At 39.3% G+C, this 144,179-nt stretch overlaps 10 protein-coding genes across 15 annotated transcripts; 3 read left to right on the forward strand and 7 right to left on the reverse strand.

Moving 5' to 3' along the window:
• Positions 1–312: 312 nt before the first annotated feature.
• On the reverse strand, positions 313–12,944 carry l2hgdh (L-2-hydroxyglutarate dehydrogenase). Its single transcript, XM_083902248.1, has 10 exons — positions 12,712–12,944; positions 8,793–8,908; positions 6,867–7,018; positions 5,846–5,977; positions 5,609–5,771; positions 5,461–5,495; positions 4,565–4,732; positions 3,749–3,906; positions 3,539–3,670; positions 313–1,705 (listed from the first exon to the last, which is right to left on the reverse strand). Exons 1-10 carry the CDS (start codon positions 12,804–12,806, stop codon positions 1,510–1,512), a joined length of 1,347 nt encoding a protein of 448 aa, XP_083758374.1. The 5' UTR covers positions 12,807–12,944; the 3' UTR covers positions 313–1,509.
• Positions 12,945–13,102: 158 nt separating this feature from the next.
• dmac2l (distal membrane arm assembly component 2 like) lies at positions 13,103–17,133 on the forward strand. Of its 2 annotated transcripts, XM_083903308.1 has the most exons (6): positions 13,103–13,143; positions 13,834–13,914; positions 14,345–14,448; positions 14,872–15,080; positions 15,568–15,739; positions 15,851–17,133. In XM_083903308.1, the coding sequence occupies exons 3-6, from the start codon at positions 14,354–14,356 to the stop codon at positions 15,963–15,965; spliced, it is 591 nt and encodes a 196-aa protein (XP_083759434.1). In that variant the 5' UTR covers positions 13,103–13,143; positions 13,834–13,914; positions 14,345–14,353; the 3' UTR covers positions 15,966–17,133. The 2 variants fall into 2 exon arrangements, with proteins under 2 accessions (XP_083759434.1, XP_083759435.1); XM_083903309.1 differs by lacking the exon at positions 13,834–13,914 and having other exon boundaries at positions 13,105–13,143; positions 15,851–17,132.
• An 11-nt stretch (positions 17,134–17,144) lies between these two features.
• cdkl1 (cyclin dependent kinase like 1 (CDC2 related kinase)) lies at positions 17,145–26,453 on the reverse strand (the record flags this gene model as incomplete). Its single annotated transcript, XM_083903307.1, has 9 exons — positions 17,145–17,263; positions 18,256–18,417; positions 18,921–18,977; positions 19,269–19,351; positions 19,722–19,922; positions 20,813–20,903; positions 21,250–21,322; positions 25,039–25,160; positions 26,286–26,453. 9 exons carry the CDS (start codon positions 26,451–26,453, stop codon positions 17,162–17,164), a joined length of 1,059 nt encoding a protein of 352 aa, XP_083759433.1. The 3' UTR covers positions 17,145–17,161.
• Positions 26,454–30,018: 3,565 nt separating this feature from the next.
• map4k5 (mitogen-activated protein kinase kinase kinase kinase 5) lies at positions 30,019–63,854 on the reverse strand. Of its 4 annotated transcripts, XM_083902220.1 has the most exons (35): positions 63,557–63,854; positions 61,974–62,205; positions 57,321–57,378; positions 53,379–53,469; positions 51,993–52,057; positions 51,848–51,903; positions 51,722–51,769; positions 50,511–50,553; positions 50,347–50,419; positions 49,818–49,949; positions 49,508–49,570; positions 49,315–49,396; positions 48,543–48,659; positions 46,796–46,874; positions 46,192–46,245; positions 44,491–44,549; positions 44,240–44,307; positions 42,515–42,559; positions 42,372–42,417; positions 42,073–42,283; positions 41,756–41,838; positions 41,395–41,436; positions 41,087–41,171; positions 40,910–40,989; positions 39,471–39,531; positions 38,597–38,711; positions 38,251–38,309; positions 37,666–37,769; positions 37,335–37,512; positions 36,911–36,979; positions 36,717–36,809; positions 36,427–36,497; positions 34,860–34,915; positions 31,439–31,498; positions 30,019–30,963 (listed from the first exon to the last, which is right to left on the reverse strand). In XM_083902220.1, the coding sequence occupies exons 2-35, from the start codon at positions 62,079–62,081 to the stop codon at positions 30,876–30,878; spliced, it is 2,742 nt and encodes a 913-aa protein (XP_083758346.1). In that variant the 5' UTR covers positions 62,082–62,205; positions 63,557–63,854; the 3' UTR covers positions 30,019–30,875. The 4 variants fall into 4 exon arrangements, with proteins under 4 accessions (XP_083758346.1, XP_083758347.1, XP_083758348.1 ...); XM_083902221.1 differs by lacking the exon at positions 46,192–46,245; XM_083902222.1 differs by lacking the exon at positions 31,439–31,498.
• Positions 63,855–65,151: 1,297 nt separating this feature from the next.
• Positions 65,152–78,355, forward strand: atl1 (atlastin GTPase 1; the record flags this gene model as incomplete). The annotated part of the gene is made up of 14 exons (XM_083902761.1): positions 65,152–65,191; positions 68,476–68,726; positions 69,765–69,899; positions 72,017–72,121; positions 73,025–73,075; positions 73,353–73,409; positions 73,587–73,679; positions 73,761–73,899; positions 74,266–74,393; positions 74,656–74,712; positions 75,757–75,828; positions 75,926–76,357; positions 77,761–77,775; positions 78,242–78,355. 14 exons carry the CDS (start codon positions 65,152–65,154, stop codon positions 78,353–78,355), a joined length of 1,689 nt encoding a protein of 562 aa, XP_083758887.1.
• Positions 78,356–83,184: 4,829 nt separating this feature from the next.
• sav1 (salvador family WW domain containing protein 1) lies at positions 83,185–91,390 on the reverse strand. Its single transcript, XM_083902963.1, has 5 exons — positions 91,095–91,390; positions 89,390–89,890; positions 86,698–86,968; positions 85,906–86,061; positions 83,185–84,788 (listed from the first exon to the last, which is right to left on the reverse strand). The coding sequence occupies exons 1-5, from the start codon at positions 91,186–91,188 to the stop codon at positions 84,575–84,577; spliced, it is 1,236 nt and encodes a 411-aa protein (XP_083759089.1). The 5' UTR covers positions 91,189–91,390; the 3' UTR covers positions 83,185–84,574.
• Positions 91,391–92,711: 1,321 nt separating this feature from the next.
• On the reverse strand, positions 92,712–116,861 carry LOC310937858 (uncharacterized protein; the record flags this gene model as incomplete). The annotated part of the gene is made up of 27 exons (XM_083902239.1): positions 116,655–116,861; positions 114,470–114,563; positions 113,354–113,526; positions 111,029–111,074; positions 110,767–110,942; positions 110,089–110,235; positions 109,795–109,962; positions 109,521–109,657; positions 109,191–109,331; positions 108,158–108,332; positions 107,823–107,933; positions 107,605–107,694; positions 107,320–107,455; positions 107,065–107,186; positions 105,608–106,731; positions 102,035–102,133; positions 101,865–101,934; positions 101,605–101,772; positions 101,402–101,518; positions 101,114–101,227; positions 100,829–100,975; positions 100,407–100,586; positions 99,427–99,561; positions 99,209–99,313; positions 98,114–98,206; positions 93,852–93,965; positions 92,712–92,927 (listed from the first exon to the last, which is right to left on the reverse strand). Exons 1-27 carry the CDS (start codon positions 116,844–116,846, stop codon positions 92,712–92,714), a joined length of 4,590 nt encoding a protein of 1,529 aa, XP_083758365.1. The 5' UTR covers positions 116,847–116,861.
• LOC310938320 (uncharacterized protein) lies at positions 102,454–104,823 on the reverse strand (the record flags this gene model as incomplete). Its single annotated transcript, XM_083902813.1, has 2 exons — positions 102,454–103,346; positions 104,019–104,823. 2 exons carry the CDS (start codon positions 104,821–104,823, stop codon positions 102,454–102,456), a joined length of 1,698 nt encoding a protein of 565 aa, XP_083758939.1.
• Positions 116,862–122,357: 5,496 nt separating the features above from the next.
• On the forward strand, positions 122,358–128,002 carry LOC310938552 (lysophosphatidylserine lipase ABHD12-like). The gene is made up of 12 exons (XM_083903072.1): positions 122,358–122,657; positions 124,031–124,133; positions 124,365–124,484; positions 124,676–124,706; positions 125,228–125,273; positions 125,522–125,651; positions 125,736–125,773; positions 126,181–126,260; positions 126,421–126,503; positions 126,610–126,688; positions 126,782–126,915; positions 127,883–128,002. Exons 1-12 carry the CDS (start codon positions 122,555–122,557, stop codon positions 127,908–127,910), a joined length of 975 nt encoding a protein of 324 aa, XP_083759198.1. The 5' UTR covers positions 122,358–122,554; the 3' UTR covers positions 127,911–128,002.
• A 150-nt stretch (positions 128,003–128,152) lies between these two features.
• pygl (phosphorylase, glycogen, liver) lies at positions 128,153–143,673 on the reverse strand (the record flags this gene model as incomplete). 2 transcript variants are annotated; one of them, XM_083903030.1, is made up of 21 exons in its annotated part: positions 128,153–128,365; positions 128,484–128,668; positions 129,942–130,008; positions 130,109–130,243; positions 130,336–130,543; positions 130,941–131,082; positions 131,194–131,252; positions 133,553–133,700; positions 135,324–135,425; positions 135,635–135,749; positions 136,296–136,459; positions 138,364–138,510; positions 138,695–138,787; positions 139,536–139,673; positions 139,914–139,996; positions 140,429–140,540; positions 141,845–141,976; positions 142,442–142,545; positions 142,898–142,976; positions 143,073–143,174; positions 143,431–143,673. In XM_083903030.1, 21 exons carry the CDS (start codon positions 143,671–143,673, stop codon positions 128,362–128,364), a joined length of 2,562 nt encoding a protein of 853 aa, XP_083759156.1. In that variant the 3' UTR covers positions 128,153–128,361. The 2 variants fall into 2 exon arrangements, with proteins under 2 accessions (XP_083759156.1, XP_083759155.1); XM_083903029.1 differs by lacking the exon at positions 128,153–128,365 and having other exon boundaries at positions 128,427–128,668.
• Positions 143,674–144,179: the final 506 nt, after the last annotated feature.

The following is a 144,179-nucleotide window of genomic DNA, read 5'->3' on the forward strand; positions in this document are numbered from 1 at the left end:
TTCTGTGTGGATATGACCTTATTCTAAACTAATTTTGTTGCCGTTTCAGCTGCAACAAAATAAACACATTTAATTAAAATACATTTTTAAGAAGAAATGCACTTTATTTTAATAACAGTATAAAGTCATAGACAAGCATTAATATATACATTTTTCGCTTACATTAAAAATCACCCTCAGATACTTGTTGCTGCGATTCTGCCTCCTTGTGGTCAAACTGTGTAAGTGCTACAAAAAAGCAGCAAAAGCACACTACGCATTTTGGTCAAATCTAATTCTCTTATCACTGTTAGTGTGTGCTTGTGTGTTGAGACAAAACTATGACATAAGAAAAATCTACATTTCTGGTCATTTATTGTTTTGTTCTTGCTATTTGTGGGGAAATATTAACATTTATTCAACATTTATTATACTTGAACATTTCATGTCGCAAGCCATAAACGTAGGTACATTCGCTATTAAAATATATGTATATAAAAAAGCAGTCATTTGTCAATAAATGGACTAACATAACAGCAAGGAAGACAATGTTTATAGGGACAGTGTGAGGACATTTTTAGTGATGCCTCAAACAATGAGCAAATCGTAGCAGAATTAAATGAGATCGTCTCGTCACAGCCACACATAAAATAAACAACTATTCTTGTTATACAATGAGAGTAAAAAACAGTTTAGGTTACATTTTTCCAGCAGACAACTGTGCAACACTGAAAACCTTTCAATCACAATCAGCACAACCCATCTTTCTTCATAAACGGTGCCCTCTGTAGCTTTAACTGTGCCTTACATCAGTTATCTGGTGTGGAATCTTTGGTAATATCAGGATAATTATTTTGACTGGATGAAGTTCCCCAAAATGTTTGCGCAACAATTTGGACGGATTTAACTTCATTTAAAGTCAGAATTTTCATTAAAAAAGAAGAAGATATTACTGTATTGATATATTTATATGATATGATGATATCTTATTTGAGTTAAAAACCTCAGTTTTACAGTTTCAGCGGTAATTGTCGATGTACTACTTTTAGACAATGAGTGCGTTTACATGCTCACTAAAAAAAGAAGAAGAAGAAGATTACTGGCAATAATTTGGTAACTGGAATAAACCGTTTAAGGTGTATACATCTCTCTAAAATATCAGATTATTGACAGAAACCTAGGTGTGTTAAACAGGTTTTAGAAAAACAGATAACGGCAATAAACTGATAATGATTTCGGTTTATTCCGTTTACGTGAGCACTTGAATAACCAGATAACTACAAAAACCTGATAATAATCAGTTTTTAGTGTGCATGTAAACGCACTCACTAATGTAAAAAAAAAAAGAAGAAATGTAGAAAGAAAATGAAATGTAGTTTTGTTTTAAAATGTGATTGTGTTGATGAGTCGTAACTATAAATCGTGTTTTAATAATGATAAAAAAAAAAAAAAAATCTCGATGATGTAGACACTGTGACAGTGACTTGTAACCGTAACAAGCTAAGGCGGTCGGTTGGTTTTCCTGGTTTCCTATAATGTGAAGCGATTCTCCACCTCGTCTGCGATCATCTCGCCGATGGCGAGGGAGGAAGTGGCTGCCGGCGAGGGAGCGTTTCGCACGTGGAGCACACGACTGCCCACATCTCCAACCCCGCCGTCGAAAACAAAGTCGTCCACGAGGTTTCCGTCCCGGTCGAGGGCTTGAGCTCGAACTCCTGAAGGACCCCTGAAGAGAAAAACAACCAGGGTTACAGAGACACTTCTGAATACTCACAACCGACAACTGCACTAATGAATCCATTAGTGATGACTTTTAAATCAGTAACCACATATTTTGGTCATCATTTAATCCATCATACGCCTGATTCACAGCCGATGAGTGGCATATACATCACTGCCAAGTTCCATCATGTTTTTAATAGTCTTGTATAAAGTACTTGAAAGCGATACTTGAGTATCTTACCAGAAAATGACTTTGGTAGAAGTTAAAGTCACCTTTTCGCAAATGAGTTCAGTAAAAGTCTTAAAGTACTTCACATTTACTGTGCTTAATAATCAAAAGTACTTTTCTGATATAAAATGTCCTTAAGTATTAGAAGTAAATGTAATAGTATGGGTTGGCTGCTCAGCCGAGAGCTGAAAAAACATCACACTGTTAGCAGAAACCCAGAGACCAGAAACCGAAATCTGCGGCTAACAGCTGAGCAGCTAACAGCTAGTGCCGCTAAAAACAGCTAGCGACAACAAACAGGCATTACGTCAACAACTCAACTTTTATTTTGTAGTAACGAGTAACGACGACGTGTATCAGAGTAAAAGTAGAGTACAGATATATGAGAATTCTACTTAAGAACAGAAAACACTGGTTTTTAAATATATAATATTGACATTCTACCATAAAACTGATACCTCCGAGTGTAGTTTTAATATTAAATAAAATATTTCTGCTTCTTAAATATGAACGATATCTGGTGTCTGTGTTCCCCTATGAAGGTAAACTGCTTTTTTTTTTCCCCTGACATTTCACGGACCAAATAAAGAATATATTAGAACTAGAATTCTAAAACTTTTAGAACTTTTGTCCTCCATTTTGTGGCAACATGTTTCCAAATGACCCCGAGTTTACTGATCAGTCAAGAGGGTGTTGGTGAGAGGTCAAACTGATAGGAGACCTTACGGGCACCCTCTGGTGGATCCTAAGGGGTACTACTTCAAATGGTGTGAAATGATGGAGACTGCTGTAAGTCCCCTTCAAATACCTGATTTTTACATCCCACATTTGAAATAAATTAATTTAAAAAAAGTGGCAGCCTTATTAAGTACATTTAAACAAAAATGTAACATTTAAAAAAAATATATATATATATATTTTAAAGCCATAATCCTGTTACAACCTGGACTTTTAAGTGAGAAAATAATTGACAGATTAAACAATTACCAGAGCGAATATTTAAAATCAAGAATATTACTATACTAGTTGCCCGTCCACACTCACAGTGTGTGTAGTGAAGACTTTCCCAAAAAGTGAAAGAAAAAATGAAATAGGAGTCATCACTATATTATTCACTATATTCCAGTGAATAAATATCCAGTGAGAAACATGCTGTCTTCACTTAGAGACTATTTTTACATCAGAGTACAGAGGCCCGATAGAGAGACGTGTCACATGATGCGACAACAATCACCTGACTTTGTTATCACTGCAGTTTCATAATGTGAACCAGGATTAGTGTTTTCAAAGTTGTAAAACATGATCACAATCTCCTCTCTTGTTTTCACAGCGGTGGTGTTGAATAAAATTGATGTCACAGTGAAGTTTTCATATGTAAGCTTTTCAATATTTTTTTTAAAATTAAAAATCCTGATGTTACGATGTTATTTTGTCCTCTAGAATCATTAGATCCATTTTTTACCAAAACGAGGAGACCATTCATCTCCATACAGAATGACCCAAAGTCTTTTTGCTGTAAGACAACAGTTCTAGCCACTTTTCCGCCCCGTGTGGACCCCAATTAAATAATCTAAAATGTATATTCAGATGCTGTGTCATTGTTTTTACCTGAGCACGTCACTCAGCGAGATTTCAGGAATGTACTTCTGCAGGATTTTAACCTGAGCACCCATGACAAAGCCTCTGTACATTTCTCCAATCCCGAATATCATGTTCCTCAGCACCAGCTTCTGAAGGCCCCTGCAAGTGCGTGAAGACGACAGGTGTTAAAAGACTATGTTACACAATGGGGGGGGAAAAGAATCACTATATATGCACCTGAATGAGATGGCATCGGCAAAGTCTTTGATATTGAAATCCAACATTTTATAACCCTCCCTTTTGAAGGCAAGGATCGCGTTAGGACCGAGCCAAATACTCCCGTCCATCCGTGGGGTGAAGTGAACTCCGAGGAAGGGGAATCGAGGATCAGGAACCTGCGGAAACATGTTTCATAATATTATTTAACAATATAATAGTTCCTTTTTCAACTTAAATACCCTGCAGAGCAAGAAAAATAAGAAGAAATAAATGCAATATGGGCTTGTTTTTTGTTCGACAACATTAGGCAGTTACAGTATGTTTGGGTTACTGGGATCATGTTTTTGTTATTTGAATCTAGTTATAACCAGAATTGTAAAGCTGCATCACAAAAGAAGATTAAAATGTGATATGTATGACTCCAAAAGCACACAGTTATCTTTTTGTTTGAGAATAAACTTTTGTCAGATCATCTTGCTGAGTAATATTTGTTCAGTTTTCTTGGTTTGAGAGCTGAAAACATGTTCACATGCACTAAATTATGTGTAGCTGTGAGGGATATGACTGTGTATTAACATCCACGAAAACAAGGACAGAGACTAATGTGGAAATCCAAATTTTGAGATTAGAATTCATACACGGTACAAGAATTAGACCATTAGCTACTGTCAGACATGCACTGAAGTCCGAAATATTCTCCAGTCATAGTTCAAGTGAGCTCAGCAGGAAGAAATCCAGATAATCCTGGCTCCTCGCCCAACAGCAAATACTCCTTGATCCAGTTCTCCAGACATGAAAACAGCAATGGACACATGGATCTTCAAGCAGACTTACAGGGTAGATGTTTCCTTTGACCAGATACTGTTTTTCTGGTTTCAGGATCAAATAGTCTCCCCTGAACGGGACGATCCGCGGCTCCCGACTGCATCCAGATATCTGTGAAAGGCGGTCCGAGTAGAGACCTCCACAGGTCAGGACGTAGCGGCACTGCACCTCATTGCCCTGGTGAAACAGAAGAATGCAGAGGATGACAAGAACAGAGCACAGCCTACGTTAGCCTGATGTGCATATTACCATAATTTGTCTATCCCAGATGGGAGATATTTCTTTGACTTTTAGTTATGATGACCGTCAGGATAATTCGGGCCGCTTAGATTTATTTTGATTTTAAAACTTCAAAATATCATTGTTATTTGTTTGGCAAACAAATTAACTGAATTCACCTTTAATATATATATTAAAGGTGAATTCAGTTCACTCACTGGGCTTCTTCTCTTTTTCTGTTCAGGAATGCAAGTAAATAACTATAATTTGACATCTTAATGAAGACATACTAATGTGCTTTATATATATATATATACATATGGAAGTATATATATATATATATATATATATATATATATATATATATATATATATATATATATATATATATATATATGTGTGTGTGTGTGTGTATATATATGATTGTGTATATGTATACACATACACACATACATACATTTACACACCTTACAGTATATATACATACATATAAAGATACATATATACATATACATATACACACACACATATATTCATATACAGTATATGGTAACACTTTATAATATATACATATATATAATATATTCATAGTACACACTATTAGCATTAGTTAAGCATTAATAAGTATTGAACATTTTTTTATTATATATATATACATACTCATATTTATATCTGCTTTGTCTTACCCGTTTGTCGTGGATTGCAATTGGATATTTCATTCCTGTAAATATAATATTTTTACTGTAAACACAGGCTTGAACACTGTACCTTTCAGTCTATTAAATCGAAATTGTGTTGACAGTTGACACACAAACGCAAAGAACCTGTATTTACCATCTGAGCTCCCTGCTGGACTCTCCTTGACCGCAGAAATATCTGTGACTTCAAAGTCAGTCACCACCTTCCCGCCTGCCTCCTCAAAGTCTTCTCCATAGCTGAGAGCCACCATCCTCCAGTCCACAATGCCGGTGTATGGTGAATCCAAGGCCATGATACCCTGAACACATGACATGCTGTGAGACCTCACCGCTTGTGTGCGAAACAAAAACGTACGGACCTGGCGTCTCTTACTCTGCAGAACGGCTCCCGCTCTCGAATGGCCTTGGCGTCGATCATGCTGAGATCGCGCACGCTGTTCTCCAGCCCGCGCTCGTACAGAGCTTTCAATCGGGGAACCTCCTCCTGCTCCACGGCCACAATGAGCTGCAACCACAGAAGAATGGGGTCAGTAAAGGGATGATTCACAGTTGCAGCAGCTGTGCAGGACCATGTGTCTCCATCAGGGACATAATACTGACATCACGTGCTATTTGAGATTCTATGTATGTGGTTGAAGCTCTAACATTTTAATTTAGACAGGAAAAAAATATGGTTTGTTGATTATTTTCTCGAATAATCGATGAGTTGTTGTTCATGTCAACCAGTGTTTCCCAAAGTTGGCAATGCCTCATTTTTGTCCTCAAACCAAAAATTCATTATTTCTTTGTTACTCGGAGCAAAGAAACCAGAAAATATTTGCTCGTTAGAAGCTAAAAAATCAGAGAGCTTGTTTTAATTATAAAAAAAAAACGCTCAATGAACTATTAAAATTAATGATGACTCATTGACTTCCACCAGGAGGTACTATATATTTACGCCGGAGTTTGTTTGTTTGTCTGTCTGTCGGTTACGGACGGATTTGGATGAAATTTCCAGGAAATGTCCGCAATGGGACCAGGAAGAAGCGATTATATTTTGGGCGTGATCCGTACACGCTAAGGTACACGTACACGGCAAGGGGTATCATGTAAACACTGAGCTGCCTTGGCGGAGGTCTGCGCTCTCCCAGTGCTTTTCTAGTTCAGTAATCCATTCATTTTTGCAGCCTTTGATTTTGTATGCTTGTGTACAATAAGGTATTAGACATTTGACAACAGGTTCATTCTGACTTTTGGGAAATACATTGTTATAAATCTTTTACACGTGCACTTGCAAGGTGCAGAATTGTTATTTTCCTAAAGTCTTGGAACGTTATCTGAGAAACACCAACAAAAAAAAAAACAATGTCAGTCCTATATGTATGTCAGAAACCGTATGAAACGCAGAATCAGACCTTTCCACATCTCTTGTAAGGGAGTCCTTTCTTGTCGCAGTACTCGTAGCTGAGAGTGGCTCCTCGCACACACAGTCGGGCCTTCAGCGAGCCCGGCTTGTAGTAGATCCCGCTGTGAATGACTCCACTGTTGTGCCCACTCTGATGTACGGCTGGTGAGCGAGAAAAGGGGCAGAGAACGTGAAGAACAAGAATGGGTTTTATGAACAGCCATATGTTGAGAGAAAAGCATCACAAATGTGTAGATTCTTGTGTTTCCTACACACATTTGCTCTATTTGTAGATAGGTGACCTTTTATAGAGTTGTCTTTTACATGTCACAAAACAAACAGTCTTAGACTACCACAATGTATTACACGAAAACTGGCATATCATTTGTTCATTCAGAATTGTGATAATTAATGTAATTATAAGGGATAGTTTTAAAGTGTGTGCACTCTCCATACCCCAAAGTCCACAGAGAAAATCAGTAATTTCAGCTCCCATAGACAGAGGAGCTGCTGGCCTTCTGCCTATGTCAATACAAACAAAGGATTTCGAAAACCCATGTCACAAAGAAACACGTTTGCATTTATTAATAGAGGCAGAATTTGATTTTTTTTTAAACTCCTGTGTGCCATACTATAAAAACACTGCCTTTTTCTATGGACTTTGGTGCAGGGATTGAGCGTTTCCCAATCGTCAGTTTTCTGGCCAGAAAAGGTTGTCGTGTTGTTGTATTTTTAAGCTACAGTAGAAGTGCAGGTAGGCCTGTTATCAGAGTCAAAGTCTGGTCCAAAGAAACAGATGAAGTCGGTGTTGAAAACGTGTCAATAGCTCATAAAAGTGGGCGTAACGACGGGTCGTCATTAATGTTTAATTTATCGGTTGACTGCCAGGATAATGGAACAAATAAATGGTGCACTGACTAACATGGCAACACTGAGCAAATGTGCACAGTCTTTAGCACAGTCTTCTTGTTTTTTCTCTGAACTGGCGCCGACTGCTTTCACCAGGGTTCTCACACCTTGGTTGACAGCAAATTCGAAGATTTTTCAAGGACCGAATGTGCTGCCGACACAGCTTAAGATGTGAGGTCAACTTATAAGATCGTCTTCACTCTACGCTCTGCATCTTGGACAAGTGCTTGTCCTTGGATTCTTGGTCAAAGACGGTCTTTGTAATGTTCTTTGGCGAGTCAGATCTTTGGAATTTCCCAGACATCACAGAGTCATTTGCTCTCTCTTGCTGAGCGTTACTCGCTCATTGCTCTGCGTGGAATCTCACGTCAACGGCGGAGAGAGACGTTCGTGATGCGTAGGCCTAGTCTACGTTCATCAATTTTCAAAAACTTTCAATGGCCTTGACATTTATTTATGTTATGTTATTATTCACAAACTTTCATGGATTTCAAGGACCTGTGGTAACCCTGTATCTCTATATAATAATATAAGGTTTCTGCATGACCATGTAAAGTGCCTTAAGATCGAATTGAATTATTCCCACAACATTAGCGTTCACCTGTAACTCAGCACTTAAGGTGCAATATGTAATAAGTCTAAAGCAACTGGCCATAAAATCCTCCTAATATGTCACAGAGACTCAGGAATTATGTTCATATAACAAACTGAACTCACCAACAACAACAGTGCAGCCAAAATATTTGCATTAAAAACATTTTTTTGCAGACTGCAAATCATGTTTAAGTTTTGAAATCATGTTTTGGCATGTGGCGCCCCCTACCGCCGTCTACCAATCATTGCAGTCAGTAGAGTCTCAGCTGCCGAGCAACCACGGGTTGCCACTTACGTCAGAAAACGAAACCTAAAAGACCTCGGTATTTTGAATTTGAATGTAGTAACCGTTTTTGGCCACATTCTTACAGATGGCACCTTTAACCGTCACATGTTCTTTCTAACAGTCAGCAAATGTCAGACCTCCACCCACCGAGCTCCTTTTCCTTCTCCAACAGGATGAAGCTGAGCGACGGGTGTCGCAGGATGAGCTCTCTGGCTGTGGCCAAGCCCACAATACCGCCACCGACGATTGCCACATCGTACGTGCTGAAATAATGACAAGAAGAAAGCGAGGTCACGGACAATTCAGATTTGAAATGGCTGCTTATTAGTCAATAGTTCCACAGGCTGCAATTGGGACAAATAAAGCATTCAGTGTCCAAATGTGCACGATTGCATGATCAACCTTTGGAAGCAGAAGCACAAGAAGTGTTGTAGCTGACAGACTTTGTTTACAAAGGCAACAAACAGCTGAGTCACAAGCTTCTCCGTAGAGTAAATCCATTAGTCACCGCATTGGTTCAAACTATGATCGCACAAACCAGAGGGAGAAATGTAAGCGTTAGCAGCCGTTTCAGTGCCTCCACCATGAGACTGCACATCGTAAAAATACTTTCTCGTGAAGCGAACGGCTCACATCTTGCTTTTCGTTTTTTAACATGAAAACCAGACTGAGGCTCATTGTTGGGGGCGGAGACAGGAAAACCAATAGAGAAAAGGAGAAAGACATGTTTGTCCCTCTGTACAAGAAAAAGACACAGACTTTACTTCCTCAAACCTGCAGAAACAAATACTATAATACAGCAATTTATCTGTTATGTCACTTATATAATGTCTTGCTGGTGTCATGTAACAGACTAAATTGGAATCCAGAAAATCCCCACAGGGAAACCGTGTTTAGTTTTCATGCACTGCACATCTGGAACAAAGCTCGCCCTCAGAGCTGTGTCCTCTTTCTCCATTTTCAGTTCTTTTTAAGTTGCTATTTTTTTGTATAAATTTTTATTTAATGCAAAAAAACACCCCACTGCTGTTAGGGCGTATTAACAACACATTTATCTTGCCTGGTCAATAAATGCATCCCAGTTTACATATAGCAGGCTGGGGGAGGAGAAGGCTGTTCCTTCCCCCTGTTACATAAGGTGCGTGTGCCACGACTCACTACATCCTGTAGGTTTTGATGAGAAACATGTGCTGCAGGAATGTCTCAACATAAAGTACGTGAATGATAAAACATATTGTTCTAACAGTAGAATGTGTAAAATTAAAGGTGCCACATGTAAGAATGTGGCCAAAAACGGTTACTACATTCAAATTCAAAATACCAAGGTCTTTTACGTTTCTTTTCCTGACGTAACTGGCAACCCGTGGTTTCGTGGCAGCCAGTTACGTTAGTTAACCAGGGCCTCAAAATGAGGTTCTGCCTCATTGGGACCAGGGTTTAAGTCTCTGTCAGAACAACTTGTTCCATGTCCTAGTCTTGGTTGACCAGTAACTTACCATACATGTAGATAATTGATTTTTGCTTTATTTTAGCATTTACTGCCAATATGGCAGCCTAGAACACTTTGCTTCAATCCCTAAACAACTTGATGGGCAGAGAAATGAGTGAATTAGAGAAGTGAATTAGTTTAATGCAGATGGTTTATTTAATTGTAATGTGACTTGTTCCCAAATTTCACATTTCATCAATCTACGTAGCAAGTGATGTTTGGAGTAGCAGCAAGACATGTTTCAAGCAGGGCATTAAGATTATTTTCTTGCCCAAATAAAACTATTATTTCTGGAATGGAAATAATGCATTTAATTAATTTTTTTATCATCTGCACAGAACTACTCACTGTCGTGGTCTCTCTGTTAGCAGCAACAAACCCAAAGCTGAAAGACATCAACACTGTATACTATAACTATGTTTAATGTCTATATTCCTCACAATATTCAACAGTTTTTGCATTAAATTATTTAATATTATTCCAACACTTAATAACTCAAGACAATGAAAAATGCTTTCCAAAACAAACAGCAACCATACAAACATAAAACACTAAAAGTTAGAGTAATAAAGCAATAAAAGCAGGTTACATTATGTCGTTAAAGTAATAATTGTACAGTTAAAGGTCTATGGTCTATGAACCTAGAGCTTTGGCTCATAAGGAACTACATATCTTTTATATGTATATACCTAGCAGTCTTGCCCCTGTAGACGTTGAAAAGTTAATCACATAAATGATAAAACTTGTAGGCAACCAGTGTAGAGAGAAGATACAAACAAAAGGATTAAGATTTTCTCTTCTCCGAGCATTTTGTACAAAGGCAACACAAACAACTTGACACAAAGTTTGTCCTAGTACACACTGTACTGTACAGTGTTCTTAGTGAGAACTGCCAGCGCCATAATGTACTCCCCAACTAAGTGCCTAATAATAACCTTTAACTGGAACCACTTTCAGTGCAGTGAAATCTACAGCGCATGTAGTTAGGGATGTGAATCTTTGGGTGGCTCACGATTCGATTCGATTCTGATTCTTAGGGTCACGATTCAATTCTCGATTCAAACGATTCTCGATTAAAAAATGGATACAATGCATAGTGTGTTAAAGGTGAAGTAAGTAGTTTATAGTGCCATCTAGAGGAGAGGCTGAAATTTACAACAAAGAACTGCTCCTCTGCTCACCCCCCCTCCCTTCCCTGAGCGCTACGGTATCCTCAGCCGGTCAAATGTCGTCCTCGTCGTCTTTCTCCGTGTCAGCAGATGAGGTTCGTGAGGCGAGGGAGAGGACGAGCTACCGCGGCCGTAGCAGACGAAGCGGAGAGAGTGGAGGCGGGACTTCTGCTACAAGTAAAGAGACGCTTGATTTGTTCTCTCGCGTTTATCCTTACAGGCTCCCGTAGAAACATGGCATTGTGGCAATGCAGTAGCGGCCCGCGACCATGTTATTTTACATGACTTTTTGAAATTCGTCGAAAATAAAACAAAGGATATTATACAGCGACTAGACAATGCAGGAGCACATAATATGTATAAAAATGTGGATTTTGGGTTATATAAACCAGTAAATACTACACAGTGTCCCTATAAGGCAAATTATGGCATCAAGACAATACAGTTTGTATAAGATAATGTGATAATGTGATCACACAAAGGCAAACTTAAGACAAAAGTCTTTTATTAATTAATTAATAAAAACGTACTTACTGTACAAAAAATGACTTGCGTAAATAAAAGCTTAGGTTAGCTGCCTTTTTCTCGCAGAAGTTACAAAAATAAACTATACACAAATAACACAAACTGGTGTTTTTTATCCGAAATAGAAGTTTTTTTTTTCTTTTCGATTTTTGAAGTTTATGAATCGATTCAGAATTGTGGATGATTAGAATCGTTACATATGTGAAACGATTTTTTTCCCCCACCCCAACGTGTAGTGGAAGTATTGCTTAATGTCACTTATTTTATGTACGTGACGTGTAGTTGATCATATGTAATGAAATTACTTTATTTATCCCTTCACCCCACGGACTGAGTGTGAAATATTGTTTTTAGTGGCTCTGTCTGTCTGTCAGTTTGTTTGTGCTTCCGCACTTGCACTTGTCCTTATGACCAACAGAGGCCGCCAGAGGCTTGTTGCATGAATGGGGTGAAGTCTGCCATCTCTGGTTGCCTTGTTATTGATGGACTACATAGGTTAACTCATGTGTGGCTTGAATGTTTGCAAAATATAACATACCTCAAGTATTTTTTCTATTAGTTTAGCCCTTCAAATTAGATATAATTCTAGCTGCTATTTAACAGTGTCGTCAAAAATGTCCTTAGAAAGATAGTTTTGAGTCAAATGTGTCCCCACAGTCTTCTACAGACATTTACACACCCAACCGAAATGTTATGTAACCTTAACCACAGTGAGTGCTGCATGCTTTCAGAAGACCACTATCACAAGACAACTCCAGGAAGCAGCAGCTTTATGCCTACTATTTCAAACCGCATGTCTGCTGTTTAACGGTTAAAAGCGTACACTTACATAACTTAAGTGTAGTATAGTGTCATTAGCAGTAGTAGTGTGCTCTGTCTGTACCTGTGCAGTTGTCTTCTCCGTGCTACGTCCTTCACCAGTGTAGCGTGCGCTGCTCCGGCAGCTTTAAAAGGCGAGCGGCTCAGTATCCGGATCATTGTCGAAGCTTCTTTTTAAATCAGAGACAACCTCAGACTCTCCTCGTCATTGCTAAAATGTCTGCGTCTGTGTATCTCTTTCTTTCTTCTGTGTCTTCTGTCTGATTCCACCCTCCGGTTGTTGTTCACTGTTGTTCACTGTTGTTCACTCCTCATCCCTCTGCTACAGCCGATAGTGAAAGCAGACACCGAGTCACGCCCACCCTTACGCCCTCCACGTAGGGAGCACGTACAGCCAATGAGAAGGCTGTATTCTTACACGTCACGCGGTCAAAGTTCACGTCGCAAGGCAGCAATGGCCGCCTCTCGTTGGTAAACAGTGTTGTTCACGGGACAGGTGAGGCTGTTTAACGTGTTTTCACTATGACGCACTTTGTTCAACTGGTGTTTTTTATGCCTCTCGTTGTATGTCGTAGTTCTTCTTCTTCTAATAACAATATACAGCAGTTCTAAATTCCTCACCGCAGTTGAAAGCCCTTGAACGCTGTTCAATGGTTCAAAGCTCTTGATATTTCTTCTTCGTCTAATAATAATTGTAGGTAGGCAGAACACCGAGAGCTGTAATGCTGCCCCCACAGTTCAAAGTTCTTAATTACAGTTCCAAGTCTTCTAATCCCACTCACTTCTTCTCTTCTTCATAAAACCCCGATTACACTTTATAGTATAGAGCCATGGTTCTCAAACTGTGGTACGTGTACCATCAGTGGTACGCGAGCTTCCGCTGGTGGTACTCTTCTATTGTATATACCAGGGTATGTGATCGGAGCGGAGCTGAGGAGTTTTGACCGTAGTTAAATCATAATTATTAGAGTTTAATTGTCAACTGTTTTGAGAATTGATTAATGCGTTTATTGATTATTCTGATTTTTCAGCTTTTTAAATGTGCATTTTTTATGGTTTCTTTGCTGCATACATATAACAAAGAAATCATTAAAACTGAATCATTTCAGACAAAACATTTAAAGGTGCCATATGTTAGCATGTGGCCAAAAACGTTTACTACATTCAAATTCAAAATATCTTTCAGGTTTCGTTTTCTGACGTAACTGGCAACCCGTGGTTGCTCGGCAGCTGAGACTCTACTGACTGCAATGATTGGTAGACGGCGGTAGGTGGCGCCACATGCCAAAACATGATTTCAAAACATAAACATGATTTTCAGTCTGCAAAATATATTTTTTAATGCAAATATTTTGGCTGTATTGATTATTAAAATAATCATTAGTTGCAGCCCTAATAATATAATACTACTTTTGTTGTTTTTTTTGTTTGTTTTTTTTAAATCACAGTTCTTCATCTTCTCAGTCTCATCCTTCATCTTCTTCTCTTAATAATAATTTCCATCAAGCTTTGTTAAAATGCCTACAAACTGCACATTAAATCATGTGGTACGATCGATTGAAGAAAGAAAGAAAGGATAAAATCTTCACTGTGCACTTATTGGAACATTCTCATACATTTCTTATTGTGATTGTTGTTGTTGTTGTTGTTGATAAAGAAAATAACGGCCACCTTTTTGTGTGTAATTTATATTGCAGCTCAGAAACATGAGGCTTTTATTGAAGGCAGTGCAGAGTGCAGCAAGTCCACGGGACTGGGGCCGCAGAAACCTCTGGGGTTGGCTCAACGCAGTTTTCAACAAGTAATTATTCAACTCATAGCTCTGAAACACTGCAAACTCATGCACTAGGTGGGCATATTATTGGGTACACCTGTGTAATATTGTTTAATCCAACGCAACCAGCTCATAAAGGTGTGTGGTTTTGAAGCCAGGGGCTGAATTTTGAATTTGACGGTGTTGAGCAATTTTGCCACACCAATGGAAAACACATTTTTTGAGCGAAGTTTGTTGAGTTTCTGTGCATGCTGAAGCAGACAAAAATGCGATCATAAGTGGAGAAGGACGGTCAAAAGTGCCCTAAAAATGGTGTTTAGTGATAAAACAGCTGGCCTGTTCAGCTTGTAGCTATGCAAAATGTAGGTTTTGTTACCTTCTTTGCTCCTCTCTTCTTGAGTGTGTCATCAGTGTGTACTGTACTCTGAACATTTGCTGATCTTCACTCAGGGTGGACTATGAGAGGATCAAAGCTGTCGGTCCAGACCGAGCTGCGGCAGAGTGGCTGCTGAGATGTGGAGCCAAAGTGCGGTTCCAAGGTTTCGATCGCTTTCAGTATGACTACAACGCGCTGCCGTCCGGGCCTTTGGGCCGACACAAGATCCAGGCGATTGACGCCACTGAATCCTGCATCATGTACAGAGGGTTTGATCACCTTGGTCAGTGTTACAGTGTGCACAATATTACTGTATGTCCACTCATTTGAATTCATCCCCTGAAGACAAAGAATGTTTGCACAAACTTTCATGGGAATCCGTCCAATGGTTGTCAACAAAAGTCGAGCATTGGGTCAACAGGCGAACAAGACGCTGATGAAAAGCCTGTTCAAATTAAATATTAAAGCCATGTTCAGAATGAGTAAATTTTGCATGAACCGTGTTAACATGAGCTTGACCTCAGCCATCGACCTGAACGTGATAACCCTCTGTGTAAACACGAAAGGAAAGATGAGGGTGAAAGTGCATCTCCGAGTCCGAGTGTCCAAAAAGTGACGCAAGTGACCGGGATGTTTTACATCAAGCAGACATAGATGGTTCACCGTGTCTGACCTTGTTCTCTGCAGCACTCGCAGCTGTATGGCTTTTGTCCACCCAGCTGATTTTTCAAAAGAGTACTCACATGCCATTTTTGTTTAAATCTTCCTAGATGGTTTGAAACACTTGGAGGAAATCAAGTTCATCAAGTGCATCTACCTTGAAGATGCCTGCCTGGAGAGGGTGAGCTCCATCGAGAGTCTACAGGAGAGTTTGAACAAGGTGGAGGTGGTGTCATGTGGAAATGTGACAGATAAGGGCATTATCGCTCTGCACAAACTCAAGTGAGTATTATTGTTTCTGTCCATTTGTGTCTTTTAACTTATACGGACTTTCCATTTGTTAAAAGAAAAGTCTTTAATTTGTGAACTGATCATATTATGAATTCCACACAGGAATCTGGAGCATTTGTTTGTCAGTGATCTGCCGGGAATCAATGACAAACAGACGACGGCTAACAGATTACAGACAGCACTTCCACATCTGGATATTGTGATGGACCTGGAATGACAACTTCCTGTTTCTGAGCACGTTATACCTGCAACTTTTTAAAGGTTTTTCAAAGTAAAAAACCCAAACCTGTGGGAGGAAAGACTAGAATATGCAGGGCTTCAATTTTCAAGTTAAAAGTGTGCACTAGCAAACATTTTTATGTGTGCCATTTATTATATTTAAAGCTGCAATGTGTCACTTTTAGTTATTTTGTTGATGTGATTCTTCTGCCTCGGTTTGGTCTGTAACAATGCTCTGTTTTTTGTGTTCTCAGTCCAACTCCAAAGTGTTAGAACCATGTTGCTGTTGCCTCATCCATTTTGGCGTAAAATTAATCACTTCCTGTGTGCACTGAGAAACTGTTGCACACTGCAGCCTTTAGTCTTTTGGAGATCGTATTAATAGTTAATGGGAAATATTTAAGGTTTATTCTATGCTTGTATAAACAATTGTAAATTATAAAAGTAAAGCACTTTTCCCCCCTGATGGAATTAACTTTCCGCTCCTTTATTATATTCTCAACATTCCTTGTATTAAAAACTCATAAATGGCTCCAGAGAGAGAAAAAACATTTGGAAACGTTGAGGATTTTAAAGATGTAAGAGTCGTTCATATCATTTCTCTTTAGATCGATTTGGCATTTGTACAATATTCAGACAGACAGATGGCTGAAATCATCATTAGCACCAGAGACAAAGAGTACAATGTGGTCTTGCTAACGCTAAATGCTAGTTAAAGTGAGTTGTATTCACTCCTGATATCAATAAATATTTTCAGAAATGCTCATTAGTCATTATACGTGACAAAAAAAAAGTAATATTCAAGACAAAGTTGACTACTAAGACATGTCACTCTCAACATGGTCCATCGTTATAAAAAATACATTTGGCAAAACCAGGCAAGGCAGTCCGTCGTCATTTCACCTGCAGTCTACGGCTACGAGCAGAGCAGCACATCGCTCCTTGTCTTTGTACAGCGACGCAAAATGCAAACAGATGAGCTTGAACCAACACGTCCGAGTCACAGGGTGCTGGAATAGTGCATAGATGTGACATAAAAGACACACTTCATGTGGAAAACACACATTTAAAAAAAAAACAAAAAAACAAAGTGATGGAATCCTCTTGAATGCTGGAAGGCATCACCAGAGTTCTTAAGGACACGCAGGTGGTCGATGGTGTTTGGATTTGAATTCAAACCCCACTGGGAGTGTTTTAGATGTTTGGTAAATGATAGTTGAACCTGCGCAGGTTGTTGTAGTATTTCTTATTGTCCAGAGATGGGAAGATGCTGCTGCCTGTCAGCTGAGGCAAATACTGGAGGGAGGGGGTGCAGGGCGGGAAAAATAAACAATCAACATTTCAGAGACTGAATCTTGACCTCAATAAAAATGAGTTTAAAGCTGCTGTGAGTGAAATATTTGAGTTTAAAATATGTGTCAAAAAGCTCCATATTCTGACGACTATCAATGATAGGTAGGTAGGTAGGTAGGTAGATAGATAGATAGATAGATAGATAGATAGGATGAGGTAGGCCTGTGCGTAGGTAGGGTTAGGTGGGTAAGGTTAAGTAGGTAGGGTAAGGTTAGGTTGGTATGTAGATAGGGTTAGGTCAGTAGATAGGGTTAGGTTGGTTGGGAGGGTTATGTAGGTGGGTAAGGCTGAGTAGGTAGGGTCAGGGAGGTTGGGTTATGTAGGTTGTTAAGTAGGAAGGGTTAGGTGGGTAAGGTTAAGTAGGTAAGTATGTAGAAAGGGCTAGGGAGGTAGGTTGGGTTATGTAGGTTGGTAAGTAGGTAGTTAAGTAAGTAGGCAGGTAGGTATGTAGATAGGGTTAGAGAGGTAGGTAGGGTTATGTAGGTGGGTAAGTAGGTAGGGTTATGTGGGTAAGGTTAAGTAGATAGGTAGGTATGTAGATAGGGTTAGAGAGGTAGGTTGGGTTATTTAAGTGGGTAAGTAGGAAGGGTTATGTTGGTATGTAGATAGGGTTAAGGAGGTAGGTAGGGTTCTGTAGGCGGGTATGGTAAAGTTGGTAGGTAGGGTTTGGGTTATGTAGGTGGGTATGGTAAAGTTGGTAGGTAGGGTTAGGGTTATGTAGATGGGTAAGTAGGTAGGGTTAGGTGGGTATGGTTAAGTAGGGAAGTATGTAGAAAGGGCTAGGGAGGTAGGTTGGGTTATGTAGGTAGGGTTAGGTAGGTAAGTAAGTAGGCAGGTAAGGGTTAACTATGTATGCAAGTAGGGTTTGCATACATAGTTGTGACTTCAGTTCTCAATAAAGCAGCACAGCAGTGTGCTGACATCAGTTTTCTTACCCCAGGAGGAAGTTGTTTGCGAGGAAAGCGCGTCCTCTTGTTGCTGGAGCGGTCCTGCTCGCGAGAAGTGCTCTCGTGTTTTTCTCGCAAGCTGTCGAAGTACGGATGCAGGAGGAGCTGCTCGCAGGTCAGCCGCTCAGACGGGTCCATCCTCAGACAACCCTGAACACACAGACAGACAAATGTACAGAGACAGACAGATGGACAGGGTCAGGGACATATTCCCCTCATGACATTATTTACTCTGATCATTATTTCAACACAACCCTTTTCATATAGTTTCTCTGACTCACATAACTTCAAACCAAAGAGATACTGTACTGACTGATTATTATTATTAAGAAAATGAAGATGAAATATCTTTATTGTCATTACACTCAGATACAATTAAATGTAATTGATATTAAGATGTTTGTTTTTCATGTTTTTACTGTTCTATTTTAGTTATATCTTGTTTTGCTGTTTTTCTTTTTCTTTTTAGAATGACTTTGTCTCATCTGGGCACTGTCCCTGACAATTAAAACAAATAAAATATAAAAAAAATTAAATATAAACAAGTTCAAAGTGTAACAAATAAAGAGAGCTTTAAATGTGTAACTAAATAGTAAAAACACTCAACACTCAAAACAAATATTATTAACAGTGCTGATTATGCGTCATCTCACCTTCATGAGACTCAGAGCTTGATGTGAGAGGTTTGGATATTTCTGCTCCAGAGTTTCCTACAGGAAAAGAAAGTAACTTCCTTCAATTGAATTGAATTGACTTTATTTCACATTGAACCTGTTGTTCATTTCACCAACAAACACAAGTACAGAGAGAACAATGAGAGATCATGAATAAATAACAGCTGAAAGAAACAACAAAGCAGCAACATTCACTCATGTGATGAAGGTGGATGAGGTGAGTGTCATGTGTGTGTGTGTGTGTGTGTGTGTGTGTGTGTGTGTGTGTGTGTGTGTGTGTGTGTGTGTGTGTGTGTGTGTGTGTGTGTGTGTGTGTGTGTGTCTCACCATCTCTTGTGGCTCTGGGATGGAAACTCCACTGAAGAACTGGTTGTTGCTGAAAACCTGTTGATGTCGAGGAGTCAGATCTCCTGCAGAGGGAAAACACAACAAAGCAAGAGAAGAGAACAGTTTACAAACGCAACAGGAAAGGAAAGGAAAATTGCCCCATTGGGACATAAATGTTTTACTCTACCTTATATACCTCATATAATATATCTTTTTGGACTCATTACAGTAACAATATGCAACTTTACTTAAAACTAGAATCAAATATATGCTTCAATATGAGCTCTCTGTGCAACTGTCAGAGCCATTTTATGAACATTACAAATTCTCTTCTCCTTGCTCCGAACGTCTTGTAGTGATAGCTTTTTCCCATTACTATGTTAAAATGCGTATACAGCGTATAAGGATATATGAATGTGCAACATGGAGTGTTTTATTAGAAGAAATTCTCACCCAGAGTCTTCCTGATCAGGTACAGTTGATCCATGTCAGATTTTCCAGGCCACAGAGGAATCCCTGACATCAGCTCAGCAAACACGCAGCCGATCGCCCACACGTCCACTGGAGGACCGTACTGAGTGTCTCCCACCAGCAGCTCTGGGGCTCGATACCAACGAGTGGCCACGTAGTCTGTGTAGTAGTCACATGGACCAGCTGATGGAGAACACAAACACAGTGGCACGTGACATGTCTTGTTTTAAACAAAGACTGCTCTAAGACCAATACGGATGTGTCTTCTATACTGAAGAAGTTTGCATGTTCTCCCCGTGTCTGCGAGGGTTTTCTCCGGGTTCTCCGGCTTCCTCCCACAGTCCAAAAACATGCGATATGGGGATTAGGTGAATTGGTCACTCTAAATTGACCATAGGTGTGAGAGTGTGAGTGAATGGTTGTTTGTCTCAAACTGTCCAGGGTGTACCCCGCCTATCGCCCTATGTCAGCTGAGCGAGGCACAGCACCCCTCGCGACCCTCTGGTGGAGGATAAAGTGGTAGATAATGGATGGATTGGAGTGCTTTTTTCATATAATAATGTTGTGTTATTGAATACTGTCTGAGTTTTTGTACCGTGCAATTGTTTGTTTTCTTAGTCCCTGCCACAGGATTATGGATGTAATTTCGCAATTGCGCTTAATCCAGCATATTGACATTGATGCCTCTGTTGATTCACGTGTGCTGTCCTAAGTCAATAAACCCATTAAAACAAATGCATAAACTATATATAAAAAAGATATGTGTACTTTTGGTGTCTAATAAGAATTTAGAAACAACATCAAGTTTCCTTCGGTAAATTTGGTGTGACTGCACATCGCTGACATGACTGGAGCCTTAGAATTCAACGCAAATACTACAAACTATTAAAAAACCTGTTAAAAAAACATGTTTAACATAAATGAAATTTAAAATCATTTTATCCCTTTTTTAACATTATGTAAAGCACTTTGTGCAGCAGTTATTGCTCTTTTTTTCTTCTCCCCCCATTGGTAACATTAGGTAGAGCTGTGTCCACCAGGTGGCACTGTCAAACACACTGATAAAGACTTACTGAGAATCCTGGCAAAGCCAAAGTCGCAGAGTTTGATGACTTGGTGTTTGGTGATGAGGATATTCTCCGGCTTGACGTCTCGGTGGATGCACTGCAGAGACAGAAAAAATAAATAAAAACTGAAGTTACAACCTCGGTGTGAACTTGAAAAACGCGGTGTGCAGCTGAGGACAAAGCAGGGCCTGTGTGAGGAACAGTAAAAGCAGAGGAGTGGGTGTTTTCTGTTTTTAAATGGGGGGTGTGTGTTGTGTCTAGGTGATACATTAACTACCGGCCAGCCAAGGGGAAGGAATCCTCCTTTAAAAAGAAAAAAAAAAGAAGAGCCATAAAGCAGGAGGCATGGGAGCTGGAGGAGGGAGGAGACCAGAGGAATTCCAAAAACACGCCGAGGATTGTAAAAAAAACACAGCAGCGAGCAGAGAAAGAGAGTCACTCACATTCTGTTTGTGACAGAAGTTCACAGCCTGCAGCGTCTGCCAGGTTATACTCTTTACAAGGTGTTCTGGAACTCTGCAAGACAAAAGAAAAAACAAAGTCAATTTTATTTACACAGAGCGACATCACAAACACAATTTGCCTCGAAGGGTTTTATAGTCTGTGCAGCAAGTAGACACTCGCTCTGTCCTTGGGAAAAACTGGGATAAACCTCATGAGGAGCCGCAGAGGAGGGATTAGATGTCACATGTGAAAAAAAAAACTGAGCACACAAACCCACCGACAGATCAGGTTCATTACTGAGCATTGAAAAGAGTCACATACACAACGCTTTCCAGATTAGCTGCTGGAGGCTTTAAAGTGTGCACGGAAATCTCTGGTTGATCCAATACTGAGTCGATTCAAACAGTCTAAACGTGATACTTTAGAGCAGAGGTTCTCAAAGTTTTGATACCTGAGGGCCAATTTAGGAACCCAACATTGGACTGAGGGCTGCCGAAGGAAAAAAACCAGAAAGAAATCCCTTTTGTAATCATTTTAATGACCAAATTGCAGTTCTACAGTTTAGCTATAAGTAATATAAGCGTTAATATAATGTAATTTAAGCATTAATATAATAACACTTTATAATTAACTGGGTAATTACCCAGTATTTTGGCCATTGTTCTTACCTTCTGTAACATTTCTGTTACCATATATTTACTGGGTAAATAGAAATTGGGGGCTGTAGCTACCTGCTTTGTAACAGCTTATAACCCAATAATACACTATAATTCACCACATGGAAAACATTTAAATACTCTATTTTTGTTTACTCTTATTGGTCTGTATCCAGTAATGTCCAATAAACATTTAACAAGCTTAGTAGCTCCTGGATTAAAACTATCAACTGTAATTCACCACGGGCCGCCAGAAATGTTTCTGCAGGCCGCCATTGGCCCCCGGGCCACACTTTGAGAACCAATGATTTAGAGTAAAAGTACACATATCGTAGCAGAAAATGACTGGTAGAAGAAAAGTCTTTAAGTATGACATTTTCCTGACGTGCATTTCTAGAAAATGGACTTAAGTTTTAGAAGTAAAAGTGAGAAGTTGAAAGTGTGATAGTGGCTCAGTGGCAGAGTGAGTCATCTTTCAGCGGTAAGGTTGTAGGTAGAATTAGACTGATATGGTTTTTCCAGGGCCGATACTGATTATTAGTCGTCAAGGAGGCGGATAACCGATATTTAAAGCTGATATTCGTATGCAGTAAAAGTCTATCTTATCTTATCTTATCAGGCTCAGCAGCATGTCTTATAAAGTTAAATGAAAACTTTAGAAAAAATAAATAGCTCCCCAAAGTTTTCTACAGTAAATAAAGTTTTACAAAATTTAAATTATTATATTTTATCTTTCACTTATCTTTGTTTTAAGTTCAAACAAAAAGTGCAAAGTTCCCAGAGTCAGCAGCATGTCTTATAAAGAAAACTGACATTTAAAATAAATTGATCTCTTATTGATTGATATGTGTCAATCAGCGCCAATAATTGGCCCTAGTCCAAATACTTTTATTTGGGGTTAAAAAAAGATTTATTTTGCAGAATTTTTCAAAACAGAATTTATTTTTGCAGTTTTATAGTGTGCGTGCTTCCTTGTTGAGGTTGCACCTGTTGTACCTCTTCTGCTGCACATCAGTCAAGATGGAACACAGGCAGAAACTACGGCAGACAAATGACCTCGTCATCGTGAAGGAAACACGCTTTGTTATCCCGAGAAAACCAGCGCTGTCGTCTCGTTGATAACACGGACAATTGATCTCGTTATCATAAGGCAACAGGCCCACAGTGCCATGATACTGACATGATGATTCTGGGATGTCAAAATAACAGAACTCACTTTAAGGTGTCATGGTTGTAAACGAGACTTTGAGTTTATGAAAAGCACGATATGAATAAAATGTACTCGGAGAACTCTGTGTTTTTTGGGTGCAGCTTTAAACAAATAACTAGCCATGGGTCTTTTGCAATAGAATGAAAACAGATGAATTGATTAAAAGAAGGATGGATGTTGCATAACGTTGCCCTTAAAAGGGATATATTATGCAAAATTAACTTTTTTATTCATTTTAATACTTATATTCAGGACTCTGGAGGTCCTATCAGTAGGCAAAGTGTGAAAAAAGATGTTTTTGTGGTCCTCCTCAGTCTAAGTACAAGAGATAAAACACGGGACGTTGACTTCCGCACTCACTGGGACGTCACAAGACTGGAATTGTTGTCATGCAGATCTCCGCTTTGTCCGTGAAACATGCGAGATTGCTGGCGAGGGCAACCGTATCCGAAAAACCGGAAGTATGCAAAGTCTGCAAAACGTTCTATTCTTAGCTCCAGAGTGCAGCACAGAGTTCTACACAAACTTCCAGCCTCAGAGTCCAGTGGATACATGTTATATATGACAATATTTTTAAAGGTGGACCTAAAGAGATACTATTAAACAGAACGTTCTGAACAGGACTGTTTTGTCAGGATGATTGAACTGCTGTGGTGCTTCCTCCTTAAGGTATTTTGACCAAAGCATGTCACAGACATGTTCATTAGGACACCAGGGAATAGGTTCACTTGGAGAAATAGGGTATTTGACCCCTTTAAACAAATAACTAGCCATGGGTCTTTTACAATGGAAAGAAAACAGATGAATTGATTAAAAGAAGCATGGATGTTGCATAACTTTGCCCTTAAATCATTTTCCTGTCCATTTTCACACTCTCCTCGTCCCTCAGTCGGTTGTAAACAGCGCTGCTGCTTCCATTGTAAACCCTGATGCTCAACACTGAGGCTTTGTTGCCTCCGCTGACCATCATCTATCAGCGTTGCCAGGGGAATGGTTAAATCGAGCCTTGTGACCGGCAATTAATAACAATCCCCGCCCCCCTTTCACCCCCACTTTGTTGTCTCTTCTTTTGAACCGTTCTGTGTCGTCGGGGGCTACAGGCCAAGACCAGAGCAGCAGACACAGACAGCCAAAACACTCCGTATAAAATGTGGCACAGCCTAAAGGAGAGCCGGCAGCTCCTCGACAAGCAAAGCATTCTGGGAGAGCATCACTGTAAACATTCCACAGTGAGCAGGTCAGCCGCCCCGGAGACCAACGCTGTGCCCATCAGAGGCGGACAAAGCGCGGTGTACAGTGTGGTATATATGTAATGTAGAATTAATAGAAAGTACACAGCACTTTGTTTAATGGAAAGCAGCCGAAGTCAGATTTATGCTCGGAGTATTTCAGTGTGACAGAGTGAGGAGAACACTCGGCTGTGTGTGATTCAGACAATGACATCACTGCAGCGAGGAGGAGTGAACCTTTAAATGAGATCTGACGCTTTTACAACATTGATATCAATGTGTTTTTTTTGGGTTTTTTTAAACTCTGCCTCTGTTTGGTGTGGTCAATAAAGTTTTCACAGCAGATATTTTTTCGCAGTTTAGCAGGTAAAAAACAGGTGTGACTGATTACACTTGTGATGGCTCTGTTTAGTTCAAGTAGTCAGGAGAGTGTAACTGTGGAAGCTAAATGGAACTCAGCCTTCATTCATTGACCTCTGCCAAGGAGGTATATGCCTGTCTGTCTGCAATGGGACCAGGAACAAGTCATTAAATTTTGGGTGTGATCCGTTTGGGGGGGGGGCTGAGCTGCCTTCACGGAAGTCTGTGCTCTCCGAGTGCTTTTCTAGTTTGATTATTGACAACTGTGCTTTCTCCTACTGTGACAAACCACATCATAAAAGTCATTTAAGGTACACGGAGTCAGTGACTCACCCTCTGGGATGTCGGTCCAGTTCGTTGAGGACCGTGTGATCGCAGTACTCGAACACCAGGTGAAGCTTCCGCTTGCGCCGAAAGACCTCGATCAGGTTAACCAGGTTTGCGTGTTTAAGTTGCTATACACACACACACAGAAAAAACATTAGATCTCAGTGTGGAACACACACAAATCCAGTTTAACTATTTTGAGGACAGTCCCCGGTTTAGAGAAATAGAATAAATCGCTGGTTTACTCTGATCAAACACATCTGTTAAACTGTTAACAGATGGCAATAAACATGCTGTTGCCCCTGACAACCCGTCCCCCATTCTGTCCTATTTATGAGCTCCTGGAGTCCAGCAGGCCAGTAACACTCCCACCCACAACAACTGAACCAGGTTTTCTCTTCTTTTTTTTTTACAAATAATATCATTATGACAGAAAATGAGTCAAGCAACAAACCCGATAGAATCAGGTAAAAGAGATTAGTTTCCATGTTTTTGCTCCGGGCCACTGAGAAACATCTGTTGTTGCTATTGTTGTTGTTTCCGATAAGAGTGAATAAAAAATAGAGTAGTATATGCAGCATGGACGGTGTGAACCAGAATATCACACAGCAGGAGCTTTACATTTACTGCATAAACATTGTTTAAAATGCAAAAAAATACAACAAAAGACCTGCAGAAATTCTAATTTCCTGTCATTAAAATCCATACAATACTGAAAGAGCTATTAAAGCCTTTTAAATGGACACTTTATCCGCGCAGCAGCGACAAAAATGCAGCGGGAGGAGAGCGTACATTTCACGGCACTAAAACACAGTGTTTGCATCTTGAAAAGCATCAAATAAAACTTCACAATCGAGAGATCTGCATCACAGGACTTTGTTAGCGGGTTGTATCTGGAGGCATAATCTAATACTTTTTAAAGATGAACAAATCTGGTAATAAATAAATACAAAAAGTCATACAGTGTTGGTGTTGATATTAAGGTTCTGTTCCAAGTCGTTTTGTGTTCATTAAAAGTAACAGAAAAGATGTGAATGGGAAAAATAAAATAGAAATATGATCCAGAAAGTAAAAAGAGAGGATTAAGTAAGTTGAATGGAAAAGACAGAATTAGGATTTACAAAGTTAAAATGTCTCATATTTGACTGTCTTATAATATTAATCCAAATTTTCCTCATAACTTTGTGTAAATAAACCTGAGTTGAGAAACCACGTCTCATCATTCTGGGTCTGGAGTGTGTTTGTTTCTTCACCTTGAGCATCCTGATCTCCCTCAGCGCGATCTTCTTGATGATGGGATCGTCCTCCGACTCCACAAACTTCTTGATGGCGACGATTTGTCCCGTGTCTTTGTTCCTGCACTTGAAGACGACCCCGTACGAGCCCTCGCCGATTTTCCCGATCTTCTCGTACTTCTCCATCCTCGAGGCCACGCACACGCGCTTCTCTTCCGTCAGCGGGTGGTCACACCGTCTCTGCAGCCGTTAATGAGTTCACAGCAGGAGCTGTTTTTAAAGGGGAAAAACTTCAGCCAATTAAAGCTTCGTCCACCTGAGAATAAGAAGAAGCAAAAACTGGGTCAAACTTCATCCAATGAGAATCAGGTTTACAGATTTACAAACTTCTTTGAAGCCATTTTTTATAGATTAAGATGTCTTTGTGACACCATCTCTAGTTCAATTATTAAACATACATATTTGTTCAACAAACTTGTTCACAAAGAAAATTAAAAAACATCGAACAATTTATATAATATGCTCTTTTATCTTTCAAGCAAAACTTATTTATTAAACAAATTAAAATACAACAATAAAGTTTAAATAAAAACAGTACGAACCACTGTACATTCCATATAATTTAACACAAAAATAGCTTAAAATAACAAGAGAACAAAACCTCAACATATGCTTTTATATATTCACTAAACGTTATTCTTTTTAAAACCTTTTAGATTCTTTGACTTTTCTGTCAAAATCGTCCCATAAACTGATTCCTTTCACAGCGATGCACGGTTTCATCATGAATTATAAAAGGAACGAGGACAAACAGCAAAAGTCACTTAAAACAAGAGAAAGAAAAGAGGCGTTCATGATGAAGTTTAAGAGCTGAATGAAGATTTATTCAAACTCAATCTACCTTTTATTGGTTTTTACTCCCACTTCCTTTTGCTGCCTGATTAGTTTTACTGTCCTCATGTGACTCCTGTCTGAGCCCTGCTTTTGTTTTATTTTGAAAAACACTGTGGACGTTATTTCTATTGGTGCTACATACAAAAAGCTATTATATTATTATTATATTATTATGGAGAAAAAATGGCTGACAAATGATTTAGGTTCCGTTTGTGTAAATTGATCACAAAATAAAAGCATCATTATCAGAATATTTTGAATATATCATATTTTTAACTGAACATCAACTATAAAATACCTGCACCTCAAGTAAGATTGGGTTTAACCTCATGCATGTTAAGGATTAAATGCTAATTTAACCTCTTGCACTGCTTCTAAAAGATAGATTTAGTTGCTTGGAGGCAACATAACACCCTGATTCCCTACAGTAAGATTGTGTAACCAATACATTTGCAATGCAAAGTGCATTAGGTCATTTCTCTGAGGGGAGATGGAGCGAAAACAAATAACACAGGGGAATAAAATCAAAGACCTGCACTAGTCAACAAGGACTTTATGAAAAACATGTTCTTAAAAATAAGCCAGTCAAATTAAATGAAATTAAATGAAATTAAATGAAACAGCTCAGGATAAATGTTTATAACTGGTGCTGGAGGATTATATTTGTTGCAAGCATAGCTGTTATACAGTCTGTGTAAAGTTGTAGCATTAAAAAAAAAACAGCTGTTATAACAATAATAACATGCATTTTAATATTTCTGTGAATATTCATTTAAATAAAAGATACGTGCCACTTTGTTGTCGGATGAAATGTTTACACTTACTTTGAGAGGAATCGTCCACAGGTGTTCGTCTCCCTCCACGCACACACTCGGTGATCAGTGGACGAGATCTCAGCTCAACTGTCTCTGATCCTCCTGCTGCCTCTTCATTTAAACAGAGGCTGCTGCCTCACTTCCTGCTCAGCCTTTCACAATAAAACACACAACCAGCGCAAAAGTCACTGAAGGAATACTACTTTCACAAGATTTCCTCTCCTTTTTCCAATTTAGTTCAAATCTAAAGCAGTTATTTTTTAAAAATTGTGTCGGTAGCACACGCACACAATTTAATTTTGATTTAATAATCAAACACGTATCTCCTGTTCAAAATAATATTAGGTTTCATAGTCTAAAATGTCTGTAAGCGGCAGAAAAGACTAGTCAAAATAGTCAGAAATGTCATGTGATTTGTGACAAATCTGCTCTCGTCTCTTATGTTTTCACCTGGGTCAGATTGTCATCTTTAAAAAGTGGGTCCCTGACTAAAAAAAAAGTATAATATATGTAGTAAAATATGTACAATCTGGGAGATAAAGCTCAGTAAATCATCAAAATAAGTGTAATATTTATATATCAGTTCTTACATTAAGTGATTGACCGCCGTTCCATTTTGCACAACCACATAAAAGGAAGTTCCACAATCCCATGAAACAAAATACGGTTAAAAGTGCACTTGATCTGGGATTAAGCTCCGTATTTAACTTTAGGATCGACTGACGCACAAAAGAGTTCTTCAGTCTGATCCTATTAAATCGCGGAACTCTCCAGTTTGTGTTCTCGCTGCAGGACATGATTAGTGACGATGTTATTGGCGCGTCCAGCTAAAGTATGATATATCCTCCACTTTAATACAAATGAATGGGAAAGCTTCACGCCATTTCATTTTAACATTAATTTCAATAATGACAGCCTCAAGAAAAGACCTAAAATGAACAGCATGTTTTTAAACTACTCTATTGATTGACATAATACAGAAAAGATATATATATATATATATATACATAGACTGCCTTTTGACTATTAGGAAGACTGATCTCACTTTAAATGTGTGAAAAAAATGTCCTTACCTCTCCTCCATTTTCAGTGTTTTAATTGATATATTTGAATGCCGTAATATGATAATAGGAGCAAATGTTAGAGTAGCTTTTGTGACATTAAAATGGTTTGAGCTGCTACTTTTCACAAAACTTTATACCTTCTACAACAGAGAGTGAAAATTTACCTGGATGTGATCGATGACAAAGTCTCACAGTGGATTGACACTGAAATGGCACACACAACATTAGAAAATAAACATTGAGAAACAATCGTTTTTAACAATCAGCTGATGGGTTCACTTGAGCTAAAGTGGCTGTAGTTTTATTCTGAAGGTACAATCACCCGACGTCCGGTGCTGAACACTTCCTCTCCGTCTCTTTAATCAGCTTGACATTTTTCTCCCTTGTCTGCATGAATCCTCGCACCGACTCCACCTCCAGTTAAAGACTCGTGTGGGGTTTTTCTATTGATGTCCACATTTAGTGTTATCAAAATAAACAGGCAGGTAAACAATTCAAATGAGAAAGCAAAGTTGATTAATTTTGATTATGCATTTATTTATATATATATATATATATATATATATTTTTTTTTATCAATTTAGGATTTATTTCTTACACATTTTGAGTCCATTTCAGGTTTTTTTTTTTTAAAAGGCCCTTTAAAAACCTGTTGTTATTCCTGTATCTTACATCAGCGTTGATGTGTCAGTAAACGACAAACAGGAAAATTTACCTCATCCTGTCACAGAGAGACCAATTAGCACAGGCTGACAGACTAAAGAGGGAAATGAACTAATAACTCACCCGTCTCTCCCCTTCCTCCCTGCAGAGACTCATCGTCATTGTCGTCAGTGAAGAGCGACTCCCTGCATCATCGGCTCACACACACACACACACACACACACAAATAAACCATCCTTTCATGTTAAATCTTGTTAACAGCGTTTTTCGTTTTTATTACAAAACAGCATACATTAAACATTTTGCAAAGGGAATGGCAAAGATGTTAACGAAAACCGAGCATCGTCCCTCATTTTGTCATTTTTATTTTTTAAATTAAAAAAATGTACAAAAGTGCTTACATGGTGCAAATAATGAGAATTAAAAGGTCTATAAAAGAAAAGAGGGTAAAGAAATGTACAGTATATCCAATTTGTAACAATGAAAGCAGCGGAGCAGGAGAGATGTGGCTATGTTACATAGCGGTAAAAATAACTGGAAGCTGCTCGGGAAACGGTTTACTAGGTAGTTAATCCGGTCACGGTCTGTAAATCCAACATAGCCTATTACTTAACATGAGGTTAGTTAATAAATATCGCTTAAATAACCCACATGGCTCTTGGGTTTCTGTATAAACTGATCGATTAGTTCAACTACAAAAATTGTAAAAAGCCTAATAACGTTTGGTCACCGGCAATGATTACGTGTGACATGTTACAGACGCTAACACAAAATAAATCTCCCATTGTTTTTATTACAATCACCAATTCCTGTGAATCTTCTCTTTTTATTTTCTCCATGGCACTTCTTTTTCCCATTAAACCTCTGGATAACATGTTTGTAACTCAGTCCACAGTCGAGAAAGGTGAAGAAAAAGAATAGGTTTTTAATGGTTTCTCTTGTCCCTTGTGATGAACGCAGCTACAGTGAGTGTGTTGCTGGTGTAAAGGCTACTCATGAATCCAGTCTTCTGAGGCCCCCGCTTTCTCTGGGCTCTCCATCCCATGATCAGTAACAAAACTCCCAATGTTTTTTTCATTCTTTTTTTTTCTTTCTTTTTTTTATATATTCTCTCCCAAATTTGAGGCATCTCATGCTTTTTCTAAGACCTGTCCAGTCTCTGACAGAGGGGATCAGTAACTGTTCTCATGACCTGCTAAAATGTAGAGGTTGCTCAGAGCCGTGGGGTTATCTGTGGGTCGACTCTCCAGAACCACCACCCTGCAAAAGAACCACAAACACGAGTTAGAATGGACATTAAAATGGTCCAAAAACACAGAGCTGAACTCCGACACAGTGGAAGAACTTTATGTACCATAAATAACATGATAAACCAGGGTATCTGCAGGTTTCAGCAAGTCAAATTTCAGATTTTTCAAGACCATTTTAATGCCATCTTGAATGAAACTTCTTTTACTTCGAGCCATCTCTCAATACATTTGCACTTATCTATAGTCACAGACTAGCTAGCAAGCATGCAGATAACCATTTATATCAGCACCTCTCTACATCTCCTTCCCAAAGTCCTCAAAGTTTTTTATTGTTGAAGTATAGAACACAGAAGGCTACACTTCAACAATAAAAACAAACACTACCCGGGGCAGATGTGTCAAAATCCAGCTCATTAGTGCTCAAACTCTTCTTGATTTTGTCAATATTTTTTTTTACAGCATTCCCACAGTTTCGGTCTGTCTACCTGTTTGGATGATAAGCAGTCAGTCTGTGATTGGCTGGAATTGTGGGCCCATTTGTAACGCTGTGTTGTGTGAGTGGACAAAGGAGAGTCTGAGAGGAGATTACTTGACAATATGCGTACAAAACATACTTCATTTGCATATTATGCAAAATCACCTTTTTAATCATTTATAAAACACCTCTACAAAGGTGCATCAACACACGTAAATACAGAAACAAATCAGTCATTTTCTTTTACTCAATCAGTTTTTTTGTTTTGTCGCTGTTCAGTCATATATATAGTCCAAAAGGCTGTTTTTAATGACTCATCATAAACAGAGTGCAAGAATCACTCAGGCTGTCTGTGGTGCCAGGTAACATGACCCCTCCCCTCCAGCTCGGTGTCAGCTGTGTTTTATTATGTTTGATGATCGATGGAGGTGACATTTCAGAGCTGCAATCGCAATATAACAAGTTTCTAATAACTTTGTGTAACAATGAGAGATTATTTCTTGAGAATTTAAGTAAAATATTCACAATATTCAGTATGTTGTGAGCAAATAGCTGTGAACAGGTACTTTTCGGTGTGGATATGAATAATAATTCAGATTCTAGAGTCATGGAGCCATGTGATGTTGGAGCACTTTATAGTTATTGGAGCGACTGTTGCTATAATTGAACCGCGGCGACGACAGGACTCGTGTTAACAGCGGCTCAGTAACACAGCGGAGCTCGTTAAATGGAATGTTAAGCGGCAGTAGAGATGACAACTCGACTGTTACGTCAGTGGATGCATCTTCAGATGGCATTCGTCTCGGGGTGGTGACAGGTGAGATGAAATTACAGAGGCACAGAGAGACACTCAAACCAGGCTGGCAGAACCTGGGCAGCGGTGAATAAAACATGGAGGAGGAGGAGGAGTGGCTAGGCAGAGAGAGAGGCTCTGCTCCGTCAGGAGTCATCATCTGACTGATGGCTTCACTGCTACTGATCTGAGCATGTTCCGTGTGTGTGTGTGTGTGTGTGTGTGTGTGTGTGTGTGTGTGTGTGTGTGTGTGGTAGTAGTAGTAGAAGTAGTACACTGCTATGACAACCAACCAATGTCTGTGAGGATATTTTGGCTGGTCCTCTCTTAGACTTAGTTTTATCTAGTTTAGGTTAAAGGTTAAGGTTGGCATTTAGTTATGATGGTTAAAGTTAGGCTAAGTGGTCAGAAAATGAATTATATCTATGAGGGCCCTCATAAAGATTGCTGTAAAAACAAACATCATGACATAACTTCAACTGAAATGTTTCATGGATGAGTCAATTGACCGAAATGTAACCATCAGATAAATTCATCAACATAGTTTCTCAATTTCCCAGCAATAACTTTTTGTATTGTTATTATTTGTGTCCTTTAATATTGATTAATCATAGGTTGTTTGTTCCAGCAGAATGAGAATAAATCTGATTTTATTTGAACTGGAACATATTTGGGTTGTGGACTAAAACATGCTACGTCAAAAAACATTGGATTGTGATTTTAAAAATCTTCCACTAGTTTTTAACATTTTTATACAATAATTAATTTGACATATATGTGGACAATTGCTTAATGTTTAAGGAAGCAACGGATATAGATAAAAGACAAGACAATTAAGACACAAAACTAGCCCAAATACAACTGTTTTTTGTGTCAAAATCAAAAGATAAACTATGATCATATAGAAATAATTTTAAGAGCTCCTTTCAGAAATTAGCTTGAGCAATGATACATTGTTATAAAACAGATGTGTGGCCGTTAGTGAGGTGGAAACTACATGATCAACAGATGCAAGAAGAACAACACAGAGACTGAGAGGAATTCAAGGCTGTCACATGGACATTGAGTTGCGAAAGTGATCAAATCCATCAAACAGTAAGACATAAACAGATTGAGATGATGAGCTTGAGGTAAAATTAAATTAGTGAGGAGGAAAAACATGGCTGCATGTTGATTTCTCACTGTGCTGGTGTCAAGTAGACACCAGCACAGTGAGAAATCAATGAGCAGCAGCAGGAGATGAGAGCTGAACACAGGAGGTGGAGCAGGCGGTTAAATGTTTTCCAGGTAATAGAAAAACACAAAGACCCGGAGGGAAGATGGCCATTATCACGAGTGTGTGGTTTTATGGAAATAATGGGGGTGATAAATTATACTGGCAGTAGTGCTGCTGAAGAGGCAGATAAACAACACATAGATGTAAAGAAGAGTAAAGGCCACATTATACTTCTCTGACTGCGTATGCGTTATCCGACTGCGTCACCACGGAGACAACTCGAGCCTTCATACTTCTGCGTCGTGGTGACGGATACGCGCTGCAATTTCCCGCCCGATCAGTAGGGGTCACGGCGCAAGGTTGTTGTGCTTCTGGCTACAGTGAGCAATGGCGTCGAGAGAGAAAGACTGTTGTTGTTGAAACAGTGGCCGTTTCTTACTTTTCTGTGTCACGGAACGCAGTTTTAAGATAATTTGAGGCGAGAAATTGGCCATTTAGAGTCTAAACACGTGCTGTGTGTGTTAAGATATGACGTATTTATTTGGCAGCGACCTTGTCGGCGGGGATGAGCTCCGCCTCTGTGGACGCTCGGGTGCGCACTGTGAGCCGGCACAGAGCAGCTTCGCTCGGCCTGTCCTGAGGACCAATCGCAGTCTCCGTTGTCCCTTGACGGAGTGACGGACACTTAAAAAATATTTCGTGCAGTCGGAGACGACGCAGAGGCTCTTCGACAGGCTCTGCGTCTACGCAGAGTTTCTGCTTAAACTACGCAGAGCACTTTACACAAGAGTATAAATTTGGCTTAACATAGCTGAATGCACTTTTTTGTTTTCGTTTGGACTTAAAGATAAGTGAAAGATAAAATAACATTTCAGTTATATTGAAATTTTGGACAACTTCATTTACTGTAGAAAAATATAGGGAACTATTTATTTGTTTTAAGTTTTCATTTAACTTTTTAAGACATACTGCTGAGCCTGGGAGCTTCCTGCACTTTTAAAAAAAACAAAACAAAGATGTCTATTGTCTAAGATAAAACACAAACCTTTAACATGTCGCAAATGGGAAAAGCTGTTTAATAAACATATGCTGAAAGGCATTTAAATGAAGTTTTGTATTATTCAAAATTTTGACACCAATATTTTCACTTTTACTGCAAATGAATATCGGCTCCAAATATCGGTTATCGACCTCCTTGACTACTAATAATCAGTATCGGCACTGAAAAAACATATCTGTTTATCTCTAGAAGATAGTTTTTAATGATGTCTTTGCTCCAGCAAGAAACCAAAACAATAGTCATCAATTAATAATTGATTAATCATTGCAAACCTAGTGTGTGCAAAAAAAAATTTCAGATGACTTTACTGCTCCATGTTAGATCACCTGTGCAGTAAAAGATGGAAATATCTCTGTACTGACCTGTCAGAGCCGAGAAGACGGAAGACTCTGCTTGGATCACAGATCTCCTGGGTCACCTATGAATGAAAAAAAACAACAACCATAAAATGAAATACATAAAGAGAACTTTAAGGCTGCTTTAGTTACATATGAGGGCTAAGGATATCTTTAAATAATTCAGCTTAATTGAAAAAAATAGACTGTTTTACAGCTGTATTTACAACTATTACTGGCATAAACCTACAACATCATCATTAAACAGTAATAACAGACTGATCTGTTGTTAGTGTCAGTGTATTTTTAGACCCAGTCAGAGTCGGCAAAGGTCTGCCCTTTGCTTGTGTTTGGATGCATTTTTACATGTTGCATGTTTGGGATGAATGTTTACACTGGGGTTCCATATTGTACCTTCAACAACTAAAATGTCAACATGTTTTGTGCCGTCTCTAGAGACTCTGTGTGTCAATGTGTACAATCCTGGAGCGTACGTGTACCTGTTCTAGTCCCAAGATGTAGCCTGACACTTTGCAGGGGGAAAACACAAGGGGCCCCTTTAAAACACACTCTCACGAAGACAAGACATGAAAATGTGTCGACAGATGTGAGATAGTCGGCGTGTGACACCTGCTAGGTGTAAGTCCTTGGCCTCGGGAGAGATCGGATCTGTTTGAGTCTAAATGACAACAAGGTCTCGGGTGTTCAGAGGAGCACCCACCGAGGCAAGCACGGATCAACAGGTCTGCCCCCTTCGATACCTTCGCTTTTGAGGGGAATCATAACGAGACTGCGGCTGAATTATTTAGAGCTGCTCCCTGTTGTGTGACGGGTTTCGTTTATGATCGAGCATAAATGTTGCATGGCTGTTGTCATTATAAAATCCTTGCTATGGGAGACCGGTTGAGCCGAGCCGAGCACAGACTCGACAAACTGACCTCCTGTCTCGTCGGAGTGCAGCAGAACCGCGTCTGACACGACGGGCTTTCAAAAGCAGCCGCCGCTGTCGCCATATCACTTTTCATAAAAACAGAATGCTTCACCTCCCTGTGATCTCTTGAACTTTCATTGTGCTCCTGAACAAGACTCGTGATCAGGTTAACGCGGACTCCCTCTGTGAAAGGTTGGTCCAATTCATTACCTCGTCGCCAACACAAAGACATACTGTGTGGCTCCACCTGAGATCTAATCTCCTTAGATCACCTACAGCATGTTGCCATGCATGAAAACAGACAGCACTCAGGGTGTTTGTTGTCCCAGGCCAAAGGCATTGGCTCACGTGCACGACAACAACACTTATATTGACAAGTTGTCACTGCAACTCTAATCATTTATACTGAAACTTTGATATCAAATTTATATACGTATATATGTATATACATATACATATATATATATATATACACGTACTGTATGTAAAATTATTAACATATTGAAATGATGTATTAAAATATACTTAACTGCAAAAATTAGGCTTTTAAAATGGTACAGTTTGAAAAAAGAAGTTTTGGATTCTGTACTTAACTGTACAATCTACAACCAGTTGTGTTAAATTATGATTCCACAAAATGTCTTGTGTTTAAGGATATTTCACCTCATTGGACTTGAAGCTCTTTCCCTGCATGCCATGTTTCCAGAAGGCCAGGACACTGTCCTGAAGGCACACTGACAGAGAGGTAAAGAAAATCAGGCATTAGTGCACACGAAAATCATAGCATGTGTGAGAGTTTACAAAAAGGCTGGTATTCTTGCGAAGTCGAGATGTTTAGGTTTAATTTTTAAACTAAATCCAGCCAGTTTTTGACATAAACCCTCCACAAATGTTATGTGTATGTATTTCTTTGCACAGATCTAAAGTGAGTACAGGCTCGTCTGACGACTTACCAACAGATTCAATGCAGAAGTCAAAGCTGAGCTCAGACGCCAGCTTCTTATTTGACTTCAGTCTGCCTTGGAGATTAACAATCTTCAAATTTTCTGAAAATTAAAGTTAGAATCTAAATTAGAGCCAGCACATATTTTACAGGTAGAATCGTATATATATCAGAATAAAAACAATAAAAAGGGATTATACATACGGTCCAAACACACCAACACGGTGTCTCGCTCCAGCTGGGTAACATGGATTGCATCCACCTGCTTATTACCTGTGGAAACAGTAATGGTAATGGTGTGTTCACAGTGAATGCCATAGAAAACAAAACATTTATGTGACGACATTACATACAAAGTCAATACAAAGACTTTCTAGAGGCCTGCAAGCATGTGCTGTTCACATGGAGGGGAATTAATAGCTCAGTATTTTTGATCTGAGTGGGCGAGTGCAAACAAAGCCATGTTGTAATGCCTTGTGAGAACCACCAAGAGGTTAGAGCATGACTAAATATCTCACATAAAAGAAGCAGTCATTGCAGAATTCACCATATAACCTAAATGTCCTCAATTTGGTCCCTTGACATTCCTTGCAACATTTCAGAATAATAAGCAACTTATTTGACTTACTTGTTCCGATCTCTGTGAACCAAGAGGAGCAGGAGTTGAGGTTGATGGTCTCAAAGCGGACCACCTGTCCCTGCTCTGTTCCCTGGCTTATGGCCACACACAACAGAGGATACTCCTGCTCTGGGACCACAAGCATCTCAAAGACCTTTAGTGGGCTGGGAAGAGGGAAGTCGAAATGCTGTGGAACAAGAAGAGACAGCAGACACACAGGTTAGTTGGTGTTTCCTGTTTAGTTTAAAAGTAGAAGCTACATCTGTTGAGTTCTCAGAGGTGAAAGTCCTATATTTAAGAGATCTGTGGTAACAAGAAAGAAATGCAGTGGTGAACTGACCTTAATGAGCATAAACCTCTGCATGGGCTCATACCACTGCAACAAGACAATCCCAGACTGCAGCGCTCCACACAGGTATTTGTGGCCTGTGTATGGGTTTCTCACTATGAAACAGACAGGAAAATGTAATTAGACCAAACTATCAATTACAGTTATGAGGGTTTAGGAGACACAAGAAAATCATAGTGATGAGATATCTGACAGATTATTGCATTTTTATTTCCACTACCATTTTAAAGTTTGGGGTCACTTACAAATGTCCTTGTTTTTGAAAGAAAAGCACTTTTTTTCAATGAATATAACAATTAAATCAGAAATACACTCTATACATTGTTAATGTGGTATATGACTATTCTAGCTGCAAACGTCTAGTTTTTAATGGAATGAATGATGAATGCAGCATGGTTTTGGTTCATTATGACAAATAGAGGCAGAATAATAACCTGAAGTTATTTGCTGCAGATGAAATGCATTATATTTAAGTTTTAATAGCATAAAAACATAGACATACCAAATTATAAGGACATGTTTCTTGTGTGAAGACAGTTTATTATGATGGAAGGGTGAGTAAATAAGCCCACTCACCAATGCAACACTTGTGACAGCCCTTTGTGTCGGGGATCTTAGTTGTCAAGGCAAATCTCCTGAGGAGAGAAAACAGTCAAGTTGTTGTGACTACAGCCTTAAAAGAGCCGATGACGTCTGAAAAGAGGGAAGTCAGCCAATGGTTCTCATTTCTCTCTGTGATCGGGGTCGTTTGTCACGATGGTCGACAGAGAAGAACAAAAAGACTGCACAGCGTGAGCGTGGCACCATGCTTACAGTCAGGAAAGCAGAATGTCACCTCAATCGCAAACCTGGAAGTGTGGTTGAATGACTTGATGCATATAAGAGACAGCATTAAGAGGGAAAACAGGCCTAATGATCTCACCTGGGTAAAATTTTGTCTGGGAAGCGATGAGTCTGAAACTGAGCAGCCAGTCCAGGCTTCTTCAGCTGCTCGAACAGTCCAATGAGGTTGTGTGAATACAGCTGGAAGTTTTTTCCTGAGGTAGAACACAGTCCCATACTCATCTTAAATATGACAGTTAATGTTGTCATCACATATACAAAACACAAATATTCTAAAAAATAGACAAATTCCAAATCCTGCATCCCACAAAGCAGCTATGTAGAAAGGTTAGCCGTGAACAGAGGGACATAAAAAAGGGAACAGTGTGGTGGTGATGATGTGAAGCATGATTACCTTCTGATGAAGCCAGTTAGTAGAATATCAAATCAAGCCAGGTGAGAGGAGGATGGACAGTGGCCAAGGGAAGAAGAGAAGAGAACAGAGGTTTAGTATACCAAGGGGTAAACGGCAGAAGGCAAAAATTGGAAAGCAGACCTTGCGTTCCGTAATCCCATCCTCAAATGTTAAAGCCAGGAAAGGTTTGAGTTCTTACGACAGCCAACTCACAACAGTCTGGTTTAAGATTATGGATTTTTTTTCCCCGAGGACACGTAATATTTATGTTTCATAATATGCAATAAGATATTTCACTTTTGATTTTGCAGCTATCAGACACTGTGACTGGAGAACAGGCTGTAAAGTCTAATGTATCACTCAAGAATCACTGTGCTAATAGTAGGACACAGTTCTGATAGAGGATTTTCTGACGGCAAACAAAAGAAAGTTATTTTTGGTCTGTAGACATGGAGTGACTTGTGTTGCCCTCAGGGGCAGTCAGATAACACAAGACAAAGAAGAAGCAGGTTACGACAGTGACCAGTGAAGAAGGAGGTTGTTGTAATACATCACTTACCAGATAAAGACATCAGGTTGTTGTTGATAACATACAGCCATGTACACTTCCTTGGGAAGAGCTAAGGGAGGGAGATATATAAAAAAGGGTGTAATTATCAAATACAGCAGCAATTTAACGTTCACTGAAGGAAATGACAAAAATGGTGAAAGAACATGAATTTGTAAACTGTATATTAACTGAAACCCCTCCCCCAAATAGTCCAATAACAGCATAGCAAACATAACTAGGCCTAGCAGCTCTGTCGGGCTTCAGATTTCTCTGCCTGTGTCACTGTGGGTATGGGACTCTAATAAGAGCAATATTCTGAATTTAAGTAGTTTCAAAGATTGTGTTGTTGATTTTTAATCAAACATTTGAACTAAAATCAAAATGACGAAATCAAACATAACAATAACATTTTAAAAAGCATATTTTGTGCTAAGCAAATAAATCGTCAGCCACAGTTTACATTAACAAACTTGAAATCCTAATATCTTTAGTAGATTTTCATTGCAGAATAAAGGACTTGGTTTCTTTAATTAAGTGATCAATTATTGCCTAATTACTGCTGTGTATACCGTTTGTCATAATACTATTCACACCTTTTGTTGTGGTTGTCCAACTGCATGATTAGTCGTTGTAGTGACGTCCACATCCAACATGTATTTATTCTTTATATCAAAATTAAACTTTTTGTTTAGAAAAAATAAAATCAAAATTAAAATGTATCCATTCTAAGCAGCTAAACAAGACTTATTTTTATTATCTGAAACATGGGGCTTTAGTGTAATTCCATTAATTTTAATTAATTGAAATTACTAAAATGGAAAGAATAAAAGGAAGAGCAGACATTTTTTTTCATTCAACTCATGGATCAAGAATAGAGCCGGACAGTAATGAAGTACATTAACTTATGTACAGTACTTAAGTACAATTTTGAGGGATCTGTACTTAACTCAAGTATCATTTTTGGGGAGTACTCATGACTTTACTCAAGTACATTTGAGAGGCAAATATTGTACTCTTAACTCCACCACTTGTTTTCATGTTCTGTAGTATGCTGTGTGTTTAACACAGTCAGGTTCAAATGTGGATGCAAAAAATCCTAGCAGAGGTTTGTCAGAGCGTTGCCATTGTGCTATTTCCTTGTAGGCAAGTGAGAAATGCTAAATAAAGCAACATGGTAAAAAGATGAAAATGACTTGATTTTACTTTAAATTCCTTTTACATTCTTCAAGGTATTAACATTAACATTTTTCATAACTGCATGTAGGATGTTTCTATATGTAAATGTAAGCACTGTGGCAGTAGTAATGCAATATTTAAAAAAATGTACTCTTGTACTCAAGTACTTTTAAATACAAGTACTTCAGTATATTTACTTGAGTAGACATCTGACTGTAGTACTTTTACTTGTACTTTACTTGTGTAAAACTAAGGGGTATCTGTACTTTTACCTGTTCCATTGTGGCTTCATGAAGCTCATTAAGATTCAGAGTGTAGATGCCATCCTCTGTCCCAAAGATTAGATACTGATCTAAAAACAAAATAAAACAAATGATCTATAGTATTTGGCTTCAATCAAACATGCTAATTCTGTGTTTGTGCGTTGAGTTCACTGTATGAAGATGTACCTTTGGTGTCTGGATGAATCCATGATGTGGCACAGGTGATCTTCAGTGGACAACCATCAAACACTTTGGAGAAACAGGCTCCCATCTGCAATGAAAAGCACCGTAGATGAAAACAGGCAGAGAGTGATGAAATGTCAGCCAAGGTTTAATGAGCTGGAGCTGGAGCCGGAGCACAGGCAACCACAAGGCTTAAAGCCTTGAGGACCCCAAATATCTACAGAATGCACAGCAGCGTTGCAGACACAGAGATTGAAAGCAGTGCTCACGAAACCACGTCAGCAGGAGAGAGTGAAGACTGAGTCACTCACCAGTACTTTAGGAGTGGGTGGCAGGCCGTTGATAGCTGGTTTCTGAGGAGCAGCAGAGGAAACACAAAAAGATAATGTAGATGCAGAGCACAGACGAACAATTATTTTAAATGCAGCTGTGCAATTTTGTACAAGCCTCAACAATGGACAGTGGGTATTTTTGTCACTAGAAGACGGTTTTAACAATTGATGTTTGGTTCTTACAAAAGAAATACAGGACATTTGAGGTTTAAATGTGTTGGCTGGAGAAATATAAATATAGGTTATTTAATTTAATCATAGATTATTTTTATCTATAAATCCAATGTAATTTAACATGAGAATTGTTAAAAATGTAACATATTTGCATCTTTGAACTCACAGGGAATTCCTTTTTCTCTTTCCGGTGCCTGTTGAGTGCTGGCTTTGGACTGTCTCCGTTCACACTGCCGTCTGAATCATTATCTGTCATGTAAGAGCAGGCAGATGAAAAATTACACAATAACCTAAAACCATCACGTCAAACACACAGATCCAATACAGATTTTTATCATTTACATCTGTCTCTCTTACCTTTACACTCAGATTTACTGAGAGCTTGTAAAAACAAAGCATGTGCTTATTTAGGAACATGGATACAAATGGAAGGCATACGAACAGGTTTTAATGCACAAAAGGAAAAGAGAAGGTAAGACTTACCAGGATCAGATGCATGAGACAAAATGCCAGGGCTGCTGACGCTCACAGAGAGGTAGTCAGAAGATGAGTTCTCCACCTTGTTCCCCTGCTCAGGTGTGCTCTGTCTGCGAGCCACCTGACTCGGCCCATTCTCCGAGTTTGGAAACCTCCTCACGGTCAGAGACCTCTCATCGTTAAGGCCGAGTTCCTCTGATGAACTATTTAATCTCGGCTGAAAATAGCGCAAAGAGAGAGACGGTTATGGATAAACATGGATAGAACTTGAATAAATCCAAGTAGTAACAAATGTTGGGTCTCACCTTTGGTGGCAAAGGAGGAGGAGGAAGCCCTGGCTTCAGAGTTGACCTGAAATCAAAGCATTTTTTTTAAAAAGCACATGTAAAGCACACCAATTAATGTTTGTGTCTTTATAATGAAATTTAAATCTATTGAAATCACTCACAGCTCCACTTCTTCAAAGGCGTCCTCGAGATGGGTGACGTGTCCCCTGCAGGAATCAAAGACAGTGATGAGTGTAAAAATAACACCCATCAGAAACTCAGGAAAGATGTTGATGTTTATGAACAAGAATCGCTCTTTAGAGTATGAGACTAAGGGAGAAAATGGGATGGATCTGGGAACCATCATGGAAGGTGGAAATATGAATTTCTATTCACACTGTAAATTAATTCTGGAAGCAAAACCATGGTCTACATATAGATTTCAGGATTTAAAATGTTGTCACTGTTAACTCTCATCCATCAAATTAGCTTCAAAGCTAAGTGATGCAAATTTAAGTTCAATAAAAAGTATGTTAAGACCCTTGTTTTAAAACCACAGTAGGTATAAATAGCACAGCCCTGACTGTGAGGGGTGGAGCCTGCACAAGCAAGATATTGAACACTTTAGATTAGGGAACACATATTCACCATTAACTTGGTGCTTACTAACATGCATATATGTTGCATACTAGCCCTTTATTAGTAAATATTAAGCACGTGTTAACACCTTATATAGGAAAAATCTTAATTCATGTAGTAATAGAGGTAGAATAAAGTTATGTAGAATAAGGTGTTAATACGTGCTTAATGATTACTAATAAAGGGCTAGTATGATAGTAATCTAAAGTGTTACCGATATTTTATATGAAGTATTCAGGCTGATTTATAAAAAGGTACAGTGTGTAATATTTATGAGGGTTTATTGGCGGCCTTTTATAATACTCTAGGCAAAGGCCTTGCTTTATGGAGGCAGCCATTTTGTGCCGGACAAATCAGCCAGGGTGCATTTTGCGTTTTGAAACAGAACCTACAACATAAATGACAAAGAATGAAATCCTTTCTGGTATGTGAAGGCTGATGTAGTGATGGAGGAAGTGTTCCTTTCGTTTTTTAGGATCTTCAGCCTCACTATTAGATGTCCCGAACTGTTCTGTACTGAATCTTTATATTCTATTCCTACATCATAATGTCAGACTCAACAAGAACAAGCAACAGTGTGCATGGTTTTTGAGTCACACGTGAAAAGTGGAGGGTGATTTGTGAACACTGTGGCCGCCAAAGCGCACTACAAGCATGGCGGTGACCAAGCGAGGGGTGGGGTGAACGGCGTACAGCACTATGGCATACACAGTGTTAGTGTTACCGTTGGAACAATTCATCCTCAACGCTTTTGAGAAGGCTCCTTTGAGGGACAAGGCATGAGAGAGAGAGAGAGAGAGAGAGAGAGAGCCAAAAGAGGACAGCAGAGAGAAGTGCAGGGAGGAAAAAACGTGAAAGCACACAGACAAGTGAGACAAACAAGTGAGGATCGGAGGTTCAAGGCCAAAGTGACATTTTAAAGTGCAGACACAGGACAGTTAGTGCATGCACAGACAGAAGTTAGCTGCAGTGAGTAGGCACGTCGTTGTGAGACACAGTGAGGAGCAAAATTAATTTCCAACTGAACATTCAATTACAGATGACACTAAAGGTCTTTCTCTTTGGGAAATCTTAAAATATACACCCACTTCTATCCATTCCCCATGAATAAGAATTTTAAAGAACCAAAACCATGCAATAGTCTGTTCCCCGGAGATGCATCCATGTAATAAATAAGCCAGGTAAAGAGAGAAAGTGAAAAAGACACAGAGAGAGAGAGCAGGGAGTAAATAGGAGCAGTTCCCATGACAACAGTTTCCATGGATTACCTGGTTGTTATTCCTCCCTCTGCAAAGGGACTCCAGGGCGAAGGGAAGTCATTATCTTTACTCACATCCTGTGGAAAGGCACAAATGCACAAAAATAGAAAACTGAAATAGTTCTTCGCCATTTTTTTTCTTTAATTTTCGGTTCATTTGTTTTTCCTTTTGGGATATTCACAAATACGTGGCAGATAATGAACAGAGACAGAAAGTCATGCTTGAGCACCAAAAATGACAAATCGAGGTGTGATTATCACCATTTCAGAATGAGCCTCAGTTTCTTTCCGGAGTGGTGGTTCAAACTGGAGCTTGTCAACTGTGAATGACAAAAAAACTGTGGTCAGTGTTTTTGTTTCTTTTCTTTACACACGGTTGGCACTAGAGGGCATCAGAATCCAACACTTGAAGACACACAAAACCTTGGGAGTCATACCAGGAACCTTGGAAAACACTCATAAGCATAAAATCACGTGTAGGAATTAACCACAAGCAGATCAACTGCTTCTATTGCGACATACAGGACCTGCAAAAACTAACCACAATCGCCCCTTCATGCTGTATTGTGCTATTATGTGAATGTTTGGTCTGGAGCCAGAGGATGAGTCAGTCACTTAAGACAAACACAGATCACAACTGACACTAACCAGAGCTGTTCACCTTGGAGAAATATTGGTAAAAAAAAAAGGGAAAGAATTATAAATAAATAACAAGAGCAGATTCCTCTGAGTTTAGGTTTAAGGTCCGTCAAACAGCTGTTCCCACAAAGGAGACTGGCGTAGTGTCCAGTATAAACATCATGTGATTTTGCTGCAACAAACATATGAATGAGGGCAAAAGGAAATCAACCAACCTGCTTATAAACATTCCAAAGTAATCAGCTTCTCATTAACAAAGGAACGTTTTTATGGAATTCAGACCCAAGTGATTTTCTGCTTGAGGTATACCGATATTATGGCAGTACTGCAGTAATTAAAACACACAACAGTGAAAGGGTGAGTTATAAACTGAATCATGACATCAGGAGTCAACACAGCTTCCTTGTTAGGATGATATTAGTCGTCTAAGATTAGAGGTCGACCGAAATGGGTTTTCTATGGCTGATAAATCAGTGCAGCCAATGGCCAGTAACTGATGCCACTGTTTTTTGGCCCATACAGTATATTTAGCCAATTTCATTTTACCTCCATCTGATCACATATAACTGTTTAATGATAACAAACTAGAGCTGCAACTTACTATTGTTTTCGTTGTCGATTATTCTCTCAATTAATCGATGAATCCATAAAAAATGTTAAAAAACGTTGATCGATTCAGTTTGAATGATTTCTTTGTTATGTGAAGAAACTAGAAAATATTCACATTTAAGAAGCTAAAACAATCAGAAATCTTGTTTTAGTAATGAAAAAACTTTCAAATCGATTATCAAAATAGTTGACGATTAATTTAGTAATCGATTAATAACCGATTCATTGTTTCAGCTCTATAAACAAATAATACAAAAAATAACTCAACTTCAGTAACCAGTTGTTGAACAACACTGTCTCTCCAATCTGCATTTCATGTCTGCCCTGCACTGTACTGCACTTATATTGAGGATGTTCAATGAAAATAATGTATAAACTAAATATTTAAATAAATGAAACAAGTCATCAAAAAACAAACAAAAAGGCCTGATTAATCAGCCCAACCGAGGCATCGGTCTACCTCTATCTGTGATGTAATTCTATTGCAGAAGGACAAGAACCAGGAGTTCACAGTGACCAAATTACAAAATGTTACTCGAGCTAAAGCCATGTTAAGTAGCCAACCCATGCACAGGAACTCACCATATTAGTACCACTTAAAAGTCTCAAAAACACAACGTTCTGTTTTGCAACAACATCATCCTGTTCTTGGGAAGTCATAGGAGTGAGCCAGGGATTCATTCAGACACAGCGTCTCACTACACTGTCACTAACCTTCAGTGAAGCTAGGACTTGAGCATGGCCCTCCTTGGTGGGTCCAATTGTTTGCTTCATGTAGGAGGGAAAGTCAAGATGTGATATGTGAGAAATACAGACGAAACCAAACAGGAAGTGCATCTGTACAAACGATCACGGCACACGGACAAGCACAGGACACAGTGAAGCACGGCGCGTATCGCTCTACCTCACCACATCGACCTGAAATGACGGCACTACAGCTTCCAAACCACAACTGAAGACAACACAAACACACAAAAACTTCCCTGAAGGGTTTCTGGTGAAGTGTGAGATTTAGGTTTGATGCTGTCTCCAAAAACAACTCTTAAAAGTGGAAACCAAATTCCACATGAATCCTTATAGACCCTTCAGACAAGCTATTTCACTTTGTTTTTTTAGTAAACAGTGAGGGACAGTTATTTGGTACTTTAAAGAACTATGCTGCACAGAAACATCCACTTTCTCTTCAATTAATCCCCAGGCGGCCAGATCTCTGTCCACTTTAACAGTCAAGCTGCCTGACTGACACACTGACCAGTGACAGGACAGGAGGGCAGGGTTTTTGTTGTTGATGGATTTGGAGCGATTTTTGTGAACTTACAGTCAATCTCTGAGCGTGTCCTCTCAGCTCTGGCTTGTTTATTGGAGGAGCGGATGGTGTGTCTGACTGCAGAGAGGGGCTGCAACAAAGGGTGAAAGAGATTTTCAACGTGAGGATAAAGGTTTTTAAACAAACAAGAGCAGCGCTTGAAAAGACAAGTGCTGCGAAAACGGCGATCACGTAATTAATCAAATGAAACAGCACTGCCTTCAGTCATCTGGCACCATTGAAACTTCCGTGTCAAGATGAAGCACATCTGGGAGAAAGTTTCTGCACCCAGTCTTTTGCACCATCACATTATTATGCATCGCAGAGGATGTTTGTCTGCAGCGAGCTCAATTGCGTGCAGTCAATAGCCTTCAGGGCATTTTTCATTCATCGTGGCCAAGACAGTGCTACTGCTGTCAGGGTGACAAAAGCACAATGGTCTCTTAAATGGCACTGGTACCACCTCTCCTTGGCTGTCAACGCAGACGTCATGTTGAGCCCCCGTTGGAATAATAATAATGTTGGAGGAGAATTTCAAGAAGAAGGGAACAGGAACTTTGAGGCAGATACGAACACGCTCTACAGCGAAGCTCGTCTATCATCTTTTACTTTCGGAGAAACATGATGTGCTAATATTTACATTCACTCCTGATAGGGAGAGTCAGTCAGTGCTTGCCTGAAAGGCTGTTTTCCAAGATTATGTCACAACAAGTCTGACAGGAACAATTGTTTAATCATTGTAATTGTGTTGTAAAATGTGTTTGATTATAAAAAAGGCCATCAGTTAATGTGAATATAGACTACGGTTCAAAAGTTTGGGGTGACTTCCAGTCTTCTAATAGTACATTGTGTTTGTTGTTTCTTTGGCTGGTTTGAAGAGCAAAATTATTATTTTTTTTTTTAAATTATTATTTCTATTCTTGTCAATGTCTTGACTTTATTTTCTATTCATTTTGCAATTCTATTGATGAATAAAAGTGTGACTTTTAATGGAAAACACAAAAAAATTGTATAGGTGACTTTTGAACGGTAGTGCACATAATTTAAGAGTCTAGTGATTCTATCTCTCCTGGTCACATGGTGCAGCTTTACTTGGAGTCTAGGTGTGAGTGCTACAGGATGGCTGGAGTCATGGTAGTTTTACATTTTTATTTACTTTTGAACCGGTGGGGTTGTGTTGTACAACAAGGAGGATGATTTCCTCAACAACCCAAAGTACAGCTGTTACCAGGTTCATGTTGAGAGGCAGGGTGGTTAAAATCACTGCTGTTTCAGCCTGGTTATCAAGTAAAGTAACTTTGAGAAACATTTAACACACTCTCACTCCACCTCATCCAACTCTGTGTGTGTCTCACACACAGCGTAGCAGGAAGAGACAGAGAGGAGAGAAAGAACAGAGAGACCCACTACAAACACACACTGACCTGGAATAAAACAAATGTCGCTCTATATGAATGGTAGAGGAAACACTCAGCTCGTTTATATAAATGATTGTGTGAATTTTTTTTTAGCAGCGTCACGCAACGTTTTAGGAGTCGGAATGTGCAGTGGGGGTGGGTCAGCAGGGGCCTGAGATAAACAATTTGTGCCTGGATGTAATAACAGTGACTGTTGACAATCATTTTTGTTTGAAATGCTTAAAATGCTAATCCCTAATGTTATCCTTTTCTGTGGTTTCTGCTTGTCTGAGAATTTGAGAAGGTATTTAAAAGGCTTCACGATCATGATCTTTACAGTATGCAATGGATTGAGACATTACCTCCAGATCCTCATCGTCCACTTCGCTGTAATGCTGGTGGTTGTCTGGGTTGTTCATCTTATCTAGGAGGTCAACAGCGAGCCTCCTTGTCAAACCCGTCTGGCCCACAAACACATGCTGTGAGAGACAATAGAGGAGGATTGTGAGTTATTATAAACTGGTAAATAACTTCCTAACAGTTGCTAGCAGTGGAGTGACATCTCCCATGTGCCCATAGACCCATAACTACTCTACAGAGAGTTATGACAGAGTCATGAGAAACAGATGATCTTTATTATAGTTTGACTGAATTTAAAACAGAACTGAACTTTTTGCTTGTTAAAATAGCCTGAATCATTTATTAGCTGTTGTATGTTTAAAAGATTCAAAGAAACCATGTAATAGAGAAATAAATTTAATTACTAAACTTTAAGCAAACAGTTCAGGGACAGAGTCTGACTCTGAGGCAAACAGCTAGAAATACAGCCAAACCACACTGAGGCTCATTGATCAAACAGAGATCCAGCTACATTTGGTTAGAATGAAAACTCCATTTGCATTTCCACAGTGTGTGAGGTCTTAATCTCAAAGACAAAACATATAAATAGGGCTGGACATTCTAACACTAACAAGAGTAAAGTACAAGTAGAAAATAACAGAAACATGACAAGAGACCGGGGTCATCTTCACAACTCTAATACATAACTTTGCCGTGAATATTTCAATCTTGCACAGACACATTAATTACTACCATTCAGTACATACTGTATAAAACAGAAATCTGGTTTATTACCGACAGAAGTTTTTCTGCAGTGGGCCTCTTCTTTGGGTTCTTTGTCAAAGACACTTTGATAAAATTATGGAAGGCAGTGGACCTGTGGGAGATTTTTTTTATTTAGTCCAATGATAATCATCACTGCTAATCATCTAATCACCTTAAACTGAATAGCAGGATACTATAAAACACACAAGCTGGAAAACCTCACCATTTGTTTTTGTCTTTTAGTTTTGGAGGCTGGAAACTACTCTTTGACATCAAAAATAAGGCCCTGGAGAAAAGAAACAAACACATGTTATACTTGTGGTTTAAACAGACTGAACGAATAGAAAGAACCACATAGGGAATGGAAAGGTCTGCAACTTATTCTAAATATACCCAGAATTTTTGGATGAAACAGGATGACCATTCAAGTAATCAAGACGTGATGAAACATTAGAAGAACACAAACGCAGGAAGCAGCCTAAGGATCATTCGAGGAAACTCTGACTGATTGTTTCGAGGAAAGTAAAACATACCTCATTGGGTGTAAGTCGAACATTGGAGGCTGAAGCTCGGCCAGCTCTATGGACGTGATGCCAACGGCCCAGATATCACAGAGCTGGTTGTAGCCGCCGTTCTTCTCCACTGCTGCTACTTCTGGAGCCATCCTGGATAAATGCATGACAAGAATATTAAGTGACAGCACTCAAAAAATAAAGATGGACAGTCGGTGAATGAATGAGAAAATTGATATTTTTACTATGACACTATGTTGTTTGCAGGAGAAGTATGTTTACTTATCTTTGCTCTACAGTGTGTTCAGAGGTCAGGGTCAGCGACAGTGAGATTTCACTTCAGCTGCTGCAGGAATTTGAACTTTAACCTTTCAACTGAAGCTACGTTTGATTGCACACAGATGACAGAAATCTATTTTTGGTATGTGATTAAATGTGTTTAATTGATGCTTCAGTGAATAACACTCATTCTAAATGGAAAAAGAGTTCCTGTTCCTGACTCCATTTAGCAAAGCCTCTTAAAGGCCTACAGGCTCATTGACACACTCACCAATAAGGTGTTCCAATGAAGGACTTTCTCTTGGCAATGGTGGCTGTTATTTTGGCTGCAACTCCAAAGTCAGCTGAAACAAGGATTGAAACAGCATTCTAGAGACAACACCGTGCCACTGAGGAGTTTAAGTAACTGAAAGTTTAAAAAGCACCACAACTTACCTAACTTCACATCTCCATTGTCTGTAAGAAGTATGTTGGCACCCTGTTTAAAAAAAAAGTCAAGTGTATTGTTTGAGTTTGGATAAAACACATTTTACGACCGTAGTGATATTTCAGTATCATGAGACTTAGGCAGGAAAAGCCTCAGATGGAGTGATGTGCTGAAATACTGCTTCATAACAAAGTGCCAACTATGTGTTGAGCTTTCTATGGAACATCTGGTCTGTTTGAAACATTAACTGCTAGGATCTCACTCAGGTCGGTAAAGTTACACCACTACCACAGTGTTCTGACACTCCCCCTGAATCTGTTTCTGTTGGCTATGACTGACAGTCTCTCTGGTGGCATCCTGCAGCGAGAGTAGAGGAAACAGGAAGTGCTCGTTCCGTAGAGCCGAGTTAAGATAATAGATCCAGCCCTGACCTTCTGTGATAACTCATGAGAGGCTGAAGCTTCTGCCTGAGCGCACATGCATCGCGTATGGTCAACTTTAGCTCAACCTCAAACATGCTGAAAAGTAACACTGTCACATGGTTCTCAGAGACCACATGCCCAGCTACTCCTTTTCCTGTTACTTTGCAGCATTGCAGAGGTGCAAACCAAAGTCAGAATGACATCATTCTTCTGGACTGAAGAGCATTCAAACAGTAAAGAAAAAACATGTAGATACTTTAGCATACAATATTTGTGTCCTTTTTCAAATGTTTTTGTTATTTTATTGTTTAATTGTCTGTGGGATGGACATGAGTGTTTGATTATTCACTTGATTATTAAAAAGTCCTTAAGAAGCTGACTATTCATAATATATTAAAAAATACACAACACAAGTGTTGTCATTATCAAATACTGCATTTGTAGTGCTTCTATTGTCACAAGGTGGCAGCAGCAGCAAGCATCTAGTTAGTGGACATCATGTGTGTTTGCAGAAGTGATTTTAAGTGAATTTAAGAGGTTTCTTGAACTGCATCTTAAAGCCACTACATGAAGCACAACACGCTGTAGATTACACAGGAGTGATGCAATTTACAAGTCTTTGAATGCATCGCGTGAACTGCTTCCATTAGCTCAACACACTGTGTGAACCCTGCATTCATTTCACTAGCACTCATGCACTGGAATTGAGAATATTGAACAAATAACACCAATGAATATTCATTGAATGGTATATTTTCAAAAACATTTTAAAATTTAAAAAATAGAAAAGGCAATACCTTGATGTCACGATGCATCTTGCCCTTGGTGTGCAGATATCCCAAACCCTGTAAATGTGTGATTTCAGTTTAAATTTTACAAACTTATCATGCTCATTTAAAACATTATTTAGAATTTAAAATTACCTGCAAGGTCTCTCGGCAGACGTATGCTATCTGGAGCTCAGACAGAGGTCCCGTTACTGTAACATGCCAGCAGAGATTGATGTGGACAATTTTGAATACCATTTCAATGCTTTATTTAAAAAACAAACAACAACTAAAAACTAACCATGATATATGTCCTGCAGAGATCCTCCACCACAGTACTCCATACATATCCAAAGCTTCTCCCGACTGAAGAAAACAGAGAAGATTAAGTAAAGAGATGATTTATGCACAACACAAAAACTTGGCAACATCCCTGCTAGTGCATTTTTATTTGTTAACAACATTTATGATGTCAGTGCAAACAGGAAGCTGATCCTCTCCTCTGTAGTTGCTTGGTTTCAGAAAGTACCTCTAACTTATAACAGGACCCGTTCACATGCAGATGCTAACACCGGCATGTCCTAATTTATAAGGATGCATAGACGCCTGGTTAAATAAAGGTTAAATAAAGGTTAAATAAAACAAGTAAAAACAAAAACAGGTATTTCTTTAATTAGACTGCTGAGGAGATTAAACTGAAATTAAGATGTTTTTTTTTGTTCAGAATGATGTGAATGCGGTCATCATTTCCAAAACTCTGTGCTTTTGCCAATCCAGATGAAAAATGCAGCCCTGGAGTTTTCAAACTAAAACAAAGTTTAAGTATTCACTCCCCATTTTTGTGGCCTCTAAAACACCAGGGCAGCATTGACGGAAGGCAAATCCAGGGCAGACTTTATGCATTTTAAATGAAAACAGGGTAATATGGATGGAGTTCTGACAAAGGTTTCCTGCTGAAGATCAATCCTCAAACACACAAATCCCAACAGTGAGTGCAGTTGGTAGCAATATTATGTTAACCCTGAGATGAGAAGCTAAAAATAGGTTTGGTGTAACTGTGATAAAATTGCTCCAGTAGATTTGTGGCAGCTGGCCAGCAGAAGTGACGATACTTTCAAAATCCCAACTGTATCTCTCTTTAAATAAACTTTCAATTCAGCTGGACATGGAAATAATTTCCAACTGTCTTTTTCAACAAAGATTGTTCTATAATAATAAATGCATGTTGGGTTACTCATTAAGGATTTACAGTAACCATTTGTTCTCTGTGTGGTGAGACTATATAAGACACACCTGTGGTGATAAAACACTCACATCTCTCTGGGAAAACAGCCATAGGAAAGAGATCAGAGGCTCATGTTCCAGTTAAACCTGCTGGAAGTCTGAGGCAGTGGTGGGTCGACCAGCCCTACTTCCTCTCAGATACCAGCCACAACACACAGGCTTCATCCTGGCACTGTGGGGCCTAGTCAGCACCGGTTGGCCCACCACATTGAGTCATACTTTCACACACAGGTGTGACTCAGTAATTAAATACGCCATGGTAGTTTCAGGCAGTGTCTTGTTAATTCATTCTGGCAATAACGTATGACTTTCATAAATACTGTACCTGGTGAACTGGCAGCAAAGGGAGAGAAAATACCTCAAGTAAAATGACAAAGCAGGATCATTTTCAGCTGGCTCTTACCAGAGGTAGCTCCCGAAGTAGGCCACAATATTGTGGTGCATGCATTCCTTCACCATGAAGATTTCCTGCTGTATGATGGAAAAGTCATCCCCTGGAAACAGAGGGAGAAAGTGCACAGACACATGAATAACTTTCCCATTTTTCTTTCAATTTTCTGCACAGGGAATTGTTTCATTTTCAATGAAATATTTGTCTTTGTGAAATTAACACCACTAAATTATTGCAAGGGTCATAATTAATTTACAAACTCTTCATGACTAAAAAGAGACACAAGTTTGATTTACAGATATAACCACTGAAATGTTCTTGACATAAACGTTACGCATGACAGTCTTTTTTTATTTTCCAAACTAAAATAAACACAGACCACAGTCTTCCCTATTTTCCCTTTTGCTATTCACCAATCACGTCATGGCACAAAAATGACTGAAACTACAAAACAAGTTTCAAATCTAGCTACTTATGGTTCAGAATGATCACACAGATCATCAGCCATTGGAACCAGTTAGCCGTTTTGATGTTGACTGGCTGACTTCTTATCTCTTTGTAAACAAGGCAGATTTTATAGACTAGCAAACAACAAAAGAAAGAACACCTTGTGCTCTTCAACTTTATGTGGTGTAGGCTAATATCCATGCGGTTTTCCACTACAGCAAAGCTCTTCCAACACATCCGACCAGTAGGAAGTAAGAAGACAAATATGTAAGCCCAGCTGCTCCCAATTGCACAGGGACACGGCCCTGGAATACATTAACAGTAGGTTTAGATCTACCAGACTCTGCCAAATCGAGCGCTCTATCAACAGACTGTCATCCTAGGCAACAGTCCAGATTAAGCTCATTTAATGGACATAATATCCGCCAAACACATTGAAATCAAAACAGCAGGCTACATTTAACTTGTGGTGGAAATTATTGTCAACAAAGCAAATTTTTTCTCTTTTTTGTCTGCGTCAATTTTGGCTCTTCTGATTGCTCAATAGTGTCATAAAGAAAAAAAATCAGGTGGTTGACAACAGTATCCAACAAAATATGGCATCACCAACAATAACAGAAATAAATGTCTTCACTAAAACTGCAACTAAGAGTTTTATTTCATTGTAAACAGTTCATGCTTATTTTATTGCACATATATTTGTAAAGAGTTACTTTAAATTTCATATTACCCTCATTTTTTGCACAGAGGTAGAATACATCTGATTAATATCATAAATCCAATCAATTCAACTAATTATATTAATTAACACGGTTTTTTGGCCTGTAGAATCAAAAAATAGCAACTGGCATTTCTCAAACCTCAAAATTATGTCTTTGAAAATCTATTTTTGCAGAGAAAACAAAAACTACTTTCTGAGGAGCAACTACAAAAGTCCCGAACCCAATCCCATGCATTTAAGATGCATAAAGTAGAGAGATAGTTTTGCCTTTTTTCAAAAAAATTTCACTGCTCAAGACAATAAACCAAGAAGCTTATTAAGCGATCCAGGGAAAGCTGTAGTTTTGGAAAAATAACATGATGGAGATTACTCCTGGGCCAAAAATGCTCCTTTTTCAAGTAGACAGGATTTGTACCCAAAGAGGCAGAGCTGCAGTCCTGCTTTCAGCCTGTTACAGTAAGAGTCAGAGAGGGGGGTTACTCTCTCTCATACAAGAGCCTGGTTGAAATGACACATGTGCATTAATTATCCAGCTGAAAAACAACAAACCAGTTCATTTTCATCTACTTTTAAAAAATCAGTCACAGATGAATGAAACGTAACAGAGTGAAAAGTGTGTAACAGGCTTAACTGAACTATGCTCGAGAAAGTCAACAAGGAAAAGTAAGGATGTAATTAATTTTTAACAGCTTTAATAGGCAACTTTAACCATGATGAATGTGAAGAGAGCATCTCAGTGAGTTTGCAATATTACAAAACACTATAAACATGTGGGTGGAGAACTCATTAATCTAGTCACAATTACATATAACCGCATGTGTGATTACAGCTTTATTCTTCACAGTGTAGTTTCACATTCAGATGAACGACTGCCGATCACAGTGTTGACAGAGAGCAAATGGTACGAGGAGCCACAAAAATTTGAGCAACAGTCATTTCAGTGACATGCTTGGTCACACGTGGAAAAAAAAAATCTTCTTGGTTAGATGAGAGTGGAGCCACTTCCTCACAGGCTGAGCACTTCCCTCTGCTCAGAATATACACGTCTCTGCTCACGACTTCAAGTTGTACATGTAAGGTGAGCTATGACGAAAATAAATTCATCTTTGAGATAATTCAAGCACTTGTAGAGAAGTCACTCGTTCTGTTCTGACTCAGTTTTTAATCCACACCCAAAATGCTGGGTGAATTTCTAATGGAAACGGCCTGGAAGCAGGTGATGAATTATGGGCGGAAGAACCTAATTAGTAACAAAATGGTAACTGGTCACTACAGCCAGAGGGCATCACCTCTCCTCCCTCCTCCCTCTATCTCTCTCTTTCTCTCTCTTTCTCGTTCTGTCCTTTCCTTCATACCATCAAAGTGTCTCCTGGTCAAACCTGTTTGACTCTCCAGTCCGCCCAAAGCTGTTTACCTCCAGTACAGAGAGGAGTGACTTGCAAATGCAAAGAAAAGAATATCCTGCTTCAACATGATGACGCAGGTGGAGTTATTATCACTTGTTTTCTTATCTCAGGGGAAGATAAAGTGAATATAAATAAAGCAAATATGAACAGGGTTCAATTGTCGAAACTGATGTCCGTGTTCAGAAACATTATAGGACGTCCACGATTAAAGAATTAATTAGTTTTAATCTTTAACTCGGTGAGAAAATTCTCTTCTTTAGACTTTTTCCAAATTGTAGCTTCCAGATCGTCTGCTTCACATACCCTGATTCTCTTCTCTGCCTATTATACGACAACAAAAGTAGAGCTGAAACAATTAATCGATTACTAAAGTAATCGTCAACTATTTTGATAATCGATTAGTCGGTTTGAAGCTATTTTCATGATTAAAACAAGATTTCCGTTTGTTTAAGCTTCTTAAATGTGAATATTTCCTGGTTTCTTTAAAAACCGGTTTTCTCATTTTGGTTTGTGGAAAAAAACAAGACATTCAATCGTCATTTCCTGGTTTGACAAACACTGATCAGTGTTTTTTTTTTTTTTACATTTTCAGACATTTTATGGACCAAGCGATTAATCGCTTAATCGTGAAAATATTTGACAGATTAATCGATTATGAAAATAACCATTAGATGCAGCTTAAATGTAAAGGATATGGATTAAAAAGCTCAAGACTATTTAGGTCTGATGAGAAAGGAGCAGATGACTAGTTTAGACAATCTGGAGTTCAGTAATTAAACAGTGTGAAGACAACACCCTCAGAAAAACAATGTGTGTAAACTTGGTACATCCTCCGCTGTCACTCCTATCCTTGCCCTTCACTAACAGTGACATGATGAATGAAAAGAGAAAATAACTGGAAGTGAATCTCTTCCTTCACTGGCTGGTTTATCAGCTGAGCTATTGTCTGGTTGCCGGCCGCCCGTGGTTTTCCTAATCCCACTAATCTGGATCACAGTAACTAAGTCACTAGGCCATCAACAGCACAGAATGCAGAGCCGGACACATTAATCTATAATATCCTCCTCTCCTTCACACTGTAACATCACACTGTCCTCAATGTTCTTGAACAAGATTTTTGTTTGAACGACGTGGGACGATTTTGTTTGTTTTGCCTCTGAAGGAGCCTGGTTTTACATGAATAATATTAAAGAGTAAAAAAGCTCTAGGCCTATAAAAGAATAAATATTTGCTGTTGTGTTTATTGGCAGTACATAATTATATTTTTCAGACAATACCTCTTGTGCATTCCGTTCAAAAACCTGGAAAATAACACACGTAAAACCGAAACGAGAACGTTTCCTCTTTACGGTGAAACTGAGACAAGATGAAAGCTCTTACCTGGTTCCAACTTGATGATTTTCACAGCAGCGAGCTCTCCAGTTTGAATGTTTCGAGCCTGAAAGACAACAGAGGAAGGGGTTTGGAATCATTTATTAGGAACGGTCACAGATGTGTGCGTCGGATCAAGAAACTTTACAAGACACTGTGACAATTAGCTGGATTTTTGTGTTAATAATCAGTAACTATCCTGAAAGTTTTATATCATATATATTTATATTTTTATATCATATATATATATATTTAGATATTTGAGACCAAATGAGGGATATATTTATTGAGCTGAAAGGGGAAATTATTATTGATAATTTCAATAGTAGTCCTACTGTATTTGATACGCAATATTTTTGAGGGTAAGGGACACAATAAAAAATAAATAAAAGTACCAAGAAACGGTTTGTCAGTGATGTATTAAACTAAATTTCTGAGTAAAACATTTATTAATTAATTAAACAAACTACTGCAAGTTGAAGCGGCTTGAGACATGTGGCCCTTAATAACTTGATAGTACAGTTTAATTAGACTTCAGGTGGGGTTTTGGACTAATCGTTGTTTGCATGATCATTTTAAACCTGTGTGACAACTGGAGTGAAAATATACAACTATTGTGAATTTGTCTGCCAAGATGACGCAGACACATTCAAAACCACAACATTCTTAAATGCCATCTCAATGCTTGGCTCCTCTTCTTCATTCTCACACTGACTGAAGCCACAAAAATTCAACCCTGCTCCTCAAAGATAAACACTCTTGCTCGGAGGTTATTTGGGTCAAGCTTTGGGAAGCATTACTCAGCAAGGAGAGGCGACACACCATCTCTCCCCAAAGCTATGACTAACAACAAACCTTTAAAAATGTCTCCAAGGTGACATGGCTTGTGAACATATCTCATTCCTGTTACATTCTTTTAGTCTCTTCTGAATATTTGACATTTATCAGCTTAACCTGACGTTTTACCATGTCATTATAATGTACAGAAACAGATCATTTGTGAAATTTCTCCCTCAAAGTAGGTTGCACCGACAAATCCAGGTCAAGACGGGATACTGCCTAATCTGAGGGACTGAAGTCGGGCAGCTAAATCAACCGTTAACCATAAAACCCTCCATTGTGGCAATCTTTCAGTGCTCACTACGCTCTGGTGATTCACCCAGGTCAACTGTAAGCCACACAAAGATTTAACTTGTTCTGCAGCTGATACCACATGTGTATACACACCCACAAGAACAAACACCAACAGAAAAACCTTTATAGAAATGTATTTTTGCAAAATACAGCTACTGTGCTTTTTGACTGAGCTATGACACATTACATCATTTTTTACAGATGTCTATAAATGTTTAATCAATGACCAAATAAGTGTCTTGTTTCCTGCCTAAGCTCAAACCAACCTGAGAAATAAACCTCAAAAGAGGAAGTTTAAAGCTGATGTTCTAATATGTAAAGCAGCCGAAAAGAAGTCTAGCACCCTTGAGCAACTCAGACTCTGAAATAAGAAGAAGTGTGGCACATAACAGAGCTCGGAGGAGACAAGATATGACGGAGGATTAATCAACATGTCAGACTCACGGAAAAACAGGTGTGCGGCCCTCGTGTCTACATAGATTGAAGGACTTTAAGGACGGGGACAAAAGAAACTCTTCACAGTGAAGAAAATGTTTCCGTACATTCAACTTTCAAAAACTTAAACAAAGGCCGAGCAAACAATGAAGGAGGACTGAGACAGCTAAGGAACATTATGAATTAATAAATTAAGTGATTGCCTGTAGGACTCTCCGATTCCTGATTTGACATCATCCAATTTAACATAAAACAGAGCTGGTAGTCAATACTCCACTCACATGACATTACCTATACTTCTTTTAATTGAGCTTGAATTAGGTCAATTTATGTCAAATGACCCAGCAATGCATGCTGGTTTTATTGGTTTTTAATACGTTCAACACTTGAGGGAACCGAAACCTAAGAGATCATGCTGATCTCTTCTTAGTCCTCTTCATTTTAGCCTGTGATGTTAATTCATGCACCATCTCCTTTGCAAAGCTATGACATGCATTCATCTTCCGCTCAGTGTATTTCATTTCAGATCAAATGAAAGAGGGACTGAAGCAGACTTTTTTGCAATAATTAAACCAAGTTCTCTGATTTTTCAGCTTCTTAGATGTGAATCATTTCTTTGCTCAATATAACAAAGAAATCATTAAAACTGAATCATTTTCGTTTGTGGACATTCGAGAACATCATCATTTCCAGATTTTCTGACATTTTACAGAGCAAACAAGTACTCGATTAATCGAGAAAATAATCATCTGAAAAAGTTGCAGCCCTAGAATGAAGTCATAAAAAACTAGTGAGCTTGTTTATCTCAGCTGTTTGACATCACAATTCAAACAAAGGTGAGACAGGGATGGAAAAAAACACCACACGGCAGATCAACCACTGGCAAAGGGAATGGTGTCTTTTTTTGCGAGTTTACAAATCCTGCATACACTGGGTGAATGGCAAAACTGTAGTGCACAGCAGCTTTGAGTGGTCATCAAGACCAGAAAAGCACTATATAAATACAAACTATTTACCTTAATGGCTAACTAAGCAGAGACAGGTTAAGTGGATGATGTTATGAAAGGTGCCCCAAACAAAATTACCTCAAATAGAAACCTGTAATTATGCGTTGGAAACATTTTGGCCTATATAAGTGCACTCCTCAACAATTCACTCATCTTTCATACCCACTCGCTGCCGACACAGCCGTCAGGAGCAACGTGGGTTTAAGGTTAAGTGTCTTGACCAAGGACACATCAGCATGTAGACTTGCGGAGCCGGGAATCGAACTCACAACCGTCGAGAGCCGACTTCCCTATTAAGAAAATAATTTCTCGTCTCTGCTCATCGCTGTGAACAATTCCCATGATCCTATGCTGCTTCCCAACATCAACAATCTAGATTTTTGTTATTGTTTTGATTAAATGCCCCCAACTGTGCATTTAAACTTTCAGAAAATAGTTTGAATAGAATCCTACCCAAAATACAAGGGAAATTACAAAAATAAGCTTCACTATACTGAGAGCCAATGGCATGACACTATAATGAAGATGAATGAATCATCACCACGAGCAATAACAAAGAGCAAAAACTATGTGACTCTCAATTTAACATAATCAGATATAATAAATCATCCCCACTGAGGAATGACATTGAAATTAAACGGAGCACGGCAAACCAATGGAGCACTATTCCCAGTGAGAGGGGTTTCCGCTGTCAGTGTGCTATAGTACCCACCCATCGTCAAACGCATGTTTAGACAGGGGTCTGATCATATTTCAGCGTGCTGCAGTGCTCAGTCTGTGCAGCTCTGGGAGAATACCAGGCTCTGCATTCCACCAGTGGCCTGTCTGGGGGCGGGGGGGCCGGGGGCCGACCAGTGAGGCTTTGTATGTAGAGGGACCACGACAGGCTGCCTGAACTATCACACTGCGGGTCAAATGGGTCATCTGTTTGTCGGTGGCAGATGGATAAACACAGCAAAACACACCTTGATGCAGCCGACACCGAGCGGAAAGAAATCTGATTTAGTTTCTGATACATTTTTCCTATCGATGATCTCATTACGGTGCAGGATTTACATTCATTCCAATAACTTTGCGCCATAAAAAGCTTCCAAATGACACCAATATAGTCCTAAAGTAACATTACGTTTGGACTGTGTAAAGTTCCTTAAAATTCGAGTAAAAATGTGCCAACTTGCAGTTTCTTTACACATTTTGAAGGTTTTTGAACTGCTGTGAAAAGTAAAGTATGCTTTTAATTTCACCCACCCTGAACAGCCGAAAAAAGCTCAGGTTATTGTTATTTACCCATAAAGCAGCACGACCAGCAAGACAACATAGTTTACAGTGATACCATAAAAATGACAACAGTAATGATGCAACCGCCTTTGTGTATGAAGAGTGGTTTACAGATAAAGCTGCCATGACTGGTAAAAAATATTAATATTCAAGAAGATGAATTATCAGAGAGCTCAGTCCAAGTGAGATTTGACTATCAAAATAGTTGATGATTGATTTAGTAATCCAACGATAATTGATTAATCGTCGTAGCCCTTATTGTGATGGACATCTCAGTATTATCTGTCGTTTGTACATTGTTAAAACAATCGCCCAAACAAACATAATCTGCAGATTACCTCCTTATCACTTCTGCCAAGGAGGTTATTTTTTTAGGCCACTATTGCCTGTGTGCAGCTTAAATCAAAAGCTGAAAAACAGATGAGAATGAAATTTTCTATGGATGTAGAATATGTCACAAGGAAGAGATGATTACAATTTGGTGGTGATCGAGATTCTGGTTATTATTTATTTTATTTTTCTGTAACAATTGTTATCCTTGGTGGTAGCGTATGCTCTTCGAGTGTTCTCTCTAGTTGTATGATTCCGTTTCTGCCACAATATTTGTGCCAGTTCTTCTGTAGATTAATATGCACAAATTGTGGCCCCAATCAACAGATGCTGTGTCAAATGTGTTAACCACATGTTACCAAACAACGCTCTGTCATAAATTAAACTATTGGCTTGATCCATCACGTAAAAAGGTGAGCCAAAATATCTCCAGCTTTAATGACAGGCTGTGGGAACCAGTCCCTCCACTCCACTGTACCTTGTACACGTCTCCATATGTGCCACTTCCCACCCTCTGAATGAGTTCAAAGTCTTGCTGAGGGTTTCTCCTCTGGATTTCACCGCTGGGCCGGGGAAAGATATCCATGGTGGCTAGATTCAGACAATCCTTTACATTTAGTTCGCTTGACCCAATCCGATGCTGGTTCGATGAAGCAAAGGTCTCAAGCTGAAGTCCTTTACTCAGATGGTCCTTCTCCACGCGCCATGTCCTGAAAGATTGACATTAGACAAGGTGGAAAACATTAAGATTGAAAGGGAAATGTACAGCTCACAATTTTTATGAATCTGTTGATTGTTTTATTGATTACATTAAAAAATATATTAAAACCAGTGTGTGGATTAGGGATGGCTGGACTTTAATGGCGTCTGATACCCAATACACAGCCATTTTAATAGACATAATTCTACAATTGTGTATCAAATATTCTTCTCTCATGAAGAGGAACTCAGCAGCCCACATGACATTTTTACCGTTTGTGCAGAGTGAAAAATGCAATACAGAGTTATGTATTATCACGTATTTAACATTTTCTCTATCCAATATCCAACCTAGTGATTTTGACCAGTATTGGACCAATACTGGTATTACGTATTGTAGGTATTGTGCCAGCTGTCAGCTCGTGTGGATGTCTGTTTTGACCACAAAACCAAAAATAAAATGGTCAATTGGTTATCAAAATAAATGTTCACACATTTATTTAACAACAATACAGAAGATAGATTGCTGAGGATGACTTTAAAAATACGGTTATTCAACATCCGTCACACCAACTGCTCTGGTAATCATTTTCTCATACAGCTCAAACTCAGGTGACTTGAGCCTTGGATTGAACCATATAACAATCCTGAAAGTATTAAAAATATATGCTTAGCTTGAGCGACACATGATTTTTCGTCTATTTAAGCAGTCTAACAGCTACAAAAGAGACAAACTGACAATGGAATGGACTACTTTGAAAATAAAAGGTATCCAACACCTCTGGTATTCAATTTCACTTAGAGGCCAATCTCACACTTTAGTTACTCGAACCTTGTATTGAAACACAAAATAAAACATTAAGTGCTAAACCAACATCACCTTGTATGAGACGTGTTAATTTTAAGTTTGATTGGCTTCTTAAAGAGTCAAACAACAAGGTGAGAATGGACTAAATACAGTTATTCAACATCTGTACGTCACAACAACAACTCTGGTACTCGTTTTATATTAAGCCTATACAACCATAACACATTTCAAAACAACGGTAGTTAAACCAAAGTGTTGTACATACTAAAATAAACTATCATAACTGACATAAGTCAGAAATAAAGCCAACTAAAGTTGTTTAAGCCTCGTACTGGAGAATACAATAACCAAGAAACGACAATGGTGATATTAGTAGGAGTGTGAGGTTCCCAAAGACACTGGATATTTCAGTAAATAGCCAGGTCCGGAGGTTTGACATCGCTGTAGATGTGGAGAGTCAGGGGGGCTAATAGCATCAGCTCGGCTAATGCTAATGCTAACGAGCTAGCGTTAACTTAGCTTGGCCGCTGCTGTGTAACTTCAGCTGTGCCTACCTTTCACGGTACAAACACGGCTGACGAGGAAGTCTTGCATTTCAAATCCTTTTCGGGCTTTTCAACAGAACGATGGCGTCGAGTAAAAGCACAAAATACTGAGAAAGTGAGCCCCCCCTTTCCTTTGTTATCGAGGAAACTGGTAAACTTCAGTGGGCTGTTTGCACTTCGCTCCGTCTCCTCCACTGCAGCGTTACAGTCCCAGAGTTAAAGTTTTAGCCGCTGACATGTCATCTGTCACCACTGACAGTTTCGGCAAAGACGTCGGAATCGGACGTAACGTGTCAACCGCAAACAACCTGAGCGTTACACTTAAAACGGACTCCAAAAAAACGCAGAGAAAAGCAACAGTCTGTCGCTAATCTGCGCACAGTCGCTTTACTGGATCCTGGTGCTGCATTCACGAGCGACCTCGTAAAATCCGCACACTCTCCGTGACAAATAAGCACAATCCAACACTATGTCTGCAAACGCAGCCACGTTTTAACATGTGAAATAATTGCATTAACACGAAAACGAAAATGTTAAAATGTTTGTTACTGTAATGGGGAGGTGTAATTATAAGTAAATAAAGTAAAAATAAATAAATTAATAAATACTACTAAATCACATAATAAATTCACCCACCAAAGAACATATCGATATCCCAAGTCCCCGCTGATTATTATTATTATTAATAATAATAATAATAATAATAATAATAATAATAATCCATTGCACTTGTTTTTAACAGATATACATTTACCAGGTTAATAGACTTACCTTGGCACTCTACACTACATTTAACATAAAATACTGCTTGTGTTCAGTTGCAGGAAATGCTGCTGTTTTACTACACTAAATGTTATTTAGCAGATTATACTGCCATTGCATACGAATTATGAATGTATATCGATTTCATATTGTATTATTACGCACTTTTGTGAAAGGAACAAATAAATTACATACTGTACTTACCACTTTACATCTGTGTGTTTGTCATTACACACCGTGACATGACACAATGAAAAGTCGTGTGTAATAATATACTGTCAAATGATTACTTCCTCAAGCAACAACTTTATGATGCAAATATTTTGGAGTCTTCACGTCACTTGAACATACCAGGATGTATTGCAATTCCCGTTCGTGCATTTACGACAGTTCGTGAAGGCAGCATGTACTCGTATTCCTTTGTGACTGACGCCATCTTCCGGTTGAAGTTGGAAACGCACCTCAGATGTTACATAGCTGCTGAATTAAATCAGATGTATGAAGCATGTAAGTGCCTGTATTTACTCTATGTGTCTTGTGTTTCCTTCATTCTTCCTGTCTTGTAAAAACTACATTATTCAACTACGGACATTTTAATAAAGAGGGAGGGGGGAGACAGACAGCAGCGCCCCCTGGCTGCGCACACGAGTGCTGCATGACGCTGGTCAAGAAAAGCTCCATCATCCTGCGATCGTAAGAGCGAGCAGAGCATCGTTTCTGTGGAGAGGAAGAAGAAGACGAGAGGAGAGAGTCGGGCATCCACCCAACCCTCACTACAACACCCATGACTACCGACTGCACATCTGCTCAGTAACGGACAAACAGAAGGGATTTAACGCGAGATGTCGAAGCACCGCAAAGACAGAGACAGCTGGGGTGAGTGTACGTACACAATTTGATTGTTGTTTTTTTTTCATCCTTTCCTGAACGCACATACGCGGTTTTTTTTTTGCTGGTGGCGTTTATTAATTATTTCCCATCGAAGCAAATGGTGTTAACAAAACATGATTAAAGACTGGAACAGTAAAATGTACATTTAATTTCATTAAAAAATAATATTTCCATAAATTGAGATGTGTTTTGTTATTGCAGGAGTGGAGCATCAGAGTCTTTTTTTGGGGTCAAACATATGTTTTCAATAACCAGGAGAGAGGAAATGCTCTGTTAGGGTGGTGCAGGCCAGGAAATAACCTTCTGCTATTGTTGTGTTTATCACTGTCAGCCTCTTATGATGCTCTGTGGTGCATGTAGCATAAGGCATTATGTAATAATGCATCAGTAAATAGCTTCTCATCATTATCATCACCATCGTCATGACTATCATCTCTCCCCTGATCACTGCCGCTGCTCTCATCCTTTCCCCCCTCCACCATCACCATGATGATGGGGATCAGCTGATTGTCACAGACATCACTCAGATTATTTTGTTAATAAGGGCCTGGGAAAGGGTGGGAATTGAAAAAAAAAAAACAGGGGGATAAATAAAAGGGAGGTTTGTCATTAGAGAGTTAACCTGATCTGACCCACTTTTTACGTCTGACGTCTTCAAGCAGCAACACGACCAGCCTCACAGGTCAGGCTGTAGTGCTGCGCCTGGGTGAGGCCTTTGCAGGAGACGAGGATGTCAAAAATGACGCTCCTCTTCAGGCTTGTGGGGGAAACCTCGGATCAGTCTTTAATTATTCACTGAGCATTGTTGGCCACCTGCATTAATCTTTTAGCATGTGCCCAAAGGTTGCCTGTCACCGTATTTTATGGGACTTATTTTACAAGGAGGCTTCATTTGTAATTGCATCCTCTACATCAGCACCAGTGGCTTCTTCAGCATTGATATACCTGGACCAGGGGCAGCCCTGCATGTGGTACCAAAAACTCAAATGCTGTGTTTCCATCATAGTACGATTTCAGTTTGCTACTGTACGGTATGGTTTGGTTGGTGGGTGTCGGCTGTACCCGACGGAGAAAAAAAACACAGGCATATCTGTCACTCAATCATCATTTTACTGTGGTACAACGGAAGGGTACCAAAAAATGGAATGGAAGGAGCTGGCTATTTTGGTAATATCCCGAATGGAAATGCAAAAAAGTATGTATGGTACTGTACCAAACCGTACCATTCCACTCAATGGAAACATGGCTTAAGAGCATTGTTTAAGTATCATGGTTTCAAAGTAACTTTTGCTAGTAACACTGTGCGTTTTAGACACACTTCCTGCAGAGATGTTCCGCAGTCAGTGTTTCAGAAGTGACCGAGAGTGTTTAGTGATAAATTATAGAATTTATTGGAGGTTGTGCACAGAAGGATGCAGCAGTGTTCTGCTGTTGAATCAGTGCTAAAGAAAATGGAAAACGTTCTTGATCAATATTGAAGTTTTAATTGTTAACGTTTCCCCTCAGTGACAACTGAGGTAAAGGAGTTGGCTTATAGATTAGCCAAAGTTTTAAGTGACGCTCCATGCATATAGTCCATTATTCATCATAGGTGTGTTTTGGGCATAACATCAAGATTGAGAGAACCATCACTGCCTCAGACCCAACTGTGTTGCAGCATAAAGTGTAGGACACATATATGATACATATGATTGTGCATCATGATGAAAAGCAATCATAATACGCTTATTGTGGTACATTTCTATAATTGGGATAATCGTGAATGGAGAATATTGTTAGTATTTCACTTAAATGATCGCAACAACATTCAGTGCAGTCACATGACTTTCTTATCCAATAATTAAGATTCTTGTTTTTCCTTCAAAATGTTCACTAAAGATTTTATGTTAAGGTCAACATTAACTGTTCTGGTAACATAAGTCAATGTTTTAACATTAGGAATACGTTTTTGTAGCATTCCAATGTTTTATAAGATTGTCTGTGAAGGTCGTTTTCTTCATAACATTTCTTTTTTTCTGAAAGCTTACGAATATGATCAGAATCATTATGAGATCCATCCATCCATCCATTATCTACCGCCTTATCCTCCACCAGAGGGTGGGCAATAGGCAGGGTGACCAATTCACCTAATCCCCATAATCCCCATTTCGCATGTTTTTGGACTGTGGGAGGAAGCCGGAGAACCCAGAGAAAACCCACGCACACACGGGGAGAACATGCAAACTCCTTGCAGAAAGGCCCTTGTTTTTCCGAAGTTGTTCCAAACGGGGCTCGAACCCAGGAACCTGGGTCTTCTTGCTGCAAAGGCAAGAGTGCTAACCACTACACCAACTGTGGGCCTTCATTATGAGATTATGGACAAAAGGCTCCGCCATTTTCAATTTAACAGTCTATTTAAAGGTGCATTATGTAATAAATCTAAAGCAACTGGCCATAAAATCCTCCTAATATGTCACAGAGACTCAGGAATAATGTTCATATAACAAACTGAACTCACCAACAACAACAGTACAGCCAAAATATTTGCATAAAAAAATATTTTGCAGACTGCAAATCATGTTTATGTTTTGAAATCATGTTTTGGCATGTGGCGCCACCTACCGCCGTCTACCAAGCATTGCAGTCAGTAGAGTCTCAGCTGCCGAGCAAACATGGGTTGCCAGTTACGTCAAAAAACGAAACCTAAAAGACTTCAGTATTTTGAATTTGAATGTAGTTCTTACACATTCTTACATATGGCATCTTTAACTGCATCCGAAGAGTAGGATTTGGGGTCTTTAATATTCCCTGGCCTGTGCTTCAGGCCGCTCATGCAGCTTAGACTCTCCACATGAGAAGGCAGAGACTGGAAGCACATGCTGAGTCACTGTCTGGAAAGCTCCGGAAAAACCTTGGCATGCATGTGATCTCTCTGGATACAAACAGATGGGATGGATAGCGTGACGTTAATCATTATTGTTAACAACAATCTTTTTGCTGAAGGTATTGATCTGAGGCTAACAGGAAGGAATAACTTTCCGCCCTTTTTGTCCGCCTAATGGACAACAGAGTTTAAATTTCATCTCTGTGATAAAGTTCTGTTCATTCACTCACTCTAATGCGGTTGTGGACTGTTTTGTTGTGTGCTGATATCATATAACTATGCGGAGAATAATGACTCATCATCAACACTGTCTTTTTATCGGCACACAACCACAAAGTCAACGTTCTTCAAAGTCTTTCAGGTTCATTAAATCACGGATTCATGGTTTAAAATCTTCTCACTTGTCCTCCAGGGTCCCTCGGTGACAAAAATGTCTACGACTGGAGCTCAGAGGAGGAGGAGCCGGACGGACGAGCCCGGCCCATCCAGGTCCTGCTGGTCAAAGACGATCACACCTTCGAGCTGGACGAGGCTGCGCTGAGTCGCATCCTGTTGTCGGAGGAGGTCAGAGATCGCGAGGTGGTGGCCATCTCTGTGGCCGGGGCTTTTCGTAAGGGCAAGTCCTTCCTCATGGACTTCATGCTGCGTTACATGTACCACCATGTGAGTATCTGTATCAGGAGACAGAGGTGGTCGTGCGAATCTGCAATTTGACTTTTGCCTTCCTGACCGAGAAATTATTCTTTAAAGGTGCAGGGCGTGAAATCTAGTGACATCTCCTGGTGAGATTGCAAATTGTAACAAAAAGATGGCACCATTTCCTTTTCCCAAAATGTGTCAGGAAACTAGGGTGGCCTTCATATACCAGAAATGATGTCACTCTTCCACTCGTAAAAGTCTCATTATAAAGATATAATTAACTTAATTTTATCATTTTAAAGAGTTTATACATTTATGCAAACACGCTTTAGTAGTAAGTAGTCAGTTTCTGACAATAATCCCTCCCTCTTACATTTACACACTGAACTAGAACCCTACTCAGATAAATAATCTCTATCTAATTGCAATATCCACAATACTCATAAATCTCCGTCCTATTTACTGGATATTTAGTGTTACTGTAGTGTACTGCTCACATTTTGTCTACAAAGTGTGGCAGCAAAATAACAAGTTGATGCAGATAATAATTAAAGCTACTGTCAGTTAAACTCGGTGTTAAATAGTTCTATATTCACAGCTATCACTGAGCTAGTGTTACAGGAATAAATAGGAAGAAACAACAACATTGTGGTCACTGGCATCGTTTTGGAGTCACTCTATTGTTACAGATTAATCAAGTTGTAAAAAGTACATTTTGCCACAAATGGCTATGCTAACGGCTATGCTAACTGCTATAAAATGAATGTGCTTTGTAGCATTGACCATGATCATTTTTGACATTTTTGCATGTTCACCCTGAACTTGTGTTCTCGCTTAAAACTTTGGGAGACAAAGGGAGGAGGGAGGGAAATGCTAACATCAGCAATGGAGAGGCGGTTAGCCAAACGTTAGCCGGAGGTTAGCTAAAAGGCAGCTACACTGACAGCGGCTTTAATTCGGTAAACAGATAAAGGGAAAACTTGTCAGGAACTATGCTCCTGAGCAGGTTAGATGTGTCGTATATATCAACATTACTAACCCTCCTGATCTGCTCGTGTTCAGGCCTCCGACGATTGGCTCGGCGATGCAGACGAGCCTCTGACCGGCTTCTCCTGGCGTGGAGGTTCAGAGAGGGAAACCACCGGCATCCAGATCTGGAGCGAGGTCTTTCTGGTGGACAAACCAGACGGAAGAAAGGTGAAGTTTTAACAGTGAACTGTTTTCCTTGTTGTTTAGAGCAGTAGTAGTAGCAGTATGGTACAATATGAGTAAGATGCTGTTATTAATGTTTCCCTGTTGCTTTATAATGTCTCTTTTCTTTTTTTGGTGATCTTAGCTAACTCCTTGTTACTGCTTCTCTCCTTCAGATTCGTTTTAGGTAAACGACATTTAAACGTAGAAGCTGCCCAGTAAAACCACAGTCAGCACAGTTAACTCTGAAGGAAGTCATTTTTGTATTGAGACTTATCTCGATAACTTCTTTCATGCTGGTATAAAGCTCACATCTATATTTATCCTACACAGAAGGCAGCGGGTAAAGCCTCAGAGGCTGTAATGTTTCTTTAATTCAGCAGGGTTTAAGTTATTTGAAGATGTCAAAGCTGATTGCATTTGTCCACAGTGATGACAGTTTTGTGAGAATCCTCTTAAATACCATGGCATTATCCCCATAGAATCCCCATAACCATGGCATTGACATGTAAAACAGTAAACCATGAAGCACGCGTATGCTTTAAAGAGTCAAAAAAAAGAAAAGGGGACTATAGTCTAGTTTGATGTCGGGCCTCCTCAGGCCGCTTGTGGCCCCCAAAGTCCTGTGAAACACCTCAGCATTTCAAGCTTTCTTTAAAGGTCCAGTGTGTAGTAATAATGGCGCTTTTCCACTTTACAGTTCGAGCACGGCTTGACTCTACTTGATTTTTTGCTTTTCCATTTGCGATAGTGCCTGGTGTGTTTTTTAGTACCTGCTCTAGCGAAGTTCCAAGCGAGCTGAGCAACCTCGACAGACAGCAGGCCACTGATGTCAGAGAATGCCTTCACTGGAAGTCATGAGCGTGACGTCCGATAAAAGAATCAAACCGAACAATGCTGAACTTTAAAAGATGTAAATGTGCTTTAATCTCCAGCATTGTGCAAGGACATTTCTAGATCTCAATATTTAACAGAGGAGTCTGGTGTATTTAGCGACAGCACTGCCGAAAGCCGAATCACAACCCCGTTCAGCCATAGTAGCCACAGTTCAGTGACTGTGTCAGATGGAGTCTGTGCTCTGGTCATGCCGGAAGAACTGAACCAATCTCTTTAATTAACTGATTCTAATGATTCAGTTCACTGAAAACAACTGCTTTGCTCATTAATAGTTTGTATAAAGTGATGTCGCAGCAGTTTCGTGCAGCCTTGCTATGACGACCCCGCCCTTGTTGAGGAGGTATACTACAGTAATGGAAAACGATGAAGTGAGTGGAGTCGAGCCGAGTCATGCTTGAACGGTGTAGTGGAAAAGTGTCATGAGTGACATCTAATGGTGAAACGTGCGTCAGGGGACTATGGAAGCCTTTGCAAACCAGAAAAGATGTTTCTTCTCAAACACAAAATGCCCTCTCTGGCCTCTCTGTCCAATTGGGTTGGTGTACAAACATGATTGCACAAAATGGTCTTAAAGCAAAGCCCTTGTCTATACATATAAAAGGCTTATTCTAAGGCTACAAAACCAAAATAATCTTTATTTCAAAGTGATTATAGCATGAAACACACACACTTAAATGTGCATTATGTAATAAATCTAAAGCAACTGGCCATAAAATCCTCCTAATATGTCACAGAGACTCAGGAATAATGTACATATAACAAACTGAACTCACCAACAACAACAGTACAGACAAAATATTTGCATTAAAAAAAATATTTTGCAGACTGCAAATCATGTTTATGTTTTGAAATCATGTTTTGGCGTCATGTGGCGCCACCTACCGCCTTCAACCAATCATTGCAGTCAGTAGAGTCTCAGCTGCCGAGCAACCACGGGTTGCCAGTTACGTAAGAAAATGAAACCTAAAAGACCTCTGTATTTTGAATTTGAATGTAGTAACTGTTTTTGGCCACATTCTCACATATGGCACCTTTAAGGGTCATCTATTTAATTTCTGCCAATAAATCCTCATTAGCATTGCTCACTGGACCTTTAAGCACTTCTCTAATAATCCACATAGTGCTCTACATTACCCCTCTCACTGTCGTCCTCTCAGTGGAGGCAGGAGAAACATGTGAACAACCTTGGAGCACGTGTCAGTGTCCTCCTCTGTCTTATCTCGCAGGTCGCTGTTCTGCTAATGGACACACAGGGCACGTTTGACAGCCAGTCGACACTGAGGGATTCAGCCACTGTGTTCGCTCTGAGCACCATGATAAGCTCCATGCAGGTACGACGTCATTGACCTGTCTGACCCAGCTTTAATTCAGTGAAGACCATGCATATCAATGAGAATGAATGAATGAATGAATGGTGGATAATGTGTTTAGTCCAGCTGAGATCAGGTTTGTCAGTCTTTCCTGCTATGTATTAATACACTTAATGCCATGATGAATACATTATTATCAATCTTAATAAAACTTAAATTCTTAACATCTTACCTTTCTTATTAGTATGTCCTACTATTGATTGCTCTCTTATATAATATGAAACACTGTGTGTGTGTGTGTCAATCACCTTGAAAGCACTTACATTACGTGAAAAGCTAGAGTATATACATACAGTTAAACTGACTGGTTTGTTGATCGACTGGCTGGATGGTTGGGTTTGTTTGACTGTTTGGTTGGTTGGTTGAGTGACTGGGTGATTATGTGATTGGCTGGTTGATTGGTGTGTTGGGTTTGGTTGGTTAGTTGGTAGATTGACTGGTTGTTTGGTTAGTTGATTGACTAACTGTCTGGTTGGGGATTGATCAGTTGGTTGGGTTGGTTGACTGACTAAGAGGCTGGTTGGGGTTGAGTTGGGTTCTGGTTGGGGTTGAGTTGGGTTGTGGGTGGGTTGGCTGGTTGGTTGGTTGGGTTGATTTGGGTTGAGTTGTGTGTTGGTGGATTGGTTGGTTGTTGATTGTTTGATTGGTGGGTTGGGGTTGGTTGGTTGGTTGGCTGGCTGATTGATTGCCTGGTTGTTTGATTGATTGCTTATTTTTCTCCGTACTTACCTACGGAATGTTTTATCCAGTGGTATCTTCAGGTCAAAATCATTCATGTCTTCGATCTTCTACTGTTTGAGTGTTTCCTGGTATTATCCGGACTACTTCCGAGAAGTAATACTGTAAATTAAATTTCCTTTTCAGGTTTATAACATCTCACAGAATGTTCAAGAAGATGACCTTCAGCATTTACAGGTAACACTGACAACACTAATCTATCTATCTATCTATCTATCTATCTATCTATCTATCTATCTATCTATCTATCTATCTATCTATCTATCTATCTATCTATCTATCTATCTATCTATCTATCTATCTATCTATCTATCTATCTATCTATCTATATAAAATGTGGCTTGTAACAGAAGCAGACTTCGGTGAACGTGCTCCCACATAAGCTCTTAAGAGACACAAAAATTAGTGTGAGATTTAATCAATCACTAATTCTGTTTTATCTGCTTTATTTCAGCTTTTTACCGAGTATGGCCGACTGGCAATGGAGGAGACTTTCCTCAAGCCATTCCAGGTAATGTTCTGTCACAGCGCTTCGATTTACCACAAATGAACACAGTTATTACTGGTATTTATTTCAGCAGCATAAAATATTGACTTCATGTTATTTGATAGTTTATTGAACAAATGGTTGCTGTGATTTTGAAACATGGCTTCACTTATAGTGACCTGATATATTATCTTTGCCCAGTCCATGATTTTCCTCGTTCGGGACTGGAGTTTCCCGTACGAGTTTCCCTACGGACAAGAAGGAGGCATGAAGTTCCTTGAGAAGCGACTGAAGGTCAGTCGTCGCTCAAAATTCAGTTATACTCACAGGAGCAAAGTGAATCACGTCTAAATCTCGTCGTGCTTGCCCACGCAGATCTCTGAGAACCAGCACGAAGAGCTGCAGAACGTGCGTAAACACATCCACTCCTGCTTCACCAACATCTCCTGTTTCCTGATGCCTCACCCAGGCCTCAAAGTGGCCACTAACCCACACTTTGATGGACGAATTAAAGGTACAATCCTGCTTTAGCCTCTATGTTTGACAAAACATTTTAACCATACACAAACTAAACCAGTATGACAGGATTGGTTGCTTTTTGTGTGATAAATACTCGAAATGAGAAATTCTTCATGTTGGAGACAAATTTGCTGAATTTCCTCCACCTATTGACTTAAGATTTATGAAATAACACAGGTTTATAACACAGTGCTGTTTGATAAATGAATCAAAAATGCATTTATCAAACAGCACTGTGGAAACAACACAAAAGAAAACAAGCTTTCTCACTTAGTATTTCCTGGATCAGAGTAGACCAGGAAACTCGGCACAAGATGTCAGCCATCATGCTCACCAGTTGCTGCTTCTTCTCCTCATCTAGAAATCGACGGCGAGTTCATCAACAACCTGAAGGTTCTGGTGCCGTGGCTCCTGAGTCCTCGTAACATCGACGTGAAGGAGATCAACGGCAGCGAAATCACGTGCAGAGGCCTGGTGGAATACTTTAAGGTAACGGGACAAAGGAAAAGCAAATGTGAAAATCTAAAACACTTATACTGTAAATCATACTTAGGTTGTTAAATACTGTGACCATCATTATTTTGTTTTTTATAAAACATATGCCAAAAAAGTTTTCATATTTTCCCCCTTGCAATGAATTCAAAGTTATATAATCTCTGTTGCTCATGTGTAACAATAGCTTCAAATCTTTTTATCCGTGACACTGTTATTACTGACTTTTTCTGATGTGTGCGTTTGCTGCTTATTTCAGGCTTATATCAAGATTTACCAAGGCGAGGAGCTGCCACATCCCAAATCCATGCTACAGGTGAATTGTTTGTTGTGTTGATGAAATGTGTTTGAGCAAATATCTCCAAAATAGTAGATAAAAGACCTTAAACTAGTGGTTGTTTAGGTTTTTTTGAGTAGCAGCATTCATTTTGCCTCATGTGATGTGAAAGTATAGGCCCGGTTAGGTCTATGATATCTTAAGCATGTACAAATTTAAGGTTGTAAAACTCCCCACACAAAAGTCCATACAAAGAATCAGTGATTTTAGCTTAAAAGGACACAGAAGCTGCTGGTTTACGTTCGCCTCGTTTCATGAGTTTGTGCCACTTAGGTGAATCTGAATGAAGGATTTCAAACTGCGGAATCACAAAATAAGACATTTAAACTTGCTGATGGTGCTCTATGGACTTTGGTGTGGAAGAGTAAGAGGTTTCTAAAGTAACAAAGTAATATTGATTGAATGGCTTCTTGTTCAATAATTATCACTTTATTTATCTCAACATTACATAGTATTTATGGAGTTCTTTGTATTTAGTATTTAAAATGTCTGTTTATGCCTCTTCTCTCAAGCCTCTGATTAGGGATAGACCGATTATCGGCCAGGCCAATTATCGGCGGAGATATTAGACATTTTTTAAAATCTTTTTTAATCCGACGGCCGAAAAAGAGATCAATGTAAAACTGGGTTATTTATAATTTATTTAACTTTGTTTTATTTAATTTATAAAACATAAGGAAGCCATTTATGTATTTATTTTAAAAATTCAGTTAACTTTACAAGAGATGCTGCTGACCCTGGGAACTCCCTGCACTTTTTTGCAACAAAATGCGTCAACATATACTTAAAGGCATTTTAACAAAATTAAGTGTTGGTGTTTGTTTTATTCAAAATTTTGACGCCAATATTTTCACTTTCACGGCTCCAAATATCGGTTATAGGTCTCCTTGACTACTCATAGTCGGTATTGGCCCTGAAAAAAACATATCGGTCCATCTCTACTTCTGATTCTATGGGATCAATAAAGCTAATCTCACCTCACATCATGTTTAAAATCTAAACTTTATTTTCACTTGCTCTCAGGCCACAGCAGAGGCGAATAATTTGGCAGCAGTCGCAGCTGCAAAGGATCTGTACAACAAGAAGATGGAGGAGGTGGGAGACCAGGGCTTCTCACGTAAACCTCCTCAAACTCACCATCAGCTGCAGCTTCACACCTTCATCTGTCCACTCTTTTTCCGTCCGTCCCCAGGTCTGCGGCGGCGATCGGCCCTTCCTGGCCCCCAGCGAGCTGCAGGCACGGCACGGCGTCATCAGAGAGGAGGCGCTGCAGGTGTTCAAGGGCGTGAAGAAGATGGGAGGCGAGGAGTTCAGCCGCCGCTACCTGCAGCAGCTGGAGGGAGAGATCGACGAGGTCTTTGTCCAGTACATCAAGCACAATGACTCCAAGAACATTTTCCATGCGGCGCGCACGCCGGCCACGCTCTTCGTGGTCATCTTTGTCATGTACGTGGCCGCGGGCATCACAGGCTTTGTGGGCGTGGACATCATTGCCAGCTTGTGCAACATGATCCTGGGTCTGGCTCTGATCACTCTCTGCACCTGGGCCTACATCCGCTACTCCGGGGAATACCGAGAACTCGGCGCCGTCATCGACCAGGTGGCCGGTGCACTGTGGGACCAGGTACATCAACAGACACATTCCTCAAGTTTAAAGGTCCAGTGTGTAATATTTAGGAGGGTCTATTGGCAGAAATTGAATATACTACCCACAAATATAATTGCTTTAAAGTAAAAAAATTAGGTTTCTTTCTAGCTGTAGTATACAGTAAGCTTTTTATAATGTAATTTAGGCAAGGGCCTTGCTTTACAGAGGCTGCCATCTTGTGCTGCCATGTTTTTACAGCAGCCTGAACTGACAAACCAGTCAGAGCTTGTGGTGTATATTTAGAAGCAGAAGATTACTATGCAAATAAAGTAGTGCTGGGCATGTTAACGGCACCAACGTTAGCGCCTGACATTTCTAACGATGACTGACCTGAAAAAGACGCGCGTGACGTCACGTTCACGTGACTCCCGATTGTTAAAATGCGTCTCTAAAGTAACACAGTTTTTCGTCCAGGCACCGTTTACCAGTTAGCTCCGTTAGCTCCTTTAGCGTCGTTAGCGCCCCTACAGTGGAACTGGAGCGGTCTGTTTATTAAACGAAGAGAGCAGCGCCACAAATAACCAGCGTACCTGTGTACTGCGTATGTGTGCCTCTGTTTTGAAAGTTTAGCGTTACTTTAGAGACTCATTTTAAGTCACGTGAACATGACGTCACCGGCTTTTTCCGGTCAGTCGTCATGGAAACGAGTCACGCATTAACGTTGACCGCCATTAACGTGCCCAGCACTAAAATAAAGACAAACCTTTTTTGTGTGCAAACGCCATAGAAACCACAGACAAACCCACTGGGGATCCATATTGTCAGCCTGAATATAACCCTTATAGGAGACCTACAGTTGGTACAGTCCACAGTCTCACTGCTTGATGTCAATAATTGTTACACACTGGACATTTAAAGCAAATTTGGCTGTCTGACTTAATTAATTCTTGAATCAATAATCACCAAGTTTAAGGGCAGTTTATTCAGAAATCAACATTCTTTGCATCAAAACCTGAAAACTGTGACAAAGAAAAGTAACAATCCTCACATTTGAGATGCTAACGAATGCTATTCTTTGGCTTTTTACTTGGTAAATATGGTAAATGATTAACTGGTAATCGAATACGAATTACTTTTTTTGTTGGGGTTCACTAAGAACAATCCTGAGTAAATGTGCATTATCTGGTTTTCTATTGAATAAAGAAAAGAAAGAAAATAATGAATATATATATTTTACCCTCCAATAATCCAATAATTGACGAAAGAATAACAATATAATGTGTAGTATTTTTTAACCAGTAGGTGGCAACATTCTCCTTTAAATCAACCCCAGATGATGTGTTCATGCTCAACAATAACAAAGTTATATTACATAGATGCATGTATGTGCTGACACTGTTTTTGTGTTTCTTTATTGTTTTCTTTTCATGCACCTGCAGGGGAGCACAAATGAGGTAAGTGTCTTATATTTACAAGATACAAAAATTAACTTGTACTATGTATATAAAACCAGCATTTTGCTTCGGATTTATGTTTTTTACGTTGTAAATAACATGCAAAATTGTCATGATGGATTTATCAAACATAGATATTTTACGTTTAATCTTGTCATGAATTATATAACATCACAATAGGGTCACAATAAAAAAACGTGTCTGTATATTACACTTTTGGTAAAGTGAACATAGACGATTTGGATACAAAGACATGTTCGAATCATATGTGATTATAATTATGTGACCATCATTTAAGACTGGATGACAAACTGGATTAACTGGCATATGGATTATGTCAAAAAAAGTATTATATATTGAAACTAAACCTATATATCTCTATTTCAAATATCCCCACTGTGACCCTCCCATCAGGACTTGAATGTTATCTTCCAGTGACCACCATGTGTCTGTATCTGTCGCACAGGCTCTCTATAAGCTGTACAATGTAGCAGCCAATCACAGGCACCTGTACCACCACGCTTTCCCCGGGCCGCAGGTGGAGGAGGCTGCGGAGGAGCAGGACATGAAGAGGGACTGATAAGACGAGGACAGAACTCTGCTGCAGGGACTTCCTGGTGGAAGAGGAGGAGGAGGAGGAGGAGGATTTCTGTGTTCACCACTTTAAAACTAATAAAGGACTGTATAATGTTCATGTATAGGCTCTGCTGGATGACATGGATCATAGTGTCACTCACAGAAACAACAGACACTCTTGTCAGAGGAAACCTTCACATCTTCGACCTCCAGTCAGCAGTTTTTATTTTATTTTATTTTATTATTCTCTCCTCTTCATCTCTGTGAAATCCTCGTTTGTTACGGTTGTTCTGTTCTCTCCAGTTCAGTGCTGTTTATAAGAAATATCTGCCATGTCTGAAAGGCTTAATACTGTGCGTTCCGTCTATGTTAAATAATGAAGCACTACATGGATCATCCGCATGGTTAATGGTGAATGTCCCTCATCCTCGAGCTCGAAAAACCAGGTATACTTTATATAAAGATTTTATGTTTACTGGTCGTGATAAAGTGATATTGTGCCATAATAACAAATAACGTTAAGATTGTTTTTACATCTACTGCAACCTGGCTACACGCAGATACATCGCACATTTATTTGTCGTGAACAATGTTTTGTTTTTGTTGGTGGGTTTTAAAGGCTGGGCAGCGAAAAACGTCTTCTGTATTTCCAGAATTTCGGGTTGGGTATCAAACTCCTGTAGAACCAGAATTTCGGATTTGGTATCAAACTTCTCTAACTCCTGAATTTCAGGTTAGCTATCTCCCTAATTTTTGGTTGGGCATCGAACTTCATTCTTTTTGTGCTATCGAATGAATTATCGGACTTGGCATCGGACTTCTGTATCTCCTGAATGTCGGGCTGGGTATTGAACTTCTGTATCTCTCAAATTTCGGGTTGTGTATCAGACTTCAATACTTTAGAGGAATTGAAAGAATTTCAGACTTGGTACTAAACCCGAATTTCGGGCTAGGTATTGAACTTCTGTATCTCCTGAATTTCGGCTGGTTTTCTCCCAAATATCGGTTGGCTATCGAACTTTAATACTTTGGAATTTAACAAATTTCTGACTTGGTATCGAACTTTTGTATCTCCTGAATTTCGGGTTCGGTATCTCCTGACTCTTGGGCTGGATACCAAATTTCTGTATCTCCCAAATTTTCGGTTTGGGTACCAAACTTCTGCATCTCCTGAATTTTGGGTTGGGTATCGAACTTCTGTATATCCCGAATTTTGGGTTAGGTATATCCCAAATTTTGGGCTGGGTATCGAACTTCTGTTTTTCCTGAATTTCATGCTGGGTATCGAACTTCTGTATCTCCCGAATTTCGGGTTGGGTGCTGAACTTCAATACTTTGTAGTATCGACCGAACTTCCTTCCTAATTTTGTAAATGTGTCAAATTGCGTTAACCTTATCACCGTCAATAAACATGCAGCATGCAGTTTGACCGAGATCTAACAGTTGTGTAATTGTCGAGGACAAGAAAGACAAGGAAAAGGCGGGGCTTAGCTGGCGTGTGTGTGTGTGTTTTAAGAGGCTGGTGCTAGTTTAATGAGTGAAGGTGTGTTGAGAAGATCTAAAGTAAACAGGACCAAAAAGAAAGAATTTTACCATAAAATGTCAAGTACTTTTGGACACTCCAAATTGACTGTAGGTGTGAATGGTTGTTTGTCTCTATGTGTCCCTGTGATGGACTGGCAACCTGTCCGGTGTGTGCCCTGCCCTTTGTCCTATGTCAGCTGGGATTGGCAGCAGTGCCCCGTGACCGTGACTGTACAGTATTTTTTTTTATTTTTTTGCTAAAACGGATTATATTAGGCATTGAATAAATATTCTGGAAATAGTCTAAAAGTTCAGATAATGACGTTGATACCACATCTAACATTTTTAACCAATAGCCAGCCCGAGGCCTTCATTTTAACAGAGTTCTGGATAAAAAGTGAACACAACATGGCTGACATTATCTCCACTCTACACTGTCATCAGCTCTCATTTATGTAATTATGCTTCGCCTCAGTGGTCCTTTATATAAGTGTATGTGTCTGAACTTGTATATGTTGCCTCTTTAGGACCTTCTCTGGCAGAAACACTGACTTTGTCAAGACCAGTAGTCCTCATGGAGACCAAAACCTGGTCCTGATGTGGCACAACGTCATGTCTGAGGAACTGGTTAAGTTTAGGGCTAAGATTTGCAGTGTGGTTAAGGTTAGGAGTAAGGCTTTATTCAATGTGAGTGCATAAACCTGTGTGTGTGTGTGTGTGTGTGTGTGTGTGTGTGCTGGCCTTTGAGGCTGAAGGGAAATAGTGAATCCAGTTTCCATTGTGTCGTAGAGGTGGTGGGTGAAACCATTGTTGTGTTTTTCTCTCCGAATGTTCACGCAAAATCCGAAGAATGTAGCCTCTCTGCAGCCGCTGGGGAATCAAAGGGAGATGTTGTGATATTTTGGGCGGGGTTACGGGCAGACAGGCCTGCTTTTGGAAGTGGATCCTCATTCCACATGATCACGTCTCTGTCATCATCTTCACACACTTTAAGTTGAATCATCTGTGAAGAAGCCGGGCCCTTTTTTTTTCTTCCCTCTTTCATTTCTGTGTGTTCTCCCAAAACAGCTTGCATTTATAAACAAAAGGCTTGTGTCAGCGACGGCACTTCTTTATAGCTTTGATTTGTGGCTTCGTAGACTGTTACTGTACATTTGTATAATTGTGGTAACTTGTTTTCTGTTTGTTTTTAACGCTCATTTAAAAAAAACAAAAAACAAAAAACAGCCACACATCAGGAATTTGACTCTGCTTTTCCATAGTTTGGGATGATACGAATGTCACCAAATGAATTGCAAATTCACAATACCGTTGTGGTAATTGTGAAACAGGTTTTTTTTGTTTGTTTTTCAGAGTCTTAAATGTAAATGGGCGGATCCTTGTGTCCACAGTCTACTTTCATTTGAGTTCAGCTTTGAGAAAATGTACACAAATGCAGATGAATGTCAACATTTTGCTCACAGGTACAGAAACCTGATGATCTAATGTCACTAATGTTACCAAAACCATAGATATTGTTCCGAAATATTGTAACAAATATGTTGTAATGTTCCAAAATGTGTACTTGTGTTGCAAAAACATGTTACGAAGGATAAATCACATGCTTAATGTACGTTTCAAAGTAAAAGACAGGAATCTTAAAGGTACATTCAAACAATCGGGTGACCGCACGCTTATCAAAAAAAATATGTTTTTATCTTAATTTTTTGGCCAAATGAACATCGTTTCGCCGAATTTCACACACTGGGTCCCTTTCAAAATAAATCACTAGGGCTGTATGTTGGTAAACTAGTCAGGATTTCCACTTTACTCATGCTAAATATTAACCATTTTCATGACTACGAGTGCTTTTATCGCAAATTCACAATAATATTGTATATCGTACTATCCCTGACTCTTGGTGTACACACAAACCAGGGCATGAACAATTGGAAAAAATAGGTTGTCTGTATATGTATATATACATATATATATATGTATATATATAAAACTGTATATGTCTGTGTCATATACAGCTGCAGTATAGAAGCTGTTTTTTTCCCCCTCCTCTATAGTAGATCTGGTCATCATGAGTACGGGAACACTGTCATGCATATTTAGCAAGTTTATGCTGAGGTTTGACCTCAAGGGTTTAAGATTTAAAGGCACTGCAGCTCAGTGGCTTCGAGAGTCTTCCACAGTGTATAATCAGCATCAGTGAGGCCTTCACACAAAGAGCCATCTACGTCCACTTTAAGATCCCAGAGGTTTTTAAAATCCCATTTCTACGGGACCTTTGTCGGCGTCTTGTGTCCGTTTTTCGGAGAAAAAGTAGCATTCGTTTACATCGTGTTGCATCGATTAATTATGAGTTGAAGGTTGTGTCTGTGAGAAAATTGGGAGGAGGGGGGGGGGAGAGAGGGGGAGACTCTCGTCACACTTTTCTTGGAATTAAGATTTAAAATCATCTGTGCTGAAAGGTCACATGAATCGACCTCTTCCGAGTCAACACTGCTTAGTTTCAACACATGTACCGCAGACGTTCACTTACAAATAAATAAGAAATAAATAAAGTTGGACCAAATGACTGAAAAACTAGACTTGAGTTATTATGTTGAAAAACTCCCCGGTTGTTAACAATATATAAAACAATACCCAGTTTGATTGAGATATTATATATATATTGTTAGTTTAAGGCAGCACAATATTGTTAGTTTTTTTTATACCAACACATTAACTAAATATTAGTCTTCTTTTTGTTCAGGAGTGAAAAAAATGAATAGATTCCTCCTTTTTTTCACATCCTTGGACGAAATTTGGACACGTCTGGTAAATGACGGTGACGCTGAGGCACGACAACATGATTTTAAGTCTAAAACGTTGACGTCTACACTGAGCAAACCTCTATTTTACTTTTATTTAGTCCCACAATAATATTTTTTTTTCATCAAACGATGAATCCATATTCATATCTAATCCTCTTTTAAATTCTAAACGCTCTGGTATATATATATATATATATATATATATTTTAAATCGGCTAATAGTTCCTAACCGTGTCTGTTTGCCAATTTGTGCTGAGCAGGATGTGTGAACGTTGGGTTGGGTGAGCTCTCTTTGGTGAAAACAAATGCATGAAATTAACTAAATAAACAAGCGAGAGTGAAGCTCAGCATTAAAGTTTCACTGAACCAAAACAATTATTTTCAACCCGCCCGCAATAAAAGCTGCGTTAAGTCGTCGAGTCCTCGTAAATGGGCAGCAAGAGTCAACAATGGTGGAGACGAGAGTGGATTTTTCTTCACTGCAGACTTTATTGCTCATGTCCTGTATTTGCAATCCACATGAGATTATGTACAAACCCATGACACCATTCTGAAAAGATGTGATCCAGACCTTCTTGCATAGCAAAGGATACATTTGAAGAGAAAGTCCCATGGTTCTTTGCAAAGCTATTCTACCATTATAAACAAACACACCCTTTTTGGACACAATTTCACTCTCGTGTTGAAATCTTTTTGAAGATTCAAAATAGCTCCCAACGCCATTTCTGAAAATGTTATGGTGTCGTAAACTACTCCTCTTCCCACGTGAAATGAAATCATGATCACTAACAATATTCCCAAAAAGACAAAACCTTAGATTTTAGGAGATTTCGGAGTGATGATTTATTGGTAATCAATAGAATATGCTTCCAAGAACCTGTACTTCCATGCAATCACACAAACAGATGCATCAGTCCATGAAAACAAGGCACCACCAAGGCAGGAAGTATCCAGAAAGAATGAAACGACAAGAAATTGAATTGCACTTGTTTGGCAAACTTACTGCGTCTTCTGAAGTGTTTTAAAAAAAGTTCCAGTAGCTTATTTATCTTTCATTTTACACACAAACACGAGGAAATTCCTGACGCACAGTAATGCCGAGGAGCTGAGAGAAGCTCAGAACTTTTTTAATAAAAAAGGTCTTTTAAATAAAGACGTGTTTCATATCAAAACTTAAATATCTGTTAAAGGTTTTGGTGGATTGTCTCATAAAGCATACGGTCTGTCATTTAAAAAAAAAGAAAGAAAGAAAAATGCACACACTCTGTGTCATGTAAGAAGACTGTGGTTTCAGTTTATGAGGGTAACAAAGCAAAGGGAAAATAGTCATGAAGTTGCTTTTCTTATGGGGACAAATTAGAAAAAGCCGCTTGTCGTTTTCTCCCACAGGAAAAAATGACGGCGGAGCTGTTGGACACACATAATATGAGCAGATATTGTAAAAATGCTGCGTTTTATTCATTAAAAAGGCACAATGTTGTCGTTTTTTTTGTTGAGTTTTTCAGTCTCTGATCTCAGTCTTAGAAACAATAAAAAGTCCACACAGCAACTCAGTTCTCAGGGCAGTGGATGAAAATGGCACCACGAGCAGTTTCCCCAGATGTAGCACATTATTATATGTTTCTCCTTTTCTTCATTGTAGTGTTATTCAATCACATGGTCATTCATAAATTGAGTGTCACATGGAGGGATGGGGTGGTGGGGGACAAGTGCCTCAACTTCCTGGCTGATATATTTGGATCAAGCGAAGGCACAGATGTGTTTGGTAAAAGAGGCAATGAAGAGTCAATCATGATTTCAAAGGGGAAACCATGACCGCTCCCAAACTATAGAGACCACAGAGGGGCGTGGCAGTGCGGCGTCCCGGGTGCACATACACACACACGCACGCAACATCACATGTTCCCCATGAAGTTCTTGCCGGGCTGCTGGGCGTACCACTGCTGCCGCTGTTTGCGAGACTCCACCTCGGACAGCAGCGCCTGTCGGTACGCCTCGTACGATTTGACGATGTGCTCCAGCTCCTTCATGAAGAGCAGCTTCAGCATGCCCTGATATGTGTCCAGGTCTGCCAGCTGGAACAACTCCCATTTCAGGATGTGGTCATACCTGAAGGGAGACCGATGAGGAATGCTCAGAATCTTTCAGTTTGGACAGTTAGAGAGACCCACAAAAGTCTATATAAAAGGTTCCACAGGTCACATGACATGAAGTCAAGGCTTCAGCATGTTTCTATGCACGGTTAAGTCGAGCTACGATTGTAGCTCAACGACAGGAAGGTCCCATTGAGATACAAGATCTCTTCTTCCAGGGAGTCCAGTACACAAGCCAGTATACAAGCGTGAGGGAGGAATAGATTTGTCCACCTCCACTACACGAGGCGGCAATAAGTCATCCTACAATCCACAAACATTAAAATATTCAACTTATTGAGCTGGGATAGCACACATATGGGTTTTTCCTCACTGGCTTCTTCTTTAATTTCTGGGTCAAAGCCCAGGGGTGAGAACTGTGGAACATGTGTTGAGTAGTTTGAATATACTTCAACTCCAAACCACATGATCTGGGTGTGTTGGACAAACTTGTTTACATGCATTCTAAAAGTCTGGTTTTAGTCAAACTAACAATTATTAGATCAATTAGGTCATTTAAATGTACCGATGGGCAAAGACATATCACCATTTTGTTTCTGGAAGGCAGTGACCTCAGGAACTCTGACACTGAAGGATCTCAGACTCTTCCTAATCGACTGAACAGGCAAATTGTGTCTGACAAGAAGACGTGACACGTCTCTTACTGTAACAAAGCTTTAAAAATCAATGAAACTTGGTTTATACTCCATTGCACAACACTTAAAAAAAGAACATGCCAGCTTTGTCTCTGTGCAAATTTGATTCAAAACCCAAAGTACAAAAGAGTGAAGATTTCTGTACATGAGAAATGTATGTCACTCTTTACTGAAGCACGAGTGGCTGCTCTGAGAGCAGCTTTGTTCACATACTTGTCTGTGGAGGATAAAAACCTGATTGTGTATCCACTGGAGTGAAGGTCACAGTCAGATACTACAACTATTGATACCATGTATGTAATAAATCAGCGGGGAAGTTTTCATTCCTTTTATAATCTGCAGAAAATCAGTTCAAGACTGTCTTGACTAATGTTATCCATTCACGTGTGTCACACTGACCATTCGTTGTATGTAATGTGTGACAGATATGGTACTCACTTTAGTGGGGCACGGGCATAAACCTGAAGCCAGTCTGGGATCTCAGCTGTGTGGTACGGGTTCGCTGGCACCAGTACTGGCTGGTTCCTCTCTGCGGGACGTGGTTGATAGGTCACAGGAGGTGGTAGAGGGGGAGGCTGATCGTAGCGAGGTACACTGGAAGACATGAAAATGTATTTTATTACAACTCATCAAAATAAGCTATTAACCCAAATGTTAAAGCTGCAGTGAGGAACTATCAGAACTGACTGATGGAGCATTTGTGAGTATACAGCTGCAGCACGAGGGGCACAGGACAAGAAGTGTATGGTCTGGTAGTCAGTGGTACACCTATGATTGGTGTTTTCGAGCAGAAGAACCTTTTGTGGGCAAACTTTGCTCAACTGCACTGGCGAGAACCCTAGACGACCTTATTAGCGTTACATTTCTTGAGCTGTGGCGTTAAAAACGGCACTTCACAATTTCACATTCCCAAACCCAGTCAGTTCAGCGCCGCCCTACCGTGGAAAAACGTTTTTTGATGACGGGATGTTAATGAGCAATGATTGTTCGAAGTAGTCTTTTCCCAGCATGCTAAAGTTGCTAAAGTTAGACCCATAGGCTGTAGCCTGTGGGTTCATGTGGAGCGGAGAGGCTTAATCAGCATTGTATGAACTCATTTGACAATGATTTGAATGTAAGAGCCAACAATACAATTTTCCAGTTCTCCTTTTATTTGTTTAAGAAATGAAAAATGGAGGGAAAAATTACAAATTAATTTAGCACACGTTTCTATGGTTTTTGAAAACATACCTTGGAGCACAGGGGTGGCGATACTGTGCCCTCTTGTTGATGTGATCCACATAGTAGACCCCAAACTCAGCTGACTCCACCTTCTCCCAGCCCGGAGGGAGCCCTTCCCTCTCCAGCGGGTGGCTCCAGTGCGTCGTGTTAGTGTTGTGGTCGATGTAGTACTTCCTGCCACGGATGGTCCAGTCGACGGTCCAGCCGGCCGGAAGTGGGAGGTCCTCGGCCGTTAGACTGGAGAGGTTCCCCAGGGACTTGGCCTGTATTCGACCTATGCCTGAGGAAAACAAACATTTGTTTTTAGAAACGTGGAGGGGAGAGGGATAGATGTCTGAACAAACAGAGCACAGAGCAGCTGCCAACTAAGAGTGCCTCTGGGGAGTAAAAAACATTTTTAAAAGAATCTGGAAAACAGCATGTGTGGGAAAAGGTCATTTCAAGGAGAGGAATGTACCGCTTTCTAAAGGTCCTTCTGATGTGGCAACTGTACATACAGCAGGATAAGAGAGGAATGCATTGAATCACTACTTAAAGCATGACTGATGCGGTTTTAAGTAGTGCAGTGATTGTGAACGGAGGCTGCTTAATCCCTTTGACTTGGTGACTTGTGACGAAGCATCTTATTCTGACCGACATCGTTTAATGAATTGAAGGAAATAGGAGAGTTGTTGTTACTTTTGGACAGGAAGGCAGAGATCACTGCATGGTCAGACTCACACACAGGGGCTTTCACTGGAGGAGAACAAACCGCTGGACTCCCAAACACCGTGTAAGAGCAGACCAAAGTGTTCTAACTCCAAAAAAAAAAAGGTTCTGAATTACTACTACTAATAACTACTCAAAAATGTCAGTAAGGAATGTTGGATCAACAGCTGTAAAGACGAGTGAGACGAAGTGGGAAGAACCGTGACTCCAGAAATGAATGAGGCGGCCCTGCAGGGCCCCAGAAATGTTTAATGTTATGGTGGAAAACACAGGAGAATGAGCGAAGAGGCGAGGAATGAAGCATTCTCAGCAAAATGGCGGCTACAATCTGATAAATTCTGCACGAGAGTGACAGCAACAGAGGTGGAGCTCTTTAACCAGCTGCTGAGTGAAGGGACGGAATGTGTGAGAGCTCTGCAGAAAATGTGCTCCTCCTCATCCTCTACCACCTCTTATCATCATCATCATCATCACCTTTGACCTTTTTCCAGAAAAATGCAGGGTGTCAAACTCTCTGCAGACTTAAATCTGAACACACCACAGGAATGTTACTGGACACAGTTCAGACGAGATGACTTCATCTACAACTGCAGTTCATTTTACAATTACTTCTGACGTTTGGATTGTTTATCTTGGTGCATATTTTGTTTGTGTTGTGTTGTTGAATAGCATCATTTCAGAGTAAAGCAGACATATCAGAATCTTTGCATATGATAAATTGTCTGTATATCATGCCTTCTACCACTCACTGTACTATTTACACTCATTCACATTCATACAATGCATCACCATGCTCGTGCTGCCAGTACTGCAGCCAGGAAAACTTTGGTGTCTTGCTCAGGGATCTAACCCAGACCTTCCTGTTGGAAGACGACCCACTCTACCACTGATCTACAGGCGCTTATATTGCTAATAAGTTACAAGGAAGTGATAAAATATCTAACTACACTCAACAGCATCACCAGAAAGCACTAAAACAAGTTCATCATGCAAGTGTAAAATGCTCACCATCACAAAATGATGTCATGTCTTTCTAACAAATAAAGGATAATGAAGAAGCAATGCAAATAAGCAGCCAATCATATTGTAATGTACTGATAAAAGAACAAGCAGTCAAATCAATGTTGTTGCCATGCTAATAGTGTCTGTATAATAAAATGTTATTGCTTTTTTTTCCACATAAATTATCATTTAAATCATTTAACACCCATACACAAAACAGTTCAGGAAAAGGAAAAGTGAAGCAATAATTGGTGACCCCCTCGCCCCCAAAAAATCTCTGTAACTGTATAGAGAGCAGCACTGACGTGCATAAATGATTCACAGAAATGAACAGGCTGAGGCTGAGGCATATGACTGAGGGCGGTCTGCAAATTACTAGTTTGCCAGCAGAAAGATTCAGCAAACAGAGAGGTGAAAAATGCAGAGCCCCTAATGCTTGTTTAACTACACTTCAAACAAGGCTGCATGATATGTGATAGACAGGCCAGACGTAAAACTAAACCACACACACGACCACTGGCAAGTCAGCCACAAAATAAAAGGTTCTCCATCGTTAAGAGGGGGCTGGAAAATTCTTATGACCACCGAAACATTCAATCATACGGAAATTAACCACTGACGTCATGTGTGTGTTTACAGTATAAAGCTGAATGACAAAACTACTTTTTAATTCCTCTGAAAAAAAAATGAAATATCCAATAGCTCTTTTTGAGTTTTTAAGTGACCACCAGCCTGCATTCAACTGAAAGAGGACCTTTTTGCAACATCTCTTAAATTTCTTATCCAAGCGTCAAAGTCAGCACCGCACACTCTGATGCTCTAAGTAAGTCACCTGCTTAGTTTGAAGCCTGTAAAGCGACCAATTGTACAGTTTATTCCCAAACATCAGTGTCTGCACATTTATAGACAGAGTGCAACTGCCCATTGTTTTTCTACAAAGGAAACATTTATAATACTATAAGTAATAAGAAAAAAGACAACTTGTGTTTACCTGAAGGGGGTCTGCTTGGAGCTGGGGGAGTGTGCTGTCGGGGAATTCTTTGGAAGTTGTGTTCATTGTGCTCATAGTATCTATAGTCCTCAGGAAAGCGCTCAGGGACCCTCCTGGGCTGGCTCTGCTGCTGCTGCTGCTGCCGTTGTTGGTGCTGCTGGCTGTCATAGTAAGGTTCAGAGGGGTAATAATAGCGGGCAGCATCTCCATTCTCAGTCATGGGGCTCACGTCTGTGAGGAACGACTGTGACGAGCCACCGTACTCGAGGGGGAGCTCTCCCAGGCTTCGGGGCAGGTACGGAGGTGCTGACAGGCGGTGGCTCTCTCTGCGAGCCACCTCATGCGGTGGCCTCTGCACGGGGGTACGGAGGAAACTCTTGTTGCGGGACGCCATAGGCTCCCGACTGGGAGGAGGGTAGGCAGAGGGCGCCATCTCCGGCAGAGGGACCTCTGTGCGTCTGGGAATTGTAGGTCCATGGCGGATGAATGAGGGCATAAGATCTGCAAACACAAGGCAAGTGCAACTGTTGAGTATATATCCATGTCATAGCAAAAACAAAAACACCAAGACTACCAATAGGTAGTTTAAGTTAGGAGAAAGTGCTTTCATTATTGATTTTCCCTATTAATCAGTTGGTTGTTTTGCCAATAATATGTTGGTATAACATGTCAGTGTTTCCCAAACCTAAAATACCCTAAATGTCTTGTTTTGTCCACAGACCAAACACATTCTGAGCAAAAGAAACTAGAAAATATGTACATTTAGGAAGGTAAAAACAATCAAACACATAAAAAAACAAATATCAAAGCCAACGAGTCACCTATCAAAACACACATCCAGTGATTAAGTAATCGTTAAGTAATTAAACTAAATTACACTCTAAAGTAAAAAGACTAATTTGTTTTATTCATCAGTAGATACATATTTGGACTACAAAAGACATGTTAAGTAGATGAAACCAACCCACTTAACCCTATAATACCAACTTACATTATTACACTGACAAGGCTCATAGAGTCTGCATGATACGCAGACATTGTAATATGTCAAACATGATCACAATATGGGTTTTTGACAGATTATCTACAGCTCTAATGATAATATATGATTTGACACTGTTGTGTGTTGGAAGTGGTTTAATACTTTCAATTTCGGATTATTTTACTGTTACTTTCACTTCAGGAATATGTTTGACGCTTCTTCAATTACCTGTAATTACTCAAAGGGTTTAAAGTTGATTTACATGTCAGTCACTGTGCTCTGAGACAGTTCGGAGCAGATGACAACACTCATTCAATGTCTCCTTATGGACAAATGCAGACAGACAAGCTACAAACCAGACTCCTTTAGATTCACGTAGAAGCCCCAGGAAACAGAGTTTAAAAGTAGAAAACAACATATTTTTTAAATAATATCCTGGTTGCCGTTATCTCACAAACAACTGATGTCAGTGCAGCAATAACATGAACACTTAGCTAGCGACGGACTCGTTACCATGTTAGCAACTTGTTCGGCTAAAACAAGAATTTAACAGCTGTTAACAGACTCGTGGGCGATAACGAGGAAAATGGCAACACACAATCGCGTATGTTTTACACGTGTTGTGTTTTTCTTGTTTCTTTAAAGCACAAATTAAACTTTAGTGGGCTCGGGCTAACATATGCTAACATGAGCTAGCAGGCTAGCCGACTACTTGTTGCTTACTTCTCAGGAGCGGCGACGTTTCCTTCTTCACATACTTCCCGTGGACCTCGGCTGGTTTCGACGCTTCGTTTTTACTTTTCTTTCGCGAGAGCATAACTCAAGTTCTCACCGCGGGGAACATCAACAACACGACGCTGTCACTTCATCGGGGCACACGAAGCCCTCGACGCTGCGGCCGTCCCGTTCCGTCTTCGTCATTTTTAAAGCTTTTTTGGGTTAGCTAGCGTCGGCGAGTTAGCCCGCTAACTCCAGAGACTGGGAGCGTCTTTCCTGCGGACGGAGGAGCTGCTGCTGCTGCTGCACTCCCACTGACTGCTGCTCCCACTCTCTGGGACTGGTTAGTGCTCAGTCCTGCCCATCACATCACCGCCCGAGAGCGCAGCAGCAGCACACAGCTGACTGAACACCATCAATGAGCCGATACGATGCTCCGTGTCTGTATCGGTCCGATACAGGTCAAACTTCTTGGACAAAATATGTAGGTTTTAATAGTTTTAGGTTTTATTTAGTTTTGACTCTTAGTTTTTAAAATGAGTTAGTTTTAATTAGCTTTTTTGGAGCAGGTTTGCTTGTTTTTATTTTTGTAAATGCTTAGTTTAAGTTTATATTAGTTGTAGTGTTTATAATTAGTTTTTTTTTTTGTAATAATGGAGTATTTGCCAGGTGCAAGATGCAAACAAGGTCATAAGTATTGTCATAAAAACCCAGCAAAATTAAAATTAAATCAACCACTAACTAAAATTTGGAGCAAAAATGTGCTTAGCTTTAAATACATTTCATACTTCTGGGTTCATATAAAGTGTATTCATTTTGGCAAGGCAAGAGTAACAAAGGCAAATCATTCAAAAAGGATTCAAATGGAATACAAGTTATGCATTTTATCGATCCTGAAAGCACAAAACATGACCCTGTTTTCAACATTAGTGCTTATTCTGCAGTAAAAACAAGGTCCATCACTTTAAAACAGAAACATTCATGGTGCGGTTTTAAACACTAACAACTTTATATATTGCAACAGGTGATAGAATAGCATTTAAATATAAATAAAATGTATTGACACTTTCACAGACATTTAAAATGGATAGAACTACTGTACAGGTAGTGTTAGGTGAGAGCAAACACCTCAGGGTTATTTGGCTCTTCTGTGTGCATGATTTCACAGATTGGCCCGTTTCTTCTTTACACAAGGGCTTAAAAAGAACAGATACACAAACATAGTGTCTCTGAAAAACATAGACAAAAGAACACTTGTATAACATGTACACTTCAGTTTCTGTCCCTTTCAAGAGACACACATTATGTCATTATGTTCTCGGCTACTGCTTTGAAAAATACGCATTTATATTATAAATAACTATAAAACTCTTTACAGTTTATCGGTCACATATTAGTTCTTCATTGGTCCAACACAATTTAAGCAAAACTGCTTAATATATATAATACTGCACAGTGAACAGTAACATTTAAAATAAATGGAATAGAATGTGGTGGTGGACATTAAAGGAAATGTTAGGATGCATTATAAATCAATGTGTTTTTAAAGACGGGAAGAAAAGGGCAAAGAAGTATTGCACTTTGTTGGTTACTCTGCAGAGTGTAGGTATTTTAGGCGATGCATTATGAGCATTTATAGTGATAGGGTAGTGAGGGAAGCAGTGACGGGTTCAGGTCCCGCACTATCTTGTTGAGGCTGGAGATCTTCTCCTCCAGCAGGTAGTTCTTCTTCTCTGCGATCTTGTGCCGCTGCTCGGTTATCTCCAGAGCTTTCAGCAGCTGAGCGTTCTCCACATACAGATCGTTGATCAGCACATCTGCTTTGCCATTTTTGTTCAGCTGGAAAAGTCAGGGACATTTGATTATGAAGTCCATTTTGTTAATTCATCTTTTGATCCAAATAGACGGTTACAAGAAACCAAGGGAAAATGAGTCAGCTAGAGTAAAAATGCTTATTACAGATCACAGAAACTCAACTTCTTTTTGTCATGACTTATTTGTCAATATCTCTCCACATTTAACAAAAGTGTCAAACGGATGCCAAACACATTTATTCATTGAAGCATTTTTTTTTTTTACCCTTATAAGCCTTATTATAGCACATAATTCAGTTTTCAGTTTCAGTAACCCTGTAAACTCTGAAAGGCACCTCTAAATAAAAGATATTATGATGTGTTAATAATCCTTTTTAACAATGGCTGTTTAGTTCAAGTAAATCAGGACAGTGACCGTGAGGCAGCTAAATGGAACGGACCATCATTAATATGATTCTTTATACTTGTGCATCTCCTACTATTAAAGTATCTGTATCAGGTGAATATTCAAATTGGTATAAGCTACACATGAGTCATGCTCAAATCATATACAAGGTGTTTTCACTTTGTTTCATTGAAATTAAGTGATGTCAAATGTCTCAAGAGGAAAATTTGTTGAAACTACGTAATAATAATAATCAGTTTAATTCCTATTTCATTTATTTATACATCATGTTTCTGAATACTCCCTACATTTGTAGCTTCTTTCCCAAAATGATTTGATGCCTCCACTTTTTATGAAATGTGTGGATTTAATACATATTAATTTGATCTATTAAAATCTATAACATTTTCCTAAATCTATCTAGTAAAAAGTACATAAAGGGTTAATCAGTGAAACACGGTTCAGGCTCTGTGAGCTACTGGAGTAAAATCATGTGATGTTTGGTCCGTTTTCTTTTTAAAAAGGGTAAACCAACTTTACGTATTGTGAGTTTTTTGAACTGACCTGATCTTTCAGTTGAGCGACCTTCTCTTTGAGCAGCAGCTTCACATTATGCAGCGACATCTCAATTTCTCTCATCCGCTCCTCCATGTTCTTCATCTTCCTCTCCCTTTCATCCTGGTGATGAGACAAAAACAGTATCATCACTTTGCTGCAAGTGCAATAACACAATAATGAAATGTGTATTATCTTGCCTTTCACTTGGCATCCAGTAAAAAGAAAAAAAAATTGGGTCAGAAACAACATAGTCCAGATTGCAGTGAGCTTTATAGGTGCTTTATTTTCTCTTGATACGACTTCTACAACATTGCTACGAAGAGCAAACAAAACACTACAAAAATAAATAAAATATAAATAGGTATAAAATAATGCCATCAATTTCAAATACCTCTAGAAAAATAATTTAATGTATAAATAAAAATAAAGGCCAGCATATCTCTATTAAATAAATTAAATTAATCAAATACAGGTGAGTCTATGTATGGTGCAAATAAGAAACAAAAAAAGAACCAACCACATAAAGTACATGATAATAACATAATGACACACTGTACGAGCTACAAACTACTGGGGTAAACGATGATTTGGCTCATGTGGAATTTCTAATAATAAATATAATAGAAACATTCAAAGTTTACAGTTTTGTGACAGGTTTGAAGACTTTTTGTTCCCAGAAACTCGATTTTGTGATTTACTTTGGTCGTGCAGCAGCAACACAAAACAACAATAACACAGAGCCAGAAGACGGAAAGAACATCGACACGTAGCTCGAAGAAACATTCAACTCTGTGTAGTGTCCGAAAAGAAACACGGACATAAACATGAAACAGTGAAAACCTGGTACCTTCATTTAAAAAACAAAACAAAAAAACCTTGATGCTGACACAGCTGACAGTTATATGACCTGATAAAAAAAAACAGGTAGACATTTGTTTGATTGTTAGAAATGGCTCAGAGGACGGTCAGGCACTAACCTGACCTCAACGTCAACTCGCGTCAAATGTGAAATGAGACTCAGCCTCGGAGAATTGACCATGTCTCAGACACAAGTGCAAAACCAAACATTCCCAGGAAACAAAACACACCCTGCATTTAAAAAATCTGCCCAAAAATATTAATGATGCCACATTGTGGTTTGTATATGTCAACGTTAAATTTAGTTTTGTCATCATTTTATATCGCGGTCCCATGGGGAAAACACCACAAGTCATTTCTGCGTTTTCCTGCCACCTGGCAGCAAACGAGTTCAATTAGACATCCATGCCCTTTAAATCAGGCACCACATACGTTCACAGTCTCCTATAAAGAAGCAGAAAGTTCAGCTTTATGTGCTCGAATTAGATCGTTTTGCTCCAAGCAAAAAAGCAGAGGAAGAGCAGAACATGAGGAGAGCAGCCACGTGGAGGTAAGAGAGGATAAAAGTGGAGAAAGACGATGCCGCTACAATCCACCGATCCGCCGGTAGCTGTCCGCGTGAGCCACCCGCTGCTCCGGCATCGCCCCCTGGAGAGAAAAGGTAGGTACACTTCACCACAGCTCTAGCCACTCTAATGTCTAATCCTAAACATCTGCACAGGGGCTGGTCAGTCAACAAGCTCTAATACAGTGTGGTTGGTACATATTGATGGAGTATGTTCAGTAAAATGAGACGCCTGATGAGAGCTTGAATAAATGAGGAAGAATTATGGAAATATGCATGTGAGCATGACTTTAAAACTGCCATTTTTCAGGATAAGAGTTATTTGAGGGTCTGTAAACATAAAAATGATATATGGGGAATCCGCAAAGTTTTGGCTTTTTTTGGGAGCCCTAGAATGATATTTGTGAAAAATGGATCTCAGAGAGAGAGTGAATGTTTGTTTGTCTCTATACGTGGCCCTACGATGGACTGGCAAACTGTCCGGAACGTACCCCGCCTATCGTCCTATGTCAGCTGAGATTGACACAGCATCCCCGTGACCCTCTTCTGGAGGATAAAGCGGTAGATGATGGATGGATGGGTTTTAGAATGAATCTGAAAAATGCCACCCCTTGCATTTCCGTGCATACAAACTATGAGGCAGCGCAACAGCGTCACATACAGGCCTGGCATATATACTACAACAACAAAAAAGAAAAAATAAGCTATCAGGAAAGTTCCGTTTCCATGTGAATACACTTAGTAATTAAATATATACACTACTCACAAAAGGTTATGCATGTTTGGCTCAATTTCAGAATGCACCTTTAACCTTTACAGGTGAACTTAAGTAAGCCTTCTCTAAACTTTTGAATGCACAAGTCCAATTGTTCAGTCCTTCTACTTAAATACCCTGCTTTCATGGTAGAATATCACCGTATCCTTTGCAATTTGCTAATTGTGAAATTTTGAAACTGATAAAATGATAATTACTGCTCTGTAACCTGCACACAAAATGACCATTAAAAAGGGAACAACCTTTTCCTTTCCACTATATTCATGGTGATAACTAGGCATGACTCTGCTGATACGAATAACACCAGATGTTGCAATAATACACACAAACACACTGGTGTGGAATGACTTCATGTGCAGATGAATCGGTCGTGAAGAGACAGTTGTTTGTGCGGCATGACTCTGCAAAAAGTGATTCATGGAAAACAGACACACCCAGGTGATGATGATGACGATCACACCACTCCACATTAAACACAAGCCAGCGAGACACGACTAGAGACACACGGGTGCAACAGACTGAAACACCAAACCCACAAAGTAAACAACACATGATATATGATGAAGACAAACAGGTGCTGAAGTGGATCTGTGACATTTACCAAAACGAAGAGCACAACAAAACCCCCCCAAAAAAATGCAACCAAAAAATAAAATTAAATGAGAACAATGACACTCAGCTCAGGTGTTTGGAAAAAAACAAAATCATAGTTTCATGTACGATCGGGTGATTGAACACTTAGGGCCTGATTTACTAAGATTCCAAATAGAGAGCACTAAATTGCTTGCACAAGCAGAAAGACTGCGCCTGTTAGAAGTGGTTAAGACCGCCCTATTTAAATGAGGATTTTGCGCGAGTCAAGAGTTGTCCACATGGAGAAAGAGCAGACTAAACGGAAACGCAGAATGAAATTTGAAGCCACTGAACAGAAAGCACAGCTGACGTTCTGCGATGAGCTGATAACTGGGATCGAGGCATATATGACGTCCTTGTTCCCCGGGTCCATAGGACCTTTTTATATTATTATTATTTTAATCCTGCGTCTACAAGTCTAATTTCAATGGATGTGTGACTTTTTTGTCAATAAGTAAATAAATAAAGCGGATCATCACAACGGCTTTTTAGTCCCAGTCCGTCCCTGGTTTCATCTGTGTTCATTCAGTCAGGCTGAGTTTCCATTACGCGTGCCAACAGCCTTTGATCTGACGTCAGAGGCGACGGGACAATCGATATAGATGATATATCTATATTCACATAGTTACATTAAATAGTGATTGCTGTGATTATTTATTGCATTTAAATGTGTCTGGAACTGGAAGGGTTAGGGTTAGGGTAACCTGCCTGTGAGATTTTGGTGATGTTCGCGCACTGCGCCACCTGCGCTTCGCCGTGCACCAAGAGTAGATCAGTTAGTAGATCAGCATCAACGCAAATCTGCGTGTGCAATCCAGTTTGCACACGTTTTTGCACGCGCAAACCTTTAGTAAATCAGGCCCTTAAAGTATTATTTTATCCTCAATTTTTGAACATAATTTTAGCACTCTTTTACACACTGAACCTTTAAAATTATAATCTTATTGCTCTTAGATGTTACCATCTCTAAAAAAAAATCATTTAAATTGGCTACAAAATTAATAAAAGGAATAAAAACATCAAATTTAAAAAAAACAAATTTCAACACCTGAATTGAGTGATTTATTTAAGTGGAAACACTTTCTTCACCAGTGTGAAATACAATGCATGTTTTCACATCTAACTCCCATGTTATCCCCAAAAACATGAGATGTGCTTTCATGTTTCCATTTTATGGGCATTTATGGATATAAAGCCAACAAAAAAATAACCAACTTGTGAGAAAATTTAAAAAAAAGGACAGTGAGAGAAACAAGGCAGGAGATGAACATAATCCCATACCATGCAAGGTAAAAGCAGCACAGTATAGCCCCTTTTCTTGGAGTAATATGAATGTATAATTCTGTAATGCTTGTCTGATATTGGTGAAATATTACTTCATATTGCTGCATATTTGCTCTGGCCTTACACAAGGGAATAGTTCAGACTGTACTGTACCTGCATGTTGTCAGGATCTTCACCGCGAAGTTGTCCTCTGGGAATCCTGTGAGGGGACGGAGGCAGAAGTCCAACCAGATGAGCCTGAAAACTCTGGACAAAAAGGAGTAAAATCATGAGGAAAGAATTATAGCATAAACAGAAATATGTACAATAACAACAGAATCCTCAATACTCAATTATTTGTATTTTGGCTGTCAAATTGTCGTGAAAGTACACTTGCTGCGAGGAAAGACATCTTGTCCTGGATAAATCACAAAACCCCTACCAAAAAACATACTTTAGAAAAATGGCCACCGAAATATCCAGTCTGTACCGTCACCCTTTTTATTTTAACGGAAAACAGAATAGTTGTGCATTATGACAGAGGGTTCAAGGCCATTTATTTTTTCTTTGGCAGGCTACAGTGTCTAACGCAGCTATTGGCCGACACATCCCGCAGTGGAAAAGTAAGCTAGATCAGGATTTACCAATCCAAACAGCATCATGGTGAGCTGCACAGTACCACTTAGTGTTAGGAATTCTTATCCAATTATCTAAAACAGGGTATCTGCAGGTTTCAGCAAGTCAAATTTAAGACCTTTTTATTGCCACCTTGAAAGAAATTTAAGACCGAAAACACTATAAATATAGGCGATAATTAAAGTTGAAGTAAGTAGTTTATAGTGACATCTAGAGGAGAGGCTGAAATTTACAACAACGAACTGCTCCTCTGCTCACCCCCTCCCCAACTATTGTACAGCGACTAGACAATGCAGGAGCACATAATATGTATAAAAAAGTGGATTTTGGGTCATATAAACCTATAAATACTACACAGTGTCCCTTTAAATAAATAAGCATAGGATGTGTGTCATTCAATGAGATGTTCAATGTTATTGTACATAAAGTGATACTCAGTGCTCTCTGGTTCTATAGCTGTATGTACAAGTGCTGTTTAAATGCATGTGTCCGACTAAAAAATATGCAAAAATACAAAATATACAAAAATGATAGTACATTTAGTCTCTACATCTCCTTCTCGAAGTCCCGTAAGAAAAAGAAGGATGCGCGGAAACCCTGTAAAATAAGAGTAGAAACGGTATTGTGATGTACCTCCAGTAGCTGTGAAGACAGGTGAGCCATTTGGTCCTTAAGCGCCTCATTTTCCTGCTGAAGACTCTCCAGTGAAGGTGTGCGTCCTTGTCCAGCTTCACAGCTCTGAAACCAACATGTACACAGTATTAAAAATCCAAGAGGATACCAAGTAATCACCGTAATTGGAAGAAAACAACACACGAAGGTTAACTGTTTAGTTCTACAAAATGTTTCACCTTGTTCTGTTCCTTTTGTGCCTCCAGCTCCTGCTTCAAAGAGGCGTTCTCCACCTCCAAAGCCTTCACCAGTGACAAGTGATTTGGTTGTTTCTGTTGCTTCAAGGACAAGATGGTTGAATCAAGGTGACGAACCTGGAGCAGAGGACAGAGGGTTTACAGTTCAGTATAGGGCTGTAAAGTCAAAGTCGACTGGTCGACTAATTGGTCGACACGTTGTGGCTCGACCAAAACTGTGATTGGTCGACTAATTTTTTTATTTATTATAATATTTTTTTTATGGTGAATTTCATTAGAAGGAAAGTACCAAGTCTAATAGGGGTGTTTTAGAGCACCCGTGTTTCACAGGTAACAGCATGTCTTCAGAGAACACCCCCTTTGTTTTCCACTATTTTGGTTTAGTCCAGCCCAGTGGGTTGTTGTCGCTCCGTGGCTCATGAGCGACAGACAGATTAGCGTTGATATTAATTAGACGTGAATTTTGAGCTTTTCATTTGAGGCTACAGTCAGTCCTCCTGTCACATCCATGTCAAAGACATCAGCAGTGTGGCAGCATTTTTCAAAAGTAGATGACGCTAAAAAAAAAAAGAAGAGCTGCGCTCCTATGATCAGTCTCGCGCTGCACGAGGACATGCACAGAGCCAAATAATCTAAATATTCCTCAACAGTTATGCTGAAATTACTACTTATTTTCGGATATCACAGGCTATGGTATTGCGCAGCTGCACGTAACACTGTCAGAGCCTCAGACTCTGTTGAACTCCAGCCACGGCTGCGGGTCTTTTCAAAATAAGAGTCTCTTTTAATTTGAAAAGAGCCGCACCCGTAAAGCACCCCGATTAGTCGATTTTTAGTCGAAATTTCAGGGCTTTAGTCGACCAAGAGTTTCTTTGGTTGATTACAGCCCTAGTTCAGTAACTGCGAGACATCCTGCCTGCACGTTTTTTTAGTGAATTTAAATTTAGAAAGTGTCAGCTCACCTTCTCTCTCGACTGCACTAGGTCTCCTTTGATATTGCGCACTTCTGCCTGAAGCCTCTCGTTCTCCTGCCTCAGGAGCAGCTGCTCTTGCTCCATCAGACGAGACAGCTCATCTTTGAGCCTTTTTTTACTCTGATTCTGCAAACCGCTCGAGTGCAAGGCCATTTCTAAAATGTGGTGCTGTGATAAACAAAAGCCAGAGGGTCAAGTGTCAGTAAAATATTTTAAATTAGAAAAGGTACACTAATCTACCATTTTATTCTGCTACAAGTCCCACAAGTTCAAATATTTCTGCTAACAGTTACATGTAAGGACAGAATGCATTTACACCATCCCTTCATTTTGTTACCTTATAAAAAAAATTGTGGGGTTGGTACATCTCTAAATGCATGAATCTAGAGACCAGATCATGAATATCTTACTTTATCATTGGCATTCTGCAGCCGTTTGTGTAGAACTGCAACTTCATGTTTCAGGGAATCCCTCTCCTTCTGCAAAACACGAACATCAGCCTTGAGGCGAGCACTTTGATGGTTCACTGCCAGAGATGTTTCATCCACTGCCTTGACCTAGAGTGGGGTAAAAAAAGGGATTACATTTAGCTCTAATGTAATAAAGATGATAAATGCATAGATCTAAGTTGACCCAAAAGACTACAGTCCAACATAACATTTAAAAATTATTCTGTGGTTACAGCAGAGTCTCACCCGCTCTTGAGCTTTGGCGAGCTGGCTGCGGAGGCTCTGAGTCTCCTTGTCCACACTCTTCCGTTCCTCCAGCAGATGGCTGAGCTGGTTCTCCATGTAGTCAAATTTGGTCACCTAAGAACAAAGAGAAGAGCACAACACTGGAATGAAAAACTATGATAACCTTTACTGCTGAAGCGGAATCAAACTCTCAACTCACCAAGTGAGTCAAGGCTGGAAAATACTTTTAAGAAAGCACCGGTCGTACTTCTTTGCCTCAGTGCCAGACACTGATGCGCCCAACCTTACCTTCTCTCTGAAGCCAGACAGTTGCTGTGACATCTGGCTATTCCTCTCCTCCAGCTGTGCAGTGTCCTCCAGAGCTTTGGTCAGCTCTGCCTCCAGAGAAGTCACACACGCTGCCAGCTAACACAAAACAGCCACCAATTATCTACCAACTAGGACAACCACCACTCAACCATGAAAAGAGTCTGCGATAAAACACCGTTTACCTTGTTTTTATCTTCAGCAGGGAACACCTCTCTCCTCTCTATCTCCTTCTTCAGCTCTGCCAGCTGCTCGTGTAGATCCTCCATCTCAGCAATGTCGTGGGCGCTTTGCTTCGACAGCTTCCCATTCTCATCCTTCAGTTGTTGCCTCTGCAAATGCAGCTCTGCAATCTGAAGAGGAAGAGATACAGTGACGTCTCATAACCTGCTTACCTAACGAGGTACAGTACATCCAAGTTTTAGGAAATGTAAATATAAAGCACCTGTTTCTGAAAAGTCTCTGCTACCCTCCGAGCTGTGGTCCTTTCATTTTTTAAGTGTTCCAATGTTTGTCTAAAAATGAACGAAGGGAAGAAAATTTTATTATACACGACACAAGACTAAAAAGCATCAACAACGCAATTAACTGGAAACATCATTGGATGTTGCTTACGTCAACTCTTCATTGGCCTCTTTCAAGTCCTCCTCCTTCAAAGCTGTCATCTTTTGCCCAAGGAGGAGATTTTCTTCAGCAAGACGACAGACCTCAGATCTATGGAAAAACAGTAGACAAAAATCAGAAAAACTGGATTCAGAATCCACAGAACTGTGGATGTTTCATCTGTTTAGCTTCATCTACCAATTACACACTAAACAGACACTTATTTGGCCTTCTACTGGTAAAGTGTTCAAGATCTGTTCAACTGCACACAGATTTACGAGCATGAGGACACTAATTACAGGTAGGAATAACAACACTATGTTATAGTTGGGAGTGGTGGAAAGAAAGATCCACGAAGCATATAAGGGATGGAACAACAACAAGCCACAGGAGGTACAGGAGGACGGGTTCCTAGTTTCTTTTTCTTCACATTACCTATGGGCCTGTGTTGCTTCATTTAATGTCTGCGACTTGTCCTGAGGCTCTGAAAGGGCTCTGCACATTTTGGTGTTCTGCTTCTCAAAATGTTCACAGTCGTCCTCAAGGTCACTCACTGCCTCAACTTCAGCCTCCAGTTCCAGTAAATCTTCTCCTGTAGAACTTTCCAAATGTACATCTGGATCCAGTCCAGAGAGAATCTCATCCCGTGTCTCCACGTCCCTGAACAGCTCAGTATTTTCTTCCCTCATCTTGCTGATCCCATCAAGTGAAAACTGCTCATCTTGGAAATCATGGAAAATATTCAACTGTGTTTCAAGGATCCACACGGTTTTTTCAAGTTCACCATTTTGCTCCTTCAGCTTGTTATTTTCACACATGCAATCTTCATATTGAATCTGTACATCTGTCATTTTTATGGCTTTTATCTCCAGCTTTTTGACGTGCTCCATTAGCAGCACCATTTTCACTTTGAGACTATAGTTCTCCTCCAGAATCTGGTGGCCAGTTTTCATCTTTTCACTGTTATGAACCAGAAGATTCTCCAGTAGTTCCGTCTTCTGCTGAAGCAGAGATATCTTCTCATGTAGGAGGATGTTCTCATCCATGGCAGTGTTGTACAAACCCATTAGTTTAAGGAGAGAGCAAGTCTGGTTCCCAGAATCCCCATCATCATGTTCACCATGTGTGCAGTCAGCAGGCTCAGTCTTAATTTTAGAAGTTAAAAGTTCATTCCCCGACTCTGAAACAAATCGAGTTTGCTCTTTATTCTGGCGAGAGTTATTCGCAAAACCGCTAACCTCAGCGTGCTTCAGAGGCAGCTCATCGAGGTCACCCATCTCCCCCAGCACTAACAGATTATCCTCAGTCTCAACACATGGCTCATCTTCACGAAAACAACTTCCAAAATCAAACGGTGGTAAATATTGAGGTTTAAATTCGCCCTTACATGATTCAAGAGCCGTTATATACACACCATCTGCTGTATCTTGATCTGCTTCCACACCTTCAATCTGCATCTCTAAGGAAACAGACTCTTCATTGTTTTCAACATTCAAAAGATTTGTTTTAGCGTTGTCTTCATGACAAAGTCCACTTTCTGGACAATCACAGACTAGGTAGGAGTTTGAATTTTTCATTTTAAAATTAGAAACAAAACCAACTTGATTTTCATTATTCTCAGTCAAAACCATTTGATTATCCTGTTCTGGGGTCTCAGTTCTTTTCATAATCATTTTTGGCCGGTGGTCTTCATCATTGTTTGTAGCCAGGCTTTCATTATCATAATCGACATCCATAATATGTTCAGAGCCTTCATCCACTGAATGAAGGGTATCCGATATAGTTCTTACTTCTATGTCTTGTTCAACAGAGGGTGACAAACAAACTAGTTCCTGATTAGAGAAATTTATACAATCACCAATACCAACATTGGGTGCCAAACATATTTCTTGTTCTTTGTTCAATTCCCTTTTTTCTTTTTTCTCAACCTTCTCTATAGAAGTCAAAACTTGATCGAGTTCCATCTCCAACTCTTTAACCCTTCTTTTTAGCATACCTCCTTCATCATTCTCAAGATTATCTTTCAACTTCCCCTCAAGAACAGTCACACATTCCTGGAGCTCCTTCCTGTCAAGTTCAAAGTCCACTGCTGCCTGTGTGAGCAACATCTCCAGCTCTTCAATCTTAATTTTTAAATCATCTCGCTCTGTTAACAGTTCAGTTCTCTCCAATACGTGTTGCTCAGAAATTGCATGCATCTCGTTGTACTTTGCCTCAAGTTCCGACTGGTTACTCTGATGTTTTGCCGTCTCCTGTATAAAGTCCTCCATAGTTTGATTAAACAGGACTTCAGCCTGAAGTGCTTTGTGCTCAGATTGAACGAGGAGCTCATCTTTGGTGTCCAAACTTTCCTGAAGACAGTTACGGAGGTCATTCTGCCTACTAAGTTCCATCTCTTTTGTCTGGTTCAGACTAATCAAGTTGTCCAGATCATTCTGCAGTTCTTCGTTTTTGACAACGGTTTTGTGCAGTTCTTCAACTTGATTGATCTTCAAACGTTCAAGCTCACATAGTTCTTGTTTCCACTTTTGATTGAGACTTGCCCTCTCCTGCTTCACAATCTCGTCCATCTTTTGTCTTTGAGCGTCTGCCTTCTCGTGTTCCTGCATCTGTGCTTCCCACTGGAGCTTCTGCTCGCCGTGGCTTTCAGAAAGCACCTTCAGCTGACTTTGGTAGTGCTGTTCAAGTTTCAAAACGCTGGCCTGAAATCGCTCTTCAACAGATTCTTGATCACACGAGAAGCGTTTTTCCACCTCTTTGATTCTTTGGGTGAAGCTGACCTCCATTTCCCTCCTGTACATGGTTATTCAATGAATGTTAACAGTTTTGAACGTTTATGGGCACAGAAGACAAACACCATCTTCCCTTTTCAGCCAAACTTAAATTACACGTTATATTCTAAAACTTGGTTGACTGCTTTCTTGCCAAGCAAGATGAGATTATATCATTTTCAATCTTGTGTACAATAAATAGAGCGAGGAGATTTTGGGTAAGCCAAATATAAATACTGGCACCAGGAAAGAAACTGCTAGCCAGGCTTTCTTTAACATAATATATTAAACCTAATGCTTAAACTTAAACCTTTGGAGGGAGTGAAGCGAAAGTCAAACAAATTCCCCCTCATAAAACTACAATTTTGTTTTCCTAGGTCGCAGAACAGAACGGTCAGTGGAATTTCTTTAGATTTAGACATAGCTGGCCGATACCCAAGTATTCCAGCTGCTACAGTAGGTTCATATTTACTAAACACAAGAAAACCGATATAATTTTTGTTATCTTTACATTTTTTTTATCTTTATAACACATTCTTAAAAACTTGTACATTTCTGTCAGAATTTTTGACAGTAATATTTTTATTTTGGTTATTTTACGTCCTATTCTAATACTTTCTCTGTGCTTTGTCAATCATCTACCTCTAATCCTTCTGCTGCTGTACCAAGTGAATTTCCCTCGTGTGGAACCAATAAAGTAAAATCTAATTTAATCATCATTATATATGAATGTGGAAATCAGCCAAACTGCTCAATTATTCCTGTAATTTATGCATTTAAAATTGAAAAAATATACTCAAAAGACACCTCTTACCTCTCCTGAGCAAAGTCATCTCGTAGTTTGTCCAATATACTGCTCAGAGTGTTCCTCTCTTCACTGTGCTTTGTGGTCAGCTCCTTCACGGCATCCCTGTGTCTCACTTCTAAAAGAGCCATCTCTTCTGTCATCAAGTATTTTAGCTTTTTCTCCAGCTCTGCTTTCTCAGTTTCAAGCTTCTCCCTCTCCTCATGCAACCTGTCATTGAGCATCCCTTCATAATCCTCATCCAGCTGCAGTCTCTCTCTCCCCCACTCTTTCTTTAGCTTTTTCTCCCTCTGCTGAAACTGCTCCTGTAACTGCATTCTTTCCTCAAGTATTCTTTGGAGCACAGCGTCCTCGTGTTGCTGCTGAAGCTGAGCTCGCTCAGCCTCCCACTGTTTCCTGAGATTAACGTCCTTTGCCTCATGTTCCTTGACAAGTCTCAACATCTCTTCCTCCAGCAAAACCTGCAGAGACTCATTATTCTGCTCATCCAGCTGAGCTCGCTCTTTTCCCCACTGCTCTGTAAGTTTCTGCACAATCTCATCCTGCTCCTTATCAAGCATCATCTTCGCCTCCTCTAGTTTAGTTTTCAGCTGGACCTCATGGCTTTGTTTCAACTCTTCCCTCTCCCTTTCAAAATCATCTAACAACCTCCTCTCTAACTCAGCCTTTTCTTCCTGGAGTTTATTGATCCCATCATCCAGTCTGGCTTCAGAAATTTTAACATGTTTTTCTTCGAGTTTCTTTATCTCCATGGCATGTCGTTTTTTCAGTTCATCCACCTGACTGTGACAGTTTTCATCCGTCTCAGAGATTTGGGCTTCAAGGTTCTTCAGCTGATCCTCCAGGTCAGCGGCGTAAGTGTGAATCTCCAGCAGCTGTTGTCTGAGATTTCCCACTTCTTCCTCTTGCAGGTTTTCAAGCTCTTCCCTCTCTTCAGCCAGCTTCTTCACCAGACAGCGCCGCTCCAGCTCCACTTGATCAAGCTGGCTCTGGAGCTCCTGTGTCTGGCTCTGAACTCTGGCCATCTCATCCCTTAGAGCCTGGACCTCCTGCTGGTGCTGGAGAGCCAAGACAGCTTTTTGGCCCTCATGGGTCGCCCTCTGCTTTTCTACGATCTGATCAACATCAGTGATCTGTAGCACATTAAAAAGAAAGACAGAAATGTCACATTTTTGGGGGTGGATGGGGATACATTTAATTTAATGGAGATTTATATTTTGACTTGACACCACTCTGTCAATATAAAGCAAATGGCAGCAACCAGGTAAATTAAGAATCAAAGGTGAATGTATTTTCCATTACTTTATGTACTTACACATTAGGCAACAAAGATTTAAGGATAATTTAAACAAGACACAAGATTAGATAAGAACACAGCGTAGAAGTAGTTACATAAGTGAGATAGGATAAGGACTAGTCTGGCTCGTGGTTCCTGAAATATAAACTCAATTATATTTTCTAGACACCTTGCTTTCCAGTTGATTTCGCAACTCTTCCATTTCCTGAAAGTGTTGCTCCTTCAGCCGCTCCAGCATCATCTCTGCTTCCAGGCTCAAGCTGAATGGCTGAACCTCTTCAGAACCAATGCCTGCAAAGTAAACAGTGATGGAAAGGAAGTAGAAGATTGTAACTTGTGCAAAATGTTTCATGAATAATTGTTGTTAATGCTCTGTCACGGGTACTGCTGGGATTCATTTTAAGTTTACAGTAATTAATCGTACCGGGATCAGACTCCATGCCAGGGCTTTTACTCTCCAGCTCCTCGGACAGAGGTTTGTTGCATGGCTGAAGAACTCGACCGAGACTGTGGAAGTCCTGGAGCTCTGACTGCAGCTCATCAATACGATCTTGCAGCTCCTGCCAATTCAAGAATAATTGACACTAATCATTAGACATTTAATCACTTAGTTAAGGGAAATAATTAATTTGAATTCACACTATATCATATGCATCTAAAATACAGTTTGTAAAGCTCATTTACAGTACAACAAAAAGGACAGAATTACCCTGCACTGAGCTTCGTAGCCATTGCGTAGTTGTTTAAATCGTTCTTCTTGGAGGAAGAAGTCTGGACTGCCAGGGTCCAAGTCTCCAAACTGCAAAACATTAATCACAGATATATCAAACAATACTTGAACAAAACAAACTGTACAAGAGTGGACAGAAACTCAGCAAGTCTATACATTTGTATGTATGTATGTATAGCAACAAAACGTCTTCATACCTTCTCTTTCATTATGTTGTCCAAACTAGTCTGGAGCTTTGTAATTTGACTTTGTGCATCCACTAGTTTCTCTGTGCTGTCCAGCAGCTCCATTTCAAGACGCCGGTTTTCCTGAAAGATACAATAAAACATTTTTAAAAAGACATGCAGTAGGTTATGTTCACACAAAGTAGTCGTTCTGTCTGGACAGACATATTATACAAAGCAAAGAAATATAACATAAAATGAGAGTCGTTATATCACACTACAGAATATGTTCATAAATACAAATTCATGTATAAGCAAAAGGGGCACGGGGAATTCAGACAAATTACACGACAAAACTCTTGTGGTACCTTCACAGAAATGGAGAGGTGGTCTCTAAGAAAAGATTCATCCTCCCTGGTCTTCTCCACCTCCCTCTCCAGCTCCTCTCGCTGCAGGTCCACCTGCTGCTGGAGCCGGTCCATCTCCTGCGTCAGCTCTGATCGCACAGCTGCCAGTTTCTCTTTGTGGTCCTGCTCCAGCTTCCTGTAGACGATCATCCACAGAGCAAGGGCAGAATGACAATGTTTAAATACTGGATAGAACAATTTACAATTTTCATTGAACATTATACACTACCGTTCAAAAGTTTGGGGTCACTTAGAAATGTCATTATATTTGAAAGAAAAGCATTTTTTTCAATGAATCCAACAGCAAATGAATTAGAAATACACTCTATACATTGTTAATGTGGTAAACGAATATTCTAGCTGCAAACATCTGGTGTTTAATGGAATATGTACATAGGTGTTTAGAGGCCCATTTCCAGCAACCATCTCTCCAGTGTTCTGGTACATTGTGTTTGTTAATCACGTTAGAAGGCTATTGGATGATAAGAAAACCCTTGAAAACCCTTGTGCAATGATGTTGGCACAACTGAAAACAGTTTTGCTGGTTCTTTGACGAAAGGGCGATTATTATTTTGAATAAAAATCATTATTTCTAATCTTGTCAATGTCTTAACTATATTTTCTATTCATTTTGCAACTCTTTTGATGAATAAAAGTGTGACTTTTAATGGAAAACGTAAAACATACACTACAGTTCAAAAGTTTGAGGTCACCTATACATTTTTTTATAAGTAATGTGAAACTTATAGGATCAAATGCAATCCATGAATACATTAAATACGAAATAAAGAAAAAATCATATTTGAAGTAGAGCTGCAACGAACAATTACTTTCATAAACAAAAAAATATAAAACTTTTTTCTTTTTAATTCTTTAAAAGACTTATATAAATAGTTGACAATTATCTTAGTAATATATAGTAATTCTTTATTTACAGAGGTCAATTGTTACACAAACATGCAGGGGGAAATACAGGAGAAAGGCTAATATTTACCTGAGCTTGAGGTTATTTGTGTGCTCAATTGCAGAGTGATGCTCGTCGACCTCGGTGGCGAGCTGGTTTTTCAACTTTTCCGCTTTTTCTAGATCAGAACGGATTTTCTCTTTCTCCCTAAATTCCTTGTCGACTTGCTCTCTGACAAAAGAAAACAGCGACAATAACAATTTACTACAACTAACAAACAAATCTAATAACCATACTGCTGGTTTTATTTAGCTCATTTAATTTGAGAGATTTATAATCATTCCCGATGATAGCTGATAAAACATTAAGAGTATTAAGACCTTTTATTTTGTTTGAGAGTACATGATGACTCATACTCACAGGAGATGTCTGAGCTCAGCTTTGAAGCTCGCCAGTGCTGCTTGGTGAATCCCATTCTTAGTAACGAGCAACTCATTCTCGAGCGCCATGGTGAGGTCTCCAAGACTCAGTTTGCCGTCCAAGTCGAAATTCAAAGCCTGCATATCAATTATGTCTTTGAGTATATGATTCTTGAAGCAAATTAAAATATATCTCAATAGCACAAACTGTATGAAATCCAGTATCTAAATTCACATATTTAAAATTATAATACCAACATTGTACACTGCTTTACCTGCAGGATCTCTGAGCCATTTTCAATGCCTTCTTCTGTCCAGGAATCCAGGATATATTCAGCAGGAGTGAAACCAGTGCCATCGTCAAGGGTGGAAAAGAGACGCATGCCAATGGTGCTGGTCAAGGCAGAGGAGGTGGCAATCCTACGGCCACCTTCATCAAAGGGCTGTATGGAGGAAACATGTTTTATTCGAGTTAACTAAAAAAATACATGAAAATTCGGTAAGTTACAACAAGGGAATTATGCTTGCCTCTTAAAACCAGTTGGGAAAACAGCAAACAAATGTCGTACCTGAGTGGAGTGATGTCGTTTAAGTTGTCTGTAGGGTGTGGAGGCAGACGGCGTTGGGGGTTTGTTGAGGTTTACAGCCCGAGACACAAACTCCTGAACATTCATTAATCCATCACGATTTAAACTCAGGAGGACCTCCTCCTTTATCTGAAATATAAAAGTATGAGTTTATAAAAGGCACATTTCATAGAGAACAGATTGTATGAGGCAGAAAATCGGTAAAATGAGCTCTGTTAGATTTGTTGAACCACAAATATGTTGTTGCCAACAGGTGTTTTCCATGTTCAAAAACTCAGGGACTAAATTTAAGTACTGATCAGACAATAATTTCATTAAATTAAATAAAAACTGCAGGTGTTAAAGGTTTAAGAATTATATTATATATATATATATTAAGATTTGATAATCCATATTTGGTGTCACACATTCTTTTCAGCGTCTACAAGTCAAGGCTTTCTCTTAATACTAAGACTAAAGCTAAATAAAGACGAAACTGAAACAGAGCAATACCTCAAAATAAAAACTAAACTAAAACTACTAAATAATTTTTTGGATTAACTAAAACTAAACTGAAATAAAAACACAAACAGAAAAACTGAATAAAAATAAAAAACTACTTTCAAAACTATAATAACCTTGGTACTGATAAGGAGATTTTGCCACTGATTCTAAACCAACCTCCAGACCCAGATGTTCACAGAGCATAAGCAGTTCAGTGTGACCAGCACATCTGTCCCATGATATGGCCAGCTCCTCACAGGCCTTGCGCAGCCTCTCCTCTAAACAGGTCGAAAAAGGAACAATGGATCCCCGCGGTGTGCTCGGCTCATCTGGGTTCCAGAGATGCATTTGACCTACACGTGAGATAAAAGATGATGTCATTCTCTGACACAGACAAAAAATAGCAAAAAAAAGTAAGAGAAGAAAAAACAAACAATACCTTCTGCCTCATACTCCTCTGTTCCAGATTCATGAGCATTCCAGCGCTGTTGGAGACAAAAGGCATACATTTAATATGGACACTCGTCTGCGACAAATAAAATCCCTTGTCAATATATTCAATTATATGTGTCGAAACATGTTTTTAAATACAGTAAGGTTGAGTCTGAGTGCAAGGGGGCAGGAGTGTTTCACAAAAAAGATTTTGTAACAGTGCAGGCCTTCAGGGAGGGTCAGCGGGTAATTCAGGAATGGTGGTAAAAAAAGAGAAATGCATCATGTACGGGCTACTATTCATTTGAAAACCCTTCAAAATATGTATGGAATAAAGTATATCATTCGTTGACAGTTAGAAAAACTGGTGCAAATGAAATTGACATTACATTGTTTTGCTCATTTAAATTAAAATGGAACAGAATACAAAAGGTTTACCAGTCCAGCAAAAAAAAACCCACTTCTTTTTTCATAAATATAAAAAGAAGTGGGGGTTTGGTCAAGTTTGACCGACATTTCTCCAGCCCAATCCCAGCGTGGCCATCTATTGTTTGGAGAGTAAACAGCGCTGGAATGAAGAACAGATGGGAATCTGCGAGTGACGTTTTGATACATGGAGTATAGGCATCCACGCGGGTGGGGGTAGTGGGGCCTTATTGTTCCTCCGTCACAGTCAAACTCCCTCCTCTTCCTACTCCTCCTCCTCATCCCAAAGAACCAGACCTGCAGTCTCTGTGACAGAAAACCCCCCTGACCCAGCCCCATCTGCTGGCCTCCAAGCTGGACATTGAAGCATTGTTATAACCTAGATTAGTCAATACTAAGACACGCTTCAGTTCAGAGTCTCAAACTGTGTTTGCCGTGATGGTGAAAGGCATCTGGGGTGGAGTCACACACACACACAATATAAAACACGAGCACAAGCTGAACCAGCCGTCATTATACGGTTTTGTGACCAATTGAGACTTTTCTTTGTCGTGATCTACTCCACTTTCTGTAGCACAACCGTGTGTACGTATAAACTGGTATTTGCAGAAGAAATGGCCAGAAGGACATTGCAGCAAGCTGGAGATATGGCAATGCTTATCAGCAATCATCTCTTTTAAGTTTAAAGTATGTAATTGGAATAAACCAGACAGTATACGAATCTGTGTATGGTTATTCCTTTTCCAAAACCAAATCTGAAAAACAAACAAACTGCATCGTTTTTCTGTTTTTAAACCAGAACAGAAAAACAGAAAAGCGGTGTTTGTTTTTTTTGTTTGCTCCATGGAAATTTAGGGAAGCAGTGAAAAAGAAATGTTGTTTTTCAACCACGAAGAAGAACAAGACCAACAAGACCAACAAGGACAACAAGGACAACAAGGACAACAATCAAGCATTGCAGCACTCCAATGAAATGAGCAATGCTCTGCAGCGTTTTGGTGCTCCGTTATGATGGTGAGGAGGTTCTGAATGGAGCATAACATGCGAAGACAAAACCATGTCTCCGACGCTGAATTGGAACTGTTGTTGTTGTCGTCTTCTTCTTCTTATTCGTGGTTGAAAAACATCATATGTTCTTCGCTGCATCCCTACATTTACGCAGTCATGAAGCTTAATTAACTTTTAACTCTAATCATTTTACCCCATTGAGATGTCTTTGAGTAAGTTATGCAACCTACAGCTGAAAATTCAAAATGGGCATCAAATGACTAATTATCTTTAAGTGCTGCTTCATGAATTCAACAGCCAAATTTGACTTACTAAGTTTAACAGCCTGGTTTCCATGGTAGATCCTTAATGCTCACATAAAATGTCCCCTCACATACGTCATACAATTTCTCCATTTTAGAAGCACTGAAATCCTGTGTAGACATAGGGAGGCTTCAGAAGCGTGACAGCAACCACTGGTTTCACTGACAACCACGAACACTTCAGTGTGTGTTTGTTTCGTCATGATGTACACACAGTAAATTACCTACATCACCAAGCTGTTGCCTGCCGGGTCCACCAGCACTATCACTCAGGTCAAAGTTCAGTCTGACACCGGACACATCACATAACGACAAATTAAACACTGCATGATGCGACACGAACAGGCTTGTTAAACTGTGATTATGTTAAGACTGTCATTTACTACTGAATTCTGTGTTGGAAGTGGCTGTGTAACATTTCAGGAGCTGCCCAGCATGCCACTAAGCTGATTAGCCAAGAATAACATCTCTCAATCAGTGCGTGGTTGCAGAGAAATTTGCTGTGTCCAAGGGCAGGCGGCGATAAGGAGCCCAGTGTCTGGAGGTTAATTTTGATCAGTATTGGGAAAAAGTGAGGACAAGTCTTAGCCTTTTACCTCACGTTTCCTGGGAACAGCCGAGTCGTAGTTGTCTTCAAAATCCGCTCCCTCTGCTAGGTTTGCATTGGTGATTTCAGATAAGCCGGAGATAGGCTCTATTAACTCTGGCGTGGAGCGACGGCCGTAGCGTTTGCTGCCGTTTACGAACTTTGGTTGGATCTCTGGAGATTCTGAGGGGGAGACGCACACAAGGAAATGCAAGATCATGAGTCGTGTCACATCTACACATACAGCAGATTTTCAGCATGACAGTTTAACAGAATCATACTGTTCAAAATAAAGACCATGTGGCTTCACTTAATTTATCATTTACTTGTTTTCCGTATTTCTGCAACTACAAAACAGCAAAGGTTCTAATTTCCGTTCATGAAAGTTAGGACATGCTAAATCATATGACCATTATTCATTTTCTCCTTTGATTTTCATCATGTGACTTGCTATGCAAAAAGCCCATGGCCATTGTGCCCATAATGGAAGGTATGAGTAGCTGAATGAGTAACAGCCCTGATTGCAAAATGTGCTATGGTTGCTGCATGACATTTAGACTATTTAAAACTGACTGACACCAGAATACAGGAATAAATAAACACAGCGGCTACTTCTCTAAATCCAGCTACTTCTCCAAAAGCAGTGACAACAGAATCATTGAAGTAAATCTTTCCCATTTGACTGAATTAAGCAAAAACTATAGGTCAATAATATTAAAGACTTTAACGTCATAAAGCTTGTGCACTAAAGCACTCTTAATTTACAAATAAAAAGCATCAAACTTATATATTATATTATCTCATAATACACAAGTATAAGCATTGCACCAATTGACCATGAAGCCTCTCGGTTCATGAACTTAAGCAATCATGTATTTTTCCCAAGAAATAGCTTGGAGTTTACTATAAACACTAACCATGCCTGATTTATAACAACACACCACATCAGAGGTCCGTCCTTGGTGGTGTAAACAGTGGAAGTATGAAGATTTACAGCTGAATAAGCATGAGGGCAGTTCCACTTGTTCAGCTTCACCTTCTCCGTTTGGGTGACTTTCAGCATTAAAACTGCCTTCTTTAACGTTCTGTAATATACAGATGCCGACATAAAACATCTAGACTTTACCTGGTTTCTGCAACTTTTCCTGCTCTTGTTGAGGGGCCTCGATGGTAGATGATAAAATCAGAATCAGTGCATTCTTAAACTGTTCAAAGTCGACCTGCAAAGAGAAAATAATTTGTATAAAATGCAATACTTAGAACATGAAGCAAAGTAGAGACGTTCATAAAATTCCTCAGACTGGGTGTAATTTCCCTGTGGGTGGATGGAGGCCGAGTGTCCCTGGGTGTCTGGGTGGAGGAGGGACGTCACACTTCAAGAATCAACAGCTGCTAACCCCGAGTATGGTGATTTTCTTTGTGCTGCAGAGGCTGGCGGCTGGCAGATTTTTTTTTTTTGGGGGGGGGGGTTCTTTTTCCTTTATGACCTTATTGTTGGATGCCATGAGTAGGCAATCGGTACACTGGCCCCTCTGCTAACATTCACCCGCCCCACACACACCCGCACTCGCCAGACAATAGCCATCCGTCTGTGCACGCTTATTAAAGACAAAACTTGATGCGGGAGGTGTAGAGGTATGCCTTTAACTTAATTTAAATTATCTCTCTACATCAAGCTGAAAATATAAAAACTTTATACTGGAGCTTTACTAAAATGCAAAGTTTATATACACTCCCGTTCAAAAGTTTAGGGTCACTTAAAAATGTCCTTATTTTTTTTTTTTCAATGAATATGACATTAAATGAATCAGAAATACACTCTATACATTGTTAATGTGGTAAACGACTAATCTAGCTGCAAACGTTTTTTAATGGAATATGTACATGGGTGTATAGAGGCCCATTTCCAGTGTTCTAATGGTACATTGTGTTTGCTAATTGTGTTAGAAGGCTATTGGATGATTAGAAAACTCTTATGCAATGATGTTTGCACAGCTGGAAACAGTTTTGCTAACAAGGGCAAAATTATTATTTTGAATAAAAATAATTATTTCGAACCCGGTCAATGTCTCAACTATATTTTCTATTCATTTTGCAACTCTTTTGATGAATAAAAGTGTGACTTTTAATGGAAAACACACAAAAAAAAAATTGTATAGGTGACCCTTGCACATCCGACCAGGGTCCTCTTTTCTACAAGGAGCACCCTCAAGCAAACGCATCTATGGTGATTATCGCGGTTGCCCCGACGACAGACACCTGGAATAAGCATCGATGGGGACACGTTTTCTCCTCGACAAGGCAGCTAACAAAGCCCCAGAAAGGCCTGAAGACACAAAGACCTGAGAGCTGGAGTGATTCAACACAGACATCCAGCAAAAAATTAAAGGAAACGGGATGCCAGGCACTCTGGGAGGCCAAAAGACCACAACTCATGAGTAACGGGACAAAAAGGAACAATGGCTGAGAAAATTATCTCCAAGCTTTGACATTACAATTCTAACATGGCAGATTCACAAAGTGATTTTATCACTGGTTTAAAGCTTACGGGGCATCTTTAGAGACTCAATAGACACTTGCAAGCACTTCTTCTGATACTCAGGGAAAAAGCAGCAGGTCTAATTGGTCTTCATCCACTTTATGCAATAAACTCTGAACCTCCAGACAGGGAGAGTTTTTCCCTTCTTCCTCACACATTTCATACAGCCAAGCTGGCATCTATTGTCTAGGTTTTGATTGAATGCATTAGTTATTTAATTAAAGCTACAGTGACTTAAATCATCGCAGCCGCTCCCTGGTTTTGGTTGCTTAGTAACAACAGGCACAACAGAAACACAACTTTCCCTGCACGATGTTTTTCTTCATTTCAGTTCAACATTTTTCTGCAAACACACAGGCATTGTTTCAGGAAATGTCTTCATAAAACAACACAAAATCAAACCAAAAAATGACTCCAAACACTGTAGTTTATATGCCATGTCTTGACTGTGGCACAGTGACGCTGCCACAGACATGGAGCATGAGCATAAAGACTGCCCTTGATGTTCAAACTCCAAAAAGCAAAAAGAAACAGGTGGAAACGGCAATTATTGCAACAGTGACAGCAGGAGAGGTGGAGCTACGACATAATCATTTTACCAAAATTGCATAAATAAAAATGCAAGGGTTGTGTTATAATGCTGATTCCTTGTGAATAAAAAAAATTATACAATACAAACATTTTGCAGATTCTCCTAAACACACTCTTGTGTATGGGCCCTTAGACGCTCTTACTAAACCACTACCTCTCAGGGTTAGAGGAGTTAACTCACCCTGGCTGTGAGGTGGTCCTGGTCCTGCAGAAGTGTATGCAGAAGAACCGGAGTGGCATCATCCAGGTGCAGTGACTGACAGAGGTCAGAGAGCTCCTCTGGGCACAGGGAGCCGCAGCCGCTGGTGTCGAAACTGTTAAAAACTTCCTTCAGACGCTCCTCGTACTCGTCCTGCTCTTGGGCGTCATCCATCCCACAGGACAGCACCCTGCCCTGAAAAAAAGAAATGAAAATGATTGTTTTGTGACATGTTCGCTACACGTTTTAGCCGATGTGAACGATAAACAACAACGACATTGGAGCATGACTTCACAGTTATGACAAATACTCACAAACACAGTGAAAACATCAATCTCAACAGCCTGCATTTCGAACAGCACCTTCATCCAAGTGTCCCAGAGTGACTAAGCCAGAGTCATTTGTGGCCAAAGGATTAACTAATCCAATTACGATGATTAGAATTGATACACGTGACGTAGGCTGACAATGCAATTACTTTCTCCTAACACTTCACTACTATACTTGCATACAAGTTTACAGTTTGAAAGGGTTTAAAAACACATTTTATATTAATATCAATTGACAGATGTAAAATGTTATAGTTTGTTTTGACAATCTGACTAAATTTAAAATCTGACATTTAAATATAACTTGGTACAAAAACTTCAAAGATGAAGGACATAAGACAACAACAATGCCAGTGTTATAAGTGGAACACGCAGCCTGGGGCTTATTGAGAAGGTTTCACCACAGACTTGTGCCAACTTTGACAGACAGGTAGGTGGTATCAGTTATGAACAGACGCAACGTTTTTGCTCTTTCTGTTGTGATGTAGCATTTAAACGAGAGGACAACTCTATTGTGGAAAATGACACGGTAAATGTCAAACATGACTGCAAGCAGCAGCAGAGGGCACCAAGCACAAACACACACATATTTTAAATCTGTAAAGCACAAAGTCTGTCTGAACATTGCATCACTAAAAATATTTCTGCTATGTGGCACTAATCCTTTTTATCTCTGTCCAGGAAGTTATGTTTTAGACCAATTTTGGTCCATTTTGCTGTTGTAACTCAAAAACTAAGCAAGTGATTGCAGTTATTAAATGGTGCTGCAACCCCAACAATTATTCTTCATGAACAATCTGTCAATTATTTTTCTTAACACATCTGTTGTTCAGTACACACAATATCAGATCATTCGAACTCATCATGCTCTCTAACGTCTCGTTCTGCCCACAAACATTTATTCACATTAAAGAATACAAAAATATTGCTTCTTTCAATTATATATTAAAAAACACTCATCTTGATTGATTATCAAAATAGTTTGGGGATTAATTCAGTAATTATTAATAGCCACAACACTGACAGAGAGAGGACATTTTGCAGGCCGACAGCAGTATATGCTCTCAAAGCACTAATTTTTCATTGTCCTTTTTGTTTTGTCAGAAATAAGGTTATATTTAAAACATTTTTACGACATAAAATACTACTTTAATAATACTAGTACAACAAAAGAAAAAATCTCTTGCCTCGGTTTTCAACTTGGATGCCTTTGTGTAACTTGTTGAAAACTTGCCAACTTGCCATAGAAGGTCAACCTTTCATACATAATAGTTCTTTTGAACAAATATATTTAGTTTTGTATACATCTCATGAAAACATGACTAAAAAACAACCAAGTAGAGTACAAGAACGTATAACCAAGTGCAAGTGTTTAATGAGTTGAATTTTCTGGTTTTGGACCATATACGTATACAATGAGCACCCGCTTGACCCCCAGCCTTTCCAGCTGCTCACACTGAGATCATCAAGCGCTCAGCCAGGTGTCCCCCACACCCCAGATATGGGGTACCCATTCACCACAGACAATAGGCTGCCCACAAAAACCAAATCAGTATTCTGCATCTGCACATTTGAGATGCTTATGTATGAAATGCAAGGACATCGCAGAAACTGACCTGTTTTATAATCATGCAAAGAAACTCAGGAAAACGACACAACAGATCCATCTTGTCCATAACTGATTCTTATCACACTCATTTAGGTTTTCAGGTTTCTGCAAGTAGCCTGTGAGCCAATTACCGTGGTCGCCCTCCTGCTCGGCTGAGTCAAAGCGGCCTGAGCAGCTGTGAACCCACAGCCACCAAGAGCCAAAGAATCACGTCAGCGCAGGAGGTTAATCCTCACACCATCCCCTCTGTCTTCACAGACACTGATGTGACAAACAATTATCAAACAGATGTCAGTCAGAAAAGTGAAAAAATATGAAGATTTTCTTATTTAACGTCAGCCAGAGGAAAACACTGATGGTCCATTTTGTTTCATTAATTGTAATTAAATGTATTTGATCTACAAGTGTGCACAGCATCATTTAACTCACTTATATCAACTTTATTTGACTTCATATATCGGGCAGCTGCAAAAAACTGGTTGACAAAGTTAAGAAACATTAAGAAGACAACTATTTCTGATAGATGTTAAACAGTTTTGATAGTATTCTAAGAAAAACGTTGAATATTTGTGGGTTCAACCTTGGTCCTTTTGTTTATCCCACATGATATTAAACTTACTATGTCAAAAACAAAAGAGGAATATTTAGATTTCTTGTAAATGTATAGACAAATAAACATTTGTGGATACTGATTCAGTTGAATACCAAATTAAATCTCAACACTGATCATTTATGTAGAGTCAATTAGGTTCAACACTAGTTGAAATGGGTTAACGAATGCTTTGAGTGACCCGAATTGGAGAAAATACTAATTTTTTGAATCAGAGTCATGGCATAAATCCATCACATCTTAAAGGTAATTAAAACCTATGTTGCTAGATTATGACTTTAACTAAAAATAGGTAAATTCTGAAAGTCATAATTGAGTATTTAGGAAACTTCACATGCTGAACTACAACACCACAAAGTTTAATAGTGGTTTAAAACGAATCATATTTACAGTTAAGATAAACATTAAATATTTTTCCACCATTTGCTCAGTAATCCTGTAGTAGCTCTGACAACAGGGAAAACAATGTAAGCAGTGTCTTTAATACTATAATTTACTCTCATTAAATGATGATAACGTTTCATTTAATGAAAGGAAAGGTGAGAAGTAGTTAAACTAGTTTAAAGAGGAGGATGTTGACAGGAAAAGTGATGAGCTGTGAGCTAACGCAGCTAATTCATCAGTAGCCTCTGTGAGTGGACGGTTAGTCAGTGTTTCTGAATTCATACGTACTTTTTCACGTTTTAAAGCAACGATTAAACAAAGAGAACAAAACAAAACAAAAGCGAAAATAAAACATCCACTCACCAAAGTCTCCGGACCTTGAGGCGACTCTCGGCGCCTCTTCCAGCCGAAATCTGGAGTTAAAACGCGGGTATAAAACAAACTTTTACAGCGACATGTCTGTCTGTCGGAGCTCCGTCGTGTGGGTTTACGTTGAGCGGGAAAACGGTGCTCTCCTCCTTTTCCACACAAAAATGTCCCCCCGATACTTTTTATACTTGTCAGACACAGTTAATTCCAACACTGAGAACCGGAGTGTGGGTTTGCTAGCAGCTTTGTGTCCCCGGCTGTCTCATGCTCCTCCTGCGTCTCGTAGCGGATTTTGAAAAGTGGCTGATGGAGGAAGGGGCGGAGACTGACCACAGCCCCGCCCCCTGTTCTGGACCAAACCAACTACACTGCTAAAAAAAAGGATAAATTAAGGGGACTCAAAATTCACAGCGAAAAATTTGATAATAGAAAATATTTCAGCTGAAAATCTTTACTTTTATAAAGTAATATTACAAACGGTTTCATAATCACACAGACAATCAGAGACTGTGATGATGATTAAAATTACCTTTATTCTTTTTAGTACTAGTACTAGTACTAGTTCTATTCTGTTCTAAATTGTCTTAATCTGGTTCATAATCTTCCATTCATATCCCCGCTTGACTCACATCTACACAATAATATATGCAACATTTAATGCGGAGGTGATGTGATTTAATTCTGATGAAAATAATCAGAACATTCTGTTAACATGGCACAATCTTATTCAAATGTAATAATATCAGAATATTGTTGTCAATGTCTACAAAAAAGGAATGAAAGAACAGTCTACGTGTCTTAATCTGATTATTATTATTTTTCTCAGAAAGACCTTATTGGTCTTTGGTAATCAGACAAAGCTGTTTACAATGGGGAGTCTTATTCTGGACCAGTGTGGACAGGACCAATAATACAACTTTGTGTATGAACAGAGAGAGTGAGGGTGGATTTAATCTGATTAAGTCATAAACATGTCCAGAAAATGCAACAAATATTTTGAATACTCCATCTTAATCTGCTTAATGTGTATTTCAAGTTCCTGCTTTAAGTAAAATAAATCAGGAAATGCAGTTTACATGGAAGAGTCTTAGCCAGACCACGAAGAAGAAGTAGAAGAAGAAAGAGGAGGAGGAGGAAAGGTATTTAAGGTTAAGGTAAAGTACAGGTAATAGGAGGAAATTATCAAGGTTATTGTAGTTTAACATGTTTTATGTAGATAATTGGGTTGAGTTGGCTCATCTAAGTCAGAGTTCTCAAACCTGCGTCCCGCCAGTCGATGTCCTGCGGCCCTACATTTATTTTGTTTTATTTTTATTAAATTACATTAAATTAAATTAAATTTAAAATTAAATTTTATATGAACTTGTCTATTGTATTAATTACAATTGTATATGTTGATTTAATGTTTTAATTCTGTTTTATGCAACAGCATGATGGATTATTATGGTATAATTTTAATTCCTAATCACTAAACCGTTCGTTTCCCCCCCGAATTGTTGGACATTTTTCACTTAACCCGGCCCATACTGACCAGACTAGAAGTTCACTGGTCAATTTGAGTTTGAGGCCCCTGATCTAAGTGAATCAAACCTAGTCTTTCATTTAATTTTGCTCATGTTTTTTTCTCAGATTGAGCTCCTGAGACGCCTGTCTGACAAACAATGTGATGTGTCTTATGATGGTTATTTGTTATTATTTATGTTGTGTTCATGTGTGTCTTTAGTCTATTGGTTTCCGACCTCAGCACTATGATGCACATTGTCTTATAGACCGTTTTATTTTAGTCAGGGATAGATGTTCATCTGTCCTAATACACATTTCAATGTCATCTTTTGTTGGGGTTTTTATGACACAATACTTATTATGACATAATTTGCTTCTTGCACCTGGCAAATATAATAAACATGTACAACAATGTATTATATATATTATTATAACGATTATAACACACCAATAATATTAATACATAAAGTCAGTGATGTTTACTGTATGTGCTTGAGGTTGTGATACTGTGAACATGTGTGGTGTTCAAGCCTGAAAACTCCATTACCCACAATGCCACAAGGCCCCGACTACAACAGGGTGGTGTCCAGTCAAACACTGAGCTATGTGTGTTCTGTTTTTCTGTTTTGCTGCAGTATCATTGTGGTTGTGGCATTGTTTATCAAGCAAATGTTTGTTCTCATGAATGATTCTACTTTACCGAATACGTCTCAACTTGTTTGTGGACTGACAGGTTAGTTAAAAAACACAGGCATGTTTTCTTTTGCTTCCCTCGACAAACCTGGGTTCACTTCCTTGAACATGGGTTTTGACTTTTATCTGAGGGAAATTCTTCTTTGGTGCAGTTTGAAACCCGCTGGGAACCAATAGCATTAGTAGACACACACACACACACACACACACACACAGAGACACACTGGATGTTGAACTTTGACCTCTTTTCTCAGAATTTGACAGCAGTGTGAGGGGAAGTGCTGAGCTCGGTCTTGTTTCAGTTCAGAAGTGAAACGAAAGGAAACAGTGGATCAGGTTGTTTTGTTGCAGCAGGAGAAGGAGAATTATTTCACTTGTGGCAGAAATGTGGAAAGCTTTGTCCGTTCTGATCTCTGCCTACGTCTCAGTGCCGATTGTTCTCTACCTGTTCCCATGGATACTGGACTACGCCATATTTGCTCACTTGTGTAAGTAATGTGTGTTCCTTGTCCAGATGGTTTAATCCATTTTCAGACAACTTAGATCAGCATAACTCAATATTTGTACATTGTACTGACGTGAAGCAACATCACAGTGTGATTATGTTGTTTCAGTCAATCAAGTACATTTTTTCATAGGATCATCATGTTAAAATTTCTTAAGCACTCAAGATCTTTTTTTGTGTGGTGAATAAAATTCAGACATTCTTTAAAATAAGAGAAGGAGAATTTATTATTTACGATGATTATTTATGTTTGAAACTATCAAAGTGAGTCAGGTTTTGGGATAAAGTTGGGGGTAAAGTTATGGAACAAACTCAAATTAAATTGTGAAAAAACTCTTTTGGGGTTCCAGAAAGTTTGAAATGTAACTCAATGAAAAATGAAATTGAAATGAAAAGTCTAGTACTTCTAGGACTCTGCTTTTGATTAAAAAAAATAAAAATAAATATGTCATATATATATATATATATATATATATATATATATATATATATATATATAATTTGAGAACTCTAGAACATCATAATAAAATTAATAATAACTAAATTCTCTGCTGACTCATTGACTCATTGATAAAATAATAAAACAATAACAAACAAACAAAAAACTAAAAAATTGTAAAATTAAGTAAATAAGTAGTGATTGGACTTTTCCCTTAAAAATAACAACACGATACAATACTTTTGAAATTTAATGAAATATGGTATGATATTCATTTTAATTTTTTTTTACACACATGCAATGTAAACATATAATATTCAATGCTCAATCTCTGATTATAATGTGAATAGCTAGTCCATACTGTATATATTCTGGAAATTGTCTATAATGTACATTATATATATTCTATTTAACTTTTTCATACTCTCAGTATTAATGTTTTTTATATGGTACTTTTTTCAGTAATTAATTTATTATATTATATATATATATATTTATTTATTTATTATACTTATATCTTTACTGTCTTGCTGCTGTAACAATGTAAATTTCCTTACTGTGGGACAAATAAAGGACTAAAAAATAGGATCTAATCTAATCTAATCTAATCTAATATGACACTATATAATATTAGGGCTTCTTAATTGAGATAAATCACATTTATGTTCACTGCAGAGTTTGTTTTGGATTACTTTTAACAAAACAAACACAATTATTTCCTTATTAAGAAATTCTATATATATATATATATGTTTTATTTGTTTTTCTTACACAACATGTCTCATTAATTTCTCATTATTTAGCAATAGAAAATGTAAGATTTAAACAGGACTCCACTCTAATATCATAAAGTATAACTTATAATAAACTGCTAAATTGGACACCACACTGACCTTGTGTGCTCTCGTGCGCTGCAGTGAAGATTCCATTCTTCGTGGATCTCAGTCGACCTGAAGACGTCCTGGATCACACGTGCAACTTCTACCTCAGCACCGAGGAGGGCGTCTCAGTGGGAGTCTGGTTGGTCATTTGCTGATTCCTTTTTTTTATTTGGGGTCCTTTTGAGTGCCTCGGCCGCATTTGAATGTAGCATAAGCGCATGCATATTTGGCGCAGGTGGCTCCTGAGTGAATGGGACTGCGGTCTCTCCTCATTTGGCAGCAGAAAACCACTTGAAAACCCTACAGTAGGTGAGTGGATTTGTGTGTGATGCTCACTCTTTCTCTGTGTGTGTGTGTGTGTGTCTCATAGGCATACACTCCCTGCCAGCCAATGGGAGGAGGCCGCGGGGAAAAGCCCTGAGTGGTACCGAGGGACGCTGGGAGATGGCCGTCCTGTTATTATCTATCACCATGGAAACGTAGGAACCAGGTGGGATGAGAGTGGAGGGATAGAAGCCCTTGAATTGATCCTAATAGAGTCTAGTGGGTATTATTACGTGACCGCAGAGGCTGTTTCCACAGACACAATGAATGCACGTGAGGGTTTGTGTGTCAGAGTCTCTGGAGCCGAAGCGTTTGTTTGTTTTCATTGCTCTTCTTCATGTCTCATTTCAACTGCAGGGCCAAAAAAAACAGAGTCGAACTGTTGAAGGTAAGGTTTACGTTCATGAATCTGGTTCCTTTTATTTTCACCAGCTGAAAACCTGAAACATCGGAACCTGTATTAATTATTTCAAACCGATTATCAAAATAGTTGTGGTTTAATTTTACTAATTGATTAATAATTGAATAATTAATTAAAGGGAATTCTTCAAGCCTGAGTATGTATTATAATTCCACATTTTGTGTTTTTACATTGTTTTCTATCAATGATGTGGCGACCCACTTTTTAAAGAACACTAAAATATATTATATTTGTGACAAGAGTATCATTCATATCATTTTGAATTGGTAAATGAATCATTTTCAAGAGATTAAATTAATTCAAACATTATTTAAGCTTGTGAATCATATACACATAAATCTAATTTCAAAGATATATATATATATACATATAAATTGTGTTCTATTCGTTTTCGATTATGCGTGACTTGCAATACAAAGTAGGCCTACTTGAAACTTGACCTTTGACCTTTGGCTTTGAGATAAAACCTGATTTATTTTCTTTTGCAGATCTTGAGTACAGCAGATTATCACGTCTTGTCTTTAGACTACAGAGGTGAGATGTTGTTGCTCTTTAATTTGATTTTGCAATTTTCGGTAAATCTATTCACGTTAGAGACAAATATAATCATTTTGTATGGTTTTATTTGAATAGGGTAATATATATATATTTTTTATATATATATTCTTTCTTTTTATACCAGTAGTGACATGTAAATAAAGTTAAATGGGTTTAATAAAACACACAGTGTTATGTGAATATATTGGTGAATTTGAGACTGTCATTATGTTTTCTTTGATCAGGTTATGGAGACTCCAGTGGTGAACCAAGTGAGGCTGGCTTGACCAGCGACGCCCTCTACCTGTACCAGTGGGTAAAGCAGCAAAACAGAGAGAGTTTTGTCTGTCTGTGGGGACACTCGCTCGGCTCTGGGTCAGTTTCTCTCCTGACATAAAACTAGTACTTTCTCCACTGTCCACGAATAACTAAAGCAATTTTTTTTTTTTTTTTTTGCAGAGTGGTAACAAATGCTGCTGTGAGACTCCAGGAACAAGGTGGGTTTAAGTCAGTCTGCATGATCCATGATGTTTATTTTAAATGATTACACTGCTGTCAAATGACAAAAACAATGGCCGAATTCCATTGTGCTGCTTCCTCTAAAAGAAGCCCTGACATTCTAAATCCCATACTGATGCCTCCATTTTAAATCACGTTAAATGAAACAGTTAGGAATGTCAAGTTGTTGCATACGACACTATAAACTCAGATTAAAGTGTTTACATTTGAGTCTCATTTGAAAAACGCTCTTATCATATTAGTTTTTATAGTTTTTAATTTGTCAGTTTTAATAATTGTTGTTCCCTTTATTGGATTTTGCTGTTTTTATATTAAATTTTGGACTTTTGTTTAAAGTTGTTTTTTTTTTTTTAAGTTTAAAGTTGTATATCATCTGTAACATTAGGGTCTCCTGCTGACGCTTTAGTCCTCGAAGGTCCGTACACAAGAATGAGAGAAGTCGTGGCCATTCATCCGCTCACTAAGGTGAAACCATGATGTCATGTTTCTCCCTCTGTCACACCTCATATTTGATCTCACCACACCTATATAACACACACTTACTGTGATAACCAAGTTTAAACAGGTCAACTGTGTAAACAGCCTGAATTTAACACTTTCTCCATCCATATATTGTTTCTTTCAGTTGTACAAGTTCCTCCCAGGATTTAAGAGGCTGGTTTGGAACATTCTGGAAAGGAACAATATGGAATTTGCAAATGATAAAAAGTAAGTGTGGTTGACAGGAAAAGTTCCTCTTGTTGGTTTATCGTGGTTACACGACCATAGTTTGGATTCATTTTATTGAATTAATCTCTAATCATTTTTTTCACAGTTTGAAGACTTTGACCAGTCCACTCCTTATTCTACATTCAGAGGATGACAACATTATACCGTATCAGATGGGTTTGAAGGTACAGCAGCTCTTCCTCATCCTTTCATAACATCTCAGTAGATGCAACTGACTCTTTCTTAATAACATCTATTTTTTTTTTTACCGCGTGCAGCTTTACGAGATATCGCTCCAGACTCAGAAAGAACGCAACTCAGACGCTCCGGTCGAAATGGTCTCCTACAGCGCAAATCTTGGCTACTCCCACAACCGCATCTACTTGGACCCCAACCTGGCAAATGTAGTCAGGTATGTTTTTCTGTTTAAAACTGGCATTGTATTTATTTGAAGACAGCTTTAGTACTGTGCAAAAGTCGCATTAGATGTGTCATTTTAACAACGCTGTAATGGCCATACGAAATAATCATTTCATTCAAGACCTGCTTGCTTGAGCATTACACACACGTGTGGTACGAGTTAATCCTGAGAACACCATTACTATGTTAAAACATACAGTATATACAGAGGTTATAAGAATGTGCAATGCACATCTAATGAAAGACACCTGAGCAAAAAGCGCTAAATTTTTTTAAAATCGGATAGTTTAGTATATACCAGTCTGTCTATCTGTCTATCTAGCGCTCGGTAGCTACCTAACTAGCATCTAGCTAACTATCTGGCTGTCTGTCTGATAAAAAAGTCCTAGTTTAGTATGTCGTCCAAATTATGACAAAAAAGTCATAGTTTAGTATATCCCAAATTGTCTGTCTGTCTATCTATCTATCTATCTATCTATCTATCTATCTATCTATCTATCTATCTATCTATCTATCTATCTATCTATCTATCTATCTATCTATCTATCTATCTATCTATCTATCTATCTATCTATCTATCTATCTATCTATCTATCTATCTATCTATCTATCTATCTATCTATCGCTCGGTAGCTAGCTAACTAGCATCTAGCGGGATCGTACCTATGTTCCCCGGGTCCTATGTTCCCCGTTTTTCCCAAAAAAGGTCCACTTTGTATGTGACAGGGGAACATTGGACCCTTTTTTTTGAAAAAGGGTCCTATGTTCCCCGGTCACATACAAAGCGGGGAACATAGGACCCGGGGAACATAGGACCTGGGGAACATAGGACCCGGGGAACATAGGTACGGTCCCGCATCTAGCTAGCTGCAACAAAACTAATGGTGAGACTTTTGCACAGTACAGTTTGTTTGCATCGTGCACATTACAATTTAATCTCCATCTGCTTGTTATTGCAGGGGTTTCCTTCAAAGGCTGAGACAGTAGAGTTGAGAAGAGTTACCGTTTCTGTCATTTTACCTGTTGTCGTTTCTGTACTGATGACAGAGACGAACGTCTAAAACTGAAATTAAAAGCACTTGATGTGACACAGAATGTGCGGTTGTTTTTTTTTTATTATTGCAAGACTGGTAGAGAAATACTGTAGTCAAAGTACAAAGTAAATAGTTCTCTATCTTTACAGTGACAAACACAAATTAATAGAAGAAAATTTGTTCAGTCTGCTGTGAATAAAGGCTTTGTCGCTCAGTGCTGCGTGAAGGAATGTCGTCCAAAAATTCAGTGGAGTCAGCTGCTCCGCGACTGAGACCCACTGAATTCCCCGACCCACCCCCGTTTAAATCTGAGCAAATCATTTGAAAATAGTCAACCTCGTGCTGAAGGACTGTAACAGACAAGTTTCAATGCCCAGTGCTTTGTTGGTGACGACGAAAGGTGTTTAACTGAAGAAACAAAACAAACACAAAATGTGCAGATGTGGTTTCAAGTGCTTGAACTTCTGAGTAATGTTTGTAAACATAAAGGCAGGCTTTTTTTTTTTTTTTTTTTTTTAAATCTCACATTTTCTTCAGCGCTCTGACCGTTTCCTCGATGGCCTCTCGCGGCTCGTTGGGCGGAGGGATTTTCAGGTCAGTGGGCTCGACGCCCCACACCTCAGTGGCGTACTCGGTGATGGTGCGGTCACTGGAGAACTTCCCCGTCGCTGCGATGTTCTTGATCACCATCTTTGTCCAATCGTTTGGTTTCTTTCAGAGGAAATAAAACATTAGAAGTTAATTTTTTGCAACCATCTGATTCCTGCCTTGGTAAATGTTTTTACATTTTTACCATATTCATAATTCTCATATTGTGCTATTTCTAATTGACAATAAGTTCTTGATATTGTTGCTTTATTTAGACCAGGGGTTCTCAAAGTTTTGATACCTGAGGGCCAATTTAGGAACCCAACATTGGACTGAGGGCCGCCAAAGAGAAAAAACAGAAATAAATCCCATTTGTAATGATTTTAATGACCAGATTGCAGTTCTACAGTTTAGCGTTAAGTAATATAAGCGTTAATATATTGTAATTTAAGCGTTAATATAATAACGCTTTATAATTTACTGGGTAATTACCCAGTATTTTGGCCATTGTTCTTACCTTCTAATTACAGGTTAATACCAAGTAACACATTTCTGTTACCATATATTTACTGGGTAAATAGCTAGTAATTGGGGGCTGTAGCTACCTGCTTATTACCAGCTTATAACCCAATAATACACTAAAATTCACCAAATAGAAACCAGGTAAATACCCAGAATTTTTGTTTACACTTATTGGTCTGTATCCAGTTATGTCCAATAAACATTTAACAAGCTTAGTAGCTCCTGGATTAAAACTATCAACTGTAATTCATTGCGGGCCGCCAGAAATGTTTCTGTGGGCCGCCATTGGCCCCTGGGCCGCACTTTGAGAACCAATGATTTAGACTACTTACTGTTCTTGGTGTATTTGCGCATGCGTTAGCATAATTGCGCAATTCCAACGGTTTGTGAAAGCTGAGGTGTCGCGCGTCAAAGCTAACATGCGTTTATTACGGCAATTTCACCTGCGCTGTTGCAGGAAGCCGGCGAATCAAGCGTCTTTGTCGCCAGAGAGGAGAGAGTTGGAAAAATGCCTTGAAACTATGTTCAACACGCAAAATCTGGCGTTCACGTACAACTACAGTGTTTTCTTGAAATATAACCTTTCGTTTTTCTTCATTTTAAATTGTTAATACACTACTTTAACATGCAGCAAATTGTAAATAACTGCCAGATATTGAAGGTTATTCTGGAAAAATTGGCAAAAGCACTTACTCATTATCTAGCCTTTTTAAGGTTAAGATAAGCAAACAAATTCCACATGGACTTCTTCTTGAGGCTTAGGTGTTTAAGGGTTAAAATACCTTATAAACATTACTATAAAAATAAAATAAAAAGGTGGACAAATGAAAATGCAATTGTGACTCAAACCAAGTCTGTATGACGCAGATTTTACCTCATAGAGTTGGCTGACTTTCTCTTGACATTGCATATAGTCTTCAAAGTCTGCAAACACTTTGAAACTGGGGACAGATAAGAGAGAATAAAACTGTCAAATCTGAAACTTTAAGACAAGGGATCTATCACAAAAGAAACTGAAGTATTTGAGTTCACGTTACTCACCGGTCATGTTTTAAGAGCATGTTTGTGAGGTCTTTGAAAAGCTCGGGATTTTTGGGGCTGAAAAACCCGCTCATGATCTGGTCCATCACTTGTTTCAGCACAGGGATCTTCTTGTAGTACGCCATGGCGTCGTATCTGACAAAGGAGGAAAGGGAAAGGTTTGCATTAGCATCCCCCACAAAAAATTCTGAAAATACAAAAAAAAAAACAAAGGGAGATTTCTTCACCCCCTTTTGTCCATCTCAGCCACGTCCTCCACCCTCATGCCAAAGATGAACAGGTTCTCCTCTCCGGCTTCCTCGGCCATCTCCACGTTGGCTCCGTCCATGGTGCCGATGGTCAGCGCTCCGTTCAGCATGAACTTCATGTTTCCTGTTCCTGAGGCTTCAGTGCCAGCGGTGGAGATCTGCTCCGACAGATCTGTAGCAGGAATCACTGAAGAGGAAGAAATATTATCGAGTTAGCATCTTATACTTAAAGCTGCAGTGCGTAACTTTTTGGTGATTTGATTTTTATTCTGTCTGTGTTTGGTGTTTATAAACAGAAACAATGCAACATCCTTTGTGTGTTGTGTCCATCGTCTGAAAAACATACTGTCAAGCAAAACTAACTGAGGGAGCGCTTGTGTGTATACAGTGGCAGCACATGGATGAGCGGGGGTTTTTCAGTCTTACAACAATCTTTTTTCAGTTGTGTTGACATTAAACAAAAAAATCATTTCCTGTGTGCAGTGCTGGAATGTTTCCAGGCAACGTAAGATCAAATCGCCTCCATACTGACAAACAGAGTTGGTGGTGTGGAGCTGATCGGCTTAATCTTCATTGTGTGTTACCTTTTTCTGCGAGAGACACTCGGTAGTTCTCCAGGAAGATGACCTTCAGCTTGTTTCCCACCACCGGGTCGTTGTTCACCACGTCAGCCACTGACGTGATCAGCTTGATGATCATTTTTGCCATGTGATACCCCGGAGCAGCCTGTAGAGGGCGACAGCGCATGCATGACTTTACTGGATAAGACACAACAACACTGTATTCCGGTTGTATCCGTCATGCATCTGCATTTGTTGCCCGTGTTTGCTTTAGTACCTTTCCACCAATGATCACTGTCCGTGGCACAAACGGCGCAGTGGGATTTGTTCTGATGCCTTCGAACCAAAACGACAAAAACAGTGATTTGTTACAAGTGATGAAATGATGGCAAAAAAAATCAACGGCTGGTCAGTGAGGGGGTTGTTTTTAACCCAGGTTTCAAGTTGTTGCCTTTTGCCTTCCTAAAAACAATGGGTCTCATTCGTCAACCATTCATGAGACGAAATTTCTTCATTACTATTTAGAATTTTTAAGAAGAAATTCTGAAATTCACCAGTGTTTCTGATCTGGAATACATTTGCACAAACTTCAGGGCACATTAACAACTAGTTATTGTGTTTTCTTCAATTGTATAATATTATACGATTGACTATATATTAATATTCTGTTCTATATTTTCGTAGGGATATACAATATTGGACTTATAGGCGATATATCCGCAGAGCTTGAGCTAATAACCAATATCAAAATATATAAACACACACATTTTTTTCCCCTGCGACCAGACGTCATAATATGGCAAAATATGTGAACATAAAATATATATATATATAAGTCGAGGTGGTAGCAGCCTCCTCAGTCTGTACTGTTTTAGTCATTAGTCATATTTAGGATCTTGGCGTGTTTGTCAATATCTGATAATATTTTAAAGCTGATATCGGCCGATACAGATAATATTATCATACATCCCTATTAAAAAATGTAGATGTTTTGATGGATATAGGGCGGCCGGTAATATGATTTAGACCAGGGGTCACCAACGTGGTGCCCGCGGGCACCTGGTAGCCCGCAGGCAGCCAATACGGTGCCCGCGGGCTCACTTCACTTCACCTCACTTGCATGTATCCGTATGATTGCTCAGTAAAATATCTTTGATATTGTTTATAAAAACTGGTAATCGTTAGGAGTAAGCACTGGAATTAATGTGTATGCAGTTGAATGCATAATATTAATCATTTAAATGGTAAACAAACAAAAAAATATTATATGGTAGCCCTCCATATTATTTTTTACCCTTCAGGTAGCTCTCTGTCTCAAAAAGGTTGGTGACCCCTGATTTAGACAGACAGACATTATATAATAATATAATGTAATCATATAATATAAGAGACAATATTATATTAAATAAGAGATTCTTATTAACTGCAAACCTTTTGGAACTATATATCTGTTTATCCTCCTGGCTCAGACTGTTGTGATGCTATTCGAGAATTTTTTTCATGACTACATTTGTACGATTTGGTGAGTTATAGAATATAACAATAGAATATAATGCCGCTTTTCCACTACATGGTCCCTGAACACGGTTTAGTCCGTTTTCCATTATTATAGTACCTCCTCAATGTGGGCAGAGGCAACACCGCATTAGTTCAGTACTTCCTGCACAAGACTTATGACCCACCCGTGAGACAGTCACTGAACTGAAATACAGCTGAATTAGATGTGTTTTGGTTCACGGTCGCAGGCTTTCAGCAGTGCTGTCGCTAAATTTACCAGACCCCCCCGGTAATATTGAAAATTTAGACATTTCCTTGCTAAATGTTGGAGATTAACACACGTTTTCAATGATTTGTAAGTCTTTTAAATTGATCTACAGTTGCACGACATTGTTCTGTATGATTCTTGTGTCGGACATCGCGCTCAAGACTCTTCCAGTACCGTATTTTCCGCACTATAAGGCGCACCTGATTATAAGGCGCACCTTCAAAGAATGTCCTATTTTAGAACTGTTTTCATATATAGGGCGCACCGGATTATAAGGCGCATAGAATAGAAGATATTGCAGTCAAACGTTTGACTGGGGTTGCGTTATGCATCCACTAGATGGAGCTGTGCTAAAGGGAATGTCAACAAAACAGATAAAGTCAAACTTTACCAATTGATCCATATATAAGGCGCTCCGGATTATAAGGCGCACTGTCGTGTTTTGAGAAAATGAACGGCTTTTAAGTGCGCCTTATAGTGCGGAAAATACGGGAACTGACCAATCAGTGAACGGCAGTCTGACAACATCATGCATAGTGTCGACTCAGCTCATTTAGAACGTCGCCAGAGCAGGTACTAAAAAAAACTACCAGGTACACGAGTCGTGCCGGGACCATGTAGTGGAATAGCGGCATAAGATACTATTATAGTGGGAATATAAGCATAACAGTGTATTTTAACTCAGGTAAAGCCATTATTAATGTAAACTGCTGATAAACCTTCTCCAGTTTATCACGGCCACGTGACCTCATGGAAAATTTTGAATTTTATTTGTATGAACTTGCTCAAAGCATAAGTCGGGTTAGGAATTTTCCACGTCACGTCAGGACATGTCGGACTGTGTTATCAAACAAAAAGTGTCTTCACATACGGTTGTACATGGCGATGATGTGCAGGCAGTTGAGCAGCTGCCGCTTGTACTCGTGGATTCGCTTCACATGGACGTCAAACATGGAGGACGGGTTTATTTTCACCCTGTACGCCGTCTCCAGGTACTGAGCAAACTTGGCCTTGTTGTCCTGTGGAAAAAAACACACACACAAAAGAGAACAAGGTGGGTGAGGAATTTGCGTGACTTTGGCAGCACGGACTCGGTGATAAAGCTGCTGAAGAACATGTGAACATGAACACAATGTGAATGGAATGATGCAATGCACACGTTATAGAGGCTGCATTGTTGGTCAACACTGACACGCAGGGAAAACAGGTTGGTTGGTGGTGTTTTTTTCTTTTTTAAAAAAAAAATTGTAGTGGCATCTATAATGTTTTATGCTTTTTATGTTTTTTGTATATGAATATGTTTTATTCCATGTCTATGTTTTGTTGTGCTAGGATTAGAGGTCGACTGATATGGGTTTTTCTATTTTTTGTTAAATCAGGGCAGCCAACGACTGATGTTTGATGCCAATCTTTTGGGCCCATAGTGAATAAAGTATTTAGCCAATTTTTATGATAGAATCGAACAATTTATTCATTACAAATAATAGAGTAAAAAAATGGTTTAACTTAAGTAATCAGTTGCTGAACACTATCTCCAAAATAGATTTAATGTCTGCTCTACAATTACGCACAGCATTTTTCATGAAAAATAATGTATAAACTAAATATTAAGTATATACTGAGCTCCTAAAGGGACATGGAAAAAAAAAACAAAGAAAAAAAACATTGGAGTTTGAAAAAACTACTTTTGTACTATTGCTCGCAAAAACTTTGCGCCATCTTGCAAAACTTTGCGCCATCTCGCCAATGCTGCGTTATCTCGCCAAAACTTTGGTTCACCTGGCAAAAACTTTGCATTAAAGGTGAAGTAAGTAGTTTATAGTGCCATCTAGAGTAGAGGCTGAAATTTACAAGAAAGAACTGCTCCTCTGCTCACCCCCTCCCTTCCCTGAGCGCTACGGTATTCTCAGCCGGTCAAATGTCGTCCTCGTCGTCTTTCTCCGTGTCAGCATATGAGGTTCGTGAGGCGAGGGCGAGCTACCGCGGCCGTAGCAGACGAAACGGAGAGAGTGGAGGCGGGACTTCCGCTACAAGCAAAGCGACGATTGATTTGTTCTCTCGCGTTTGTCCTTACAGGCTCCAGTAGAAACATGGCGTCTCGCTGCTAACAGTGGCAATGCAACCGCGGCCCGCGACCATGTTATTTTACATGACTTTTTGAAACACTACGAAAATGAAACAAAAACTATTATACAGCGACTAGACAATGCAGGAGCACATAATATGTATAAAAGAGTGGATTTTGGGTTATATAAACCCATAAATACTACACAGTGTCCCTTTAAGTGGCAAAACTTTTGCCAGATCTCGCAAAAACTTTGTGTTAAGTCGCAAAACGTTTGCCAGATCTCGCAAAAACTTTGCGTTATCTTGCAAAACTTTTGTGAGAACATGCAAAACTTTAATTCATTCATTCATTCATTCATTCATTCATTTATTCATTCATGTACTTCTGGGTCAGTTTGTCGTAGTGAGAGCGAGAGAGAGCGCAGTGTCCCTATAAGGGCTCTGTAAGTACATGGAACATGTCATCAGAAACAACTAAAAATTTAAATAAAGTTTTCCTGACTTGGTGACACTTTTCAAGTTTACAGAAAAAACAAAATGTGTGAAGAATCGAACGAGTGACTGACAGACTCTACCTGTTTCACTTTAGAGACGTCACGGATGAACGCAGCATCCTCCACCAAGTCATTCAGCTTCTGAAGCTGACTCAGGTCCTTTACGTAAGTCTCCCCGATGGCCTGAAACAGACACGGATGGAAATGTGTACACAACAAACTCCGGTGTGTTTACAACACTTAAAAAAAAAAAAAAAGTACAGACTGTAAAAGAGACTAGAGAAGAAGCACACAACAGCAGGCGGATGTATTATTGGAGGATTCTTTGGTCTAAACCAGCACACTGAGTCGTGGCAATTTTTGTGTTTGTTGCTACAGCAACTGGAACAGACCTCAGCGATGAGCTCCGCCAGTCCAGGATTACAGAGCAGCAGCCAGCGTCTCGGAGTGATGCCGTTGGTTTTGTTCTGAAACTTGCCTGGTTCCAGGTCACTGAAATCACGAAATCTGCAGAAGGACAAAAAAAAATTGAATTAACAGCCTCAGCTACAAAAATATTTGATTTCCTGTGCATTAAATGAATCAGAACCAGTTTGGTCTGAGCCTGAATATTGTTCAGCGCATCTATTCCTGCACCTTTATTTTCTAATATTACTTTACATTTTAAAGTAAATTTTAAAGAATAACATTTCTTGTATATGCACTTAAATTTGGCCAATAAATGAGTTTACATCTTCATATTTTATATCTGGATCTTTCATATGTATACCCATATCTACACATAATTAATATTTGCATTAATATCAATATGGCATATATTCACATTTGTACCTTACTATATTTTATACAGTCTATATTCATGTGTGTCTTCTGGTGCTGTGCTGCTGTACCCTGGAACCTGAATTTCTACCTACCTACCTACCTATCTATCTAAAAAAGGACTCTGAAAAGCTTTTGTTTGCTGTATTTGACTTTTTCAGTGTGTCTATGTATTCGCTCACAGTTGTGTGTTTTTTTTAAAGAGGTGCATGCGATAGAGTGCGGGAGGCTCACACGTCAGTCTTGATGATCTTGGAGTGTATCTCAGCGACTCCGTTCACGGCGTGAGAGCCGACGATGCACAGGTGAGCCATGTTCACTCTCTTGCAGCCGTCCTCCTCGATCAGAGACATTTTCCTAATTTTGTCCATGTCTTTGGGGAAAAGGGTTGCGATTTTCTGCGGAGGAGCAAAGCAAAAGACACAGGCTGGTCATAAATCACTGATGTGGTTCTGACCTTAAAGCGACAACAATCTTTGAATGTGCTTTACAGAAATAAAGATGTAAACATAAAAATGTTACTTTAAAGAGTGGAAGCATGGACAATGCTTGATAAATAAAATGTTTCTGTAATGGTTAATACACCACAATGTAGAAGCTCTTTCACCTAAATTATATATATTTTTAATGCTAATATAAAATTAATATTGTTATCCATGAATTTTTAACTTAAAAATAGTAAAGTACATTATTATTTCCTGATTACGATGGCAAATTATAGTCATTATTGTTCCGTTTGTGTCACTGATAGATGATAGATGATGATCTCATCCGGAGCCGGACAGTAACGGAGTACATTTACTTGAGTACAGTACTTAAATACAATTTTGAGGGATCTGTACTTTACTCAAGTATCATTATTGGGGAGGCAAATAATGTACTCTTTACTCCAATACCTTTCTATCCATAACCGTGAGTACCCTTTACTTCTTCTATAAAAAAAAAGAACTACAACAACTCCATGGTCAGATTTAGTTGAGAGACGAAACCATGGACGAAACAATGGATGAAAACACAGCAGGTCCATCCCGGGAACGTACCTCGTGAGACTATTTCAATTTTCTGAACAAGTTCATGATAGTGTTCGCTTCAAGTGTTTGCTGTGTTTACCAAAACAAAACTTCATCAACAACTACAAAAATTAAAGGTGCATTATGTAATAAACCATAAAATCCTCCTAATATGTCACACAGACTCAGGAATAATGTTCATATAACAAACTGAACTCACCAACAACAACAGTACAGACAAAATATTTTCCTTAAAAAAAATCTTTTGCAGACTGCAAATCATGTTTATGTTTTGAATCATGTTTTGGCATGTGGCGCCACCCACTGGCATCTACCAATCATTGCAGTCAGTAGAGCCTCAACTGCAGAGCAACCACGGGTTGCCAGCTACTTCTGAGCTATAATGGAAAACCTAAAAGACCTTGGTATTTTAAATTTGAGTGTAGTAACCGTTTTTGGCCACATTCTTACATATGGCGCCTTTAATCTTCCAATTTGAGGAAGCATGTCAAGGTGTGCACATTGCAATAAACTTCCTTACATTTCTAAGCAAGAGTGTTGCCATTGTGCCACTGTCTTGTGGGCAAGTGAGAAATGTTAAATAAAGCAACATGGTAAAAAGATGAAAATGACTTAATTTTACTTTCAATTACTTTGACATTTTTCAAGGTATTAACATTAACATTTTTCATAACTCCATGTAGGACGTTTCTATATGTAAATGTAAGAACTGTGGCAGTAGTAATGCAATATTTAGATAATGTACTCTTGTACTCTTGATACTTTTAAAAACAAGTACTTTTACTTAAGTAGACATCTGACTGTAGTACTTTTACTTGTACTTGAGTAAAATTTAGCAAGGGGTATCTGTACTTTTACTCAAGTAATGAAGCTGTGTACTCTGTCCACCTCCGATCTCATCACATTTTTTAGTTTTAAGCAAGTTTTAAGTTGGTCAGTAGTAGACAAGTGGTCTACTACATTTTAAGCACTGTACATAAAGTAAAATCACAAAAACATGACAAAACCAAATAAGTTTAGAGCAGAATTACAGGTAAAAAGTTTTAAATCCTTATGAAGTTGTAAAATATTAGAGAAATTCACTTGTAAGAGCAGCAAAAAAAGGGAACAGCAAGAAAATAAGCAGTGAAATTGTATAAATATAAATAAAGAAAACATAAAAATGCAAATTGAAAGAATAAACATAATACGCAACATGGAAAGTAAACCTAAATATTAAAGTACAGGATTGAGATGACGTCAAAGAAGCAAAGTAAAGCATCAGTACGTACATCGAGGTGGCTCTGGTTGATCTGGTAGATGATCTGCAGGTGTCGTGGCAGAAGATTCTCCAGCAGATGAACGGGCCATCGCTCCAGAGCCTCAGGGAGAACGGTGTGGTTGGTGTAGGCGAAGGTGCGTTTGGTGAGATCCCAGGCCTGCGGAGACCAGAGAGAGTGGAGTCTGAGTGTTTGTCTCATTCAACGTTAAGATAAACAAAGAGAAAACAGCTTTCCTTCTCTACCCTCCAATTGTCTTAAATGCAAAGTTAGACCAATGTAAACATCTCCCTGCTCCAATTCTATTTCTGGACCTTAATTCCAGCCTGTTCCAGCCTCTCACCGTGTCCCAGTCGAGCTTCTCGATGTCCACAAAGACCCTCATCAGCTCTGGGATGGCCATGGCTGGATGAGTGTCGTTCAGCTGGATGGCGACCTGGAAAGCACAGATGATGTCACATAATGATCTCAGGTTATCTCTTGGCAGCTAATTATTGTTATTGCTGAAATCTTTTTTTCTGCTTGATTATACATATATATACATATATATACATATATATGTATACATTGATCATCTCTTCAGGATGCAGGCTTCACCTTTTGACCTTTACTTCGGTCAAATTTAAGCCCCTTTTCAGCACCTTATAGCTGTGCTAAATTTATACGAAGAACTAACGCACTTAAAATTATTATTTCACATTAAAAGCGATGGTGTTATGCTATAAGCCAGTGATTCTCAAAGACTGGGGTGGAACCCACAGATGGGTCGCAGGAGATTTTATGTAGTTGGTTGATATTAAATATTTTTTTTATCAGATGACCTATAGGTTGTGCTGAATAAAAGCTTATAAGACACTGTATATTGATTATTATTTTCGCGTATACGTTTTAACTTCTTTTTTTTTTTTTTCATTAACTACAATGACCCTGGTTATTGAATATGTCTGGTTTGCACTGTGGACTGCACCTACTGTAACTTTTCTGACACTCACCTGTTCCTTGTTCATATAAAAAAAACTAAAAACTTTAAATAGAAAGTTAAAAAAAAAAAAGAAAGAAAAAGAAACAAGATGGAGGCAAGCAGTGAATATGTTGAAATTGGCACCGTGCTACTGGCCACAGTTAGGAAATGAATTGCTGTAATGAAACTCACTTCCTCTGAGACATTTTGACAGAATTCTCACCTTGTCAGGGAAGTTCTTGAAGGACATGCGAGCGGGCGTGCCTTTCTTCGTGGTCTTGAAGCGGCGGATGATGTCCTGAAGCGTGGCGGCCACCACAAAATACTCCTGCTTCAGACGAAGCTCTTTTCCTTCAAAGAACTAAAACAAAACAGAGACACAGGAGACGTAGATATTCGATCTATAGAATTGAACAACAATAGAAGCATTTTCTGATCAATTTAACCGAAATAAGGGCTTATAGCAACTTTAATTCCACATGTTTTTCCCTGTTGTCAACACGTAGTAAAGATATGACAGCTTATACAACTTACTCCTTATTACTTTCTTGATTCATTGATAATCTGAGATCTCATAAATCTCAAAAACACTTGAACTCACATTGTCGTTGGGGTAAAGCACACGGGAGATGTTCTCTGCCAGATTTCTGTCCAGCACAGCCTCGATGTAATCTCCAACATTAACTACAGACAATTGAGTCGACAATTTAGCCACACTGATGACGACTTTAACATCTGCATATTATATAACACAAACTCTGCAGAAGAGTAAAGAAACTAAAAAGTTGTATTAAAAATTATATGATAAATTATGTTCTACTTACAAATAAATCTTGAAATATCATGTTTTTTAATTGTATCATTTTGCATGGATGTTTTCTTATGACTTATGTTTATATTGATGCTTGGATATGATACATTTCGATTACATGACCCTATATTCCCAGTTAGTTCCCCTAAATTCCCATTAATTCCCATGGAAAGCTTCCAACATGGAATATTTTCCAAAATTACTCAGCTTACTCTTCCCATGGTAATTTACCAGAAATTTACTGGAAATGTTTCCACCCCTTTGCAACCCTACTTTTAAATGATGACTGTGGCTTCAGGACTCACAGTCTCTCAGGTTGAAGTCATTGGGAGCGCGCGCAGACCAGAGCCTCATGGTGTTGACAGTGTTGTTCATGTAGCCAGGGATGGGCGTGTCGTACGGCATCGCCAGCACCACCTGAGAGCAGGAAGTAAGTGAAAACGCTGAGTCACGCAGAGGGATTATTATTATGTAGAATTACTGAGAAACAGACCTGTTTTAAAGAGTCAATTCACAGTCACATTCACAGCAATAACATATAACTAAAGACAGATATTACTAAATACTGATAATCAAAAATCTAATTGTGCTGAAAACAAAAAATAAATATCTTAATATCTAATACAATGTCTGTAATCTACTCAGGTCATTGTATCTTTAAGAGTGTAGATATTGTTAAAGATGTTTCACCTATTATCCAAAAGGTTTCTTTAGTTCTGAGAGAGAGACACTCTACTCTCGCTGCTGTAACACGAAACGCGTCTTTAACCGTTAGAAAAAGATAAAGATGAGATTAATAGTGTGACTTTGTCCTTGTTAAGCAAAACCTTTCTCGCTGTGAGGCACCATGCCAACCGCTGAACCACTGTACTGCACTATTTGGTAAAATTGGTCACATTTATTGACGTGGCACATTTAAAAATGACCCAAAGTGAAAATCTATCTATCTATCTATCTATCTATCTATCTATCTATCTATCTATCTATCTATCTATCTATCCATCTATCTATCCATCCATCCATCCATCCATCCATCCATCCATCCATCCATCCATCCATCCATCCATCCATCCATCCATCCATCCATCCATCCATCCATCCATCCATCCATCCATCCATCTATCTATCTATCTATCTATCTATCTATCTATCTATCTATCTATCTATCTATCTATCTATCTATCTATCTATCTATCTATCTATCTATCTATCTATCTATCTATCTATTTAGCTGGTGTACTTAAGTACAAAATTCACATATCCGTACTTTACTTTGTTATTTAGATTTTACTCCACTACATTCCCTCTAAGTATCTTTGTTACTCGTTACTACCTAATAAAATCAGACGAAGAAGAGCTGGTAATGGTCTGTATTTATATAGAGCTTTTCTAGTCTTGAAGTCAACATGGGGTTAAGTGTCTTGCTCAAGGACACTATACAGAATAGACTAGCAGAGCCTGGAATTCAACGCACAGCCTTCGAGTTGAAAGACAACATGCCCCATGCACCACTGACCCACCATTGCTCAATCCTAACTTTTACTTCTAAAAAGTAAGATCATTTTATATCAGACAATTACTTTTGATACTTAACTACAGTAAATGACTTATACTTTGAGGCGTTTACTTAAGTAATATTATACAAACTTTGGCCAAAGTCATTTTCTGGTAACATACTTGTGCTTTTACTCAAGGGCCTGAATACAACGTGCTCTATGTACCTGAGTGTCGACCCATTTGGGGCCTTCTTTGGTCTCCTCCACTCGTCCATAGAAGTGAACGGGCAGCATGTACTCGGGACGCGCTTTCTCCCAGGGGTTTCCATGTCTCAGCCAATCATCTGCCTCCTCCAGCTGCAAAAAGTCCGCCCAGTGCAATGATGACAAAAAAACCAAAAACACAGCCATTGAGCAAGACGCTAAAACGTACATTCACAGTTGACAAGGAGCGGGTTTAAACCATCCGTGGTCATCAACCTCGGTGAAAACACACACACACTGTGCATCGTTTCAGAGGTGCATGTTTACACTGTGGCTCGCAGCGCTCCAGCAGCAGCACCACGTTACAGTTAATGTTTAGCCTGTAATGTATTCTGACCTAATTCACGTCCACTTTGGCCCCCTTTTTTTTTTTAATCTTTGACCCCGCCGACAGCGAGAACAAGCAGAACTCTAATGTCCAAAGTGAAAGATAAGAGCAGATTTTCTTCACTTCTGTTTCTGCAGAGAAATCTTTGCCACAACATTTTAAGGGGGAGGGGGGGGGGGGGGTGTGTGGAGTAGATAAGATTAGAAGAAGTGTGTAGAATACAGGTGTACCTGCCAGCCATCTCTTATCTTCTGGTTAAAGATTCCATATTCATATCGAATCCCATAACCGTACGCTGCCAGACCCAAGGTGGCCATTGAATCCAGGAAGCATGCTGTGTGTGTGTGTGTGTGCAGAAGAGTAAAAGTTAAAAAAACAGCACTACAGTAGAGAACATGTGATTAGTGAAGTTCCTGCAGATAAAAAAAAGGGGAAGTTTGCTGTTTATTTGTACATTTTTAAAAAAAACAGTCAACATGTTGCAACTTTTCTGTGGCTCGGAGTTTCATCACATGTTCGTTGTGCATGCAGAGGAATTTGATGGACAAGTGCCAAAATAAACCAGCGAGTAGTGAGTTTGCATGGGGAACAAATGACTTTTAATACATTAGCAAAGGTTTGTGTTTGCATGAAGGGAACTCCTACTTCCTCTCTTTTTGTCCCCCCCCCCTCCTTTGAGATTTTACCTGCCAGTCTGCCAAGACCTCCATTCCCCAGACCTGCATCCTCCTCCATTTCCTCCAGCTCCTCCATGTCCAGGCCGAGCTACAGCAGAGGGCGACAGGAAAAACACACACACACACACGCTTTATGAAAGGTGGTTGTTGTGTCACGTTTCAGCTTCTCTTTCCTGTAAACTACCTGGTAGATGGCTTCATCGCAGGCGTTCTGCAGCCCCAGGTTGATCATGGTGTTTTGCAGCGTCCTGCCCATGTAGAACTCCAGGGACAGGTAATACACCCTCTGGATGACAAACGTAAACAAACATGTTTACGCATAAAGAGATCTGACATTGAGTACAAATAAGTACGTATATGGAAGTTTTTTTAATAATATGAATGAAAGAAGAACCTTTTTATTCCTGCACAAAAGCACAGTGTAAACAGGACACAATGACTCACTGCTAGGAAAGTTTCATGCAACAGACAAACACACACTAGGAATGACTGTAGCGAGTTAGAGTGAACAACAATGAGTTGTATATAAAGTTTTTCTTTACCTTTGGGTCTGCCTCATAATAAAACTGCTGTGTTCTGATCCATCTCCCCACCAGGTGATCCCTCACAGTGTGAGCCAGGGCAAAGTAATAATCCCTGGGCGTTGCAATGTTCCTGTCTTTGACCAGAGTGAAGTGCAGGTGTCGGTTGAAGCCCTTCTTCAGCTCTGACACGTTCTCCACGCCCGCGATGCCTCTGATGCTGATCTGCTTGCGCTTCTCCTGGTCGGTGAGAGGAGTCGCCATTGCTGGGTTCAGAGGGGGTCGGTGGTGCTGGGGTCGGTGATGGTGATGCTGGAGAGGAGCAGCAGCTGCTGAACTGAAGTTGACACAGGAAACACAGGGCAGTTGTCCTCTCAGGAGTCTCCGCCTCTCGCCGCTGTTGATTGGGTGAGAGCTGGAGGAGGGTTTTCACCTGTCCCGCCTCTGCTGAGCTGCAGCACGGAAACAAAGGGTGAATTCCAATTCCTTGCTTAACCCTCGCTCTAAAAAATGCGCGCTCCCTCTAGTGCAAGTGCTGTCCCGATTTTCAGAAAAATTGAGTTGAGGGGCGAGTTTAAGGGCTGTATCGCCCTCAATATTGAGATTTTCCAAGACCACCCTTGGGTCTACCCAGAATGCATTGCGTGTTTTCACATAACAAAGATGGCGTCGAAAGCAGCGAAGCGAGTGCGATACAAATTAAGTATTTTCTTTGTTAATAGAGATATAAAAATTATGAAAACAATTGTATTATCTTAGTTAAGGCCCAT

Source organism: Microchirus variegatus (assembly GCF_963457635.1).
Source record: "Microchirus variegatus genome assembly, chromosome: 16".
NCBI lineage: Eukaryota > Metazoa > Chordata > Actinopteri > Pleuronectiformes > Soleidae > Microchirus > Microchirus variegatus.

Bases quoted from the DNA above. Each gene is read 5' to 3' on its own strand.
- l2hgdh (XM_083902248.1), bottom strand. From the start codon at position 12,806: ATGATCCGGATACTGAGCCGCTCGCCTTTTAAAGCTGCCGGAGCAGCG. The intron at 4,733-5,460 runs GTAAGACAAAGC...CTGTTTCACCAG, and splicing joins TTGCAATCCACGACAAACGG to GGCAATGAGGTGCAGTGCCG. The intron at 3,671-3,748 runs GTGCATATATAG...ACGCACTTGCAG, and splicing joins GCCGATGCCATCTCATTCAG to GGGCCTTCAGAAGCTGGTGC.
- LOC310938552 (XM_083903072.1), top strand. From the start codon at position 122,555: ATGTGGAAAGCTTTGTCCGTTCTGATCTCTGCCTACGTCTCAGTGCCG. The intron at 125,274-125,521 runs GTGAGATGTTGT...TTCTTTGATCAG, and splicing joins CTTGTCTTTAGACTACAGAG to GTTATGGAGACTCCAGTGGT. The intron at 125,652-125,735 runs GTCAGTTTCTCT...TTTTTTTTGCAG, and splicing joins GGACACTCGCTCGGCTCTGG to AGTGGTAACAAATGCTGCTG.
- sav1 (XM_083902963.1), bottom strand. From the start codon at position 91,188: ATGCTCTCGCGAAAGAAAAGTAAAAACGAAGCGTCGAAACCAGCCGAG. The intron at 86,969-89,389 runs GTAAACACAAGT...TGTTTTCCTCAG, and splicing joins TCCAAGCAGACCCCCTTCAG to GCATAGGTCGAATACAGGCC. The intron at 86,062-86,697 runs GTATGTTTTCAA...CATGTCTTCCAG, and splicing joins CGCCACCCCTGTGCTCCAAG to TGTACCTCGCTACGATCAGC.
- map4k5 (XM_083902220.1), bottom strand. From the start codon at position 62,081: ATGGATATCTTTCCCCGGCCCAGCGGTGAAATCCAGAGGAGAAACCCT. The intron at 46,246-46,795 runs GTAAGTTCACAA...TCCTACATGAAG, and splicing joins GACACGCTCAGAGATTGACT to CAAACAATTGGACCCACCAA. The intron at 42,418-42,514 runs GTGAGTGATTTC...CTTTGATTTCAG, and splicing joins GCCTTTGAAGAAGTGGAGCT to GTCAACTCTGAAGCCAGGGC.
- dmac2l (XM_083903308.1), top strand. From the start codon at position 14,354: ATGAGGCTTTTATTGAAGGCAGTGCAGAGTGCAGCAAGTCCACGGGAC. The intron at 14,449-14,871 runs GTAATTATTCAA...ATCTTCACTCAG, and splicing joins CTCAACGCAGTTTTCAACAA to GGTGGACTATGAGAGGATCA. The intron at 15,740-15,850 runs GTGAGTATTATT...AATTCCACACAG, and splicing joins ATCGCTCTGCACAAACTCAA to GAATCTGGAGCATTTGTTTG.